Genomic DNA, 144,179 nt, shown 5'->3' with positions numbered 1-144,179 from the left:
AAAGCCAGAAGAGACGATGAAATGCAAATAATCTAAAATCTGAGGAGCAACCATTTTATCAGATGGCGGTTCAGTGAAACTCGCCTTAATGGACTTGTTGGATTTTCACTGCACGGCTTTGACATTACAGTGTTTAGAGAGCAATACACACAGAGTAAATGTAAATGTTCTGCCATTCATTCCCCATTGTTATGATACTGAATATCTAAGCATTTCTAGAGTAATAGAGTGATAGAGAAGTACGTGGCTGAAGAGCGGGCATCTAAAAATAATCCCGTACTCCAACCTATGGCCATATATAGGTAGCGCCTCTGTGAGTAATGAAGTGGTCCCTACTATGGGAAGAGAAATTGACTTGTTTAGAGATAAAATTGAAATTATAATCATCTCCGCAACCGAATCTAAATTCATGCAGAATAACAGATGGCGATAGCTAATCTTCAGAACTATCATTTTACCATTTATGAGCATGTGGAGAACTTACTGTATATGCAAAAGACGGCAATAAAGAAGCCATTACGTTTTATATTAATGTTTAAGAGTTTTTATACAAACATTTCTCTCTATATATATTTGTGCCGCTTTTGGCAGGGAATGTAAAAGCAAATCGTTTCCCATCACTCAGTCTATACTGTCAGACGGATTTATAGGCAGACGGTGTAGATAGATTTACAGTAATGATAAGCTCGTAATTGTATTAAATTGGATTGAATTTGAATGGTCCGGGCAGCTTTAAAGTGGGATTGACAGAAAACACAATAACCTTTGTTAAAGCAACACTCATCTCTCCAAATGGTGGATAAAAGATTCATACATTTAGTAGTCAATAAAGTCATGGTCTGGCGAAAGTGAGTTCTTTGCTCTTCTTAAAGGAGAACTGCTGGAATTAGGATCTAAAAATCTTTTTTTTAGTATTTGGTGCCCATACACCTTCAATATGTGATGACCATAACACAAAAAGGGAGATGTGCACTGAAAAATAGTTATGGCCAAAACTCTGCAATCCAAGACAAATGCAAAAAGAGAACAAAAAAGTGAGCAATAGCGGGCCAAAGTACAAAATATATGACAATATTTATAGGACTTTATTTTTTGGAAATAACATAATAGAAAACAAACACATGACACATAAAAACAATGAAAAACTACCCATGTACAGATATAAACACACATAGGGTGGGCACAGTTTCTACACCTCTAAGACTCAATAAAACAGTTGCGGTTAGGCCAAAAAATATACGCCTGCAAATCACAATGGTCAAACGTCCTATGATATAACTAGTACTGCAAAAATAAAATAAATAAATAAAGGCAAGTAACAAAATAGCTAAATGAAAATACATTCAACCCGAAAAATATACCAATAAACATTCCCTATCGAGGAGTGTGATGAAAATATATTAGTCTCATACCAAGAGGTCCACTGTATGGATTAAGCTACTACGTCACAATGCTGTTGAGGATGTCAGGCCTCTTCACACATGCCATGTGTTTGCTGCATTATGCAGCAAACACACACTGGTAAAACCAGTGATTGGTGATGGTACTGATTGCCAGTGTTAGGCTACATTTACACAAATATACGCCCCCCCATCATTGTTTATGACACACAAGCTCGGTACGGAGAGCACAACATGTGCTCACTATACCATGTCGTGGCTGCAAAAAAGATAGAACCTGCTCTATCTTTGGCCGTGCGCCACTATTTTCTACGGAGAGGGGAGGGGTGAGCATCATTCGCTTCTCCTCCTCTCCAGCGCACCCGACAAGTGCCCGCCCGGCTGTAGTTTGTGTGCATGGAGCCTTAACCTGTTGAATGACATTTAAAAAGTGTGGGTGCTGCTGCCTTGGCGCAGATAGTCAATCCCCACGATGTAAGCTACTACAGGGCCTGTCATTTTTAAAGATCCATTAGGGTGTGCCATTGGCACACTGTAATGCATTGTCAGTAACGCAATATGGCAGTAATGAAGTATATGGAAGCAGTTATTAGACCCCCCCCCCCTAGTGTTAAAGCACCCTAGGGTTCTACAAATGTAGTAAAATTAATTTAATAAAGGAAAAATATAGAAAGAATAAAAAAAAAAAATCTTGGTGGTGAATCCCATACTGGGAAGTACACCAAAATGTTTCTTTTGACATTTTGCATATCATAAAAATTGGAAAAAAAATTATCAAATGGTCGTACAGTCTATAATTATAAACAACCAGAGCTCTATGCTTATCACCAATTTTGCCAGCATATATCCTGCGCCAAACCTTCATCCAGGAGTAGGCTCACGTTCCAGACCTTCTGCTACCAGTGTTTTTCTTCCCTCTAGTGTACACACAAATAATAATAATAATACACACACATAGGGGCTCATTTACTAAGGGCTCCGCAGCCGCACTTTTGTCGGGTTTCCCGACATTTTCCGCTTTGCGCCAAATTCTGCCGGGATTTTCGCGCACGCAATCATATTTCGGCACAACCACCGCGGACGATGACACAAGCCAACACCTGGTCTTCACCAGAGCCCGCCGCAAAGCAGGATGATCTTGCTGCGGCGTGGTACCACCAGGTCATTCCACAGGCGTGGCTTGTCGGCGGTGGCAGCCAAGGTTGTGGTACAGGTATGGCAGGCAATCTCGTATTCGGGGACAAGCACAAGGTCAGGACGGGCAGCACAGGTATCAGAGTTGGGGGCGTAGCAATAGGTCAGGGAATGCAGCGGAGGAGCGTATTCAGGAACAGAACCGGGGTCGAACGGGAAATACCAATAATAGCGCAGGGCATCAGACAAAGCTTCCTCTAGGGCACAAGGTATGAAGATCCGGCAGGGGGTGCAATAAGAGGCAGGGTTATGTATTTTACACTTCTGAACTCTATAATGTGTTTATAAAAAATTTGTAATGTTACCAGTGCAATTTTTAAAAAAAGTTGAAGTGAAACTCTTCAACTTAATTGAAATGTAGATATTTAATTAATGTAATCATTTATTTAAAAACATGTCTGCGGCTGAATGTACTTATGCAAACGAAAAAGGTTTTTCAAATTTCTCTCAGGTGTGGTTATACATATTCACTCAATTCCCGGGGAGAAGTTGTCGATGGTGGAAGTTGAGATTTTTGGGATGTAATTACAGCTGGCTTAGGATGCAAACTGAGATATCTGAAATTTTGTCAAAGCAGTAATTATAATTTGTCTCTGTAAACTGCATATTTTTAACAAAGATGTCAAGGAGATAATTTTCTACAAGCATAATTTAGAGATGTATAAATAAAATTATCATGTCAAATCTGCTCCAAATCAAGACAGGGAAAGCCCCCTGCAAAGTGACTCCGGAAGAAGTTGGAAAGTTTTAATTGTTGAACAAGTGTAAAATATCTAAATTAATTAAAAAAAACTAAATAATAATAAGGGAGCTTAACTCTTTAGTTTCCTATTTATAATTATCTCATATAATTTCTAGGTGTGAAAATCAGTTAAGATGCTAGAGAAGAGGGGAACTGGTTTCCTTTAAGGTGAAGGGAGACTTAAAGGGGTTTTCCGGTCATAGCAAGTTAGGACCTATCCACAGGATAAAACCTAACCTGGTTATCGGTGGGGGTCTCAGTGATAGGACCCCATGGAAAACAAGAATTGGGGTCCATTGTAAAGAGAGAGGCTGGTTGTGCATGCGCTAGCTGCTCTGTTCATCTCTATGTTGCCAAAGAAGATTAGTGAGTATGGCACTTGGCTATCTCTGTCACCGCTGTAGAGATAAATTGTGCACCCGGCGCATGAGCAACCAGCTGCTCCTGTCATTTCTGGCGCCCAATTATTACTTTGCTATGACTGGAAAACCCGTTTACAAGGACTCTGTTTCCATATTTTTCCCAATTAAACTGCCAAGGTATTGTATGACATGCTTTTCTAAGATTCCCTCTTTTATGTGAAATGACATAAAGCAGACAAAAGAAATATTTTTCTGAATGAGTCACATTTAGAGGCTGCAAGGGGAGTGTCCTTTCAGATACCTTGATCATTGGTTCCATAGCACCTATAAACATTGCTTTGCTGCATGTTAAAGAAATCTCCGCTTTTAGATGCCATCAAGCTTGTGGGTCTAAAAACTACAGAACTAGTGATACAGGCAGTAAAATAAAAGGAGGGAAATTTATCTGCAGCTCCCATTTTCAACTACAGACGGTCCCCTACTTAAGAACACCTGACTTACATACGACCCCTAGTTACAAACGGACCTCTGGATTTTGGTAATTTATTGTACTTTAGCCCTAGGCTACAATAAACAGCTATAACAGTTATCACAGGTGTCTGTAATTAAGATTTATTGTTAATCCTGGTTCTTATGACAATCCAACATTTTGAAAATCCAATTGTCACAGAGACCAAAAAAATTTTGTCTGGGGTTACAATTATAAAGTATAGAGATCCGACTTACATACAAACTCAACTTAAGAACAAACCTACAGAACCTATCTTGTATGTAACCCAGGGACTGCCTGTATTTCCTAAACTGCCATTAGCTCCAGTTCTGTAAAATCACAAAGAAGGGATCTGGCATATAATCATTTGATTTACTTGCATACTACCCCAACTGGTGTTTTTTTTAATGGACAACCTGCTGGATTTGGAAAACAACCGTGTATATGAATTGAGCAAACAAAAATTAAAAATTAATAACAAAAAACCTCAAAATTGATACAAAGGCGGCACATTTACTAAGGGCCGTGCAACAGTTTTCTGTCTGACCTTGTACGGTCTTTTAGTTGCAAACTCCTTGCACAAGTATTTATGAAGTGTCTGAGACACACACGGCTGCACTAGGCATGATGTGACACAAATTTCTGCACTGAAATGTGCGTTTGTCAGGGCGTGCTCAGCCGTACCGTGCGCCAGATTAATCATGCAAAGTCCGACAGAAATGTGTTGTATGCCCAATAATAAAGATTCCCCCCCACCAAAAAAAAAATTGTGCACTCATTCATGAAGAATTCATGAAGAACGGGCGCCACAAATCCTGAATCTGGCGCCCCCTGCAAACTACACAGGCAAACTGCACATAATACACCCTGCACTGTTGTTAGTAAATGTGGGCCAAAGTATCTACAATGTTATTTAACCATCGATAAAGATTTGTAGACTGTACAATTTTACACTGGGTGAATACTAGGGAGAGACTTGCTGGAATGAAGATAAAGTGAAGAGGTAGATTTCGGAAATGTTGGATCTGTATATGGTACACATAGAAACCATGACCTGAAGAAGAGCATGGTGGGTGGCCATGAATGGAGCCCTTACGGGTTCACATCACGTTTTCTTTATACTCTCAGTGTATACGTCGGGAAAGCTCCCCATGTATATGCTGAGTGTATACATTGGAGGCATAGTTGTTGCCTCTGTCTAACCACTATATGTCGCATCCGTTGAAAACACGCTATACGCTCAGGGGAGGCATTAGAAGCCTATGGAGAGCGGGTGCAGCATATTGCATCCCTCCCCCCAGCCTCACTGAGCGGATACGTTGGTTGGCAGGAGCGGGAGACCCAGTGATGTCACACTCCATATAAGGAGAGTGACATCACTGGGGAAACACTATGTACATAGGCAGCATCCAATTGCAGGCTGCTTCCAATGTACACTCCTCACCCACGATCAGGCAGAGGGGGTCCCCGGGCAATGCATCCCACTGTAATACGCATATATTGGGATACGTCGGTGCCATACATTGTAAGGACATGCCAGAATCTCCCTGACATGTCCTTACAACATATGGCAAAAAAAAGGTACCCAGCATCTGTGGAGTATTCACTAAGGATTGAAAATGTGTTTGGCAAAAGAGGAAATGGCTGAAATCAGAGAGTACAACAAACTATATAGTGGTGTAGGATTGAGAGAAATAGATGATAAGAGAATAGATGTCATTGTTTGGGTGGGGGGAGACTGTGCAACTTTTGTGGTTATATGCAAAAATATATGATGGATTTACAAAATTTTTACTAGCAGAAAAAGTGTCACAATTTCACTTCCATTGGCTGGTAGCTTACAAAGTAACTGGACAGGAGTATGCACCAAGTTTATCAATTTCTGTCCCAAATTTTATTTACAATGTCCTGTCTCGGAAAAGGGGCCAGATTTCTGAAAACCCTTCTGGAAAGTGGGTGTCCCTGGTGTATGGGATCGGTCTCATGGGTGGGACTTAAAGGGGTTGTTTCGGTGTTGAGATTGATTGTCAATCTGCAGAATAGGCCACCAGGCAGAAGCAGTGGGCTCCGTGTAGCTGCGGCTCTGACAGAAGTGAATGCGGCCTGTAAGTACACCTTCCAGTCACTACACAGATCAGAGCCAACTGCATCCGGCATTGAGCGCTGTGTTACCACTGCACCAAATAACTTAAGCCTTGGTATGGAATTGGAGGCATATGGGGCAATAGTATCTTTCCTTAAAATTCTATGGGTCCTTCAGTACAGATCCAGACAGCTAAGAGGTTGCTGAAAGCCTTTTGTATGAGGATTTTAGCTGACACCTTCCACTTCTTCTCAGTTCTGGGTGAATGAATGTTTAATGTCACATCATGGAGGATGATTCTAAGACTTAGAGGTGAGAAAGTTTGCATGACAAAGGTTTACATCTGTCATTCTGCTTGATTTAGAGCCCCGTATCCTGCCAATACCAGGTGAGAACAGCACGCCGTACCGAGGAGTCACACTGCTTCAGCATGTTGTCAGCCACATTTACATATCTTAATTTGTACTTTAATTAGGTGTGGGAAGATAGATGGAGAATAGCAGAAAGAAGTCTCTTCGCTTGGATACATTGAATGTGCCCGTGCCCACGGAAGGACTGGCGCATGATGTCACACATCCTCTCCATTCATGTAGATGCACACCTTATTAATTATATATCAAAAAGTTTAGCAACTTTTGATGTGTTTCAGTCCTGTACCATTTTGAAAGTGTTATTTAAGATTTGTTGATACAGCAACTATTCTTAAAGGGGTTGGCCACAAAGATTGCTTGCCAGGGAAAGTACAATCTCCTAATAAAGGGGTGTAAATCACATTTCCACTGGAGGTCACATTCTCCTTTTGATTGCCTTAAAAGGACCAAATGTCATTTTATTACAGTGTAAATGTATCTATTACAGGCAGTCCCCGGGTTACATACAAGATAGGGACTGTAGGTTTGTTCTTAAGTTGAATTTGTATGTAAGTCGGAACTGTATACTTTATCATTGTAACCCCCAGTCAAATTTTTTTTGGTCTCTGTGACCATTGGATTTTAAAAATGTTGGATTGTCATTAGAACCAGGATTAACAATAAAGCTTTATTGCAGACACCTGTGATAACTGTTATAGCTGTTTATTGTAGCCTAAGGCTAAAGTACAGTAAATTACCAACATCCAGAGGTTCGTTTGTAACTAGGGGTCGTATGTAAGTCAGGTGTTCTTAAGTAGGGGACCGCCTGTACATCTATAGCCACATCACAGTACCTGCTCCCCAGTAACCACCTCAAAGTACCTACTCCCCAGTATCCGCATCAAAGTACCTGATCCCCAGTATCCACATCAAAGTACCTGCTCCCTAGTAGTCACATCAAGGTACCTGCTCCCCAGTATCTGCATCAAAGTACCTGCTTCCCAGTATCCGCATCAAAGTACCTACTCCCCAGTATCCGCATCAAAGTACCTGCTCCCCAGTATCCGCATCAAAGTACCTGCTCCCCAGTATCCGCATCAAAGTACCTGCTCCCCAGTATCTGCATCAAAGTACCTGCTCCCCAGTAGTCACATCAAAGTACCTGCTCCCCAGTATCTGCATCAAAGTACCTGCTCCACAGTATCCGCATAAAAGTACCTGCTCCCCAGTATCGGCATCAAGTACCTGCTCCCCAGTATCCGCATTAAAGAACCTGCTCCCCAGTTTCCGCATCAAAGTACCTGCTCCCCAGTATCCGCATCAAAGTACCTGCTCCCCAGTATCCGCATCAATGTACCTGTTCCCCAGTATCCTCATCAAAGTACTTGCTCCCCAGTATCTGCACCAAAATACCTGCTCCCCAGTAGTCACATCATGGTACCTGCTCCCCAGTATCTGCATCAAAGTACCTGCTCCCCAGTAGTCACATCATGGTACCTGCTCCCCAGTATCCGCATCAAAGTACCTGCTCCCCAGTATCCGCATCAAAGTACCTGCAACCCAGTATCCGCATCAAAGTACCTGCTCCCTAGTAGTCACATCATGGTACCTGCTCCCCAGTATCCGCATCAAATTACCTGCTCCCCAGTATCCGCATCAAAATACCTGCTCCCCAGTATCCGCATCAAAGTACCTGCTCCCCAGTAGTCACATCATGGTACCTGCTCCCCAGTAGTCACATCAAAGTACCTGCTCCCCAGTAGTCACATCAAAGTACCTGCTCCCCAGTAGTCACATCAAAGTACCTGCTCCCTAGTATCTGCATCAAAGTACCTGCTCCATAGTATCCGCATAAAAGTACCTGCTCCCCAGTATCGGCATCAAGTACCTGCTCCCCAGTATCCGCATTAAAGAACCTGCTCCCCAGTTTCCGCATCAAAGTACCTGCTGCCCAGTAACACGTCGGGAAAACACGAATCGGGCCCTTAGTAAATGACCCCCATTGTTCTTCAGATACTATTGTGAAGAACACCTTTCTGTACTCATGTCTTCTGATAAGTTAGCAGATGTACGGAAACATCTGCAATGTGTTCTTCACTGTGTTCTTCACTTAAATGATCCTTAATGATCCTGTGTTCACTGTGTTCTTCACTGTTCTTCACTGTGCTTCCTTAAGTGAAAGCTCGTTCTCGAGCAGGCGAAATACTTGTCCAAGCAACAAGCCGTTTCGAGTACGCTAATACTCGAACGAGCATCAAGCTCAGGCGAGTATACTCGCTCATCTCTAAATATTACACACAGCTATTGGTGATGAGGGTATGGACCTCCAATATCAATCCTTACATTATTTCTTCCATATATTATAATCCTCATCTCCCCCTGAAATCCTGTGTATTCCCCTTTGACCCATTCCTGGAAATAAGAAGCAAGTACAGTCCTGGTAATATCACACACAAGACTATTTATTATATGGAAATACTTCTATTCCCGTATCCATGATCAGCTGAGGAATAGGAAAACAGGAATGATTCCCATACGGCTCCTGTAATGTATAGGACTATTACTACACATCAGTCCATTGATATCTGTGTTGTCTCATTCTCATATACTGGCTGTATACTCCTCACTCCAACACAAAGTGCTGGTGATATAGACATGCATCTACTGTGTAGATTGTAAGCTCTTATGGGCGGAGATCTGATAACTGGAGAGAGAAGCAGAAGATTTTCTATCTTTACTTTAATGTCTTATTGAGTTACCGTATGTAAGGTTTGTTGAAATGTTATTTTTCATTTAGCGAATTCTGTACAAAGTAAAAGTAATATGTGATAGTTAGGAGATTGATAGATAGATAGTTAGATAGTTAGATAGATAGATAGATAGATAGATAGATAGATAGATAGATAGATAGACAGATAGACAGATAGACAGATAGACAGATAGACAGACAGACAGACAGACAGACAGACAGATAGATAGATAGAAGATAGATAGATATGAGATAGATATGAGATAGATTATAGATAGATAGATAGATAGATAGATAGATAGATAGATAGATAGATAGATATGAGATAGATATGAGATAGATTATAGATAGATAGATAGATAGATAGATAGATAGATAGATAGATGGATAATAGATAGATAGATAGATAGATAGATAGGAGATTGATAGATAGATAGATAGATATGAGATAGATAGATAGATAGATAGATAGATAGATAGATAGATAGATAGATAGATAGATAGATAGGAGATTGATAGATAGATAGATAGATATGAGATAGATATGAGATAGATGATAGATAGATAGATAGATAGATAGATAGATAGATAGATAGATAGATAGATAGATAGATAGATATGAGATAGATTATAGATAGATAGATAGATAGATAGATAGATAGATAGATAGATAGATATGAGATAGATATGAGATAGATTATAGATAGATAGATAGATAGATAGATAGATAGATAGATAGGTAGATAGATAGATAGATAGATAGATAGATAGATAGATAGATAGATAGATAGATAGATATGAGATAGTTATGAGATAGATTATAGATAGATAGATAGATAGGTAGATAGATAGATAGATAGATAGATGGATAATAGATAGATAGATAGATAGATAGATAGATAGGAGATTGATAGATAGATAGATAGATAGATAGATATGAGATAGATAGATAGATAGGAGATTGATAGATAGATAGATAGATAGATAGATATGAGATAGATATGAGATAGATGATAGATAGATAGATAGATAGATAGATAGATAGATAGATAGATAGATAGATAGATAGATAGATGGATAATAGATAGATGGATAATAGATAGATAGGAGATATGTAGATAGATATGAGATAGATGATGGATAGATAGATATGAAATAGATAGATAGATAGATAGATAGATAGATAGATAGATAGATAGATAGATAGATATGAGATAGATATGAGATAGATAGATAGATATGAGATAGATAGATAGATGATAGATAGATAGATAAATATGGGATAGATAGATAGGAGATAGATAATAGATAGATAGATAGATAGATAGATAGATGATAGATAGATAGATATGAGATTGATAGATAGATAGATAATAGATGATAGATAACCATTCCATACTTCTCTTATCCACAGCTGTAGCCGTCTCTTCTATACATATATTCCACACTTCTCCTATGTGAATATGGTCATTAGAGAAGTCCCTGAATGTAAAGAACAATTCATCATCTGTGATGTCACTGCAGGACTGTCCCATACTAATTCCATTTGTCCGCTCTGTGGGGAGAGGAGGTATAAAGGTGGACGTATGACAAATACATTATGATGGATGTCTCTCTGCTGTAATGTAATAATAATGGGGTTTTATTTGCTGTAAATAGATTATATGGCTAAGTAATTCACAGAGAGGATTATTGACAGGTGAGATGGATGGATGTGGCCGGAGCCGGCTGCTCCCTGCTGTATATCTCGGGTTGTATCCTCTGCGCTCTGGTGTAAAGTCACTTTGTCACCTTTGTTTAAGCTTTATGATTAACTGAAGTCTGATACAAGGCCATGAGATATACGGGCAGGGAGCGCTGCTCTGAGGGATTTACACTCACCCATCGACACCATCTATCTGTCTCCAGTGATTGAATGCAATGTACATAGAACAACAATAAATTCTCAATGCCCCTATAACATAGTAACATAGTAACCAATCAGAACTCTGAATGGGTTCTGGTTCCAGACTTCAGAGCTTGTGAACCACTGCTTGAGCTGTCTGCGAGTAACCCGCCTGATCTGGAACCCTGTAACCTGCCTGATCCATACCTCGAACCTTGTATCCTGCCTGATCCAGACCTCGAACCTTGTATCCTGCCTGATCTGGACCACAAACCTTGTATCCTGCCTGATCTGGACCACAAACCTTGTATCCTGCCTGATCTGGACCACAAACCTTGTATCCTGCCTGATCTGGACCACAAACCTTGTATCCTGCCTGATCTGGACCACAAACCTTGTATCCTGCCTGATCTGGACCACAAACCTTGTATCCTGCCTGATCTGGACCACAAACCTTGTATCCTGCCTGATCTGGACCACAAACCTTGTATCCTGCCTGATCTGGACCACAAACCTTGTATCCTGCCTGATCTGGACCACAAACCTTGTATCCTGCCTGATCTGGACCACAAACCTTGTATCCTGCCTGATCTGGACCACAAACCTTGTATCCTGCCTGATCTGGACCACAAACCTTGTATCCTGCCTGATCTGGACCCCAAACCTTGCATCCTGCCTGATCTGGATTTTGAACCTTGTATCCTGCCTGATCTAGACCCCGAACTTTGTATCCTGCCTGATCTGGACCCCGAACTTTGTATCCTGCCTGATCTGGACCCCATAGCCTGCCGGATCTGGACCCTGAACCTTGTATCCTGCCTGATCTGGACCCTGAACCTTGCATCCTGCCTGATCTGGATTTTGAACCTTGTATCCTGCCTGATCTAGACCCCGAACTTTGTATCCTGCCTGATCTGGACCCCGAACTTTGTATCCTGCCTGATCTGGACCCCATAGCCTGCCGGATCTGGACCCTGAACCTTGTATCCTGCCTGATCTGGACCCTGAACCTTGTATCCTGCCTGATCTGGACCCTGGACCGCATAGCCTGCCGTATCTGGACCCTGAACCTTGTATCCTGCCTGATCTGGACCCCGAACCTTGTATCCTGCCTGATCTGAAAATCTGTATCCTGCCTGATCTGGACCCCGAACTTTGTATCCTGCCTGATCTGAACCCAAAACCATGTATCTCGCCTGATCTGGACCCCGAACATTGTATCCTGCCTGATCTGGACCCCAAACCATGTATCTCGCCTGATCTGGAAGCCTGTAACCTGCCTAATCCAGCAACCGAACCTTGTATCCTGCCTGAACTGGACCCTGAATCTTGTATCCTGTCTGATCTGGATCCTGAACCTTGTATCCTGCCTGATCTGGAAACCTGTGCCCTACCTGATCTAGAGCCCGAACCCTGTACCCTGCCTGATCTAGACCCCGAACCCCATAGCCTGCTTGATCTCTGTATCCTGCCAGATCTGAAACTCTGTATACTTCCTGATCCAAAAGCCTGAACCACAACCTAATCCAGACCCCAAACCATGTATCCTGCCAGATCAAGAAACCCGAACTTTGTATCCTGTCACATCCAGAACCCTGAACCTCAATCTGCTCCAGAACCATGAACTTGTATCAGAGTTTGGACCCTTCACCCGAACCTAAGCCCATACTCTGACCCCCATCAGAATCCGTTTTCTGAAACTTTTGTCCCTGCATATTCGTTTCGCCCGACACATCGTCACATGAAATGTAACATTACATAATGAGGTGGATCCACTATCCAAAAGACTGGGGAATGATGAATACAATGGGGCTTATTTACTATGGGTCCACGCGGCCGCACTGCGCCGGCTTTCATGCGACATAAATTTAGGAGGTGTGCCGGATTTGGACAGAGCGCAGGATTTAAAATTGAAACGTAGTATTGCTTATGCTGATGATAGCATTCTATGACCGAACTTTTGATAGGGACAGACATTGACGGCCACTTCATTTAATGGATCGACTATTTTATCGGGGATCCCTCTTGTTGTACTGTTTTATGATGTGGAAAGATGGAATATAATGGCCGGCCGACAAAAAGGGTTTCAATATAGTGGTCTCTCCAAATATGCTTACAATAAAGGTACAAAATTATACATAGATAATAAAAAAAACCTGACATTTATCCTGTTTAGATAGGTTGGTAATCTTCTTAAATGTGTCATCCTTCTAAACTCAACTTTTAAAGTTATGCTAAAGAGCCAGATGGGTTCTGGGGGACATTACAAGAGCCCATCTGTGCTCTGGCTTCACATGCTTTTACACTGTCTCCCCTAGTTCTCTCTGCACCTGCACCTTCCTTGGCCTGATATAAACTCATACAGTGAAAGGGGGAAATGCTCCTGCACACTGTAACAGTCTGTGAAGCTACAACATGGATGAGTTCGGGGATATGCGCCAAGAGCCTTTCTGTCTCATTAGAATAATAATAAAAGTTGATTTTAGAAGGAAAGAGGCCATGGATAACAAATATAAGAAGATTACCACAGTCACGGTGCCTGGATCTATAAGTGCTCCTAATTTACCCTTCTTGGTTTTGATGGTAGATTTCCTTTAAAATTGAGCTCTTACTATACTTTACATGCTGACATGTATTTGGACACCATACTATGGGGACAGATCAGATCTCTCCTATAAACTCAATGATACAATATATTTGTATGGTTTATGGTTTCATCATCTTTGCAGACACCTATTGACATAAACTGTTAGAAATGAGAAGATAAATGGGTCCTAGACAGTGAAAGCATCTGTAGGGGGTGGAGCACAGGAACTACATCTATCATTTTATACTAATTGCATTAAAACTAAATAAAATCATTGCCCATTCATCTTATCTCATCCCTTATGTAAAACTGTGCAGACGGGTGATGACCTGCTCTTATTTATAAAAAAAGGGTCTATGCTAAGTCAAAGAGCAATTACATACTAAAGAGAGGAGAATTACTTGCAAGATAAATAAGATAACTACAAGACAGACAGCACGGTGGGGGGTTTATCAGTGCTTGTGCGCCAGGAGTACAAGCCCTGAAATAGCACAATTCCTGGTGCACTGTCAGGAATTGAACCTTTCCCCCCTTGCACCACTTTCAATGGGCAAAATGGTTGGTCAGAAAACGGTTAAAGAGTCAAGAAATGCAGAATACAGAATTCAAGAAAAACACCAGCAAGCTCCAAATAAGACCCTTTAGTGGTCACATTCTAGGTCCACTTGTGTATAAGCCAAGTTTTTCAGCACAAAAAAATGTGCTAAAAAACACAATAATATACTTACCCTCTGATGCTCCCTGAGGCTCCTCTTCTATTGTCTTCATGTTCATTAGAGCGGGCAGAGACGTATCCATGCACTATGCTCGCAGGGGTGACACAAGAGCTTACAGTCTATGAGGATGAGGGGGTGATACAAGAGCTTACAGTCTATGAGGATGAAGGGGGTGACACAAGAGCTTACAGTCTATGAGGATGAAGGGGGTGACACAAGAGCTTACAGTCTATGAGGATGAAGGGGGTGACACAAGAGCTTACAGTCTATGAGGATGAAGGGGGTGACACAAGAGCTTACAGTCTATGAGGATGAGGGGGTGACACAAGAGCTTACAGTCTATGAGGATGAGGGGGTGACACAAGAGCTTACAGTCTATGAGGATGAGGGGAGACACAAGAGCTTACAGTCTATGAGGATGAAGGGGGTGACACAAGAGCTTACAGTCTATGAGGATGAAGGGGGTGACACAAGAGCTTACAGTCTATGAGGATGAGGGGGTGACACAAGAGCTTACGGTCTATGAGGATGAGGGGGGGATACAAGAGCTTACAGTCTATGAGGATGAAGGGGGTGACACAAGAGCTTACAGTCTATGAGGATGAAGGGGGTGACACAAGAGCTTACAGTCTATGAGGATGAAGGGGGTGACACAAGAGCTTACAGTCTATGAGGATGAAGGGGGTGACACAAGAGCTTACAGTCTATGAGGATGAGGGGGTGACACAAGAGCTTACAGTCTATGAGGATGAAGGGGGTGACACAAGAGCTTACAGTCTATGAGGATGAGGGGGTGACACAAGAGCTTACGGTCTATGAGGATGAGGGGGTGATACAAGAGCTTACAGTCTATGAGGATGAAGGGGGTGACACAAGAGCTTACAGTCTATGAGGATGAAGGGGGTGACACAAGAGCTTACAGTCTATGAGGATGAAGGGGGTGACACAAGAGCTTACAGTCTATGAGGATGAAGGGGGTGACACAAGAGCTTACAGTCTATGAGGATGAGGGGGTGACACAAGAGCTTACAGTCTATGAGGATGAGGGGGTGACACAAGAGCTTACAGTCTATGAGGATGAGGGGAGACACAAGAGCTTACAGTCTATGAGGATGAAGGGGGTGACACAAGAGCTTACAGTCTATGAGGATGAAGGGGGTGACACAAGAGCTTACAGTCTATGAGGATGAGGGGGTGACACAAGAGCTTACGGTCTATGAGGATGAGGGGGTGATACAAGAGCTTACAGTCTATGAGGATGAAGGGGGTGACACAAGAGCTTACAGTCTATGAGGATGAAGGGGGTGACACAAGAGCTTACAGTCTATGAGGATGAAGGGGGTGACACAAGAGCTTACAGTCTATGAGGATGAAGGGGGTGACACAAGAGCTTACAGTCTATGAGGATGAGGGGGTGACACAAGAGCTTACAGTCTATGAGGATGAAGGGGGTGACACAAGAGCTTACAGTCTATGAGGATGAGGGGGTGACACAAGAGCTTACGGTCTATGAGGATGAGGGGGTGATACAAGAGCTTACAGTCTATGAGGATGAAGGGGGTGACACAAGAGCTTACAGTCTATGAGGATGAAGGGGGTGACACAAGAGCTTACAGTCTATGAGGATGAAGGGGGTGACACAAGAGCTTACAGTCTATGAGGATGAAGGGGGTGACACAAGAGCTTACAGTCTATGAGGATGAGGGGGTGACACAAGAGCTTACAGTCTATGAGGATGAGGGGGTGACACAAGAGCTTACAGTCTATGAGGATGAGGGGAGACACAAGAGCTTACAGTCTATGAGGATGAAGGGGGTGACACAAGAGCTTACAGTCTATGAGGATGAAGGGGGTGACACAAGAGCTTACAGTCTATGAGGATGAGGGGGTGACACAAGAGCTTACGGTCTATGAGGATGAGGGGGTGATACAAGAGCTTACAGTCTATGAGGATGAAGGGGGTGACACAAGAGCTTACAGTCTATGAGGATGAAGGGGTGACACAAGAGCTTACAGTTTATGAGGATGAGGGGGTGACACAAGAGCTCACAATACAAGAGGTATAAGAGCTTGTATAAAGGTCCAGCCACTTTTTATAAGAAAACAGAAAAAAATAATGTAATAAATGAAGATGTTGCTGCTTGAACCAGCCATCAGCCGCCATCTTATATACAAGGTCCAAGGTCAATGGGGCTGCAGAGAAGCCTGGGATTTGGTATCTGGTGTTTGCTGGATAACAGATGGTTATCCAGATGGTTAACAGAGGACACAGGATGGGTTGAGAGAGAGTTGAAATTTCATGCAGTTAACAAGTGTGATAGGCTGCCTAAAGAGATTGGTTTTAAGAGCATGTTTGAAATTTGGAGGTTGGCTATTAGTGTCATAGTCAAGGGAATGACATTCCAGAGAATTTGTGCAGCCGGTTTAGTATCGGGAGGTGCAGGATCATATAGAGCTTTGTGGATGAGGGTGATTATTTAAAACTGTATTCGGAAAGAGACTGGTAAAAGGCAGACTGGCTGCTGCATTACGAATAGATTGGAGAGGAGAGAGTTTAGTGAGTGGAAGACTAGAGCGAGCAACAGATTGTAAATAGGGTAAGAAGCCGAGGTCGGAGTCCAGCACAGCCTCAAGACTGATCAAGTGGATCTGCTGCCATGGATTTATGGTGACCTCACTGACCGAGATGGAGAGGTCAGGATTGGGTTAGTTAGCCGATGGTGAAACAACAAGAAGTTCAGTCTCAGGCTGCATTTACACTGACGTCTGCTAGCACATCTCCGGCCGGGAGGGCTTACATCCAGTGCCATGGAGAGGAGGAGGGGTGACCCCTCCCCTCTCCATAGCAATGCATTCAGAAGCAACATGGGCAGTAACACAGGGAAAGATAGCACCTATCTTTTTCCTGTGTATGGAGTGGTGCGGTATCACTCCGTGCGGCCATTTCCGCAAGTTTGCAGCCGTACATACGTCCTCCATATGGTAGTGTGAATGCAGCCTTAGAAAGAAGAGAGATGACATGATGTTAGAGACAGCAGAGAGACAATCTTTTATGTTCTGAAGTAGGGCAGGGCTGATGTCAGGGGCATAACTAAAGTGATAGCTGCCAAAGCAGCTGCTATGGGGCCTGCAGTATCAGGGGGCCGGACATCTGACCTGATAAACTAAAGAATGGAGGATATGCACTATCATATACATATTATACTGTACATTTTAAAGCATAATATGTATACAACATATCCAGTATGTGATGTGTATATACTGGGACACATTTACTTACCCGGTCCTGTCGCAATCCCCGATCCGGACTGTAAGACGAGGATGAAGTCCGGCGCGATTCACCAGCTGAGGTCCGCTGGAGTTCCCCAAATTCTTCCCGGTATATGTAAGTGCATGTCTTGCGACACAATTTGAGCTTTAAATCCCGCGCTTAGTCCGAACCAGTCGGGTTGTCCGATGGCCACATCCCCGATTTGCGTTGCATGAAAGTCAGCGCCAAATATGATTGTGTGCGCCAAAAATCCCTGTTAAATGCGGCACAAAACGGAAATAGTTGGGAAACCCAACAGAAACACGGTCCACGGACCCTTAGCAAATGTGCCCCACTGTATCTGTGATGTGTATATGATGTTTGTGTATATGATGTGAGTATATACTGTATGGGGAATATTTATCAGGGCTTCTGTGCCACATCAGTATACTGATTCTATATAACTTATAGCTAGCACTTGCGATTATTTTCCCATACCCGGTTGGGTGAGCCAGTGGGGAGTGGGCCTGTGCTGTGCGGTACCCCACCAGATACATCAAGAGGCCACAGCCTCTGATGTATTCGGCTGCGCTGGAGCAGCATTGGAGCTATCGAACAGCGTATGATAAATAACCCCCTATGTATTTATATATGCTGTATGCTTCTGTATGACACTGTGGGCCACATTTATCACTTGTTTTTTTGCGCCTTTTCATTCAGGCGCACTGTTTTTGCGCCATTTTTGTGATTAAACGCCAAACTAGCCGCGCAGCAAAAATAAGCAGCTTTCCCTCATCTATCTTACCAATCCAGATGTTTTGCTGCGCCTAATGATATTCATCACTTGCAACGTTTTCATTTAGGCGCAAAAAGGGGCGCAAAAACACTCCAGCCCGAAAGTGGCGTTATCTGAGAAGAAAGCACTGAGCCCCTTTGCAGAAGAGCTCATTTCTAGCAGCAGAGCTCAGCCAGACACTAGGACAGATAATAGATACATTAGATACACTGCAGACAGGAGCTGCAGACTCTATTTACAGGTCATCACCTTCTATTTACAAAATATTCTGCAAAACGCTGAGCTCACAGCAAGAGAGGAGAGAACTTTGCACAAGTTTGCAGAAGTTTGCAGATACTACAAACAAGTGCCCCCCATGTAATTCTGCACAGTGTCTGAGGGGGATATTGTGCAGAATTACAGGGGTGCAGCAGGAGACCAGCACTGGGGGATCCCCTCCAGGAGAAGCCACTGCTGAGGAGGTCACTGGGTGCTGGGTGTCACACACCTGGGTGCTGCTGTGAGTGTTATCTTCATTCTGGGCTGTGGGAGAAGCAGAGAGGAGCTTGTAGCAGGATGACATGTAACTGCCTGAATCTAACATTGCACCTAAACTGTGCCATAATTGCGCCTAAACTGTGTTAAACTAAAGTGATTAATAAGAGTCATAAAATATACTTATCACAGATGGTTGTAGCTTGTGATAATTCTGGCAAAACAGTGTGCCAGAATTTAGGCGCAACTACTACAATTAGGCGCACAAAAGTGATAAATGTGGCCCTGTGTTTTTATATGCTCTATATAAAAACTTCTGTATATGTAATTTTTTAAAGTGTGTGTGTGGGGGGGGGGGGGGGGAGTGGACATTCAGAACCCTGCTATGGGACCCTGCCCTCCAACTTACTCCCGTGGTGATGCTAAATGAAGAAGTATATTGTTGGGTGAGATGATACTAGAAACCAAATCTGCTGATGGTTTTTCCAATGGGGGCAGCATAGAGGAAAAAAGAGAAAAGGACCTAGGACTGAGCCCTGAGGACCCCAAAAGAGAGGAAGAGGAGGAGAGAACCAGAAAAGGAAACATAGAAAGTACAGTCAGAGAGATAGGAAGAAAACCAGGAGAGTACAGTGTCTTTCAGGACAATATAGAGCTAAGTGTACTGAGGAGGAGCTGGTGGACCACCAGCAATTACAAAAGGGTTTGATTGCAAATATTCGAGCTAAAAATATTGAGTATTTTTTTAAAAAATCCTTATCTTTTTATGTAAAGCATTGGAAGTGCTGCCTATTTTTTACTCCCCACCTTCCAAAATCCATAACTTTTCTATGTTTCCATTTATAGAGATTTGGAGGGCTTGTTTTCTGTGGTACAAATGGTACTTTCTAGTGGCAGCATTGAAATGTACTGGAAAGCTGGAAATAAAAGCTGCAAATGTGGTAAAAAATCATGAATTGCAATTTCAACATTTTATTGCGTGCTACATTTTTACAGTTTTTACTGTTGGTCAGAGTGACACATCCCCTTTATTCTGTGAGTCAGTATGATACATTTATATAACTATACTGATATGTTTTAATATCTGAAAAAATTCTGATCTTTTGGTGAAAAAAATTGTTTGTATGGCCATATTCAGATACCCATTTCTTTTAAAAAAAAAAAACTTTTAAGGGTGTCTAAACACCGAAAAAGCATAGAGTCCATTTTTTTTTCCTATTTCTGTTTTTAACCCCTTAATGACCAGGCCTTTTTTGTTTTTGTATTTTCATTTTTCATTCCCCTTCAAAAATCTATTTTTTTTATTTTTCCATGTAATGAGCTATGTGAGGGCTTTTTTTTCCTGCACTTCATAGTGACAGTATTTAATATTCCATGCCGTGCACTGGGAAGCAGGAAAAAAATTCCAAATGTAGTGAAATTGGTGAAAAACTGCTTTTGCGCCGTTTTCTTGTGGGCTTGGATTTTACTACTTTCACAGTGTGCCCCAAATGACAAAATGACTTTATTCTTTGGGTCGATATGAAAAATTTATATAGAATTTATAATGTTTTCATGCATTTCCAAAAATCAAATCCTCCTATACAGAAAATAAAATTTTACCATCTTTTGGCACTAATAACTTTTTCATACTTCGGTGTATGGAGCTATGTGAGGTGTAATGACGTTTTCATTGCTACCATTGTGAGGACTGTACAGCCTTTTGATCACTTTTTATAACATTTTTTATATACAGGCGGTCCCCTACTTAAGGACACCCGACTTACAGACAACCCATAGTTACAGACAGACCCCTCTGACCTCTGGTGAAGCTTTCTGAATGGTTTACTATAGTCCCAGGCTGCAATAATCAGCTGTAAGGAGTCTGTAATGAAGCTTTATGGATAATCCTTGGTCCCATTACAGCAAAAAATGCTTAAACTCCAATTGTCACTGGGGCCAAATTTTTTTTGTCTGGGTCTACAATTATAAAATATACAGTTTCGACTTACATACAAATTCAACTTAAAAACAAACCTCCGGACCCTATCTTGTACGTAACCCGGGGACTGCCTGTATTGCAAAATGGCAAAAAAGTAGCATTTTCGGCTTTGGATGCTATTTTCCGTTACAGGGTTAAACACCAGGAATAACCATCATTATAGTTTGATAGATCGGACATGCAGCAAACACCAACTTTGTATAGAGAGGCCTCTGGATACACCCGCAGCCATCACATTGCACGACAGTAAGGGGTTAAAGATTTTTTTAAATCATGTTTTAGGCTCTGTATGGTGCTTGAACCCTAGAGGATATTGCTTGTTATACATACTGCAATATTAAAAAGTCTCATAACTTTATTTAACTTTTTTTTTTTGATGCCTTAGTTTTCTGGAATAAAGAGCAAGATATTTTTTAACATTGGTAATATGGTTGCTGGAAAACTTTGTTATCTAAATAAACAGCGCGATCATTCTAAATCTGCTTCTGTCTAAAATTGATGAGGACTATTACATTTTTAGAGAAACGGACCTGCTACTAATACAATCCATCAGCGCCACCTACTGGAAGTTCTGATCAAATTACTGCGAAGTAAGATGTGCACGTGGCGTATTGTAGAGGCATTAGCATTAATAATTATACTGTTTATTATGTATTTTATATTTTGTAGCTAGGGATAGTGAGCTTGGACTATATTCACACCAGTGATTCAATTACCTGCTTAGTCTGGATTAGTTTTGTAGATACAATTTGCATATCTAAGATCTCTCAATTCCAACTATTAAAGTTCCAAAAAACATCATATATATACAGGTGGTCCCCTACTTAAGAACACCCAACTTACAAAAGGAGCTCTGGATGTTGGTAATTTACTGTACTTTAGCCCTAGGCTACAATGATCAGCTGTAACAGTTATCACAGGTGTCTGTAATGAAGCTTTATTATTAAACCTGGTTCTTATGACAAGCCAACATTTTTAAAGGGGTATTCCCATCTCAACAAATAAATATTATTGTTTGTATAATGAAAAGTTATGCAGTTTTCAAATATACTTTCTGTATCAATTCCTAACAGCTTTCTAGATCTCTGCTTGCTGTCATTCTATAGAAAGCTTCATTGATAACTTCCAGTGGGCAGAAATCTGACCGCGGTCACACAGGTGCACGGCTCGTTATATCACACAGGTGCACGGCTCGTTATATCACACAGCTCTGATTACTCTCTGTGATACTAACGAGCCGTGCACCCGTGTGACCAGGGTCAGATTTCTGCCCACTGGAAGTTATCAATGAAGCTTTCTATAGAATGACAGCAAGCAGAGATCTAGAAAACTGTTAGGAATTGATACAGAAAGTATATTTGAAAACTGTATAATGAAAAGTTATGCAAACAATAACATTAGTTTGCTGAAATGAGAATACCCCTTTAAAATCCAATTGTCATAGAGACCAAAAAAAATTGCCTAGAACTACAATTTTAAAATATACAGTTTCGACTTACATACAAATTCAACTTTAGGACAAACCTACAGAACCTACCCGGGAACTGCCAGTGTGTATATATATATATATAATTGTGTAAAATCATCATCCAGTACAGATTCCATGGGAGATGGTGATACCTAATGTACAGTACATATGACAATATGGAAATAATCATAGACTGTAAGATCTTGTGAGCAGGGACCTCACTCCTATTGTTCCTTATGACAGTCTGTACTCTTTAAAGGACACCTACCACCAGGATGAAGGTTTATAAACCATGCACACTGACATACTGGTGTGTGCCCCCACTGGCAGGATCTGCTCTTATTTTAGCTTTTTAGGACCTTTTTTTGAGGGCCTCAAGGCTCAGTAGATGTCAAAGGAGGCTCTTTTGCAAATATTTTAAATCCTTTATTTCTTACAAACCAGGGCATAAGAAGCTAAAAGATGAGCAGATCCTGTCAGAGGGGCACACACCAGTATGTCATTGTGCTTGGTTTACAAACCTCCATCATGGTGGTAGATGTACTTTAATGTAATATTATATTTGTATATGTCCTCTATGATTTGTAAAGCGCTCGGCGATCTACATCAGCTCCATAGAGATTAATGGAGCAGAACGGTCATGCACGGCCATCTGTTCCATTAGTCTGAAGAGCAGCGAGGGGTCAGTCAGACCCTTCGTTTTCGCGATCTGCAGGGGTCTCAGCACTGTGACCCCCCACTGATCAGAAAGTAAGGCCCTATCCCGTGGATAGGGCCTAAGTTGTCTTCATGGGAAAACCCATTTAAATAAAAGTGGGGTTGTAGCATTATTAAATAGATAGCCACCACAGAAGCCCAGGAGCCATTTGGTGCCTAGTCCTCCTTCAGAGTTCTGCATTAAAAGTAATTATTTGCATTTCTTAGTGTAAGTTCACATCTTCCCAGGGCTTCCATTGTTCTGTGCTGTCATAGGAAGCCCCATGTGGTATACCATAACAGATACCTAGGATGACCCAATTGGCAATAATGGGGTCCATTGGACTTTCAGTGTGGTATCCACATTATTTCTCTGGCTTTGTATTCTATGAATATTAAAAGGAGCTGAGCGAGAAACGAGGCTACTTAAAGAGAACCTGTCACCAGCAACCTCCTTCCCCCACAAAGCACCATTTAGATGTCTTAGTACATGTTCCACTGATGCATATATCCATGGGATTAGAGCCACCATCTTTTATTGAAGTCCTCTGTTCCAGTTGTGGAGGCTGCATCTGCAGTATATACCCTCCTCACTGAGGCTGACACTGCTAACCCGGCTGTAAAGAATTCCTGAGGGAGGTGTGAAGAGAAGGAGTGGTTTCTCTTCACATAGCCAGCATCACTCTCATCCCCACCTTCGAGAGGGAGTAGTGAACGATATAGCAGATCCAAGTCACACAGATCCACTGTCTTTCTCTCACATGCTACTCACTCCATCCTCAGGAATTCTCTGCAGCCTCACAGAGGTTAGCAGGGGAAAGTAAAGGAACCTGTGTATGTCTGTAGATGAATATTGACAGACAGTCCCTAAGTACTGGCTCCATACCGGCAGCATAGTGGTAGCAGTGAGCAGTGTCAATTTAGGAAAAGAGAGGCAGGGCAGTGCAGGGAACAGTGGCTGAGATGTATGAAAAGCGGTGCAAACTGCCTTTGTGCAGTTTGCCTCACTCCTGTACAGGTAGGACACAAAAATATGGACCAGATTTATCAAAAGTGAGGCAAATTGCCTTATTGCAGTTTGCCTCACGAATGTGCAGGAATATGGAAGAAAATAGAAAGCATAATTACCCTCCTCCAGCTCCTGAGTCACTCCAGGCTGGATCACGGTACCCGTTTCAGACAGTTAGTGACCCCCTAGAACCAGGGGACAACAAAAGAAGTGAAGTTGCCTGGAACACGAAGGTGAGGTTGCGTTTTCCGCATTTGCTGAAGTGGCTCCCAAGAGCCCCCTGAACTAACAGCTAGACAGAGCCATGAAAACTAGAAGTACTGGAGCAATACAGGAACTAGGAGCTACAGTGGGGTAAGTAGGTTTACCCTCGTCCCCTAGTGGATTCCAGATTCCTACTAAACTTTTTTATCAAGCACCAATGGCCATCCTCTTTAGATGGAATAATTGCCAGAATTATATATGGGATTATTAGTGCAATTGTTTGGGCCACATACAGTTACTATTACTCCGTATGAGCTGCATCTATTATGCTTTAATCAGATGATCAGTAATACATTTATATAGCACAATTACCAGTCCACTATTTACTATAACATGTGGATACAATATTGCAAACTTGTAGTGGTGATAGGGGCCTAGCAGCGGGGGCCCCATGACAACCTAGGCACGTCCATGCACTCTATAGTGGCCGTGTTGTGGTATTGCATTACAGATGATCTCATGTTCAGACCCACCAAAAGATACTATGATGGAAGTATTTTTTTTTTTTGAAATTCTTTATTTATATAACAATTTTTAACAGTAAATGGAGTAGAATATGCATATAGGCAAGACAGGACAACGAATAGAACAGAAGATTGCATATATGTGACATGACCGCGGAAGCACGGTCTGGCTTAGGTTTTTACCGTCAGCTGCGCTGGGCGGCCAAACGTTCGCTGGTGAGCCCAGGATGGCCAGATACAGAAAGAAGGGGGGGGGGACAAGGTGTTTTCCAAGGGGAAAGAGAAAAAGGACATGGGAGGAGGTTGGGGAATGGGGGGGGGGGGAGGAATGACGGAGGAGGGCAGAGAAGAGTGGGGGAGGGGGAAAGAAAGAAAGGAAAAAAAAAAAAAAAAAAAAAAAAAAGGGGGGGAGCCCGGCTACAGACAGTGACCGGTGGGGTGGGGTTGGGGGGTTATGGGATTTCCAGACAGCCAGGGCAGCCACTGGGTGGGCGTCCATGTAGGTGGGCTCACTAATCACCAGTGGCCAGGAGGGACCTGTACGTGGGTGATTGCCTGAACTGAGTCCAGGGAAGCCAGGTCTTGTGGAATTTCTCAAATGTGTCATGAATTGAGGCAGTGAGCTCTTCCATGAGCATTATTTCGTTAACCTTCGAAAGCCAGAGGGACACAGACGGGGCGACCGTTTGTCGCCACAAAAGGGGAATGCATGATCTTGCCGCCATAACGAGGAAGCGGAGAAGCGAGCGCTTGTATACCTGGAGTGAGATCTCGCTATGCTGAAGAAGGAATAGAGCCGCATCGAGGGGCAGAGAGTAGTCATCAATCTGCCTAATCGTAGATTGGACTGCGTCCCAAAAGGGAGTCAAAGTGGGACAAGACCAGAAAGTGTGAAGGAACGTGCCCTCCTCCGCCCCACACCTCCAGCATGTCGGGTCCGTGTCCGGAAACAGGCTATGGAGTCTGGTCGGAACCCGATACCATCTGGATAGCAATTTGTAGTTACCTTCTTGGAAGCGTGAGCTGATAGATGACTCGTGTGATAGAGAGAAAATTTGCTCCCTTTGCTCAGGTGTAAACGTCACTTGGAGATCTTGTTCCCACTGAGAGATGAAGCGAGGAGGGGGTTGGTTTTCTGGACATTGTAAGATGTTATAAGTAATGGAGAGGCCATGTCTCAACTGTCCGGTGCCCGAGCATATAGTTTCAAAGGAGGTAGGGGTATTGTTGTAAGAGTCTGGGGGGGGTAAGGTGTGCAAGAAGCACTGTAGTGCGAATGTACGCCAAGGACTCAGAACCGAAACCCCCGAGGACTCTGCTATGTTTAGAAGGGATCGCCAAGAGTTGTTTGCTCGGAAATGTGAAACATTACTTATGCCAGCTGTTCTCCAATTGCGGAAGACCGGGTCTTCCAATCCCGGGGCAAATTTGGGGTGTCCCAGTATAGGGTAATGATGGAAGTATTAAAGGACATCTTACACCAGGATGAAGGATTGTAAACCAAACACACCGACATACTGGTGTGTGCCCCCTCTGGCAGGAGACACTCTTTTTTTTTGCTTGTTATGCCCTGATGTTTACAAGGTTTTTAAAATTATACAAATAAGCCCGTGGGGCTCCAGGCTCCATAGGTGTTGACACCTGGAGCCTCTCAGGCTCATTTATATTATTTTAAAGCCTTTTTTCTTAAAAACAAGTTCATAGAAAGATTAAAGAAGAAAGGATCCTGCCAGAGGGGGGGGGGGGGGCACACCAGTATGTCAGTGTGTTTGGTTTACAATCTTTTATCCTGGTGGTAGATGTCCTTTTAAGGAAAACTTCTTTCTTTAGATTTTCTCTGATCATTTCTCATTTAATAGGATAAAGGAAAACAAGAAACCAAAAAAAATCTATAAAATGTTTAACTTTGTTTAAATGGAATGCTACAACTTTCTCGCTTGTCCTTGTGATATTGATAAAATTGGAAAATACAAAGGAATTAGCTTCGGCACACGATACAGTACAGAGTATTAAAAATAGCAAACAGGAATCCGGCACATCTGGTCAGTCACATACGTTTGGTAATTCAGTAGTAGATGCTACAAAAATATTAAAAATTATTAAGTCCCTCTATGAAATCAAAGGGCAGGAATGTGATCGAATGTCATTCTGCTTGAACAGTGCGTCGTCCAGGTCAACCAGGTTCCCGTTTATGGTGATGTCCATGCAGCCAACGTAGAAGGCGGTGATTGGGGTAGCCGTAAGTGGGATATCTGACGATAAGAAATAGATATTATACTTCATCAGTCATTAAAGGGGACATAACAAAAATTTTATTTGCATATTCTTTACCCTGAAGATTCTACAGACAACTAACTAAAGTGTTTGGTGAGCCTAGGAGAATCCATGGATGTCTAAAAGTCATTCACACTAATATATATATATATATATAAATATATATGAACACAACCAGAAAACTACAGTCATGGCCATAAGTTTTGAGAATGACACAAATCTTCTATTTTCACATGATCTGTTGCCCTCTGGTTTGTCAGATGTATTTTATCACATACAGAAATACAAGTGCAATCATATTATGAGTAACAAAAGCTTTTATTGCCAGTTAGAAGGAGTTAATGAAGCAAGTCAGTATTTGCAGTGTTGCCCCTTCTTCAGGAGCTCTGCAATTCTCCCTGGCAGCTCTCAATCAACTTCTGGACCAAATCCTGACTGATAGCCGTCCATTCTTGCACAATCAATGCTTGCATTTTGTCACAATTTGTTGGTTTTTGTTTGTCTACCCGTCTCTTGATGATTGACCACAAGTTCTCAATGGGATTAAGATCTGGGGAGTTTCCAGGCCGTGGATCTCTATGTTTTGTTCCCTGAGCCATTTAGTTATCACCTTTGCTTTATGGCAAGGTGCTCCATCATGCTGGAAAAGGCATTGTTGATCACCAAACTGCTCTTGGACGGTTGGGAGAAGTTGCTCTTGGAGGACATTCTGGTGCCATTCTTTATTCATGGATGTGTTTTTAGGCAAGACTGTGAGAGAGCCGATTCCCTTGGCTGAGAAGCCGCCCCACACATGAATGGTTGCAGGAGGCTTTACAGTTGGCATGAGACAAGACTGGTGGTATCGCTCACCTTGTCTTCTCCGAACAAGCTGTTTTCCAGATGTTCCAAACAATCGGAAAGGGGATTCATCAGAGAAAATTACTTTGCCCCAGTCCTCAGCAGTCCACTCCCTGCACCTCCTGCAGAATATCAGTCTGTCCCTGATGTTTTTTCTGGAGAGAAGTGACTTCTTTGCTGCCCTCCTTGATACCAGGCCTTGCTCCAAGAGTCTCTGCAGTGTCACAGTGCGTGCAGATGCACTCACACCTGCCTGCTGCCATTCCTGAGCAAGCTCTGCACTGCTAGTAGCCTGATCCTGAAGCTGAAACACTTTTAAGAGACGGTCCTGGCGCTTGCTGGTCCTTCTTGGGCGCCCTGGAGCCTTTTTGGCAACAATTGAACCTCTCTCCTTGAATTCCTTGATGATGCAATAGATTGGTGACTGAGATGCAATCTTTCTAGCTGCAATACTCTTCCCTGTTAGGCCAGTTTTGTGCAGTGCAATGATGACGTGTTTCTTTAGAGATAACCATGGTTAACAGAAGAGAAACAATGATGCCAAGCACCAGCCTCCTTTTAAAGTGTCTAGTGGTGTGATTCTTACTTAATCATGACAGATTGATCTCCAGCCCTGTCCTCATCAGCACCCACATCTGTGTTAATGGAGCAATCACTGAAACCATGTTAGCTGCTCCTTTCAAGTCAGGCCTGCAATGAAGTTAAAATGTGTTTTGGGGGAAAAAGTTCATTTTCTAGGCAAATATTGACTTTGCAATTCATTGCTGTTAACCTGATCACTCTTTATAACATTCTGGATTATATGCAAATTGCCATTATAAAACCTGATGCAGTAGACTTTGTAAAAATTAACATTTGTATCATTCTCAAAACTTATGGCCATGACTGTACAAAGGCTTAGGTTTTATTTACGTAAGATTGCTTTACAAATAACACTGTGATAATCTGCAGGGTTATGGACGTACCTGGAATGCCTCCTAAATATGTATCCACATTGCCTTTCATTGACTGGTCCAAAATGGCCAGCTGCTTCTTCATTTCATCATTGTCTATGTAATGTATTTCAGTGTAAGAATTGGATGTTACTTTCATATCTGACTTTGTGACTGTGAAACTTATGAAAAGATTCTTGTCAGTACATATTCTCTTAGTTGTGAGCCGCGCCACTGTAGTGCTGTGAATGCTGACAATAATATCCTATAGGAGAGAAATGCACAATTTATTATTATGTATTATACTAGATAACATCTCACGCACAAGACCTTCCATTTGTTCTTCCATTTGTTCTACCTGAGCTTTCAACCAACAATCCAACATACTACATAATCCTAAATCTAATAACGCTGTGTCCAAGACTTTACTAGTGATGCACCAGACTTCTCGATTGCGCTATCTCAAATAATCAGTTTGCTTTCCAATATCTATAATGTAAAGCTCCCACGAAAACACATGTTCTTGGGCAGGTCTACATCAAAGGGATTTTACACCCCCACACTGCAAGCTCACTCAGGCAGGGTATGAAATATCCTTTCTAGCATTCTGTCTTATGTTAAACTCAACCGTTTACCTCCAGAATTCACCTCTTTATATACTTGTAGATGAATGATTTTCACCGGTTACAGATGAAGGTATAAACTTACTTGCACAATATCCAATGACTGATCTTCAATAGCCAATGCTAGAGGGACAGTCTCCTCCTTAACCAGGGCAAACATCACCCCGGTGCTTGTAGATGACCGAATGTTCAATGTAACATTTACTATCCAGTCTCCATCAGCTGATGTGTCATCTGCTACAGAGAAAGATGAAGTTACAGAAGATACAAACTCCACACAATTTTATTTCTAGGGGTTTTCCAGGAAAAGACCTTTGGTCTTTGTTAGAATGAGCTATACTTTGGGGAGTCACTTTGTGGTGGAATATATTGCCCCCAGAGGGTGCAACAATTGTAGACAACGGAGTTTTTGGAAATTCAATCCACAGAAAAAGACATTTATTTAGGTGTTATATATAATGTAGAACAATTTCTTAATAACACAATCCTTTAGGTAGTTAAGTGGATCATTCTGCACAGGAAAAACCTTTTTAGTAGGTTCAGGGAGCATTTCAGATCAATGTCCTCAGGTCATAGCATACCGTGGCTAATCCGGCACCTAAGAGATTGCCATGCCGGTAATGTGGTGGCGTTGTGCTTTGTGAGTATAAAGAAAATATTAAATAATGGTAATTTTCAACCTCAACCCTTAATTATCTCAACCATTATGAAGCAGGATGGATCATGAGAACCGATACTATAAGACCCTTTGGTCCGAATGACAGGAATGGCCTAAGTGTCTTTATATGACTGTGCGTATTTTTGGTTATGACCACATGTTGTTCACAGTTTGTATACACTATTGCCATAAAAAATGATGTGGCAACACACATATGAGGTGCATTTTCAAGCATCATGAAGTTCTAGGTTTAAGGAAGCGAAACATCCAGTGCGTGCTTGTAACCGTATTCTTGATAACCTCTTGTGATCGTTTTTTTCTGTAACTTTCTGGAGATTACCGTCTTTCCTGATGTCGACATCTGATGCTATCTGCTACATGTGCACCAAAGAGGAACTTTTAGTACATTGTTTAACCCTGGTGTCCTGCTAATCAATAGGGCTTTAACTTATCTGGTGAATATCTGGTGAACCTGTCTCCAGGAATGTCATTTTTAGCTGGTGACAGGTTCCAATAGCCTAAGCTATGTTGATACTTTTGTCAGCATTCTGAATCATTTCAATAGTTTAGAATAGTTTACTTTATATTACTTGGCTCCTTGCCAGCAGTGGGTGGTGAGTCCCAGGGGGAGGGACAGCTGCAGCCTGTGTGTGCATGTGTCACTCTCCTCCACACTCATGCAGCTCCTTCTCCCTTCCTGTCATGTGCATTGAGCAGGCAGGGGAGGGAGGGGGATGGTGTGGAGTAGAGAAAGAATACATGAGGAGACACAAGCATACACAGGCTCCCCTCCCTGGGACTCACCACATGCTGCTGGAAGGGAGCCAGGTAATGTAAATGAAATTTATATAAACTACTGAAATTATTCTGAATGCTGACAACAGCATTATTAAAATGAGCATAACATAGGGCATTGGAACCTGTCACCAGCTAAAAATCACATTCCTGGTAACAGGTTATCCAACAAGACTATCCAAGACTATCCTCAGGATAGGTCAGTAATATTAGGTTGGTGTGTGTTGTACAATCGGCACCAACTTCAGGAGCCTCCAGTACTAGAAATACCTATTGAAAGTAATATGAAAATCTATTTAAATTAACTTCTAACTATATACTTACTGTAATTAACATAAATTTGGGCCACTCCTCCACCAGGGTAATAGGAACCTTCTTCCACAGAAACCAGACAGTGCTTGCTCTGCTTTTCTTGGATAACTTCTTTTACCCCCAGTGCTCCTTGATTCATTAAATTCCATCCTCGGATGCATCCATCTAGTCGTGGGTTAATCTACATTAAATATAATGACAACAATAAGTGTTTACTCACAGTTCATAATGTACAAAAAGAAGAGTCCCCACTGATTGGAGTCACAAGTTTAGAAAGCGCACAGCTGTTTGGTAGTAAAAGTAGACTGGTGGAAACCCTACGTGTGGAAGCAATGCAGTGATGTTAGGACAATCCCTTTAACTGTCCACATTCTGTCAGACACACATGAACTCTATGGAACCAAACGATGTTGTACTGTATAAGTACAGTCCGATAGAACCAATGGCTTCTGAACTAGACAACCAGATAGACAGCTTAAAGGACTTATCAGGGTTACCCGATTCTCTCCAGAACGGGATGAACAGTCTTTGGCACTCACGACTTGCCTGGAAGTGACGAGGGCCATGGGACCAGCTTCGGCCAATCAGTGGCCTCGTTGAACCGCAGGTTATCCCTTCCTATTATGTGTAGGCCTGACGCATCAGTGCTGTACAGCACAAGACCTCTGAACATACAAAGTACACTTTGTATTCTTTTGTCAGACAATAGACTGGAGATTTTTACGATGTCAGGACAGATTATGGCAGGGCATTTACCATTTTTCACATTTTTTTATTTCACATTTATTCTTATGTACATTGTTCCTATTTCACTGTAGAGGTCAAAATTTATTTACAGGATTGTCTGTTTTATATAGGGCATGCTGACATGGCTATAGCAGGACAGCAAGCAGAGATCTAGAAAATCGTGAAGAATTAATACATAAAGTATATTGGAAAATTGTATAACTTTTCATTGAATAAACAATAGCATTAAATTGCTAAAATGGGAACACTCCTTTAACCCTATAAAAGGGGTGGGATAAATAGTGGATAAGAAAGGATGAAGGTAGATGAAAAAAAAAAGAAAAAGATATGTAGTTTTACTTTCCATAGGAATGAGCACTTCTTAGAGGCTGGACTACATCACAATTAGGTTCAGATAGTGATGTGTCAATATTTTTATAGCTTCAATACATCTATACTAAAAAGAATTAAACATAAATAGGAAATGGTTATGATTAAAACCTATTCTATAAATCTCTCTGTCTCCATGGCTACAGACTACAAACAAGCCCTGTGTAGTCTGATCCTGGAGTCAGAGGTTATTCGACTACACGTGTTCTCCCTTCTGCGCGTTAGTGTAAAGAGTGGGCTAAGGGAATGGCATGACATCAGGAGCGGAGTAAGACTACCATGGGCCCTGGGCTGTATGAATATTATAGCTCCCACAAGTCTGGAATCACTTCCTAAATAAGGAACTAGAAACAAGCTTTCTTGGACATGGAGGATGTGTCTCTTCTGCTGCTTTTAATCTGGACCATTGGAGGATATTCAAAGATCCTACAATGGCTCTTGTGAACATCTGTATTCGAGACTAGGAACAGATCTACGAGGATATCACGAGTGTAGGCCCTTCTCAGTCTAAAATTCGGTGGAGGGTTTGGGTGGCTATGAGCCCCCTAGAAGTCTTGGGCCCCGGGCTACCACCCAAGCCGCCTATATTATAATCCACTACTGCATGACATATTATCACAGGACCACACATGGGCAAGAGTAACAAATGGCATGATACTAGCTTGGCGATTAGGCATGGCGGCACGGTGGCTTAGTGGTTAGCATTACAGCCTTGCAGCGCTGGGGACCTGGGTTCAAGTCTCAGGGTCAACACCTGCAAAGAGTTTGTATGTTCTCTCCTTGTTTGCGTGGGTTTCCTCCGGGTCCACCAGTTTTCTCTTACACTCCAAAACATACTGGTAGGTTGATTAGATTGTGATCTCCATTGGGGGAAGGGAACAATTTGGCAAAACTCAGTGCAGCGCTGCGTAATCTGTGTGCGCTATAAAAATAAAGGAATTATAGGTGGCTGTTTAACGATTATAATGGCTTCTGGGAGATGTCCAGGTCATCTATTTCTGGTATTCAGTTAATGAAGTTATTTATATTTAATAGGATTAGGGAGTAGACATTCCATAAAATTACCGGTTTAATGAGATTTTCTACTTTCCGTGGTAATCCTGCAATGTAGACTTTGGTTTCCAGAATACCATTGACGGGCTTGAACAGATATTTTGGGTTGTTGATATTCATGACAGCTTCCTTTGCTATCTTAACACTGATGCTGTTTTCCAATTCCTCCACGGACACCTAGAAGGAAAAAGTTAACTATTACTGTCATGTACACATTGGGAGGACAGTAGGTCAGGTGGTGTCAACATACTGTAAGTGTGAATAATGACAAATGTCTGGAGCCAAGATGCAGAGCTTATGGGGTCTCTATGGTGTTTTTATGTGTGATTCAGTGTCAGGGGGCCCAGCCACCAAAATTGCACCAGTTTTCTGTCTGACTTTGCACTAGAAAGAACGTGCACCAGTTGTGCACCAGTTGTGCCCGGCACTGTGCACCAATATTGGCGTTCCAGTGCACAGTTGGATCACGCACCACAATTCTACAGCATAAAGAAAATGCACCAGAAAAAAAATGGTGCATTCTGCCGGAGACGTGCAGGGGGCGCCAGATTCATATAGAATGTGAAACCCCTTTCATGAATCTGTCGCACACTGCACCCTCTACAGCAGTGGTTCTCAACCTTTCCAATGCTGTGACCCCGCAATACAGTTACTCATGCTGTGGTGACCCCAAACCATGCAACTAGCAGTAAAAACACACTAAAATTGCGGCTCCGATGGCTTTAGGCGACCCCCGGTTTTGGTCGTCCGACCCCCACTGGGGTCCCGACCCACAGGTTGAGAACCACTGCTCTACAGGCAAACTGCATATAAATGATACTGATAAATGAGGGCTAATATGTGTATAACAGAGCACATCTTCCACGGTACACAGCTGAGCTGGCAGCACAGGGACGGGAGAGAATAGCAGGGTGGCAGGTCAAGAGTGGCCTGCTCCAGAAAAATGGAGCAGGCACGATAATATATCTGGGGTGTTGGTTATTCAATCACCCAGCAGATTATTTTAACATGAAACTTCCCTTTCCTGGAAGTGAAGGAGACAAAAGATGATGTGGAATGAGGGTCAGAGGAGAACCGACCTTCACAGATGTCTATGCATCAATAATGTGTCCCAAAATGTTTAAGATCAGCCTTTATAAAAAAACAAACAAAAAAAAAACTGCTTTATTCCAAAAAGGTATACAGGTAGTGTTTGGTGAACCCCATTCACATCACAATCCAGCAGCTATCTGTTTTAATTAGCAGCATAAGAAGGCTTCCGGTTGAATACTACAGCAGTCACTCAGAGCAGGTGGAGGCAGTGTGGAGCATTTTAGTGCAAAGAGCTAAGAGCACAGCAGTGTAAGGATATGCACTTGGAGAAGTGCACATTTTTCACAGTCCATGCAGCTACTTACAACACACACAAAGTTATGGTTACACAGGTCTCCACGGACAATACCTAACACTGTCTGAAGCTTTTGAGCTCAAAACTGCTGGCAGATTCCCTTAAAGAAAGTGAACGTTTTGGAGGCTTTACTTTTCAGTAAATGAAAAAAATAAAAGAAATAAGTAAAATGTTGTGTTATTTTGTGATGTTACAATAAATATAAGTGAAGATCCATCTTACAATGTGCCACTGTCCGTTATTGATCGCCTTTCCACCAGTTGTCACTTTGGTCCATAAGTCATTCTTGAACTGAATTTCAATCTTCCCATCTCTCAGAGCCAGGAGAAACCACGAGGTGCTGTCGGCAGACTCTGCATACAGAATCACCCCCTCTCCATCGTACGTACGGAAGTCAAACTCTGCTGAAAACCTAGTTAGAAAATGAATTCCACAATGACAGGGATGTAGAGTGGAGAAAGTGCTAAGAGGTACAAGAAAATGTAGTTCAGTTCAATGAATTTCTCCACTGTACTCCATTTTGTATATTAGTGACTCTCCAGTTGTTACAGAACTACAGAAAAGTCTACACCAGAATTGACCAAATGACTACAGCATCTCTGCAGTCGAAACCCGATTAGCCCCCATTATAGGCAATTGGTCTTCTGTGACGGTGGAGTGGAGATAGATATAACTTTGATGGTGACTACATCTTTAACCAAAATAAACTTTGTAATACACTTTAAGAAATCTGTTCCTGTGTCCTTCTTTTTCCTCTGCCTTTCTTCATTCATTAAAGGGGTATTCCGGGAATATGAATGTCTGACACAAAAACCCATGATGATATAAATAAATGAATACAACAATACTCAATGTAATTAGTTGCAAAATGGAGCTTCAATAGTTTGATTTTCTGATTTACAAAATGTATGGCCTCTCTAAAGTAGGTGGAGTTATCACTAAGATGGCCGCCACTGGAAACTACAAGTTCCATGATCCTTTAGTTCTCAGTAACTCCTCCTCCCTCTTATGCTCTGCTCCCAGTGTTGATATAACAGACTTTCTTGCTCTGTTACCGTAGTAATGATGTGTAACTGCCATCACCACAACACCAGCCATACTGGATGCACTGCAACCAACCGACTACAGCCAAATAAGGTGATGATCACATGACCGGCCCAGGCAGGTGCAGGTCATGTGATGTGGACATGTGACCAGCAGCCATCTTCTGTCCTGTGTATGCTCTGCAACAGACCGCGCGGAGGAAATCAACGGACTGATTAAAGGGCCAGTAGCATTTTAATTCTTCATTACAGTCTATGTCACCAGAATTTTCTGCTAAGGGGAGCAAAATTTTTAATAACAACTAATTACACATTAGCTTATATTTTAAGGACCCATTTGTATATGAATTATGCTGATTCCTGGAATACCCCTTTAAACAATGTGTAGCAGCTTTCTGTCCTGTATCCACTGACAGCCGGGATATAAGGAGAACCTGATAAAGTGTATAATGACTTGATGCTGATTCGTCAAGGGAATTATTATCTAGGTTTGTAATGAGTTAGACTTAATCCTCCTTATCTGCAGCACACAGGCTTTCAGATACAATGCTCACTACAGGACAAGAAAGGAGCAGAAAAAGGGGACAAATAATCTTTTCCCTTAAAGCTGTTTACCCAAAAAACAAGTTAGACCCTAACCACATGATAAGACCTAACTTGCTGATCGGTGGGGGTCTCAGTGATGGGACTCCCACAGATCACAAGAACAAGTTGTCCAATGGGGTCGATGTACCCCAGTAAAACCCCTCATCGCTCCCTGAGATGAGCGGAGAAGCAGCACACGCTCATCACTGAGACCTCCACCGATAAGCAAGTTGGGCCCTATCCTGAGGATAGGACCTAACTTGTTTCATGGGAAAACCCCTTTTATAAAGCATATTACCAAGTTTACTATTATCACCTGCTCTATTCATTTGTGCATTAAAAAATGTTTCAAATCTTTAGAATAGTAAAAAACTTAAAGTAAAAACCTTAAATTCAGGATAGATGATATGCAACTGTAACAAAAATATATTTTCAAGACTCTTCCATCTGCCCTGTCCCCAGCAGCTGGCTCCATCACTAGTGTCTAGGACTAGGGAGTCTGGACCCCTATTATGGTGGCCACATGTGAGCTATCTACCGTCTCCTAAAGTCCCATAGAGAGCTAAATTCTACTGTATATTGCAGTAAAGAATATAGGTGCTCCTACTTACCTTGTAACATCTGGTAGCTTGAACCTCAGATATACTACAGGTATTCCTGTGAACTGTTCTGCCAGGTACAGAAGTTCATAGTTAGTCTCCAGATTGAGCGGAACACAAACAGGGATTCTCTAAGGCAGAGAAAACAGCAAATATTAAGTAGAATAAATGCAGAAACATGATTATTGTTTAGCGATTTTAAGTAATGTCCAAGCATTGCCATCACAGACTTCACGGTAGATAATAACTTTATATTATATCTATCTTGGGCTGTATCAAGTACAGCAGCCCTCCCGAAAAGGCAGAGTGGCACATGAGTAGTGTAAACCAGTAATGATTCGCCTTAAACTCTTGTTAACACGGCTGCTCAATTGCAGTCATAGCTCTGCCCTAATTAAAGGCAACCTGTCAGAAGAAATTTACCTAATAAACCCTTACTGTTTTTTTGTGAAAGGGAAAAACACCTTCCAGTTCATGTTTCATTCATGACCAAGTTTGGTGACACCACCCAAAATAACTTCAATTTTGATGTGATATGTAAATTGGTTGTATAAAGTAATGGAGACGGGGAGTTTATCGCTGTAGTCAAGTTCTTGTTGGCTAAGAATGGCCACTTCACTGTAACAGATGTCCCGGTGTCCACGGACATCTCTGGTCAGCTCTTCTGGGGCATGATGTCAATGGGGAAGAGGTTGACTTCGATGCTAAACTCTCCACCTCCTGGACTTTATACAATCAATTTAAATTTCACTTCAAAATTGATTTTCTGGATGATGCCTCCATGCAATGTTAAAGGATGTTAAGATGTCAAGATGTCAAGGAAATCTACCACCAGGATGAAGGATTGTAAACGAAGCACACTGACATACTGATGTGTGCCCCACTGTTTTAGTCACTTAAGCTCTTGTTTTTACCTTTAAAATGTATTCAAATGAGCCTGAGGGGCTCTGGGCTAAATTAACAGCTATGAAGCCCTGAGCCCCTCAGACTCATTTGCATAATTTTTAAAGCCTTATTTTGTAAAAACAAGAGCATAAGAGAAGAGCGGATCCTGCCAGAGGGGGCACTCACCAGTATGTCAGTGTGCTTGGTTTACAATCCTTCATCCTGGTGGTAGATTTCCTTTAATGTGCTTGATAACTAGTAGTGGTTTATTGAGTCAATTTATACTGACAGGTTCCCTTTAACGATTAGACCCACCAATGATCACCAATTTACATTTCCCTCCACATTTTATGTCACCCTTTTTTCCCAAAACTCTTAAAGTCTGCAATTACTTACTAATTTAGCTTACAGAAGACAAAATATTAATTCACTGAAGTAGCTAACTATCCCAAAGAGGTCTAAAAAGGGATATAAGAATGAGGAGGCCATTGAAAAATTAGAAAAATTAAAAAGAAGCTGCTGCAGCTTATAGGAAGTTTTCTATCTCACCCCACGTTTTTCATTCATAATACTGCCCAGTATCTTTCTATAATGTACTATTTGTTATTGTTTTAGAGTTTTTGACTTAGTAACTAGCTAGTACCCCCATTTTCAAGATGAGGGGTACCATTCCCCTATATAAATGGAGTGTGGGACAAAGAAGCACACTTTTGCTATATTCATGTATGAAGCCCGGCACGTCATAGATATTGACAGTGTTGGAGAGTCCCACCAGAGAACCAGGGGATTCTCCGCTGGGCCCAGGATCTCACCTAACACTGGACGGTCTACAAAAGTTATAGGCAACACATTTATCTATGTGTTATATTGAGAGATATTAATATATGAAACACTCCACAGTAAGGCTTGTATCACCTCTAGTTACACCTCTCTAGTTGTGAGACCTTAGATAAAAGTCCATATACACAAGACTGGAAAGTTGTGGTTGTAAATGCAAGCGGCAGGAGCGACGGCAGTGTCCGGGTGCAAGAAACACATCTATGTTATTACTCTCAGCACATGGGAGAAGAAGAAAAACTGGAGATGACATCAATAATTGAGAAGTGCGGACCGTGTGTTATCGTGTTCAGCCGCTAATTGACTCTGCACCGTGGGGCCGAGAAGATTCACCTCTATAAGTCGCGGCTTCACTTCTCCTCATTACAGATGTGCTGCGGCCAGAAAGATGAAACACGCAGCAGAAAGTACCCCAGGGTGCGGCTGTCAGCTTCACTAATAAACCGCACACAAAGCCAATGCTAAAGAAACCAGGGCTGCCAGGGTATTTTCCAATACAAAACGGTGATGTGCTTTATGGTTCGGTTTTTTTAATAACTAAATGATACAGACGTGATGGCATATGATGAATGTCTGACTGTGAGGGACACACTTCCCACCAAAGGAAAGATCTGTTCCATGTGAACACCCAATGCAAGTAGTCATTCTCCAAGACTTCATAGATCCAAAGCACATAAATGGACAAAATTTACCATCATTTTTTATAATTTTTCTATTGATCTTTATGAAAAATATAAAATAGTTACTAAGATGGTCTATCCAGCACGCAAAAAGAGTATTGTAAGATTGTGAAGTTATCATAAAATAGGCTCCAATGCTGTCTTGGGTGGTCCATTCACCATTCCCATCTGTATTCATCCCTATTACAATTGCTTTTATGTGTCCATCAAAAGGCACTTGGGGGTCACAATTTGGCTCACAGTATGTGATTTACCAACCTGGCAATAAAGGGGCTTATTTACTAAGGGTCAGCGGCCGCACTTTTGTAGTTTTTTCTCCGTTTTTAGGATTTGCGCTGCTGTGACTGGTAGTTAACTGGGGATTGTGGCGCAACTGCGCTGCTTTCATGCGACAGAAGTCGGGGGGGGAGTGCCGTCGGACAATGCGACTGATTCGGACTTAACGCGGGATTTAACTTTCAAATTGTGTCGCAAAATCAAGCACTTACATGCACCAGGAAGAAGAAGGTGAACTCTGTCGGACCTGAGCGGGGGAGCGGCACATGCAGGATATCGAGTGCAGGATCTTAGTGAATCGTAGTACAGTGCATTATCGTTGGACAATGCACTTCCAGGTAAGTAAATGTGCCCCACAGTGTTCTTCCTATAGATCATCAACATCATATCAGTGGGGGTCTATCAATTGACAGTGTCATGGTTTTTGAAGTGATTGTGGTGATTTCCATGTGGGAAGACACAATCATAGAAACAGCTGACTGTTGGTTGTGTCGAGATCGGATACTGATTGCCCCTGAAAAGAATAAGCTAATAGGAATGAGCGGACCCAATGTTCGCGTTCGGAGCATGGGTCTAGTCACCTGAACTGGACATGTTGCAAAATTTTTGTGCAAAGAGCCAATCTGACAAAGCCTCTAACAACTAGTCAACTGGATTGGCTGTTTGCCCTGCCAATCCAGGCAACATGTACAGGTCAGGTGGCCGAACCCAAACTTGAATATCGGGTCCGCTCATCTTTATAGGCTAATATTACTATACAACTTGAACTCCTCTATGAAAAATGATTATTTAACACAAGTAAAGAATAAATCCTGTGAGCCCTTCGAGGTTTTAGGGCAGAAGAAATGAATATATAGTATATATAGCAATATTCTGCACTATTCTCTGTTGTTTAAACCCCTGACTCAAGGCCATCTTTAAAGTTGCCCCTATGGAAGACAGAATTACAGCGTTTTAAGTATCAATTATTAAGCAATTCATTAGAATTATCATAAAATTTGCAACTTCAGTGCCAGCATGAATCCGCTATTTGATCGCCAGAAATCATCAAACGATATTCTCAAACCACAAACTATGTAATGGATATCCGTATCAGGAGGGGGGCGCCTACCGCTGCGCACAGTCTTAAGCTTCCAACTCCAGCAGAAATGCTCCCACACAATATGGCGGACTTACCACCTACTGAGATCACTACCGGGTGCATTCAGATAAGCTCATATTACTTTGTCATTCATGAGGTTTAAAAAATTCAGATGGATTGAGTAAAAACCGTGACTCCCGTCTAACGCATATAATCATGCGGTTAGATGAGGATTAGCACAGCTTGATGTGGGGAAGCGGCTCTGTGATGGATGGAGATGCAGGACGAGGGTGGTGGTCACAGAATACTGTATAGTTATTTGTTAGGTAAGAAAGACGTGATATTATTGCGGTGGTGAACTTGTTCTTTTGGAAATTATGAAGCTTAATGTTTCTCATTGAAGATTCATACATTATCAAGAAATGCTTCATCCCTAGAAAAGTATTTAAATTAGCTCAAACTAACCAAACCAGTGACCCATTCAGTGGACAGCACTATTTCTGGGTTCTTGCCCCTCATCAGTGCACCGAAGGGTTAACTGATGGTTAAATGAAATAGCTCATATGAGGGGGATTGTGTTTCACAGCAGTGTATGGAGACTTATTGTACAAGTAATGCACAACTGGAAAAATATTCCCAAGAATATTCCCACTGGCAAGTTAATGTTATTGTTTGCAAGATGAAAAACAATACAATTTTTCAACATACATTCTGTATCAATTCCTCACAGTATTCTAGATCTCTGCTTGCTGTCCTGCTATAGAAAGCTTCTATATTTCCCTCCAGTAGACACAAATCTGACCATGGTCACACAGGTGCACGGCTCATTAGTATCAGAGAGTAATCAGAGCCGTGTGATATAACGAGCCGTGCGCCTGTGTGACCATGGTCAGATTCCTGTCCACTGGAAGTAACCATAGAAGCTTTCTAAAGAATGACAGCAAGTAGATCTAGAAAACCATGAGGAATTGATACAGAAAGAATATTGTAAATTTGTATAACTTTTCATTATTCAAACAATATTGATTACTTGTTGAAATGAGAACACCCCTTTAAAGGAAACCTACCACTTGAAGTAGTAGGAGTAAGAAGGAAATACCGGGCACCAGCTCAGGGTGAGCTGGTGCCGGAGCTTATTTTTGTTACTGTTTTAAACCGCTGTATCGCGGTTTAAAACACTTTTTAAACTTTATAGCCGAAGCTGCTTCAGCACACGGAGGTACGCGCCCGGCGCCCCTTGCGCGCGGCTCTCCTTCACTTCCTATGTAGCCGCACGCACGGTTGGGCGCATGGTGCACCGAGCGCGTACCTCCGTGCACCGAAGCAGCTCCGGCTGTAAAGTTTAAAAAGTGTTTTAAACTGCGATACAGCGGTTTAAAACAGTAACAAAAATAAGCTCCGGCACCAGCTCACCCTGAGCTGGTGCTCGGTATTTCCTTCTTACACCTACCACTTCAAGTGGTAGGTTTCCTTTAACAAACTAGAGACACCCATCTAGAAGAAGCAATACACCATTCTCTACCTCCACGAAACACAGTCAATCATATTTGAAAGCCTATACTGTAGTACAGAGATGATATATAGGATCCTGTATCGGGCTACTTTCACACTAAATGCATGCTCCCCGGCTGCTCACCCATCACCCTTCCATAGCGATGCACGGCACCCAGCTGTAAACAAAAGGGATGTATATCCGGATGAAAATATACATCCCCATAAGCGTCTATTGCGCCCAGACTCGGCACAACGAGTGCTCACCATACCGTGGCCGCAAAAAAAGATGCTCTATCTTCGGTCGTAAGAACGGCCATGCGTCATTATATTCTATGGAGAGGGGAGGGGTGAGCAGTGCTACGGCTGGGCAGGCATACGTCCCATGTGAATGCAGCCTAAGATAGAGCATGTTCTGTCTTTTCCCTGTGTACAGCACAGTGCCACATGCTTGTGAGCACCATAACACTGCTGGGTGCCATAAGCGGGGGGGACATATATCGGGCCACATACATCCCCACAACACTTAAAGGGGTTGTCCGAGTTTTGAAAAAAAAACTATAGGTGGCTGGCTGCTTAAAACAATAAAGATGTACTTACCTTCCGGTGCCCTCCGGTATCCAGCGCTGCTGTCGCTCCGGTCCGGGCTCCATGTAAACAAACATGGCCGCCGGAGCAGCGCTGCACTCAGCTTCCGGCTGGACCCGGCAACCTTCCGGCCCGCATTCACAATGCTGTGAATAGGGACGGATAGGCATGCCCGGCCACGGCCGACCGGAAGCTGAATGTTTGTTTACTTGGCGCCCGGACCGGAGCGACAGCAGCGTTGGATACCGGAGGGCACCGGAAGGTAAGTACATCTTTATTGTTTTAAGCAGCCCGCTCCCGGCCACCTATAGTTTTTTTTCGGAACTCTCGGACAACCCCTTTAAACTGGAAGCACATACAAATACATGCTGCATAAATTGTTTTAATCAGATGTACGAGATCTTTCAAATATGAACATATGGACATGAAGGGCACATAAATCAGGTTCCCTTGTGCACTTAGCCATCGGAGCACATCCATGATGCAGTTAAAACTAATCAGATCACAAATAGAGGAAAGTCCTGTTTGTCTTCATGTTTTCTTACTGTCCGTAATGGAGACAATTCCCATTTGTGAGTTGCGTTTATTGAGACAGCTACTCCTCCAAAAGAGGAATAGGAAATCGTATTGGATTCTACTTCTAGAAACCTGTTTTCCAAAAGGTCTGAATAACAGGTCAGAAAAAATGGGGGGTAAATTACCATTAGGCGTCTCCTTACCACAGTTCTATCTCTGTTTTTGGAGTACGGCTGCATTCAGATTCATTAAAGTGGCTTTGACCCTTGATAAATCTGCTGGCGGTGTCTTTTGCCATGTGGGTTGTTTGCGACAGTTACATAAAAAATCCCAAAAAACATCAAACGTCCCGGAACATAGACCAGGGTGGGGACTGGCATCAATTTGCGCCACAACTTGATCCTAAACAGAAAGTCACAAATCATGAATTCAGTCCTATTGTGAAAACTGACCTGTGCAAATAATGGATTTGGCACAAGCAGGGTCTATGGCAAAGTGACCTTTCTAGTCCTATGCGGCTCTATGGGATGGCTGGAGATAGCTGAATGTTGTACTTGGTCCTCAGAAGGAGAAACAAGCGAATTTTGCAAGATTCACTTTACTGAAGTTCAGACTGGGCTCAAAGTGACGCAGAGAAGAACAGCGAGAGCTAGACTCTCTTATCCTGCGCCAGATTTATCAGTGTCTGATTCTGGGTCATAAATCTGGCACAGTAATAGACTGTTGCATCTCACTTTGCAGCATCTATTAGTTGGTCTAGTTTTCTCCAGAAAACTGTGATAAAATTTTGGCGCACTTGCACTGACTTTTTCCTCTAAAACCATGCCCCCTTTTACAAGCTCTTGTATCACCCCCTCATAGACTGTAAGCTCTTGTATCACCCCCTCATAGACTGTAAGCTCTTGTGTCACCCCCTCATCCTCATAGACTGTAAGCTCTTGTGTCACCCCCTTCATCCTCATAGACTGTAAGCTCTTGTGTCACCCCCTTCATCCTCATAGACTGTAAGCTCTTGTGTCACTCCCTCATCCTCATAGACTGTAAGCTCTTGTGTCACCCCCTTCATCCTCATAGAATGTAAGCTCTTGTGTCACTCCCTCATCCTCATAGACTGTAAGCTCTTGTGTCACCCCTCATCCTCATAGACTGTAAGCTCTTGTGTCACCCCCTCATCCTCATAGACTGTAAGCTCTTGTGTCTCCCCCTCATCCTCATAGACTGTAAGCTCTTGTGTCACCCCCTCATCCTCATAGACTGTAAGCTCTTGTGTCACCCCTCATCCTCATAGACTGTAAGCTCTTGTGTCACCCCTCATCCTCATAGACTGTAAGCTCTTGTGTCACCCCCTCATCCTCATAGACTGTAAGCTCTTGTGTCACCCTCTTCATCCTCATAGACTGTAAGCTCTTGTGTCACCCTCTTCATCCTCATAGACTGTAAGCTCTTGTGTCACCCCCTCATCCTCATAGACTGTAAGCTCTTGTGTCTCCCCCTCCCCCTCATAGACTGTAAGCTCTTGTGTCTCCCCCTCCCCCTCATAGACTGTAAGCTCTTGTGTCAACCCCCCCATCCTCATAGACTGTAAGCTTTTGTGTCACCCCCTCATCCTCATAGACTGTAAGCTCTTGTGTCTCCCCCTCCCCCTCATAGACTGTAAGCTCTTGTGTCACTCCCTCATCCTCATAGACTGTAAGCTCTTGTGTCACCCCCTTCATCCTCATAGACTGTAAGATCTTGTGTCACCCCCTCATCCTCATAGACTGTAAGCTCTTGTGTCACCCCCTCATCCTCATAGACTGTAAGCTCTTGTGTCACCCCCTCATCCTCATAGTCTGTAAGCTCTTGTGTCACCTCCTCATCCTCATAGACTGTAAGCTCTTGTGTCACCCTTCATCCTCATAGACTGTAAGCTCTTGTGTCATCCCCTCATCCTCATAGACTGTAAGCTCTTGTGTCACCCCCTCATCCTCATAGACTGTAAGCTCTTGTGTCACCCCCCCATCCTCATAGACTGTAAGCTCTTGTGTCACCCCCTCATCCTCATAGACTGAAAGCTCTTGTGTCACCCCCTCATCCTCATAGACTGTAAGCTCTTGTGTCACCCCCTCATCCTCATAGACTGTAAGCTCTTGTGTCACTCCCTCATCCTCATAGACTGTAAGCTCTTGTGTCACCCCCTCATCCTCATAGACTGTAAGCTCTTGTGTCATCCCCTCATCCTCATAGACTGTAAGCTCTTGTGTCACCTCCTCATCCTCATAGACTGTAAGCTCTTGTGTCACCCGCTCATCCTCATAGACTGTAAGCTCTTGTGTCACCCCTCATCCTCAAAGACTGTAAGCTCTTGTGTCACTCCCTCATCCTCATAGACTGTAAGCTCTTGTGTCACCCCCTCATCCTCATAGACTGTAAGCTCTTGTGTCACCCCCTCATCCTCATAGACTGTAAGCTCTTGTGTCACCTCCTCATCCTCATAGACTGTAAGCTCTTGTGTCACCCGCTCATCCTCATAGACTGTAAGCTCTTGTGTCACCCCCTCCAACCTCATAGACTGTAAGCTCTTGTGTCATCCCCCTCATCCTCATAGACTGTAAGCTCTTGTGTCACCCCCTCATCCTCATAGACTGTAAGCTCTTGTGTCCCCCCCTCATCCTCATAGACTGTAAGCCCTTGTGTCACCCCCTCATCCTCATAGACTGTAAGCCCTTGTGTTACCCCCTCATCCTCATAGACTGTAAGCTCTTGTGTCACCCCCTCATCCTCATAGACTGTAAGCTCTTGTGTCACCCCCTCATCCTCATAGACTGTAAGCTCTTGTGTCACCCCCTCATCCTCATAAACTGTAAGCTCTTGTGTCACTCCCTCATCCTCATAGACTGTAAGCTCTTGTGTCACCCCCTCATCCTCATAGACTGTAAGCTCTTGTGTCACCCCCTCATCCTCATAGACTGTAAGCTCTTGTGTCACCCCCTCATCCTCATAGACTGTAAGCTCTTGTGTCACCCCCTCATCCTCATAGACTGTAAGCTCTTGTGTCACCCTCTCATCCTCATAGACTGTAAGCTCTTGTGTCACCTCCTCATCCTCATAGACTGTAAGCTCTTGTGTCACCCCCTCATCCTCATAGACTGTAAGCTCTTGTGTCACCCCCTCATCCTCATAGACTGTAAGCTCTTGTGTCACCCCCTCATCCTCATAGACTGTAAGCTCTTGTGTCACCCCCTCATCCTCATAGACTGTAAGCTTTTGTGATCAGGGCGCTCACTCATATTGTTCCATATGACTGCTTGTACTCTGTAATGTAATATTATATTTCTATATGCCCCGTATGATTTGTAAAGTGCTACGAAATATGATGGAGGTATAACAGTTATCACAGGTGTCTGCAATTAAGTTTTACTGTAAATCCTGGTTCTTATGACAACCCAACAATTTTAAAATCCAATTGTTATAGAGACCAAAAATGTTTTTTCTGGGGCTACAATTACAAAATATATAGTTCTGCCTGTATATAAGAACAGTTTTTTCCCATTTCTGGTAAAGCCAGAAAGCTACATTAACCATCCAGTAGATGGCGCTGTTGTGCCTTTCCTGAATTTCCATTCGGAAAAGTAAATTTCCTTGCGGTTTAAATCAACAGGAAATTAAATCCCGGTCTGATGTCATATTTTGCAGGACTAATAAGAATATGGCTATCATTATGACTAAACAAGTACATATTACAGTGATGAGATGCAGCCGCAGATACTGTCATGAAATCAGGATGAAGAAGTCAGGTAATGTATTATTCTGGATGGTTATTTGCAGACAATTATAATATATCTATCAATATGGTTCCTGGAATGAGGCGGCGGGTCATTTCCATCTGAAGAAGATGCTGAAACGTCATTTAATTGGACTTTATCCCATTAATAATCTCCATTGTTGTTCATATGCACTGACATAGACTTGATGTGACACCTGCACCATAGAAAGCAATTACATCAGAATTTGATGACTGTAATGGGCACAGATATCTAGGAGGGGGCGGAGAATGTACCAGAACATCTGAAACACTGCCATATTATAGGAAGCAATGTCTTGCCTAAATAAGTTACATTCTTTATGTTATAGTGTAACATTCGCTCTGTAACACCACCTCAATGAGAAATATAACAGTTTAAACTTTGGAATGTTCTATAGTAAATATTTCTGTTCCTGCGTATTTTTCCTCTGCCTTTCTTCCTTATTTAAAGGAAATCTACCATCAAAATCCATCATGATAAACCAGGGACACTTACCCATAGATCCAGGCACCGTGACTGTGGTAATCTTCTTATATTTGTTATCCGTGGCCTCCTTCCTTCTAAAATCAACTTTTATAATTATGCTAATGAGCCTGACAGGCTCCTGTGGCAGTAGCCCCTCTGTGCTGCAGGTATACAGGGTGTTACACTTGTTGGGAGCATTTCCCTGTCCCACTGTGTGCTGGAACGTCCTGTCTGCCGTGAGATTACGTCAGGCAGAGGAGGGTGGGGGGAAGTGTTTAGGGAGCAGAGAGGAGGGTGAGACAGTGTAACAGCCTGTGAATCTACAACAAGGAGGAGCTATGGTAACCGCCCCAGTAGCCTTTCATGCTCATTAGTACAATTTTAAAAGTTGATTTTAGAAGGAAGAAGATTTTAGATTTTAGAATGTAAGAAGATTACGACAGTCACGGTGCCTGGATCTAAGTGTCCCGATTTTATCCATGCTTGATTTTGATGGTAGATTTCCTTTGATAGGTATAATGCAAAGTACAGGCAGTCCCCGGGTTACGTACAAGATAGGTTCCACTGGTTTGTTCTTAAAGGGAACCTACCACCACGATTCTATCTATAAAGGTAGATCGGGTGGTAGGTGGATGTAAGGGACGTGAGAATAGCTCTTTTTAGAGCTAATCCTCACGTCCCCGCTAACTTTTGGGAAACTTTATTCCACTAATATGTAAATTTTGTTATGCGGCTACTGGGGCGTGGAGTAGACGGGCACGAGGCTACACAGCACGGCTACTCCACGCCCCAGTAGCCTCTTAGCTCCTCCTACCTTGTTGTGTGCGGCGCACAGCATGCGCAGTAGCTCCGGCCTCGGATCTGTGGCTGCTCTGTGCATGCGCAGAACGCCAGCATGTCGGACGAGGGCGCGCAGCTCCTCGTCACAACAGGGTAGGAGGAGTAACGTGGCTACTGGGGCGTGGAGTAGCCGCGCTGTGTAGCCTCGTGCCCGGCTACTCCACGCCCCAGTAGCCGCATAACAGAATTTACATATTAGTGGAATAAAGTTTCCCAAAAGTAAGCGGGGACGTGAGGATTAGCTCTAAAAAGAGCTATTCTCATGTCCCTTACATCCACCTACCACCCAATCTACCTTTATAGGTAGAATCGTGGTGGTAGGTTCCCTTTAAGTGAAATTTGCATGTAAGACGGAACTGTATATTTTATAATTGTATATTATATAAATGCTGTATTTTTGTTGATAACAGTGAATTAGAGAATGTGTTATTTTGTTATCCTGAGTATATTTAAAAATCTTGTCTTCGTGAGAATACCCCTTTAAGGCGGAAAATTTGCATTCACCTCATCCTACTATCCTACATTTTAATAACCTTAAAAAAATGAAACAAAACCCAGATAAGGTCGTCATGTTAGGGTGAGAAATATTTAAACATGGCTAATCATTGATTAAAGTTGTTAAAATGTAATGGCACTACGTAAATAAAGTTTATTATTATTACTTTTTAACTTTGCTTGTACATATACTGTATATATATATATATATATATATATATATATATATATATATATATATACAGGCAGTCCCCGGGTTACATACAAGATAGGGTCTGGAGGTTTGTTCTTAAGTTGAATTTGTATGTAAGTCGAAACTGTATATTTTATAAAGGAAGTTCTAGACAATTTTTTTTCTTTTGCCCCAGTGACAATTGGAGTTTCAAAATTTTTGGTGTAATTGGACCAAGAATTATCAATAAAGCTTCATTACAGACACCTTACAGCTGATCATTGCAGTCTGAGACTATAGTAAAGCATCCAGAGAGCTTCACCAGAGGTCACAGTGGGCAGAGGGGTCCGTCTGTAACTATGGGTTGTCTGTAAGTCGGGTGTCCTTAAGTAGGGGACCGCCTGTACTGCAAAAGAACAAGGGAAGAGTGGCTGTTTAACAGTAGAAAAACCCTTTAAAAGTTTAAAGGGAATGAAATAGTTTTTCAGTTTAACAGTTATGACCATGTAAATCTGCAGACTGTTATAAGGTATTATCATACCTTTTGTGTGTTGTTATTAACAGCACTGTGCAAAAACGGATAAGTCCTTCTGCAAATGCAATAAGGCATGTCCTCTCACTGCTGTGCACTTAGCTCTCTGCACTAAGCTGCTCCACAGCCCTTCCCCTTTGCTCTGAGTAAATCTAGCAGGCATCTGGCTAATTACTGCAACAGCCATTTAGCACAGGAAGTGTAGAGCACAGCAGTGTGAGGATACATCCCAGTACTCCAATTCCAGCTACAATCTTGGAATATAAATGAGTACCATATTTTACGGACTATAAGGCGAACCGGATTATAAGGCGCACCATCAATAAATGCCTGCTAAAACATCTAGGTTCATATATAAGGCGCACCGGATTATAAGGCGCACCTGATTATAAGGATGAATGACCAGCAGGTGGCAGACCTGTGCACAGTTCAAGGCAGCTGTTGTCTGTAAGTACGGTTCATATATAAGGTGCATTTGACTATAAGGCGCACCTTTGATTTCCACCAATCAAAGGATTTTTTGTGCGCCTTATAGTCCGAAAAATACGGTATTACTGGCTTGCACTGTGTCTCTTATATTGGAATAGTCTGTTTTTAGCCTATTCATGGCAGGTGTAACACTATCACTGGTTAAGGGCCGATCCTGCATGGAAACAATGTTAAACACTGTTATTCATAGAAATGTAAGCTGCTGAAATACTTCTTTTTTTTTGCAAGCTATACCCCAGGAGCTTTCCGAGGCTTAATCAGGATCTGAGATCCTGGCACGTTCCAGCCTCAATGCCAGGGCTTAGAAGGAATTATACAATATTGTAGCCTGCTGGGTGTACATTGTCTGCCAAGTCACTCTTAAAATGTGCCAAGTTGTTGAAGCGTTCTTAACACAGAAGCAGCAGAGCTCAGGGGAAGTAGAAGTAGGGGAAAAATAAAGATAAAAATATTCCCTTAAAAATCATAATAGTAAAGCGTAGCGGCACGCCGACACCATTCATGCAGGCACATTAGGAGGTGCTGTAAATTACAGAAATAAGGAGGCGCAGAATAAAAGGCATAGATCATGGGCTGCTTGAGAGGACTATAATAAAAAAAGTCTAAAGCCCGAGGCAACGGGGAGTCAACGCTGATTTCACCAATTACTCAGTAAGAAATTTCGACACATTAGGTTTCCCCTCGGTGAACGGTCGTAGCGCCAAATAACACCTGTATGTGGGATCTCTACCTAGATGAATAGAGGCAATGCCTCGCTAAGTGACAATCGCCTACAGCTGTACGTTCCACTACAATGTGGTCAATGACCCCTGCAACTTGGTGTCATTACTCCAGACATTATGTGACTAATTTGCTTCTCCGTCCAAGAACTGAAGGGATGAATGGCCGGACTGAAATCTAGTTTCGCGGCGGGGAGATGATGTGATACGTAATGACAAATTAGAGAGATACTTATCAGCTTTAACTGAACGGCAGCGAGGAGGCTGAGGGTTTATTAGCGCCTTCCATCTGCCTGTCTAGAGTGCTGCCAGGAGTCCAGGGGAGTCCCAGCCTTCGTTTATCATGTGGCGCGGGTGGAAAGAGAAGAGTGGGGAGGTCTATTACACAGATCAATCATGATACACAGTGTAACATCTCTCCCTACATATAAATGGATATATGTTACTTCCCCAGAACAAAGGCAGAACATCGGACGATGCCATTTAACCCCTACGTGACCAGTGTCTATGATTCAAGTGGTCCTTTACATAGTTTAAATTCCCCAAATAGTTATTACAGTTGTAAAACACACATGTCCCTCAAGTTCAACCAAAAAAGTCAGGTCTGAAGAAATGTAAGGGAACACAATTCCGGACAATTACACAACAATCAATGTTATTTTCCTGGAAAAATAAAGAATTTAACACTTTTTCTTTAAGCTCTCTGCGCTTCCTGCTGTGACCAGCTCCTGAGCTCAGCTATTTTCACAAATTCACAGTGAAGATGCCTTCTCACCCCTGAAGACATAACCATTGTTTCTAAAGATGAAGAAGACAGTGTTCCCTTGTCTTTTGAGGTGGTTTAACATGGAACCACATTTGTCTATGTTTTTTTGTATGGGCCATTTCTATATTTATATAAGTTAATCGTGCCTTCCTGAAGACCCTCCACACCCCTGTAAGTTTTGTGGCTCTTGGTTTTGTGGCTCTATCCCGAGAGTCCATACCACTTTTGTATGCATGACAAGATCTTGCTGGCTTTAGAGGCAGCTGCTTGACATTACATGCTGTTATTTAATCTATGATCTACTTGTACACCCAGGTCCTTCTCTACAAGGGACTCTGCCATATTTACTCCGCCATGGACATGTGCTGCATGTGGACTATTGGTCCCCAGGCGCATAACCTTACAGGAAGCTTTAAACCCTCTCATGGTTTATCTGATATCTCCATTTCCAGGCGGTGGAGAATAACTCTGAATAACAACAGCTGCCCCAGCCATAAGAGTGAAGATGGTGGTGAACACATCATTTGCCCCCATGACCATTTCTCTTCACCATCCACTTTATCACATGCAAAGGTGTAAGAGAAGTTACTGCCTATATCTGTTAACATGTTCCACATTAGCACAACTAGGGGACAGCCGGCGAATCACTCATAGCTCACTCACTTACTCACTTACTGTAAAAGGGTATATATAAGACCCTAAAAGAGTTCAGGGTCCAAGGACTGGAGCTACGGGTCACGTGACCCCCAAGCAGCAGGACTTAGGACTTCCTGGGATATCCCGTGTCCTGCTGGCTTCCAGTGCGGAGGCTCCTAGTCCCACTGCCTGCAGGTAGCTTAACCCAACATCGCACACAAAATTTTAACATGGTAACCGCTATATGGGTAACTGTACTAGGGTCTTATATCAAAATTTGGGAATAGTAGCCAATGTCCTACATATTTAATTTTAACTAACAACTGCGGGTATATCTTCTTCACATTATATACTTATCTATCTATAACTCTCTGTAAATCTTTTCCAAAATGATTTTTTATTACATTTTTTACATTGAGGTAAGATTATTTGTGTTTGTGTTTTTGCAGCAGCAGAGAGCCAGACTTTCCAGCTTAGCCTGAAGGTCAGACAATTAGAGGATATACCCAATTTACCTCTCAGATCCCCAAACACGCCAGTACAGGAAGAAAACTAAACGTTGTTTTTTACAAGTCCGAGCCGTGTGTTTGCTTACCCTGGTTTGACATTTCGAGCAAAGCTTCTGATAGTAGGCAACATAAGCCGGAGCAGATAGATTGCCGCAAGCAAAGTCCCGGGATGATAATAAATTGCTGGTATGTACAGAGACGAGTATCAGCCAGTTATTTATCTAATGTGAAAGTCTGAATTTTAATAACATGTCAATATTACCGTATTGTTCTGGTTAATTTCTTAATATATTTTTAGAGCTCTACTTTGCTGAGACAAGCCGGTAAAGTTCCTGCATAGACAATGATTAATAACTAGAGATGAAGACTGACACAACCAGAGGAAATAATAGGAATGAGGCCAATGCTCGCAAGAGATTTCAATATATAAGAAGAAGTGGGTACACAGGGGGTCAAATGCCAAGATGTGACTGTGGACCATGTCTACATTTTATTTAATGGACTGTATGGTTGATACGAAGTTGTTGAGTTGGGGTCGCGGTGGTCTTATTGTTTTATTCCAGATACAGCTCCACTTCTGTCTATGGCCGTTAAAGGTAGTCCCCGGGTTACGTACAAGATAGGTTCTGTAGGTTTGTTCTGAAGTTGAGTTTGTATGTATGTCGGAACTGTATACTTTATTATTGTAACCCCAGTCACAATTTTTTTTGGTCTCTGTGACTATTGGATTTTAAAAACGTTGGGTTGTCATTAGAATCAGGATTAACACTAAAGCTTCATTACAGACACCAGTGATAACTGTTACAGCTGTTTATTGTAGCCTAGGACTAAAGTACAGTAATTTACCAAAATCCAGAGGTCCGTTTGTAACTAGGGGTCGTCTGTAAGTCAGGTGTTCTTAGGTAGGGGACCCCCTGTATTGCAGTTTGGACCCATTTCCCTCAATGCAACTCTCAGGTTCTTTGCCAGACACAAGAAATCATGGGGCTTCATAGAAATACATTAATCTGAATGTGGGTGTCATAAATGTATCAGTAATAAGGGTAAAACTGAAAATATTAAATCGGGAGGCTATATCCCCATATATGAAAATGGGATATAAGTAGCAGTTGCTTTGTCATCATAAGAACAGGGTCAGGATGTGTCATTTGATACATCTTGAAGAAGCAATTCCATGTAAGTAGGTCTGTGCAGCCCCCATGTTGTTTCTCCAGTCCTATGTGGTTTGTGTGACCCCATGTGCTATTTCTCTGTTACTTGTCCTCAGGGTGTGTGCCATGTATTGTTTGTGTGTTTTAAGTACTAAAGAGTTTGTGTGGCCCAATGTGCTGTTTGCTCTTGTCTTTGCCCTAAGGGGTTTGCACAACTCCCTCTGCAGCGTTTCCCATGTCCTCACTTATGGGATCAGCACTGTGCATACCGCGGCAAGAGCCGGGCCGAGGGCTGCTGGGGGGCCAACTTAAGTCTGTACATAAGTCTGAATCTATATGGGGTGAGGGGGGCTTTATATATATAAAATAAGCATGAGGGAGCTGGTTGGGATGATAAACTAGGCTAGGGAATATTTTAGGAAACAGGAGACTGTTCTAGTTTCTGAATTTTTAATGCTGCCACATGAGTTCACTGAAAAGGGGCCCACTGAGGCTATCCCCTAGGGACCTTCTGAAGCCTGGAGCCGTCCCTGGTGTCTTGTCATAAGTGGTTTGTGCAGCCTCATAGACCTGTTAGACTTCCATTATTATCGTATATACAAGATACGTCCAAAGCAGAAAATATTAGGATCCTGCGTCGAAAATTGCCACATTTGTACCAAATTGGGATAGAAATTCGTTCATCTTATTTTTTGTAGCCATTGCTACCACATAATATTTTCCTGAATTTTCTGATATTCATGGACATCTGCTATATGCATTAAGTGTTGTCTTAAAATATGGGATTCTTAGCAGGAGATCCCTTTATGGCACAAATGGAGAGGGGTCTAGAACAGACATGAGGTAACAAATGCAGGGTTTTTCTAATAAGGAGTAATGGATGAATACAACGACGTAGTCTACTCACTTCACACGACTTCTTGTCCTGAGCCAGCTTTAACTTCTTTCGTCCTTCACAGTAACATTTGTAGCTTCCAGGAGTATTGACACAAACTTGACCGCAAATATCATCTGCACATTCATCGACATCTATAAAACAAATGAGAGGCTCTGAGGTTGGGTCTGAACTGACTGAGAAATCTCCTTACGTGACTACATGATCGAGGCTGTATTGTGTCCTAATCCGGGCTGAATACTAGAACTGAGTGGACCCGATGTTCCCGTTTGGGTTTCGGCCACACGACCTGGATATATCGCCTATCCGGCAATTGCCATGGCTAGTTGCTAGCGGTATCAGTGTGCCGGATTCGTTGTTTGGTCGCCAATCCAGCAATACGTCCAGATCGTGCGGTTGAACCCCAACCCAAACAGGAACGTTAGGGCCGCTCAACTGTAGAGAATACATTTTATCACCTATGCAAGCTTCCCATATAGATTCTGCAAAGTTCTCCATCCACTTAAGCCAGATTGATCTCTACAAATTTTGTATTTTTTTACTTGTATTTGTTCTTGTCTTATTGTATGTAAACCGTTGCACAGCACTATGGGATTAATGGTGCTCTATAAATCAATAATAATAATGTGCAGGAACCCTATATGAAGCATTTCTCCTACTTCAACCAATAATTGACAGAAATTCATAATACATTTGCAGTTGCAAAGACTACAACAATGTTATTGTATATAACATATAATACAGGTGGTCCCCTACTTAAGGACACCCGACTAAGTACATGTTCCTTTATAGTAAGGTACCTGAGCAATGAGGGTCCTCGCACGCTAACTCCTTCATTGGTTTTCTATGTTTCTGGTTCCGGCAAACTAGATTCTTAACTTTTCTTAACTTCTTTTCTTAACTTGTTTCTTAACTTTTACTCAAGTTTGACCTTCTGATCTTCTCTGATAACCCTTGATTGCTTCTTTCTATCTGACATAAGGCCCTCCGATTGAATATGCAAAAACTCTGTCAGCCATGACCTTGGCTTGTACCTAATAAGTCTTGTGCCAGACTTCTTTTGCTTTGCATAAGTCTAGTGTAAACTTATACTTTGATGACTAAAAGAGGTAGCAACCTGGTGACCTCCATACAACAGAGTCCAAAGGCCTGTTTAGAGGTTGAAGAGTAAAAACTATTGATGAGAAGACCCAAACCAGAATGTTCATGCAGTGACTAACATTTCGGGTTTGGGTCTCCAAACTTAGACTTTAGCCAGAAGTTTTGGTTCGGCGTTCAGGCTCATCCCCCGCAGGTAACACCCACTATTTTTACTGGCACCAATCGTAGGTGTTAATTCTTTAAAAGTTGTGATGGGGACAAAGATCGGCGTTCAGGCTCATCCCCCGCAGGTAACACCCACTATTTTTTACTGGCACCAATCGTAGGTGTTAATTCTTTAAAAGTTGTGATGGGGACAAAGATCCTCATGAAACGTGGTCAAACCAAGTCCAAGTCACCGAAGTCCAAGTCCATGACACAGACAATGGCCTTAGAAGTAGCCCCAAGTCAACCCAGGTAGGTTGTAGAGTGGATCCACAACCCACTGACTGCAATAGGAAGAGAGCAGTACTTACCTTCACAAACTTTTGATGACGTGTTAAACCGATGTCCAGTATCACACTCACATTCATACTTTCCCGGAGTATTTCTACATTGCGCTCCTCCACAGATTACTGGGCTCAACTCACATTCATTTCTATCTGTTGGGAAAAAAAAGATATCTTACATGAAAAACGCAATGGGGGGATTTTATGATGTATCTCAGGTTCCGCCGGTTTCTAGCTGGAAAACACTAGTCTTTTGCTGCGCCAGATTTATCACTGTGATGATCAATTCTGGTGCAGTATAAGACCGTTGGTTCCTATTTTAGACCTACTTTTAGTTGATCTAAACTGTGCGGCAGAATTTTGGGTGCGCGGGCAATTTCCTGCATGCCACGCCCCATTCTTGTAGGGCCACGCCGATTTCCCCAAAGGCCACGCCCTTTATTTGGACAAGTTGATAACTGTGGTGCAGGGCATTTAAGACAGTGTTTTTGACGCAAATCCAGCAGAATTGTGGCGCAAGTGCATTAATAAATCCCCCCAAATATATATATATAAGTTCATGGGGTTCTCCATTTTGTTAGCAAAACCAATAACCTGATCCCAAAGAACCTCTATCTCTCAGCCCACTAGTGATTAGCTGTAATCTGTGGAGGAACTTGTTACAATTTTTACAGCGCCTCCGCAGGGGAAAAAAGGCATTACACCGTACCCCAATGAATTGACCTTGTAATGCCGGATAGGACAGGTCTTCCTGAATGAGGGATTTTCTTTTTAGACTCTCTCCATTCAAAAAAGGACGACAATGAACTAAGAACATCTCTAACTTGTTATAATTTTTTTTTTTTACGTACAGAATATTACGTAGATTGCATTTACCAATATCTATGAGGCCGCTGGCTCACATGGTACAAATATAAATCAGGGAAAGAGCTATGGGTAAAAACACAACCCAGTATTGTGGACTGTCAAGGGACGCTGTAAAATAGATGAACAAAACATATTTTGATAAAGTGGATGCTGGATGATGTCTACTTGCTGTCAGGGGATGGGACCGGCACATAGAAGATTTATGTAAGGCCGTTTGCTGTGTCTTCTCTGTGATTCTCAGCAATGAACATCAATTGATTACAGTGATGTAGTATGAATGTGCTTCTCTTCAATGCTTCTCCAACACTGTGGAGACTCCCAGATATGGATTGGGTTCTTAGTCACACAGGACCCGCTCTCTCAATCGCACAAAATTAGCTTTTTAGGGACTAGATGTTATTTTATGGAGCCGTTCCTAGCGGTGATAAATGCCTCCCGGGAAGCCAAGAGATAAATGTATCAATGTTCTGAAATGGAATAGAGAAGTTTGGAGAGACGAGGGGGCGAATAACATTCAGATAAGTGTTATATAAAGGAGGCTTTTTATGACACGAGGCTGCGCTGTAAAGGGGTTACCCAGGCTGAATCAAAAAATGTAATTTCAGCTAATCTTGTACATTACAACAAAATCAATACATTCTGGGGGCCATGTATTATTTGCTTTGCGCCAGTTTTTTTGGTTTCTATTTACTATATGTCGGTGCCACAATTCAGCTTCTTTTCCAACACTCATAATCTTTTTACGCTTCATTTGGGCTCAACTCTTTAATACCGACATCCTGAATCCTTTTTCTGCATTTCTAGTTTCCCTAACCTTTTTTGTCACAAAATAAGACCAGCAAAAAACAAGTCTACCAAATTCTAAACCCGTTCATGAATGTGGTTTGACATTTCTGATGCTGATTTGTTCTTGTTAGGACATCTACCACCTGGATAAAGGATTGTAAACCAAGCACGCTGACATACTGTTGTGTGCCCCCTCTGGCAGGATCTGCTCTTCTTTTAGCTTCTTATTCCCTAGTTTTAACAAAAAAAGGAATTACACATTGGGGCACATTTACTTACCCGGTCCATTCGTGTTCCAGCGGCGGCTTCTGGGACGAGCGTTCGGGTCTTCCGGCGATTCATGAAGGTCCTGCGCCCGATGTCTACCAGGTGGCGCTGCTGCACCGAGGTCCGCCGAGTTGCGTCGGAGTTCACTGATCTCTTCCTGGTGCATGTAAGTATGGCGCGTGCGACCATTTTTTTTTTTTAAATGCGGTGGTTTTTATGAATCCGTCAGGTTTTCGTTTGACCACGCCCCCCGATTTCCGTCGCGTGCATGCCAGCGCCAACCCGGGGCAATTCAGGGAAAATCGGCGCAAATCGGAAATATTTGGGTAACACGTCGGGAAAACGCGAATCGGGCCCTTAGTAAATGACCCCCACTATGCAAATGAGCCTGAGCGACTCCAGGTTCCATATATGTTAATAGGGCCTGGAGCCCCTCAGGCTCATTTACATAATTTTAAAAATCATTTTCTAGTATAAACCAGGGCATAAGAAGCTAAAAGAAAAACAGATCCTGACAGAGGGGCATACACCAGTATGTAAGTGCGCTCGGTTTACAATCCTTCTTCCTGGTGGTAGATGTCCGCCACAATATATAATCACAGTGCAAATCCCTGCTAAAATCAGGTGTCAGAACACTTAGCACCAAAAATAATAAATTACTGCTTTTTTGTCAATTTCAGCAAAGTAACTGACATTTTTTTTAGAAATAGGAAAATACTATCAGGTCTGATGTGAATGGTGACAGTCTTTATGCTGGTTGTTTTCTGGTGCCTGATTTTGGTGGTGAATTATATTAAATATTTGGAAATATTTTTAAAATCTGAAATTTGCAGATTAAGATGTAAGATCCATACTAAAAGAAGTAGGCAATTATTATTTCTCAGCAGCGTTTTTTTTTTTTTTTATCACTGCGCCATGTGCACCATATTTATTATATGTCGGTGCCACAGGTTAGCTCCTTTTCTGACACTCATGCCTTTTTTTTTGTCGCTCAATTTGGCACAGATCTTCAATCCTGCACTTCTAGTTTTCCTACACTTTTTGCCGCAAAATTAGACCCAAAAAAGGCAAGTCTATCAACTTTTAATCCCCTTCCTTAAAATAGTTTGTATTTCTGCCACTCAGCTGTTCATCTTACAGTGCGCCAAATACATTAGGCCGTGCGCCACAACATATAATCACAGTGCAAATCACTGATAAAATCGGACATCATAAAACAACACCTAGCGCCAATAATAATGAATGCCCCCAACATCAGGAAGCTCTAATATACAGATAAGAGAATATGTACTAATAAAACATGCGGAGAGCATTTACCGCTGCAGGTATGTTTATCGGGAAGAAGGTAGTAGCCATCGTCACAGGCGCAGCGATAACTGCCAGGGATGTTCACACATCGCTGACTGCAGCCGCCCTTCACTTTTTCTGGATCCTCACATTCATTGATATCTGGAATGACAAACAAACATTTTACGAAAACCATCAAACCTATGTCCGGGGAAACACCCTGAACAACGGAGGCATGCCTATCACTGGTTCTGGCCAATGTTTTCTCCTCTGACTTTCAGGAGGGAGGGGAAGGAACAGAACAATGGCCCAGATTTACTAAAGCCCCCGAGACCGTTTTCTGTCAGACTTTGCAGGTTCTTTCATGTATAACACCAAAATATTTGAACAAAGCACACAAACGGTATGTGGCTATCAAAAATTATCAACTTTATTTAAATATAACATGTAGAGTAATGGATAAAATACAATGATTTGACAGTACAGATTAAATATAGACAATACAATGTGTGAGCCACACAGAGGAAGACTACATTAAAAACGTGTGGGTACCCAGGTAACGCCACTGAAGGCTAAGGGTAGGTTGCAACAGTCACAAGTACAAACAGTAGCTATGCAGCAGGGTGCTGTTTAAACCAAGTGAGGGGTACAAAGACCAGGAGACAGATACCATACCAAAGGATTGGGACCACACACGTGAGACCCCGACACGTGTTTCGCCGTCGCGCTTCTTCTAGAAGAAGCGCGACGGCGAAACACGTGTCAGGGTCTCACGTGTGTGGTCCCAATCCTTTGGTATGGTATCTGTCTCCTGGTCTTTGTACCCCTCACTTGGTTTAAACAGCACCCTGCTGCATAGCTACTGTTTGTACTTGTGACTGTTGCAACCTACCCTTAGCCTTCAGTGGCGTTACCTGGGTACCCACACGTTTTTAATGTAGTCTTCCTCTGTGTGGCTCACACATTGTATTGTCTATATTTAATCTGTACTGTCAAATCATTGTATTTTATCCATTACTCTACATGTTATATTTAAATAAAGTTGATAATTTTTGATAGCCACATACCGTTTGTGTGCTTTGTTCAAATATTTTGGTGTTATGCACTTGACAGACAGCGAAGTGGCCCACGCTGATCTGTCTTATCTTTTGGTAACAGGTTCTTTCATGTGCAAACTGCTTGCACAGGTATTAGAGAAGTGTCGGAGACAAATTTCTGGTGCACTCAACACTTTGTGGCGCGGCTTTACTATACCCACCGCAAAACATAGATTTCTGCACTGAAATGGGCATACAGGTGCTCAGTTGTCAGACAAAGTCAGATAGAATTGTGTCGCACGCCCCATGTTATTATTTGTTTAATATTGTTTTCAGCCTTTGTGTCATAGATGTAAAAATATGTATTCCGAGACATATACCTCTGACAGAAGTCTGTATAGTCACACCGAGGTATACCTGTCACATGTGCTCCTGCGACCCATGTCTTGCGTCACAGGCGCACCCCTGTGCCTCTGTGAGTGGCACAATGCCGGTCGCGGCCTCACTCACCTGACCACGCTCTGGCAACACCTTCCGTGCTCTGGCGCGAGCATCCCTGCCACCGAGGGCGCGTGGGCTCATGCTCTGTGAAATTTAAAGGGCCAGTGAGCCACTAATTGGCACTGGCGAGCCGCTGCCCTAACATATAGTCTGCCTGTTCCCGTGACCACTGTTGGATCTTTGTGCCTCATAGCCTAAGCAAAAGCTTGATTTTGGGATTTCTATAATTATCCGTTGTTACGTTTATTTCCATTTCTGACTTCGTATCTCTGCCGCCAGTCTTGACCTTCCGCTACATCCCCGACTCTTATCCTGTGCCGCCTGTCCTGACCTTCTCCCTGACCACGACTCTGATTCTGCCTGCTGATTCTGTACCTCACCTTGGCCACTACCATGAGCAAAGTCGCGCCTGTACCAGGTGCCACTTAGACTCCGCTCCCAGATGTCAGCTTCTCTTGCAGTGGTTCTGCAAGATCCTGACAATACCGTACAACATCATGATATATTGAACATGCACTGAATTAGTTGTTCTACAAGGAAAAAAATGGTACAGAAAAATGATAATGGAAATTATGCATCATGTCAACTCTCAGGTCTCAAAGTTGATGTTCTGGACGCAGGAAGAATGAGCAAGTGTAAGGATCAGAATGGCCAAATTGTGATGGCTAAGAGAGCGGCCTACATAATATCTCTACATGACCCTGTACATAGTCCTGACTTCTGAACTGAAAACATCCATTGCTGACACTGCCGGCTGCAATCAGAGAATACAGAACATTGCACAATGTTAACAAAGCTTTATAAAACAAGCAAACCCAGACAGAAAGCTTCTCCTACCTTCATCACAATGCAATCCCCTCCAGCCAGGTTTACAGACGCAAGTGAACTCTCCCTTTCCGTCTATGCATTCCTTATAGCCGTCTTTATTGCAGGGTAAGGGGCTACACTGGTCTGGAATTGCTGCAGAATAAATGTGATGCATAAATGTAATTTTGCTTTTGCAGTGGATGATAAGTTCGGTTTTCTGACACATTTTTTTTATAACAACATAGATTTTAGTTGTCTGTTTTTCTATTAAAAACATGCACAGCAATTTTGGATGATTGTTCGAGAAGGGAGAATATGTGAATACTATGGATCAAACGCAGGAACTTTACAGAATAAATCTATAAAACAGTAACTTTTTTGTGGTTCCCATGGCCATTTTTGTACTTATCATTTACTCAATCCAAGTGCATAACCTTACATTTATCTACATTAAACCTCATAAGCCATTTGTCATACCATTCCTCTAGCTTCTACAAATCCCCCTGTAATATGATTCTATCCTCCTCTGTACTACTTTACAGAGCTGAGTATCATCTGCAAATATTGAAACTCTTTGTAAAACTTCATTAATAAGACTAATGTGGCATTCATCACAAAGCCAATTTCCAACTTAAATACACAGATTTTCTCCTAGTCCCAGTAGACTCATTTTATATACCAACCTGGAAGTGGAAGGCTCTGTTCACGATCTTGATGGCGTACTGCAGCTGTACTCATATTGAAGAGAATAAATTAACAGCTGCAGAACTCCGCACAACGGCTATGCAGGAGCCAGAGGCTTCTAATTCTAATTAACAACTGGAACAACTGTGTAAGGTTTGGGGTCCCACCATTCCGATACTGATGATTTACTATGATGATAGGTCTTTCATCGGAAACAGCAATGGGAAGTTCCACTCTATCTACAGTTTCCAGGAGAAGAAATAATATACCAACCTTTAATACAAGATCTAAGATCAGAAGGTCCATCAAAATTCAAGTAACTCGTCTGGTCATTTTTATCTCGATGATTTCCAATGCAGGCTATAAAAAATTTAAAAAAAGGTGTCATTTTGATGAGGTTCACCTATAATGATACAAAAAACTGTAATTGCAACATAAACAGCCTGAAAAAAGAGAGTTTTCGGTTGACATCCCTAACATGGACCATTATGTATGATCTGAGTTTGCCCAAATTTTGGGAATCTTAGCAGATCGATAAACAAAGAACAAAAAGTGGACAGTTTGGTCCATAATTATTGGTTTTAAGGGACTTGAAACCTTAAAAATTTTTGAACATTTTTTTGCGTGATGCATTGGGATAGTTAAAAATTAAAAACAAAACGTTCATTTTTAGTTTTTTGGGGGGGTTAAAGTTACAAAAAAACTGGAGAAAATGATTTTGTTTTGTAATGAATAGTATATAAATTAATTCACTATTGTGTGATGGTCGTTTTGATTTATTACATATGTAGTCTCTGGCAAACAGGACGACTATGGTGATCTTTTTTATAATATAAACAAGGATTCATTTTTTAGTTTACAGGCAGTCCCCTACTTAAGAACACCTGACTTACAGACGACCCCTAGTTACAAACGGACCTTTGGATGTTGGTAATTTACTGTATTTTATCCTTAGGCTACAATAAAGATCTGTAACAGTAAGGGGGATGCCTTACAAGGTAGCTAAAAGAGGCAGTGTTTTTCTGGTCCCATCCTGGAAAATGTAATTTGCATATTTCCCGCTATTCATTAGACAGGTTGCCCATCTCCTTTTAGAAGACACCTTTTCAATACACAATCAAGGAATGTAAAATATTAATACCCCTTCTTTTTGTTGACTTACCTAAATATCTTGGATAAAAAAATTCCTATAATGAAAAAGAAACATAAATAGTATGAAATTTCATCATTTCATTTCACAGAACAACATTTTTAATACTAGCCCTTATAGACATTGCATGTAGTAGATGTAGGCTATACGGTGGTATGAATGATATTTATTACATCCCTGGTTGTCGTGGATCTCCTCTCCAGAGGTCCCTGCTTGCAAAGTTGGTATTCCAGTTTTTGGTGCAACCAGATTGGAAGTACTGATATCATGGTCTTAGGCCCGTTCCACACTTGCGAGTGTGATGCAACGCATGCAAACCGGGAGCGAACTCAGCATGTCAGTTCACTCCCGCGGTGCAGCGTTCAGGCCGTGCGTTCCCGGCAGCATGCGCTGCGAGTGTGATGCGAGTTCATCGCATCACACTCGCAAGTGTGGAATGGGCCTTAGTAGTTATGACACCAACAGCTCATGACTTTTCAGGCCGACAATTGACTCAAAATGTTTACAATCAGTAAATAGTGTGGCGACCAGTATGGATAGTGAAGTTAAAAGTTACAAAATACCAGTCAAATAACTAAGGTTGGAAGGGACCCTGTCACAAGATTTTACCCCATTTGGGGATGAAAAGTGAAATCTCTCCTGTTTACCTATAAAACATACCGTATCCTCAAAAATTAAAATGGAGCAGAAAAGAGTCATATTTTGCCATAGATTAGAATCTGTGCAGCCAAACATACACAATGCCTCAGATTACAATGCAATCTCATGATTGAACTGTGTTTCCTAATCAGGTGCAGAATCTGTTAGTAGGTAGGTTTAGCCCCTGATCTGATGGCCAGAATTATATTGTATTGAATACATACAAGTTTATAGGTCACAGGGCTGAAAGATGAGATTCTTCTGTTTAAAAGCATGTTTCTATGTGCTATAAAACTAAAGATAGTGGTATCTAAAGTGACCCTCCCCCTGTAGCCTCTAAATTTGACTCATCCCAGAGAAAATATGACTCTTCTCTGCTCCTTTTTAATTTATGAGGACAATATTTTCAATAGTTAAATGGACAAAATTTAACTTAAAAGAGGGAATTCTAGAAAGGGCATTTCATTCCTTATGCTAATAGTTTAATGGAGTAAAATAATAAGAAGAAATATTTTATATAGCGCACACAGATTCTGCGGCACAGCACAGAGCTTGCCAAATTGGTCCCTGTCCCCATGGGGCCCACAATCTAAACAACCTACTAGTATGTTTTGGATTGTGGGAGGAAACTGGAGGACCTGAGGAAACCCACGCAAACTCGGGACAGTTTACACTTACCAGTTGCCATGATTTTTTATCATTATATCTGCTTCTTTTACCAACAGTTGTGTTGAATTGAGGTTAAAAAACTGATGGTAAAATGTGAACTGGCCCTCAAAAGCCATAGTCATGGTAGTCTGGGTCGTTAGGGAGGTAAAAGTCAAATCGGATCAGATCGGATCTTACCGTCTCAGGATTATTCTCAAATATCTCCCGGGCTTCTTCCTTATTACACAGTTCTTCAATACATTCCCGTTCAAGGTCCCCACGTTTACTCTCTTCAAAAAATGAATTTGCTCTCTTTTTCCGTGTCAGGAATTGTGATGCTGCCTGAGGAGGCAAAACTTTGTCCAAGAAAAATTAGTAAGACTCCCTATACAGATATTGTAATAATATACAGGCGGTCCCCTACTTAAGAACACCCGACTTACAGACGACCCCTAGTTACAAACGGACCTCTGGATGTTGGCAATTTACTGTACTTTAGCCTTAGGCTACAATAATCAGCTGTAACAGTTATCACAGGCGTCTGTAATGAAGCTTTAGTGTTAATCCCGGTTCTAATGACAATCCAACATTTTTAAAATCCAATTGTCACAGAGACCAAAAAAAACTTGGCTGGGGGTTACAATGATAAAGTACATACAAATTCAACTTAAGAACAAACTAACAGACCATATCTTGTATGTAACCCGGGGACTGCCTGTGCATCTATAGGGCTCTGTTCACATCTGCAATGCTGCTTTGGGAGACTCAGAGTCAATGGGGTCACAGAGGGTCATATCTATCATACACAACACTTACAATGCTAGTGGATAAGGCAATAGAACCACACACCATGCTGCAGAGTACAATACAAGTAAATAAGGCAATAGAACCACACACCATGCTGCAGAGCACAATGCAAGTAAATAAGGCAATAGAACCACACACCATGCTGCAGAGCACAATGCAATATTGGGATTGAATTGTGTTTCCAAATCAGGTGCAGAATCTGTTCGCAGGCAGGTTTAGCCCCTTATCTGATGGCCAGAATAATTTTACACAGACAGGGTCTAATAACTCCTAAGATCATAGGTCAGAGGAGGATGGGGGCTGATGATCTACAGAAAGGAATGCTGGGACCTCTGCCCTGAAGTGGCTGCTACATCCCACTCATCCTTGGTAATTAAGAAACTTTCAGAGCCTTGAATGTGCACACGTCGGAGGTTTACATGCCTCAGAGCCATCATCCTGCGAGTTAAAATCCCATTAAAGTTTGATGTCTGTGGAATATAGTGGTGTGATAAGGAGGAAACAGAACAGACAGGGCGCTGAGTAGTAATATTCACTGCTCTCTGGTGTCTGCCATGGAAATAGTAAATCTGAATCTGTTCTATCGGGGCTAATGTATCAATGTTTACTGTATTCTGAACACATTATGGTCCACATTATGGACTGAATTGGTGAGCGTGAACAGAGAAGAGTCATATTTGTCAGAGATGAGTCAAGATTAGAAGCTGTAGGAGGAATGTCATCTCAGATGCCCCTATCTTTGGTCCTATAGTACCCAGAAACATGTTTTGGTGTCCTATTAAAGATAAGCATTTTATCTTTTAGATTGCATTATGTTTATGGGTATGTACACCACAAATTCATTATTATGAGTAGTTAAAAAAAGGAATTTGGATTTCTGTAGCTCACATTTCCATCAATGTCTTTAACTCTCTGGGGGGCATTTATTATTGGCTTTGCACCAGTTTTTCGATGGCCATGTTTTTTGTTGCCATGTGCACCATATTTATTATATGTTGGACACAATTTAGGTTCTTTTCCAACACTCACAACTCTTTTTTGTCATCCAATTTGGCGCTGCTTTTGAATCCCCAAACTTTTCCTGCAGTTCTAGTTTCCCAAATTTTTTTGGTGTATAACACCAACAAAAATCAAGCATTAAGGCTGTGTGCCACAAGGTAACATCACAGTGCAAAACTCAGCTAAAATCGGGCACCAGAAGACAAACTTTATCTCCAAAAATAATAAATGCCCCCAAGTTTATCTCAATTTCTGTAGCTCACAGAACCAAAAGCCTGATGGAATCTGAAAGATGCAACTCTAATCTTCAGTACAATACCCCTGTTTTAAGTTATGGACCTCTGAAGTTACACCCTCCCTGAAGCCTCTAAATATGACTCATCTTGACAAAATATGACTCTTCTCAATTTCACATGACTTTGGAGGACATTTTGTAATTAAATGGGTGAGATTTCACATAAAAGAGGGAATTCATGAAAAGGACATTTCATCCCCTACCTGAGGGGGCTGATAGTTTAATGGCCCGACATAGATTATTGCTGAGTATTGGACCCTCTGATTACCTATACTACAGATATAACTGATGAATGATAAGGATAGTGGCTTCAGATCACTTTTTAAAGAAAAACTTCAGACAAGGAGCCCTGAAAGCTCAGCCTTTACATACAGTCTGGCAAGCAAAAGCTAATGAGAGGGTTAAGGAAATCATCTCCCCCCATAGTAAGACATGTGTAAAGTGCAGATAAACAACAGGATGCCAAGGAACAATAAAGGAACAGGCTGGGAACATGGCATGGACTTCTCATCAGTGTTTTCAGGCCACACTATAACCACACAGTTCTCCAGCCACTGCAGCATATACTAGAGTACTTGGGATTATATTTGTCGTAGAGACTAAGATGCAAATAATGCTCTTATATCCGAGTCCATCAGAATAATCCAGCCGGCTGCTCCCTACAGCATTCCCAAGCTTCCTGGATGTTTACAAAACCAAGACTCCTGCTGTTTATCCTTATAGTAACTGTGTTACACAACATATAGAAAGAGATACAAAGAGATGTCAAAGAGATACAAAGAGGAACCTACAAAACAGATGTACTTACAGGTCCGTCCTTCACACAGGGAAGTAATGATGAGAGAAGAGGCCAGCAGGACCAGGCATAGGGTGCTCATTGACATCATGATCCGATAGCATAGAGGAGCCTGCTATGGCCAGGCCTGCACACTGCTAAGTTTATGAGCACAGCCCAGCCTCTCCTCCACAACACTGGGACACTGGGGGGAGCTCAGCTGCAGGGGCTGGAGAAAGGCCCAATGACTCCTGGGCTTTTCCAGGAAACATCCCTCCCCTGCCATGACCAGTACACAAACACAGGGTAAGGTGTGGGTAGTAGGGGACAAACTGGACTTCATCACACATGTAGTTAACTCTACCTTTACTCAAAGGAAATGGCAGACAGAATTTAGAACTTTAACACACACATATATATATATCTTTAAAAAATTCTAAAGTGTAAGAATGCTTTACAAAAAATATACAAGAGTTATTCCAAGAATCTAGAAAACCTATAATATAATAATTCTTTACTTATATAGTGCACACAGATTATGCAGCGCTGCACAGAGTTTTGACAAATCAGTCCCTGTCCCCATGGGGCTCACAATCTAATCAACCTACCAGTATGTTTGAGAGTGTGGGAGGAAACCGGAGAACCCAGAGGAAACCCACGCAAACACGGAACATACAAACTCTTTGCAGATGTTGACCTGGATGGGACATGAACCCAGGACACCAGCGCTGCAAGGCTGTAGTGCTAACCACTGAGACGCCCTATGCAGTAGGAGGGAAAAAAAGAAAGTATACATACTCGCCACTCCAAATCCTGCATCAATTTGAAAACCTGAATATCCAGGGGGGTCACCGGATGTGTTTCAGCCAACGAAGTGGGACGTCACTTCCATTTACAAAGGGACTTTGGTAACTTGGTACCATGACCACCGCCCAAATCCGTCCAAATCCCTGGAAAACCACTTTAATAGCTTATTTTAATTAACAAAAGTGAATTATGAAGAAAAAACTACACTGATAAGTGATATTATTTACTCATTTGTTTCCCCCTTCCTAATTGTTATGGGCTTAAAATAAATTATCTGGTTGGAGGGTCCAGGAAGCAGTGACTTTACACCTTATAATGACACATTTGTCTTACAATGACGCTCACATGGTATTCCCCTCACAAGAGTCCTTGCATTGTGTGACTGGGGTAGGATTGATGTGGCTGTACTGAGAATGTGAAAACAAATTAATTTAGAATTGTGATAAACTTATATGAACACAGTTATGGTCATGTGTCCCTGCTAGGACATAGATCAGTGGTGGCGAACCTATGGCACGGGTGCCAGAGGTGGCACTCAGAGCCCTTTCTGTGGGCACTCAGGCAATCACCACAGGACAGAGATCACCAAACAGGACTAAATCCACCAAATCTTCCAGCAGTCGCAGGCAACTTATGAGATGCTGCTCTCAGCACTATTTTAAAGCAACACTTCATTGGCTGTTTGGAACTGCAGGAAAACTGAGGTGGTGTTGTCAGAACCGCATTATCTTTGGAGGTCCTCCTGCTGGACCCACCATTCTTCCTCTACAGAGTTACTGCTTAAAATGCCGCATTGGCACTTCACAGTTAATAAGTGGATTTTGGAGTATGGGCACTCGGTCTCTAAAAGGTTCGCCATCACTGACATAGATCTTTCTCTAAGAATAGACAATGTACAACTCTGTGAATGTCAGCTTTAGCTCGGACTCTCAGACCCTTTTAGTTGCTTATTCTAACTTTATGATCAGTAAAGCAAAGGTCTTATATAGCAACATGTGTGGTCTTATGTCATTGGCATGTCTTGTAGACTGTGAGAGCAAGTCCCATGATTTCACTATAAATAAACATGATTTAAATGCTCTCTGAGAGGATGAGATAGAGCACTAAGGCAACATGTGTCACATGTGTATCTGTCTCTACCCCCACTATCTCACCCAAGGGGGGGGGGATTCTATTTTTCCTGTCTATCTGTCTGTTTGTCTAATTCTCACACCCACAGATAACTGGTCATATCCATTGCAGCATCAAAGACATCCAGCCCACTCAGTCATAAGAGCTGCCAAAGGGCTCGTGTACATACAGAGATGGGCAAGCGCTATACTCCGTACACCCACCTATGCGGAGGGGGCGAGATTTCTTCAGTAAAGCTGCACAAATCCTGCCCATAGTCACATGATGCAATGAGATTTTGGGGGAAAATTCATTAAAGGACATCTGTCACCAGATGACTGGTGGTAGACTGTCCACACAATCATGTTTGTTCTGAATACCATGAAAAATTAACTCTATAAAAATATGTAAATGAGTCTGAGGTGCTCAGGCTGAGGTCACCTGAGCGCCTTATGGCTCCACCGGCCAATAATTATGCATGGCCTGCCATTTGGTATTCACTCCTTTGTGTGCCTCCCCGCTCTTCGCAGACAACCGGTGATGCCAGCCGGGTGCCTGCAAGTCTCGTGCATGTGTGAGAACTCCATTACTTGCACATCCGACGGTCCGGTGCCCGTATTTGCTAAGAGGCTCTGACCTCTTAGTGGAAAAGTGCACAAACTCTGCCAGTTCCGACTTGTAGACTAGATCAGAACTGGAAGAGTTTTTTTTGCCATAGACTCTTTTCTCACAATGGACTCAAAGCTCCAATAAACAATCTATGGTCCACAAATAGCATGCAGCATATCAGAACCATGGGAATTGCAACACATTCGAGTATTTGTATTTAGTCATTTCCTCATGGTCACTGGAGGCCGGTAACTTGTGTGGGTGAAAACATTTAGTGCTCACAGCACTGAACAATAAAGGTGAAAGAATGTGAAAATAAATGGAGTGTGATCATCAGGCAGGATGTTATAGAGGAGGAGGAACTGAGTAGATTGTGCATAGTGTCCTATCTTCAGGCAGCATGTTATACAGCAGGAGAAGCTGAGCAGATTGTACATAGTGTTCTATCTACATGCAGCTTGTTGTAGAGCAGGATGAGCTGAGCAGATTCTATATATTGTCCTATGTACAGACAGCATGTTATAGAGCAGGAGGAACTGAGCAGATTGTACAGTGTCCTATCTGCAGGCAGCATGTAATAGAGCAGGAGGAGATGAGCAGATTACACACAGTATCCTGCTGCAGTATGTTAGAAAGCAAGAGGAGCTGAGCAGATTTTACATAGTGTCATATCTGCAGGCAGAATGTTACAGAGCAGGGGGAGCTGAGCAAATTGTAACTATTGTCCAATCTGCAGGAAGCAGATTATAGAAAAGGAGATGTTGAGCAGATATTACACTATGTCCAGTCTGTGGGAAGCATGTTATAGAGCAGGAGGAGGTGAGAAGATTGCGTAGTGTCTGAGCTGCAGGCAGCATGTTATAGAATAGGAGATGCTGAGCAGATAGTACACTTAGTACTATTTGTAGGAAGCATGTTATAGAGCAGGTGGAGCTGCGCAATTTGCACTTTTGTGTCTACTGGACAGCTTATTTAAGAAGTCAGTTGTCATTTTAGAAAACACCAGACAGGGGAGGCGAATAAGGCACCAGTGCCTGGAGTAGAATGGATAGCACCAGGTATGTTAAATATTAATGTCTCATGTATGGTCAAATTTTACTTTCTGGGTTGCTTTAATGCATTCCTGTCCAATTAACCATATGGCACCTTTTAATCATTAATATCTTCTCCTATGTGTTAAAACCGGCTTGTGAAACTTCTCTTTGAGTATGTACCGGTAATTGAATTGTGATTCACCGATTAGCAACTAAGTGTCACTGATGTAAACAAATGACGGCATAGTAACTGTGTTGTTAACAACCTATATTGTTGTTTTCTTCCTTGTATTGGTTGAGGATTCAGCATCAGGACATAGCAGTGACTTACAGGTGCTCTCATACTCCCCTGACACACACGAAGGAGGAAAGCTACTGGTACCGGTATTAAAAAAAAAATTATGTCCCCTGCATATTTGGTATCGACACTTATGTAACGACCCGTACAATAAAAATAAATTGTTACCAAACGTGTATGTGATTGCTGTAAAAAACATACAAAATTACAATATTTTCACATCCAACCTCATAAAAACAGGATAAAAAGTGATCATATGTAACATTTACCTTGACACGATCCCAATAAAAAGTCAACCAGCAAAAAACAAGCCCTAAAACAGGTCTGCTGTGCCTTTTAAGTTTTTTAGAACATGGAGATTCATAAGCAAGTGAATTTCCCAATGAATGAGTTCTGTATTCCGTAAAACAAGTCAAACATAAAAATCTATATAAATGGGGTATGGCCGTAATTGAGGCGACCAATTAAGTAAAGATACAATGTTCTCTGTGCAATATGGTATACAAAACATAAAATGATAAAAATTTATTGTCAATTTTTAAAAATTCCATATCGTGTTTGCAATGGTTTCTTCCTTGTTCTCCGGTTTCCTCCCACACTCCAAAACATACTGGCAGGTTGATTAGAATGTGAGCCCCATTGGGGACAGGGACGGATTTGGCAAGTTCTGTGCAGCGCTGCGTAATCTGTGTGCGCTATAGAAATAAAGAAATTATTATTATCTTGTTTTAAATCATTTAAAACGCTTAAAGGGTTAAAAACATTACTAAAGACTGTTTTGAATACTTTGAGGGTTACAGTTTTAAGAATGGAGTGATTTGTGGGGAGTTTCTAATAAATAGAAATTTTAAAAACCCCTATAAAAACTAAATAATTCAATCTGAAATTCCAGGGAAAATTTTAAGTTTGATTTGTAAACCTCCGAACGTCGTCATAAAATAAATTCAAAAAAACGATGCCAATAAAAAGTAGACAAATGGTTAATTAGTAACTAATTTGGGCTGTTAGACTTACTACTGTATATGATGAGTGTAACTCTTAGAAATCAAAAACTTTCCCACTTTTCACCAAATTTACATTTTGGTTATTAAAAAAATGAAGAAGTACAACATGACATGATAAAAAGATCTCAAAATCACCAACGTGTTCTAAAGTTATAAATAAAGTTATTATAGATTTTTTAAAAATTGGGATGTGTTCCACAGCTCTACAATGGCTTAATCCCAAAAAGGTTAAATTTGTAGGGTATAAAGTGCTGCAGATTTTCATAATGGAAACAAACTTTGTTGTACAAATATAGAATGATGTGGAGTAAGAGGCTGGAGGATTGTCTACAGCACAAAATGTGCCTTTTTAGGGTGATGCCACAGGTGATGTTTTTGGACCTGCGTTTTCAGTCTAATTAACGCATCCGTCAAAACGCGTTTTTAAATGGACTGAAAATGCATGCTCAAAAACTGGACAAAAACGCCATATATGGTGCATCATCCTTAGAGGTAAAACTCAGTTGAAATTTACAGAATTGTCTCAGTGAAAAAAACTAATAAAAAAATATATAAGACCCTTGATGTTTTACAGATGTCTTAAAGTGTTTGTTCACATTGCACTGAAACGCTGCAGCTTTTTTGCAACAAAATTGTCTCTCTGTATCTGCTGCAAGTCTGAATTGTTGATTGTATTCTGTAAATACCGCATGAATACCGCAGGTTACACAAAATTCATTCCAATGCATAAAAATTGCAGCATCAAAACGCACCCAATCAGAGAGCGGTTATCACATTCGAAAGCGCCTTAAAAAAAATGAAAGGAGGAACTTGATTGGTCACTATAGAGAGGCGGTTTACTATTTATTTACAGCAGTACAGAAGCATCTCTCCCCGTGTAATATTGAGCATCTTAAAGGTAGGAGACTGCTGGGAGTTGTAGTCTCTGTATGTATATTCCCGAATCCCTCCATCTCTCTCGTCTTATCGCAAACACCACAACATCCCTGCATCCCTCGGGCCAGCCAATCACCAGCCATCTATTATCCTCACATAAACATTTTTAATAAGACGCCCCTAGCGATTGGTAGATTGTTATCAGATTATCTATTGGATGTGAGAGGAGGGGGCGTGGCTCAGAGCCGCAGGAAAGTGTTTGTCGGGTTACCATAGAGTCTGCAGTTTCCGGTGTACACTGCGGGGTCCGTCTGTCTGTCTGTAGTGATAAATCACAGGCTGTGGAGGACTGTCCGCTGTGTATGGAGGTGGCGGGTGCACGGCGGTGAGGTAGGTGCTGCCCCCCTGCACATAGTGTGATGGTGTGTGTGTACGTCATCCCCATACACATCACCTACATGTCACAGGGGGACGGATGGGTGATCTCCCCCAAGATAAGGGGCACAGAGCGAGGTACGACCCCTGACCAGACACTCCTGCCCCTGTTTCTCCACACTACATTACGATGGGCGACACACGGGAATTCCTGCAATGTGAATATACCCTTAAAGGGGTTCTCCATTATCAGCTGTTTTAGCAGATCTCGGTGTTGGGACAAGCTCTTATACTCTCCACTAGTCTTTATGGTGGCAGATGAGAATCTCTTATTACCAGATACATCTGTGTTGTTTTCAAAGACGAGATCTTTATCTTTACAATGACAGGGCTTGGGTTAAAGGGGTCGTCCAGTGACAATAAGTCAGGCCCAATCCACAGGATAAGGGTTAACCTGCTGATGGATTGGGGTCTGAGTGGTGGGACCACCACAGATCACGAGAACAGGGGTGCATTGTACCTGGAGATGAATAGAGCAGCCACTGCTATTACATCTCTATGGTGCTGACGGATATGGCAGAGTATGGTACACCGATATCTCCTTCAGCACCACAGAGAGATGTTAGCGACTAGCTGCTTTTTTAATCTGAAACCCTGTTCCCCTTGATCTGTGGGGGTCCCATCGTTGAGACCCCCCCCCTATTGCCAATAGATAGGGTCTAACTTGTTGTCACTGTACAACCTGTTTAAGGCTCCATTCACATGAATGTGTGAAGGACCAATATTTGGCCGCACAGCTTGAAGCCTATGGCGCCCGGCTGTGGTAGAAGGACCACATACTCTATATTTTCCTGTGTTTCCGACCCGGCGCCATGCATCATCTCTCCAGCGCGCAGCTGTATGCTTGCCACATAAATTAAGCAATTCTAGAAACATACTCCCCCTTCCCATTTTGGAAGATATGGGGCAGATTTACTTACCCGGTCCATTCGCGATCCAGCGGCGCATTCTCTGTGGAGGATTCGGGTCTTCTGGCGATACACTAAGGCCGTTCCTCCGACGTCCACCAGGTGTCGCTGCTGCGCTGAAGTCCGCCGAGGTCCAACGGCGTTCACGATCCATTGCTGGGTGAAGGTAAGCGCGTGTCCAGCGACACTTTTTTAAAATGCAGCGGTTTTTCCGAATCCATCGGGTTTTCATTCAGCCATGCCCCCCGATTTCCGTTGCGTGCATGCCGGCGCCGATGCGCCACAATCCGATCGTGTGCACCAAAATCCCGGGGCAATTCAGGAAAAATCGGCGCAAATCGGAAATATTTGGGTAACGTGTCGGGAAAACGAATCGGGCCCTTGGTAAATGACCCCCCATGGGTGCTCAGCCAAACCCAGCATCTTATATAAGTGGAATGGGGCAAGCAAAGTGTATGTCTACCCCACTCTTTATGCCCCTCACTCATATTAACAGATGACTTTTCCTTTTATTTTTCAGAATTCCTCCCTGCATGAATTGGATATAAGGGGGGATATCCTCCAGCATTCAGGATGTTGAAGCCTTCTTGGGTCTCCCACAGCAGCTCCTAGTTTTCCAGCTTTTGCATGTCTCATGTTTAGCCTGATGGCGAATTGCTGTAGGAATTGGTTTAAACGATGGCGTCAGCCGGTGAGGTGAGTTGTAGATGTTTCGCTGTCCTGATCATACAACATCTGTATGTATCATACTGCCATTCTCACACTGCTGTCCCCTCTACACCCACACTCACTGGAATCTTCTTATAGTGAGTTTCTATGGGGAAGGCATCTTTTATTTTCTTATGCAAGAATAATCATGGGATTTACTTTTCCGCTGTTCTATAGAGATGGTAGTGATGTATCGTGACAGCACAGCACACACTGGACATCCCATTGCTCAGACCACACTGATCAGCAGGTTATACCTTATTTCGTGAATAGGGAATAGTTTGCAACTTAGGACAACCCCTTTCAGGACTCCTTCTGCTGGGAAAGTTAACACTGGAGGGCATTGTCCGAATATTTGTTGCATTGTTATACCATTTTACTCATGTCACTGTCATTCTGGTACTTTTGACTGTTAGAAGATTTCCTAGTCATGGCAAGGGTGATCAGGAGACTCCCTAATGTTGCAGGAAATCAAAATCCATCATGATAAACTAGGGACACTCACTCATTGACCCAGGCACCGTCACTGTGGTAATCTTCTTATATTTCTTATCCATAGCCTCCTTCTTTCAAAAATTAAAATTATGCTAATGAACTTGAAGGGCTCTGCAGGGCATTACCAGAGTCCCTTCGTGCTGCAGCTTCACATGTCTACACTGTCTCATCTTTCCCCTCTGCACTTCTCCCTCCATTTATCACAACAGTAGAGTACGTTTCAGCTGACAGTGGTAGGTGAAAGAGCTCCTGCACACTGTAACAGCCTGTGAATCTTCAGCACGGAGGAGATCGGCTAACACCCCTAGAGCCCTTCTTGCACATTAGCATAATTTTGACAGTTCATTTAAGAAGAAAGGAGACCATGGATAACAAATATAAGAAGATTAGCACAGTCATAGGGCCTGGATCTATGAGCAAGTGTTTATCATGCCTGATAGTAGATTTTCTTTAAAGAGTCAAATCATTATATTATAGGAGCCCAAATAGCTTTTCTTTTATCATTGACAGTAGTGATGTATATATTATAGGAGTTCCTTTTAATATGCTGTTGAAGCCTCTATGTCCTGATAGTTGGTTCTCCAGTGAATTACTAGGAATATTGCTGGTATGACTGCTCCATAGGATGATAGTAGTAGTATGTGAGATGCAGTGGTACGTCCTGCCAGGCTTCGGTGCAGTGTCAGCTGCTCATCTAAATCTTGGGTAATCTGTATGATCCTGTGTAATACTTATTCCTCATGTCAGCACTTGTGTGTGTAGCTGGGATATATGAGGTTACTGTGTGAGCAGAACATATCAACCGAGAGGGGTCCTACCTGATAATAAGTGGGGATTTAAAAATATAGTTGTCATTGACTTTGTCTCCTACCTTGACATTTCACTTTTGGTAAAAATGTACTTTCCTTATATACTTGAAAACAATGAATATAGTCTCTTTCTAAAATTATATAAAGCTGTTCCTCTGTTACTCCTCCTGGACATATATGGATGAATTGTCAACTGGCTGATTATCTAAATCAGTCGACTGCTGTCAAAGTAGTGCAGCTTCCAGGAGAAATGGTAAAATCTACAGTAACAATAAGAAGTTATTCTCCATCAGAGACAGCCCTGATATCTTAAGGGGGTAGTCCCATTTCAGACATTTATGGCATCTGCAAAGGAAGTTTCATCTGATGTATCCAGGTCCCTACTCTGCTTCCTATCACTTGCTCGGTTGTTATCAGGACACTCATTGACGTGAATAGCGAGAGCCATTCACACATGACAAGCAGGACAGGGGTTAGGAAGCCCTGGACATAGATGGGACTCATCTACCTGACATTTATGGACAAATAGTAAAAGTTGATGACGTTAAATAATTAGTGTTGTTCATCCACGCTGTATTGATTCTTGACAGGAAAGTGACTCTGGTTATGGTGGGTTTGGATAACGCTGGCAAGACCGCAACTGTGAAGGGCATCCAAGGAGGTAAGTCACCGCTTATAACCAATCCATGATGTGTCCTCTGTTACATTTTTTAATCATGTTTCTGTTTCCCTTTCCTTTTCCTGATGTGTTATCCAATACTACGAGAGCCTAAAACCTCACAGACAGATTCTAACACAAGCCTCAGGCACACGGCCGTATAAAGAAGGCCATAAATATAGCCAGAATACGGCCCCATGCATTCCAATGGGCAAAACTGCCATCCATGTAATTTTTCCATCGTATTTCCGTTTCGTACGGCCCATAGTATACGGCTGTGCACCATATGCCCCATATAGACGTGCAGTATCCAAAACCAATGGAAGGAGCATTCTGTCATCCAGCCATCATCTGCCAGTCCACCGTATTTTATACAGATACAATACAGTGCAAGACGTTGCTATACTGTAGCTTTACGTCCCGTATATATAGCCAGAATACAGCTGTATATACTGAACAGAAAAGACCACACGGTCGTGTGCATGAGGCCATAGTGAGATCAAACGCCTGCGTGTGGTCCATTTTTTCCCAAGACTGTTCACTCAATATAATGTATTGGTTGGACTTGATGGACTGATGTCTTTTTTTTTAACCATTTTTGCTATGATACTACTATGATTCTTAAATCCGAAAAATCAAGTCCAGGCCTTGGACATATAATAAGGTAGAGCATGCTCTTGGATATCCCATGACTGATAATATGGTTGGTGTACCACCTACATACATGGCTAAAAGGAAAGCGAGAATGGGGGTCATATTACTTGGCCGTCCTAATAGTTGTGAGGTCAATGCAGAGCTGGCACAGCTTGTGTACACCACTACTGTATTCACATGATGCACCTGTGGACCCCCCATCCTTATTGTCACTAGGGTCAGTTTCCCATGCATAAATTGTTTATCCTCAATCCTATGGATTAGGGGGTAAGTTTAAGTAATGGAAAAAACGTGTTAAAATAGTTGGCGTGATCACTATGACAAAGGTTGAAGACCCTAATAACGTCAATTAGAAAGTAATTACCCTGGTAAATTTGTATAAAGCCTCCAAGACTGGTGGTTCGCATCACCTGCCAGCAGCAGGACACTAAACATCCCGTGTCCTGCTGCTTTCCTAGCGGATGGAGGGGGCCATCCAGACATTACTGGTAGTGGTTGTATGGGTGTGCCAAGGACATCTACACGTCGGTAAGGACAGTGCGGTCCCCTCCATCCATTGGTAGCCAGAAGGACATGAATTTTGCTACCAGGGGTCATGTGACTTCCAGCAGCAAACATTAGTAAGTATAATATGGGTGAACCTATTAGAGTCTTGTACTGACTTTTGCAGGAATTATTTAATGGTTACCAGGGTAGGGTAACCTGTAAAAAAAAAAGGGGTACTTGCTCTGCTCAGTCTTCCACTGCTGGGGGGTCACTGGACCTCCTTTGGCCAGTTGGTTTCCTCAGCGGCGCCCAGAGAATTCTCATCACAGCCATCATGCCAGGTTACCCCTGCACCCAGCCTTTAAATCTGGTTTAGCCACATACAGTATGTAGTGATCCAGGTAAAAATTCTTACTATTGTGACAACTAGTGTCGGTCATTGTAGTGTTAAATGTTCTAGTTGGTTCAGACAGGTCCAGCAGGAGACCATCCCCGCGGCTCCATGCAATGTTATTGTACTGAGGACAGTGATCCGGGGGGCTGCATTCTTCACCATTGCCCTTTCGTTACAGAGTCTCCGCAAGACGTGGCCCCCACTGTGGGCTTCTCCAAAGCAGACATTCGCCAGGGGAAATTTGACATCACAATGTTTGATCTCGGCGGTGGCAAACAGATCCGGGGCATTTGGAAGAACTATTATGCGGAGTCCTACGGAGTGGTGTTTGTTATTGATTCCAGCGACGTCGACAGGATGGAGGAAACTAAGGAGACGGTGGCCGAGGTTCTGAGGCACCCGAGGATCGCCGGGAAACCAGTATTAGTGTAAGTGATGGCCAGATCCTGTAATCATGTGATGCCGATAAGGGATCACTTCAATCAAATAATTAATATTATTTGTATAATGAAAAGTTATACAATTTTCCAATATACTTTATCAAATTCCTCACAGTTCTCTACATCTCTGCTTGCTGTCATTTAAACAGGAAGCTTCATTGTTTACTTCCTGAGGGTAGATCTCTGTCCCTGTTCATGTGATGTCACAAAGGTGATTGGCTTGTTAGTATCCCAGAGCTGTGTGTTATAACGAGCCGTGCAGCTGTGTGACATCACATGACCAGGGATATATAACGAGCCGTGCAGCTGTGTGACATCACATGACCAGGGATATATAACGAGCCGTGCAGCTGTGTGACATCACATGACCAGGGATATATAACGAGCCGTGCTCCTGTGTGTCATAACGTGATCAGGGATATAACAAACAGTGCACCTGTGTGACATCAAATGACAAGGGATACAACGAGCCGTGCAGCTGTGTGACATCACATGACCAGGGATATATAACGAGCCGTGCTCCTGTGTTTCATAACGTGATCAGGGATATAACAAACAGTGCACCTGTGTGACATCAAATGACAAGGGATACAACGAGCCGTGCACCTGTGTGACATCACATGACCAGGGACAAACTTCTATCCACTGGAATTAAACATAGAAGCTTTCTATAGAAGGACAGCAAGTAGATATCTTGAAAACCATGAGAAATTGATTTTCCAGTGTAGAAAAATACTACTCCTTTCTCTGTATTTTGGCAAAATGAATGGGACTGGACAAAAGTTCACTGTGAATGGAGGTATTTGACAAAAAAAAAAAGGTATCTTTTATTTCTTTACTTTAAAATGATTTCAGACAAGACTGTAATTACAGACGCCCTGTGTTACTTTTTATCGCTGTTTGTTTTTATGCTGAGTGATTGTATCCACAGGTTGCTGGTGATTTATATCACTTTGATTGTTGCATGGTTGTGTTGCAGCATAGTATTGAAGCTACAAAAGAGAAGCGACAAAAAATTAAATCCACTGTTGAGATGTGACTGTGATTCCTGTCCCATCCGCCGTGCACTCATACAGTACAGCTAGATAGTTGTTAGTTCACTGCAGATCCGGTGATGTTCAGACTGATTCCCTCCGTGTTACTGGAATGGCTGAACGTTACACGTACGATCTCTGCTGTCGCATCACCTCTAAATCCTAGGACCCTACGCGTTTCATTGCTGCCAGAAATTCATCAGGGCTCTATAAGGTTAGGAATAATTGTTATAGTCAGGAATAGCACTGCTTCCAGAGCTTTTATTGCAGATGACATGGCAGTATTTTTTGCGGGCGGCAATGGCCTTGCTGTCATAGTCTCAAAAAAGGGGTCAACTGAAAGCATATTAATAAGGGATAATTATTAAAATAAGGGATAAATGATCTATTATGGTGGCGTCAATACCCATTTATTACTATACGATCTTCACAATTATGGACCTGTATGATGGACAGTTGTGATGGTATCCAAACCATATATTGCTGTACAATCTTCAATCCAGCTATGTCCATATTCTACTCAGTAAAGCTTGCCTAGGATATAAAATCATTTATCCCCATGAATGGGACAGGACCTCTAGTAACCTGGCCCAGCCACTACAACAGAATGGAGCCCTTCTGTTTCAGTTTTCTGTGTCAAACCAGTGCTAGAGGCAGCCAGTGTCCGCTGATCAGTATGGATATCCTTGGCATGTGTGTCATATCTGTAGTCTAGGTGCGGACCAAGAGGTGTGTACACCTCTCTCCGGTCCAGTTTCATCACCTGGGACAAGACATGGTGCATTTAGGCTGTGGATTCTCCCGAGTAAGACAGGTTTATGATGCAGGACACTTCACCTACAAGTCTAAAAGGTTAATGTGTATGTAAATGATAAACTCACCAGTTCCCTTGTAATGCATGTGGGTCCTGGATGTTGCGATGGCATCGGTATCATGTGTGCTCATAGAGGGGACATGATGATTTGTTTTCGTTGTACATTGGTCACATCCAGAAGGGGAAGCCACGAGCTGAGCTGGGACACAGTGATATTAACTAATGAAGAAAATGAGACATTGCTGCAGTAAAGGGAAACCTCAATGACCAGAACCCATATCTGTAACCATTACCTTTAGTGGCGTTTACCTACATGATATCTACCTCTAGGTGGCGCTGCAGTAGAGCTAATCTGTATACTTGTCATGGTGACCTGTAGGCTCTGCGCCCGATGAGTCTCCACAAGGCCGGAGAACGATGTGAGGATGTTACCCTTGTATTCATTAATTGAACTGACACAAGTCTGGCGGCACATTATACCTTTGCATTTTTGTTTCTTTGTTACCTTTTTGGACAGTTTTTAGGAGATCTGTGACCGGGGTTAATAAAACATGGACTAAGGTTCGTTCTTGTGTTACATTATACCACAAAAATTAAAGACCTCCCGAATTTTATGTTGGTTCTTTTAATGTGTCTGAGGTAAAAAAAAAAGTTGTAGTTGCTTATAGAAACCAATCAGAGCTCAGCTTATATCTTCTAAACAGAGATGGGACAATGAAAGCTGAGCTCTGATTGGTTACCATGGGCAAATAGAACAGTTCTGCATTTAGACACCACCACTATATCTTTGATTATCCATCAATATCTTAATAGGGTAGGTCATCAGTTTCTGATTAGTGGGTGTGAGGTTTTGGGGTGGTCTCCCACAATATGTGTAACTGGAGGCAAACTAAGGGGGTAAATGCCATGTGATTTATTTGCGGTGGATAAGAAATAAACAGCAATAAGGTGTTTCTACCTGAGTGAAGTTACCCCCCCCCCCCTCCCCACCCTGTTCAAATCAAACAAAATTGGTGTCAAACGTTTGTGCTACGTTTGTGTTGGTTTGTGCAGCAGAAATTTTCTTTTGTGCCGCTATCGTTTTAAAGATATTAATGAAAGTTTCCAGAGGCCATGAGAGGTCAACCAGCCCCCCACATTGCCCAAATCAAACAAAACTGGTGCTGAACAATTTTGCTATGTTTGTGCTGCTCAAATTTTTGTTTGTGCTCCTTTTTGTTTTGAATATATGAACAAAAAATTAAAGGTCAAAAGGTCAACCAGCCCGCCTCCACATTAAGAAAACTGGTGTCAAACGTTAGTGCTACGTTTGTGCAGCAAAAATGTTCGTTTGTGCTGCTATCATAATTTAAAAGACCTCTACCACCAGTATGAAGGATTGTAAACTAAGCACACTGACATGCTTAAAAATTATGCAAATGAGCACATGGGCTAAAGCCTATATATTTTTTTTTTTTCATAAAAACAAGGGCACAAGAAGCTAAAAGAAGAGTGGATCCAACCATTGGGGGTACACACCAGCATGTCAGTGTGCTTGGTTTACAATCCCTGATCTTGGTGGTCATACCTTGTGTCAGGGGGAACCTTCTGTGAGATGGGGAATTACCACATATGTTTAAGTGATGGGATCCCCCTCCCTCCCATGGCCTGGGCTTGCATCGGTTCCTGCTCTGCTCAAGGGAATCCCGAACAGCAGCCCTATACACAGGGGATTCCCTTGAGCAGGTGCAGGTCGGCAGCAGCTATTACATCTACTCCAGAGGGGGATTCCTGGCACAACAGACACTTCCATATAGTCACTCCGTACCGAAATTTACATAACCGTCCTGAGTTTTCAAGTATTGAAACAGTATCAAAGTTTCAATACATGGTACAACCCTAGAGCGTAGGCTGCAGCTGTAGTATTGATGGGGGGCCGCTGCCCTATATACAGAAGAGAATGTGCAGGTTCTGTAAGTGGCTTCTGTAATGCGGAGATCCCCGTGCTCTATGTATGATGTATAATCACAGGTTGGACAGCAGGGAAATGAGTCAGGAGGTCATAAAAGATTGTGTAATATACAATATACAATATACAAGAATAGCAGATGATAACTCAGGAGAGGAGCGCATGTAGATGATAGAGGAGCTTGTGCATCGGCGTATGATGGAAGCCACTCCCCCTGCTGTGGCCGATACTGCAGAAGGCGTATATAATCTGAGGATAGACACCTTATCATTTCTTCGCTAGACATGGTTAATGTTAACCAGGCACACTTTTCTTGGTGAATGCCTCATCTCATGCAAAATATGACTCTTCTCTGCTTATTTGCATGTGACTCTGCATTTGTTTATAAGTGAAATGAAGTTTTCACAGAAAATGGGGAATTCTAGAAAGGACATGACCTAAGGGGGTCAGCAGTTTTAAGGGTTTGATCACTTTTTTGTAATGTGTGAAGGGCAGGATATTAGGTAAATCACCAATACACATCTAGTAATAGTTCTGCTCCGCTTTCTTGATATGTGAAGTGAAGCCTCCTGTCTTTTACCTCATCAGCCTGAGATTCCTGACCATAACATGGCCGCAGATGGAGGGTCATGTGATCATGAGGGCGATTATTCATGGACCGATAGAGATCGCTTCACTTCACATATCAAGAAAGTGGAGCATAACCAGTAATAGATGTATATTGGTAAATTACCTCATATCCTGCCCCTCCCCACACTCACATACAATACAAAGACATGAGGTAGAGTGGCCATTACCAATATTTACACACTTATACGCTATCCACACCATTTAGGTTTTTCCTTGTCCTTCAGACTCCCCAGAATCTAATCTGTGCCACCTCTGAGCGAGCGGGTCATCGGCTTGAACTGTGGCTGTTTCCTAGCAGTGGGCCTGAGTAGCCACACTTAATCTCCTGGACATTTATAACCTTGTATATTATAGAAGTCCTGGGAGTGGATATTGTTTAGACTCCGGCATGTAATCTGTGTGCTGTGTGACGGCAGAGAAGATTCCCTGTCTCCGTGCAGGATGTTTCCTTTAACACCCTTCCGTCTTTCCGTCTATGGGCTTCTGCACGGACAAGGATGCGGAGGATTCCATAGTGAATGGTCTGAACTCTCACATGAACAAAAATAAAGTGACTTGTTACTATACAGGAAGAGGGGACGTGCAGGACTCAAGAACAGCTGAAGGCCATCACATTGCATATAGCCATACAGTTCTTTTTATTCTGTAAAAAAATTAACTTGTAACATACAAAAGCCCAACATAAAACCATGGTTTCCCCTGTATGGGCTTTCTGCAGGGGGAAATAGACTTTTGTACGACCCAAAACAGCATCCGGATGTACAGTATATAAAGAAAGGGAATCTATAAGCAGTTTTGGCCCATACAAAGCTGCAGACAGTGTTTAGTATTGACCCTGAGAATACCTGTAACCATACCCTTGTATGTAGTAAGTAGCAGCAGGACTGTGAAAGGTGAAATCAGGATCCATCATGATAAACCACAGACACTCACTCATAGATCCAGGCACTGTGACTGTGGTATTCTTCTTATATTTCTTATCTATCCTTAGCCTCCTTACTTCTAAAACTTTTAAAGTTCTGCTAATGAGTCAGAAGTGCTATGAGGGGCACTACCAAAGCCCATCTGTGCTGTACCTCCACAAACTGTTGCACTGTGGGCTGAAACTTTCTCTGCTGCAGTGAGATTGCATATGGCAGTGTAACAGCCTATGAAGCTGTAGCACAAAAGGGCTCTGTATAATGCGCCCCAGAGCCATTCAGGATTACTTGCACAATGTTAAAGTACATTTTTGAAGGAAGGAGACGATGGATAACACTTATGTGAAGATTACCACAGGCACAGTACCCGGGTCTATGAGTAAGTGTCTCTGGTTTATCATGATGTATTTTCATGGTAGATTTCCTTTAGTCTAGATCCGCAGCTCCAGTAAGGGCTCTAAGGTGTCTTTCATCCTTAAAGGGCACCAACCATAAGATTTACTGATGGTAAATGTCCCAAACTTACTTTATCATTACGTCTGCCAGGGGATGACCTTGCTTTTTGAATATAGATATTGGGCCACAGCTAGTGAAGTACCTGCGCCAGTTTTCTGTCAGACTTTGCACTTTATTTTATATGCAAACTTCTTGGACATGTATTTAAGATCCATATATGTGTTGCACACGACTCATTTGTGTTGCAGCTGCACTATTCCCTAAACAACACAAATTTTATCACTGAAAGTGGCGTTCACGCACAGTGGGACCGTGCGCCACATTTATCATGCAGAATGTTGCATGCCCCATGTTAAAGGTGCAGCAAAAGAAAATTGGTGCACTCTGTCAGAGCAGTGCAGGGGGCAAATCCTGAATCTGGCGCCCCCTGCACGCTACACAGGCAAACTGCACATAGTACGGACAGCACTGTTATTGATAAATATGCCCCATTCTCTTCAAAAACGCTTTATAAAATTATTCAAATGAGCCTGAGGTGCACCAGCCTGCATCACCAGAGCAGCTCCGTCACCTGATAATATATGCACGCCCCCTCCATTTGCATTTCAGCCTGGTCCCGCCCACTGATAGTGATGTCTGCAGATTATAATGAGCAAGTACGTTTGGGGCATCTTCCATCCCTAAATCTGATAGTAGAGGTCCTTTAAGAGCTTTCTGCTGTCTTCAGTAGTCCCCTCTGCTGTATCCTGCTTCCGGTTGGATAATGGAGCTGCTCCGTATAGAGAGGAGAAAGCTCTTCAGGATGAAAGATTGACAAGAGCCATTATGGGAGATCCACATCTGAATTGTGTCTGAATAGTTTGTTATTCAGCTTTTAACTCGCACACAACGGTAAAGATCAAAGCGCTATCAAACACCGTCTACTTATTTTCATGGTCTAAACTGGTAACCAATTCCCTTTGAACAAGTAAGTCCAGGGGTAGCCCAAAAGCTGGCAAAATAACGTTTAAATACAGTGAGGGGTTAAAAAAAGCAAACAAAGAAATCTGTAACTTATAAAATATAAAAATAAATAAAGTAAACAAAAGCCAAGTGACCTATTAACAACACGGACAGCAGCAACAAAACAAGGACTTGCAGGGGTTCTTCTTCTTGTATTTCACGGCCAACTTAAACTTTTCATTGGTCTTCTGCACGTAGTCCTCTGTGTTCCTTGTGGCCATTTCTATGTTGTTCAGAGTCTCCCCTTGCTCCTCTACCAAAAAAGAAATCTGTAGAAAAATGTCCCTCAAATCTTTGATCTGATTCTCCAAGCTGACGAGCTCCTTGTGCCTCTGCTCAATCTCGTTGAGTTGTCCCTTGGTGATGTGGACCTCGGTGAGAAGGTTTTCGTTGAACACATCCCATTTGCCTTGTTCGACCATTTTGTTGACTTCCTCCTCGCTGACCTCTTTGCCGGCGACCTCTAGTTGTCTTATGATGAAGGTCTTACACTTGGCCTGCTTGCTGGTTATCGCCTCGTTATAGCGGAACATGACGGATTGGAAGCTGCGGAATAGGGCCGCATGGTGATGTTTTAGGATCCTGGTGAGACTGGATGACGACCCTGTCTCGGTTTCGGCCCTCTGAACCTCCTGCGATAAGGTGTCCAGTCGGTTCTTGATCCTTTCCGCTTGGACCTTGATGTCCTGTGTCACGTTGCTCTCCTTCTTCAGGACACTGAACCTTCTCATTGTGGAGATGAGAACTTTTTGTTGCTGTCCAAACTTGGTCACATTGTCTGACAGGTCTGTAATATCATTTTGGATCTTCCTGATTTCGTGTAGGTATCGCTCGATGACGGGTTCTCGCTCAAATACTACAGTGTGTTGCTGGATATCTCCAGCTTCATCTCCAGTGTCCTCCTTAATCCTCGATTCTTCCATGTCCTTTGCTTTCAGCATCAGCTCTTGAAGACGATCCCTCATCCTTTACAGATTTGTAATTTTATCCAGATGTCTACGGCCCTAGAAGCGAGATAAAAGACACATTACTAGATGGTTTGGGAAATTTTATTTTACATTAACTTAGGCTTCACTGATATCCTTGCTACCTCCTCCTTGTTTTACAGCCTTATCCTTGGCTACTCACTATTTGGTGTCATAGGTGACCACAGTATGTGTTTCCCAAGTGTACATTCACATGGCCGCTATGGGGCCCCGTGATCATGTGACCAAATCACGGCCCCCCCCATAGATCTCTATGGCTCCCGGTTATGATACTATTATGAGTCAGGAACTGTGACCGCTTGTCTTCCTATGGAGGAAGGAGAGGTGAAGAGTGCTCACCCCTCCCCCTCTCGGACCCTTGCTCGCACGGGATCCGGCCATGTGAATGAGCCCTTAGGCTGGGCAGGCACTGGTCAGCGTGCTACAGAGGAGGAGGGAGGAGAGCTCGGACCTCCTCCTCCCGGACCTGTGCTCGCCCGGGTATAGATAGACAACTAATCCTTTCCACCTCTTAACCCCCCTCCATATATGAATATATGAGAATAAGTATAGCTAAGGTCAACGTGTAACATGGTTCCTGCTATAATATTTGGAGCCTTTGAGTGGAAAGTCCTATGTGACGGTGCCTGTCCCCTGGTGTATAAGCCTCTGCAGATTTATTCCTCGGACATGTTCATTTATTTGCCAGCTCCTGCCAGGATATCGTAAAGTTCATGTGAAGGGCATGTGAAAGTAAACTTGTGCTGCTATAATAAAATGTCTGAGATCTCAAACTTCTCTGTACTAGATACAAGCACATGCTTCTGCCTAATATGTAAGTCCCAGCCCTGGATAGGTCCTCTTAAAGGGGTTGGCCCCATGTTTTTTGTAATGTACCGAGGGGAGGGGAGGGGGGGTGCAGGATATTAGGTAATTTACCAATATACATCTATCAAAATTCTGCACTGTCTTCTTGATATGTAAATTGATGGTCTGGGGAGGTTGGGGGCCATAGTCTGGTCTTTGAGGGTGGGCAGCCTCCGCTTTGGTCTGGCCAGGAAGGGGGTGGCGGCCTCGGCTATAGTTTGGTCTGGAGGGGGGTGGGGAGGGCAGGGTGGCGGCCTTGGCAATAGTTTGGTCTGGGGGGGGGGGGTTGGTTTCAGCCTTAGTCTGGGGTGGGGGCGGAGTTGGTGGCCTCGGACATAGTCTGGTCTGGGGAGAGGTGGCCTCAGCCTTAGTCTGGTCAGGAAGGGGGCTGCGGCCTTGCCTATAGTCTGGTCTGGGAGTAGGCAGCCTCGGCCATAGTGTGGTCTGGAGGGAAGTCAACCATAGTCCAAACTGGGGGGGGGGGGGCCATAGCCTGTAGAATGAGTTTTTTGAGGGGACAAAAAAAAAAACATTGTGCACCCTTGTTTAATCCACAATTACCATAATTGGAGTGATTTTCTTGTATAAATGGACGCCTATTAACATTATATATGGCAATGAATTATTAATCTTATGGAAAATTGTTGGTGCGGCCTCAGCCTTCATGTACTTAATCAGTTTGGTCCCTGTGCGTCCCTCTTACCTGATGGGCTTGGAGGGATCTTGCGGCTAGCGATGCCGCAACGACTGAGTTGTATTATTCAAAACTCTATACCTTTTTTACGGTACTTGTTGTATAGTTCCCTCTCCTGGGCTTATCAGTCCCTGCTGAAGGACATGGCAGGGACTCTCCTTAGCAGCAAATAATGTTAGAGTTCACCCTTAGCCACACACAGCGTGTAAATAATGTGGAGAATGCCTTTAACGTTGGCCGCACACATGAGATAGGGCTCTTACCTAGCACCACTGTGCATGTGTGTGTTCTGAACAGCTCTGATAGTGGATCTCCACAAGAACTGGACCGTGGCACAAGCGACTCCTCTGCAGAATCTGCAGCAGAATCCAGAGGGAAGTAAGAGAGAAATTCACCATGTATCACATGTGCAGACTTCCAGGATTTATATCTGCTGCAGACCTCACGCATCTATTGGCATCTTCAGACCCCATAATAAATAATTTTCTAGAACTATGCTATCTTGGCAGAGGAAATCTTCCATGAAAATCCATTTTGATAAGGCAGCGACACCTGCTCATAGATCCAGGCACTGTGACTATGATAATCTTCTTCTATGTGTTATTTATGGCCTCCTTCATTTAAAATCAACTTTTACAATTATGCTAATGAGTCTCAGTCCCCTCTCATTCTGTGAGATTACATTTGTCACGGAGAGAGGTAAGTGATGAGGGGGCAGTGTAGCAGCCTGTAATTTTTTTTTATTTAAAAGGAACCTGTCACCAGGGACCTCATTTTCACTAAAGAAAGGTTGCAGGAGGCCATTACACCAGCAGTGCACATTTGCCTTTCTGCCTTCTCTAAGCATTTGCATTACATTATAATTGTGTGTTATAACTTACCTTGCACCATGACAGAATCTGTGTAGTCCCAGGGGTTGGGCTTTGGTTTGGATGCATTTCAAAAACAACATGTGACTAATCTGTTCTGCTCACTCCTCAGCTCTCAGGAGCTGTACAGGAGCACAAAGGTGGCGGCTTAGAGCTGAGAAGTCTGCAGTACAGACGAGTAACATGTTGTATATTGAAATTCATCCAAACCAAAGCCCAACCCCTAGGACTACACAGAGGATTCTGTCAGGGTGCAAGGTAAGTTATAACACACAATTATATTGTAATGCAAATGATTAAAGAAGGCAGAAAGGCAAATGTGCAATGCAGCTGCCTTGGGCTTCTGTAACCGGTCTTTAGTGAAAATGAGGTCCCTGGTGACAGGTTCCCTGTAATGTTACCCTTGGGGGACTCTTCGGTTGGGGCTCTGTCCTTGCTCAACACAGACAACCGAGTTGCATCAAAGTTTGCATCACTCAGTTTTCGTGGCTCTGAACCCTGTGATCAGCTGGTATGTATTACTGGAGGGGGATGCGACTGATGTCTGCTGTCTAATAGGGGATAACGCTATGCTAGGGGTCTGGCGACTGGGACTGCTCGGGGTAATGAGTCTGTAGGACGCCGGCTGTAGCCGCCCTGCCCTGTCTTACTATACAATCTCCTTCTCCCCATTGAATATACAAGGTAAACACGCATTGTCTTCAAGCTTAAGTGGTGACCCATATCAATGCAGATTGGCTGCGCAAGTTTAGTGTTTTGTAAATAAAGTGTATTGTGACCACCCTCGCCCCACCCTAGCGTCTACATAATAGTCCGACATGTGTGCGGCCTACACAAGTCATAGATAACACACAGTCACATCACACTGTAATATCACGGCAGGATATTAGGTAAATTACCAATATAAATCTATAAATAGCACTGCTCCGCTTTAATATGTAAGGTGAAGCCTCATCAGCCAGAGATTCCAGATGGAGGGTCATGTGATCTCTGTGTCCATGAGCAATCACCTTGCCAGGCCCCTATGATAGTATTCATGAACATATGATCAAGGTCCTGGCAGGGTGATTGTTCATGGACAGTTAGAGATCACATGATCCTCCATCTGCGGTCATGTTATGGTCAGGAATGTCTGACTGATGAGGTAAACGGCAGGAGACTTCACTTTACATATCAAGAAAGTGGAGCAGAGCTATTAATAGATAGCTTTCACATGACACAAATTGGGGGGGGGGGGGGGAGAGCAGAACTATTAATAGATAGCTTTCATGTGACACAAATCTTGGGGGGGGGGCTGTGGGACGATCCGACGGATTCGGACTAAGGGTAGGATTTAACATTCAAATTTGTGTCGCAAGATCAAGCACTTACATGCACCGGGAAGAAGAAGGTGAACTCCGGCGGACCTGAGCGGGGAGCGACACATGCAGGATATCAGGCGCAGCATTGTCGGGGATGGAGACTTGGACAGGTAAGTAAATGTGCCCCAATGTGTGTTGCTAGCTCTCGAACGCAAGCATTTAGATCTAAACGCATCTACGTTCATGTGTGACTCCTCCGCGAGGCACTCGAATTCTGTTTTAAACGCAACGTGGTCCCCTACTTAAGAACACCCAACTTACAGACGACCCCTAGTTACACATGGACCTCTGGCTGTTGGTAATTTACTGTACTTTAGCCCTAGGCTACAATAATCAGCTATAACAGTTGTCACAGGCGTCTGTAATTAAGTTTTAGTGTTCATCCCGGTTCTTATGACAATCCAACATTTTTCAAAACGGATTGTCACAGAGACCAAAAAAAATTTTGTCTGGGGCTACAATGGTAAAGTATACAGTTCCAACTTACATACAAATTCAACTAAAGAACAAACCTACTGAACCAATCTTGTATGTAACCCGGGGACTGCCTGTACTCAATTTTATGCTATATTTTTTGCATCACGTGCCTCTTTTGGTAGACCTATCCTCGGGCCTCATTCCCACAATAATACACTTTGATTGCGTTGTGAAACGCGTTGCAGTTGCTTGCATTTGATCAGAAGCCGCATGTGCTTTGCCGCGCTTTGAGGAGTGAAAAATATCGACATTTACTTAAATGCAAGTTGGTAAAAATGCATCGGCATTTTAGGAGATGCTTCACCAGTTTCACCTTCTTAGTTCGTGCGCAATATGGGAATGCAGGACCCCTGAAAACACGTGTGGGAGGAGGGGGGCATGCAAAGCAAATCTATTAGTTGTGGATGTTCTGCTGCAGATACCAGAGGTGAAATCCTTTGCAGCAGAGTCTGGATGAAGTCCACAGTGGATATAACTCCGCACCACAATCCAGGCCAAATTCTGCCAAAAATTCAGGAAAAAACCCGCAGGTGACCTATGTAGAGCCACCATAGATTCGTCCACAAGTTGCAAATTCCATTTATAGAGGAGAAATGTTCCTTGAATCCACAGATGTGTCCACAAACTGCAGAGTCTCAGAGATCTTATATTTCACGTAATAATATCTATACGATTATCCCAATCTAAAGCTGGTACAAATCACATATGGGGCCTCTTGTTATATAGAGATACTAAACATATAATGTCATCATATCACATACACACAGTCTAGAAAGAACAGCTTTTCTGTGACTTCATTAAGTTTTTTATGAAGTTCTCAGAACTGATAGTTCTAATTATTAAGCCAGTATTCCTACTCCAAACAAAGCAGCCCGGAGTGGCTGATAACAGGGAACAACACCTCGCGTTCCATGTCAGAACAAGCAGAGAGAAGACGTATTTTTGGCAAAATGTTCCTGTTAGTCACTGTAATAAATTGCCACTTACCGTTCCAGCTCTCCGGATGTCGTCCCCTGTTATGATATTAGGAATCCATGTTGGATATAGGTTTGTCTCTGGTGGTCCAGTGACCGGGGTAGGCGCAGTACACACAGTGTGAGGTTTTGGTGGAGAATGACCTAGTGCTTCACATTCAGCTGTGACAGGGCTGAGTATACGGAGGAGTGGCAGCCTGTACTCCGGCCACTCACAGCAGCTCCATCCATTGTCTTATATAGAGGAAGAATGCTGCCGCTCTGCTTTGTGCAGCGCTCAGGGCGGGACGCTGCCAGTATCTGCTTATTTGCATATGCATAGATGTAGCAGAGCTCACTTGGCACAACTCATTGTGTAGTCACCTTGTGTTGTTTGTGGGTTTAACTTGAGACTGTGCAGAAAAGTTGATGATGTATCTAGAAAGACTTCCAGGGGGATAAAACTTTGTCATAAAAGTCACCTGAGAGAGGACAGACACGTTGGGATGTAGACTTAAAAGTGATCACTTATCCACTATCCTACTCGTCATAGAATCTGTTTGTAGATTTGCCATAATCTGGAATTTTTCAGGAAAATTTGAATCTTTTCTGCTTTTGCTTTGGACAAATGGCAGAATGTGGTGGGGGAAAATGGGGAACAAAAAAAAATGTGTAAAGGAAAATGAAAAATGCTGGGCACGTAAAGCTTAGATGGGGTTTTAACAATTTCCTGGACAATTAGAGCAACATCCGTTATGACCGAATAGATTTCATAATATTTGCCGAACCTTTATCGTATAGAATCTCTAGTCGCAAGTATGTGGGTCCTAGATTCCCAAATATATCACACCCGTGCACCACAAATATCTCCGAAGGGAGATATTGCAGCATTTTTGTAAGGGTGATGGCACACGTAGCGTTTTGAACGCGTGTTTGAGCAGTTTCAATTAAAATAATTTGTCAAACCTGTCAAAAACGCATGCATTTTTTGACAGACCTCTTAAAATCAGGCCAAAAACGCCACATGTGCCATCACCCTAATATGTCCTTGAGGAAAAATCTGAAAAAATATATGTACCGGTATATTAAAAACAAATCTGTACAAATAAACCCACAGAACGTTCTTATATCTTCTGCCGCCTAGATGTAGGTTTTTAATACAGCCCCTCCATACACACACATTGTTCTGTAAATCGATCCGATGGCATATGCGCGTTTTGAATTTTTAAAAATTCTGAGGTAAATTCTGAGGTAAATTCTGAGGTAAATTCTGAGGTAAATCTGCCTCAGGCGTTATAAAGTTACAGGTAGTCAGACCTTGTTATGTTGTATGTTTAGCAGCCCTGAACAAATGACTAGCTCAGCTCTGCTACATCCGCCGTCTATTGTTGCTTTACCTCATAGGAAAGCTGAATGTTTTCACTTTTTAATGTCCCTCTTTGAAATGGTTAAAGGGCATTTTCTGTCAGCAGACGGATATATCAGACCGGTTGGGCTGGTTCATACATAGATGGTTATACACGGGGAGGATAAGACAGGGGAAGTGTTTGTGCCCGCTGTTGGTTTAGATGCCAGTCCTCAACTTCATGGAAATTTACAGTCAGTGAAGTATAAGCAGAACATTATATAATATAGGTCACGGAGTATATCCTATACATTATGTTACACATACATCCGATCTGTACACCTTGTGCATATGACATGGATCTCTGTATTTTTACACACAATTTAACATTTAAGCATTCCCTTTTTTATATAAAATCTCCCCTGTGTACCTATAAAAAGTGAGCAGCATGTACAAATATGAGGTATATAACCGTATGGCAGTCGTGAAGGGGTTAGAGAGAATAATCTCCTCTTTCAGATCACATCAATCCTGTGTTTCTGTGATCTTCAGAAGCAGAGATACATACATTTGAAACAAAAACAGGCGATTATTGGATTTTTATCTGCTCTCAAAGTCTGAACACATTCTGATGTGTTTATCTATCTGTATCTCTGGTTCTGTAGATGACGGAACCACAATCCTGATGCTATCTGAAAGATGAGTTTCTTCTCTTTAATATGACACTTTCAAGGTAGTATAGAACTGAAATTAGAAGCACCTGAAATGACGCTCCCCTTGCAGCCTCTAAACTTGACTCATCTTGGACAAATATGACTCTGCACTGCTCATTTTCACGTTATTTTTTTTTTAATCTATCTACTATTTTGTAATTTAATCACTTCCCGGATGTGCTTTAGCTTTGTTTTAGCCTTGAAATATTTGTAGGTTATTGACGTAGACAGTGATGTGGATCATCTCTGTGGCCTTAACACAAGGCTGAACATGGCCGGGAGCAGGGTGACGAGCTCAGGACTCAAGGACCCACCGGGGTCTTATATACTGACCACACGGAATTAACTTCCATCACATTGACGCCATGCAATAATACATTTTAGGATTGCTCTTTGGTTCTGCAGCTACAGTATATGTATGCGCTATAAATACAGATCAGTCTGATATACTGATACTTAGATGCAGCCTCGTACCCGGAAGCCGCCATGTCCAGCCCAGCTTCCAGTATGAGCACATTTCTATTAAAAGCCATTTTCTTATCAGCCATTTGTTATCAGGCGCTCCTCAGCAAAGCCAACACCAGGCGGGCGGTGTCACCTTTACTGACGTGACGTAGATATCGTGCATCTGCTGTGGCCACTCACATCAAATGTAAGCTGCTCATACGTTATCCTCGTGACTTGACTATTGGGGGAATTTATTAAGTGACTTGATAGTAAATAATTCTGTATCCACAAGACAAGATCTGGGTTTCAGATGGTTGGGTTCCCACTGCCTGAGAGTCTCCCTCCTGAATAAAGTGCCAAGTGTCCTCTGCTATGTGAAATCTCTCCCGTATACCTATTAAAAAAAAAAAAAAAAAACTCCTCCTAAAGTCATGTGAAAATGAGCAGAGATGAGTCATGTTTTATCTGAGATGACTCTAGTTTAGAGGCTACAGGAGGAGAGTTAATTTAATCTTTAGTTCTATAGTACCTAGAAACATGGTTCTCATGTCATATTAAAGATAAGAATCTCCTCAGATTTCAGCTGCAAAACCAGAGATCCAAACAAATATATGTGTGAAATGGATCTTTCGACATATTATGCCGGGGGATTTATCACAATATCCTACTGTATGATGGTAATCCACCTCTCCCTTGATATATCTGGCGAACAGCAGAGTTGATGGATGATTCACTGCTAGCCCTTCCTGGCATAGTATTGCGGTATAGCCTGTGCCAGTTTCTGGTTATGGGTAGTGCACAGGTGTAGTCCACGAATGCCACATGCCGGGCACCCCACCCCCAGGCATGGGGCTCCCTTCAAGCCCCTCCACGCACACCCCACCGTGTGCAAAGAATTGCGACTAATTCAGGGTTTATACTCCAGAAAACCGGCATACAAGCTCTGAGAAATCCCTTGTGTTTATAACTGCCTGTATTTTCAGTTCCGTAGCTGACAGAACCACGAACATCATGTGATTCTGAACTTTAATATGATACCAGCAACATGTTTCTAGGTGCTACAGAACTAAAAAAAAGAGGCTTCTCAAATCACACTCCCCCTGTAGCCTCTTATCTTGAGTCATATATATAGTCATATAATAATATATATATAGAGTAATATAATATATATATTATAGGTAAACGTGATATTTCTCTAATAACTTCAGACACTCCCTGAGGGGTTTTGTAGTTTAATGGGGTGACAAAGCCGCTTTAGGTTTTCCATTATCCTAGCCATCGCACCCCTAGCGATCTGAAATCATTCTCTAATTTCATTTGATGGATAACCCCTTTAAGTGGCCTTGACCCCTTATCCTGAGAATGGAAATCTGTGGCACCCACCGGCTGGGTCACATTGCGGCTATAACTTGTGACACTTTTCTGGTGCACAATATATAGTAAATCTGAAGTAAAATAGTTGTGTTTTTTTTTTTTTTATCTCCGTTGTGTAAGTAGCCCCTCTCCCATCTATATGAGGAGACCCCCGCCTTATCCAGACCAGACTGTTTTGTATTGTGAATGAAGACCACCCCCTACAATATTGGGACTGTACATGAGGTCACTTGTTTGTGTTTCGGTTCCTCTATGTTTACACTGAGGTGTCAGTCCTTTCATGATGTCACATGATGATGATGATGACGGGCGGGTGATGTGGAATGTTTCCTTCTCTATCACAGTCAGATGCTGAGTAAGGAAACAACAGATGCGTCACATTGTCACACTGTGTATTCTCTACACATCACCTCCATGTCCCCACCATGTGCTCTGAATATAATCCCATCACACTGTTACTGGGGCCAACTTAAATGATAATGCCCTTTAACCCCTTCGGAACCAAGGCTTCAAGCCCCATTTTTCAAATCTGCCCTATGTCACTTATAACTTCAGAAAACGTTAACATCTCCAGGAGATTTTGAGATAGTTTTCTTGCGGCACATTCCACTTCATGTTAGTTTAAAAACTTGGATGATATCTTCTGCGTTTATTATGAAAAAAAATGGAAATTTGGAAAAAAAATAAAATTTAAATGTGCAATTTTGAAAGATTGTCAGCTTTCCAGGCAAATAGTTATAGCAGCCAAATAAGTTCAGAACTAACATTTCCTGAATGTCTGCTTGTTATATCAGCAAGTTTTTATGCATTTCTCTATGATGTTATGAGGCTTACAATGATAATTTTGGGTGTGTTTTTTTTTTTTTCCACATTTTTAGTTAGGTTTTTAGTTAGGTTTTTGAGTGACTGTGAGAGACCTTAATAAAAGTAAAACCCCATAATTTACCCCATCCTAGAAACCACACCCCTCAACGTATAAAGAGCCATTTTTAAGAAATTGGTTAACCGTTTAGGTGTTTTACAGGGGTTAAAACAAAATGGAGGTGCGATTTAGAAATTGTCATTTTTTATTTAGGCATTAAATTTTGACTCAAATTACTGTTTATAGTCGATTATAAACGGTCTCTTTATTTTTACACAAAAGCTGGGAAAACCTATTGACTCTAGTATAAGCCTAGGGTGGAAATGCATTGGTCACAGCCCCCTGCCCCCCCCCCCCCCGCCGTATATAGCTTGCCAGCTGATGCTCCCAGTATATAGCCAGCCAGCCCCCTGCTTCCCACTATATAGCCAGCCTGCCAGCCCCCCGCTTCCCACTATATAGCCAGCCTGCCAGCCCCCCGCTTCCCACTATATAGCCAGCCTGCCAGCCCCCCGCTTCCCACTATATAGCCAGCCTGCCAGCCCCCCGCTTCCCACTATATAGCCAGCCTGCCAGCCCCCCACTTCCCACTATATAGCCAGCCTGCCAGCCCCCGCTTCCCACTATATAGCCAGCCTGCCAGCCCCCCGCTTCCCACTATATAGCCAGCCTGCCAGCCCCCCGCTTCCCACTATATAGCCAGCCTGCCAGCCCCCCACTTCCCACTATATAGCCAGCCTGCCAGCCCCCGCTTCCCACTATATAGCCAGCCTGCCAGCCCCCCGCTTCCCACTATATAGCCAGCCCCCCGCTTCCCACTATATAGCCAGCCTGCCAGCCCCCCGCTTCCCACTATATAGCCAGCCTGCCAGCCCCCCGCTTCCCACTATATAGCCAGCCTGCCAGCCCCCCACTTCCCACTATATAGCCAGCCAGCCCATGCCCACAAGTATATAGGCAGCCAGCCCCATGCTCCCCAGTGTATAGCTCGCTTATGCCCACCGCATAAAACAAAAGTAAACTGAATACTCACCTTTACAAAGTCCACCGCAGGTCCTATTCTTCTAACATAATGTATACGCCACCATCATGAGGGACCTGTTGCCGGCCACGACAACAGTCAAGAACAGGACCTGCAGGGTTTTATTTTGTCCCAGTGTGGGACTTGAACAAGTGATCACTTGTTTGCTGTAATATACTGCAATACTGATGTGATGTGTCCGCCTATGCTTTCTGCTAAAGATTGAGTTTGAGATTGGGTACCAGAACCCACGATATTCGGCACAAATCTGAGCATTGCAGTTCGGGTCAGTTGGAGTAGGTAAGGAATCTTTCCCCTTATATTGGAATCATTGGTGTCCTTCCTCTAGTAATTTTTGCCTTCCTCTGGATCAACACTAGAAATAAAGGTTTTACTTGATTGACTTTTATCTATTTTGCACCGTGCTAAGTAAGAAGTGCAGTGTGTGGGCTGTGAATCACTAATCCCGTGTCATTTCTATGTTTCACCCTTCAGCTTGGCGAATAAACAGGATCAGGAGGGTGCGATGGCAGAAGCGGATATCATAGAGTTCCTCTCATTAGAGAAGCTGGTGAATGACAACAAGTGCTTATGTCAGATCGTGAGTATTGCTGCTATTTAGTGACTGTACTAAAGTTGTGCTTTGTACACAAGGTTTTTTTTTTTATTTTTTAATGCATAACATGCAGTAGTTTTTCTTTGCATTGATATATGATTGATTGGTAGGATAGACCATGTTAATCTGCTTAGTAGGGGTCTAATACTCCAGATTGAAGGGTCTGCAGCTCCTCTATATACTGGCACATAACATCTACTATTGCTGATGCCTTTTGCCATTCACTTTTTTTTTATGTTATTATCTAGGTTTTAAGTGTAACCAAACCCATGAGGCAATTTGTTTATTGCATAAATAATTAGAGCAGGTGATAATTGTAAACTTTGTAATATACTTTATCAAGTGGAAGCCGCTTCTGTGAGCCTTTTTTTCTGCCCTTCTTTCTCCTGTAGTGAGCAGCGTATCTGAAAGCCTTCTGAGATCACAACAGCCAGATAAGGTGGCTAATGATTAACTCTTTCCACACCTGGAGCATATTTCACTCCTCTCTGAGGAGATTGAACCATCCAGGGAGGGTCCATTAAGAGCGAAGTCTTTAGACACTTTATCGGGCTCCATTATCTCTCAGCTGTCAGTGGATACAGGACAGAAAGCTGATTTACACAAAACTGCTTGAATAAGGAAGAAAAGGGGAAAGGAAGGACACGGGATCATTTCTCTTCAATGAAGTATATTACAAAGTTTACTATTATCATCTGAAGTATTTATTTAGGCAATTTTGTCCTATGTTTAGTTATACTTTTAGAAAATCCTGAAATCTTGCATCCACTGAGCTAGTCTCCAGAAAAGACTTTATACCCCCTGTTATGCTTTTTATCACCAATATATGTATCTAGTTTTCATTTACACGCAGGTTCGGTGACAGGTGATATTATAGCCCCTGTGTATCATAGTCCCAGTCTTAAATGCAGTAAATTAATTTATTATTTCTTTTTTTTTTTCTCCCTTTCTTGATACTTAGGAGCCTTGTTCTGCTGTTCTGGGCTATGGGAAAAAAATTGACTCCCATATAAGAAAAGGTCTGAACTGGTTGCTTGAAGTTATAGCAAAAGATTTTGAAGCGTTAAACGAACGAGTTCAGAGGGAGACTGCGGAGCAGCGAGCCCAGGAGGAACAAGACAAGCAGAAAATAGCAGAGCGGGTCAAGAGGCTGCGCGAGGAACGGTAATAGAATCCATATTATATTCTATATAGCACAGGGATCAGCCGTGCACATGGTAAGACTCTGTTCACATTGTGCATACACACTAGGAGTCTCGATATGCAGACCTCTGTATGTAGTGGAATCTTTCAGGTTTTTAAAATTTGAACTAAATTTTGACATCCTAGTGATATATCAGAGGTTTTAGTAAGTGGATATTCAGGTGCTGTGATCTTAATATGTACAGTGAGCTAATCACTGGTAAAGGGGTACAGAAGCTGCATTGACAAAAAAGTCTCAAAATGTATGAAAAGTCTCAGCACATAGACTAGCAGTGGACTGGAGTAACTATGAGACTTTTTGTGAGCCTTTTTGCAAAAGTCTCAAGTCATATATCTGGCTTTGCACAGTGTTGCACTAGCAATAGTTCTATGTTTAGGCCAGATTAATGAAGAGGCGTATATAGTCCTGTGAGACTTTTTAGCAGTGAAAGGTCTCAAACCCTCAATGTGACTACTTTGAGATTTTTTTTTTTTTATACCAAAAAAGCCCAGGAAAACCAGTGATAAATAGCCTCCATTGACTTGTGGAAAATTGTGAAATAATGGAGGTCATTTACTAAGGGCCCGATTCGCGTTTTCCCGACGTGTTACCCGATTATTTCAGATTTGCGCCGATTTCCCCTGAATTGCCCCGGGATTTTGGCACACGTGATCGGATTGTGGCGCATCGGCGCGGCATGCACGCGACGGAAATCGGGGGGCGTGGCCGAACGAAAACCCGACGGATTCGGAAAAATTGCCGCATTTAAAAAAAAAAAAAAAATCTGTCGCGGAGCTTGCACTTACCTTCACTCAGCCCGAGCCGGTGAACTCCAGCGCGTTCCGATGCTTTTCAGCGCAGCAGCGCCACCTGGTGGACGGCGGAGGAACTACCTTAGTGAATCCCGGCCGGACCCGAATCCAGCGCAGAGAACGCGCCGCTGGATCGCAAATGGGCCGGGTAAGTAAATCTGCCCCAATGCGACTGTCCCTCAGAAAAAGCTGTACAAATAGGGAAGTTAGGACTGGCTATGTTTGGTTATTAAAGGGGTTTTCCATGTTTATGGAAAGAAAACCCTAGTGGCCAGTGTGAAAAATGAGCCCCATTCTTTCCAGTACTTCTTTCCGGATCTTCTGGTTTCAGGCCTGCGCCCCAACCGGAGGGTCCAGGGGGTGATCCAATGAGTGACTTTCTCAGACCAGGGGACAACACAGAAAGTCCCCTGGTAAATAGAAGTGACATCCCAGGAGGCCAATCTATGGGGGAGACGTATTCATGTGTTGGTCTTTAGACCAGTGCAGAATAGAACTAGACAGATCTCTGCTGCGCCAGGTTAATCCATGTGTCTGATGCTGGATGATGAATCTGGTGCAGTATAGCGAGCACAGGCTATATCTCTGAAGGACCATGCCCCATTTAACCGAGAACCCACCCATTCTTCAGAAAACTGCCTAAAAATGGTCTAAAATGCTCAATATTTACTCCATTGTTCTGGCATAGAAAGATTGATTCATCTCCCCCATTAGATGAGGTGGGTGTTATGACCCCCCTGGAAGTTCACTTCAGGGACAGGCACGCGTGCAGTGGGGGGGTGGAGCTGGGTAAGTATTTGTTTATTGTTTTCTCACTTCGGCACCATCAGGCGCTTTTTATATTCATAGAAAACCCCTTAAATGATTTTAATATTTTCGTGCTCCATTCCCATGAGGCGCTTAAAGAGGTCCTTTTACCACCTCACTTGTATGGAGAATAACGTTCTATAGGGGCTGCTACACAGATATAGGGGCACTTTGAATTTCCTTTCTACACCCCACAGTTGCTGAGATATCAGTTGCAGTATCTGACCATTATAATCCTCTCCCCTGTCAGAGAGGAGGAGCTGGAGCAGAGTAGGGGCAGAGTATCCTAACACACAGCTCCTCCTCTCTGACGGTGAAGAGGATTATAAGGGTCAGATAATGCAATTGATATCTCAGCAACCATTGGGAGCTAGAAAGAATATTTACCCTGATTCTGTTTTGCAGCTCCTACAGAATGCTAATCTCCTCATAAGTGAGGCTGTGAAGGGTCCTACTAGCACTCGGGTCTCGTATATATTTGGGTTTCATTAAAGATGAATCCAGCGTCAGTTGTGTCCGAACATTAATATTCCATCATCTTCTAGGGAAGAAAGGGAAAGAGAAGAAGCCGAGCGAGAGGGGAGACCGGTGGTTGATGAAGACACTTCTGTCCCGATGGTCAATCCCTTCCAGCCTATATCGGCCGTCATTGTGGAGGTATCTCGCAGTACAGTGCAGGCTTTACTGTGTGTGTCTTATTGCTATCTTGTGGTGTTGGACTTTGGTTTTATAATAGGAAATCATTTTGAGATTCACAAACCGTTGACTGATAAGAACTTGGCAGCAGATGGAGGCCGGTTTTATAGCTGGACTCATAATGGGGAACATCTGTCTAGCTGAGAAGAGACACTGTATCAATATTACATTATAGTATATATCATGGACAGCTGCACAAACCTAACGTGTCATCATCAGCCTATCACCGGCTTCTCACGGATTATAATACCTCTCCTGTTTGTTGTCAGAATGAAGAGAAAATCCGGAAAGAAAAGGAGAAAAAACGGCAGAAAATGGTGAATGGACAGAACGGGTTGGACATCGCTCTGGAGCCTAAGGTGGAAGAAGATGCAATGGATTCGGGCAGCGACGGGAGTGAGAGCGGCCGCACATCACAGGATGGACATTTATTGGACTCTTATAAAGATGCTTTGGCCCAGAAGTTGGAGCAGGATGGTGCAAGTGTAGATCCTACTGAAAGGAAGGAGTCAGGTAATTTATTTTCTCCTGCTTTGTTGTGTAGACTTGGACAGAAGGAGCAACACATCCAGAGATCTCCAGTGCCCTTACCTAACATGGTTTTCAGCTGTGTATGGTCAAAACTACAGGAAAGTTTCAGTAATGGTCCATTCTAGTGTTATTCAACTTGCACTGTGATCCCCACTAGTGGATTACATTGTAGGCGGTAGCCCAGGGTCCAAGTCTTCTAGGGTCCACCCGACTCTTTCACCCATAAAAATCTAGTACATCTGTTCTTGCTATCAATACACACGTGAGCCATTTTAGGACCCTTTGAAGGTCTCCAAAGCACAGAATGAAAGCAGGCCAAAGGGACACTTCCTCAATTCCCAAATAGCTTGATTCTAGTACCATATGTATCAAGTGATTTTAGACTCGTAGGGACTATAATATCCATACAGGCCCAAAGCCCATGGCAGGCTTATCTGATCCCTGACATGTAAGTTTTCTGAGGGTCTCTTTGCTCTATTGATCCTAAAAGTAATGAAATGAGTAAAATGCAGCTTCACTATTAGCGGATGCTCAACCCCCTTCACATGTGATCTGCACATTTTCCAATATTTAGTGAATGCCGGGGTCTGGCTTAGCTGGTGACATCACTTCCTGTCCTACTGCTCCAGAACAGGAAGTGATGTCACACAAGGGGGCGTCATTTTACATCTGACGCCTCCTGAATGTTACATAACTCTAGTAGCTCAGTTTTTACAAGTTATGCAAATTGGCCTTGACTTTAATTTTTAATTTAATAAATGAAACTAAACTTGCAGAAATGAAATGACTTTCACTATCCGTCATGTTTGTTTTTAGCGCAAAGCAAAAAGAAGACGAAAAAGATTAAAATGAAAAGGAATAAAATCGAGCCATTAAGTGCAGAGGAGTCCGATTTAAAGAGTCCAGCTACGCCGCCGCCTCAATTACCTGGTGAGTAAAGAAGTGCGCCCCCTGCTGGAGGATATCAAGCAGATCATGGTGACACTGCGGACAGTACTGAAGATTTTATGTATAACTCCTGGACAATCTACATCACAGCTTTATCCAAATATACTAGAACTATATATAGACTTGCCATAAAATCTTTGTCTTTTTTTAGCTCTTTATCAATTGATAAATTGTATTTATATGTTTTTTTAAATATATGTTGTCATGCGTGTATGAATATTGCTGGTTTTAATAATGTAATATCACTTGCGTTGTTACAATAATAGCACTTACTGTCTGTATAGGGGATACGTGTCTGATTGGTGGGGGTCTCAACACTTGGACCTTTACAGTCAAATAACATTCCTGCACCCCTGTCTAATTGGACTCCTGATCTGCTGATTCATGAAACTCTTTGGGACTGCAGAAGATAGCTGCACACTGGACCCGTTCCGCGATCCCATAGACTTGTATAGAACATCAGTTTACTTAAAGGGAACCTACCACCCCGATTCTACCTATAAAGGTAGAAGGGGTGGTAGGTGGATGAATGGGACATGAGGATAGCCTTCTTTGGGCTAATCCTCACGTCCCGGGTGTCTTTTAGAAAACTTTATTGCATGTATATGCTAATTTTTTTATGCGGCTACTGGGGCGTGGAGTAGCCGGACATGAGGCTACTAGTCGCGGCTACTCCACTCCCCAGTAGCCACGTTACTCCGCCTACCAGGTAATCTTACTGCGCATACTTACTGCGCATGTGCAGTAGTTCCGGCGCATGCGCAGAACGCAGGGGACCCGGACGAGGGCGTGCAGCTACCGGGAGTTGCGCGCCGAAGATTACCTGGTAGGCGGAGTAACGCCGCTACTGGGGCGTGGAGTAGCCGCGACTAGTAGCCTCATGTCCGGCTACTCCACGCCCCAGTAGCCGCATAAAAAATTAGCATATACATGCACTAAAGTTTTCTAAAAGACACCCGGGATGTGAGGATTAGCCCAAAAAAGGGCTATCCTCACTTCCCATCCATCCACCTACCACCCGATCTACCTTTAGAGGTAGAATCGGGGTGGTAGGTGCCCTTTAAAGGACAACTACCACCAGGATGAAAGATTGTAAACCAAGCACACTGATATACTGGTGTGTGCTCCTCTGGCAGGATCTGCTCTTTTTTAAGCTTCCTATGACCTTGTAAGGAAAAAAAAAAGCTTTAAATTATGCAAATGAGCCTGAGGGGCTCCAGGCTCCATTAACACCCCTCGGGCTCATTTGCAAAATTTTAAAATACAATTTTTTGTAAACACCAGAGCATAAGAAGCAAAACAAAGAGGTGTGTGTGTGTGTTAGTGTTATATTCCTTGAGCCAGGTGGTAGATGTCCTTTAAGGGGATCCTGTCACCAGGTTTTACCCCACAAAACTACCAGCTCCCTCAAGTTGGGGATGAAATGTCTTTTTCTAGAATCCCCTCCTTTATGTGAAATCTCATCCATTTACCTATAAAAAAAAAAAAAATCTCAAAGTTGGGCAAAGATGACTCCTCTCACCTAATCTTCACATTAGATGATTAAAATTTAGTAGTTGCTGGGGGTAGTGTCATGTAAGAAGCCCCAATGGCACCTAGAAACATACTACTGGTGCCATATTAACAATAAGGATCTCACCTTTCAGATCACATCTTATGGCTTTGTGACCTACAGAACCAGAAATACAAGTACCATAAGACTTAGTGGCAAGCTGAAGATCCAGTTCCCACCTATTTTTAACTGCTTGGATGTCAAGTTCTGTCGCTCACTGAACCGTGAGATGTTATCTGAAAGACAAGATTTTTATCTTTAATATAACACTAGTAGAATGACTCTAGATTCTATAGAACAGAAGATTGAGGCATCTGAAGTGACACTATGCCTGCAACCTCGAAACTTGACTCATCTCATGTGAAAATGGGATGAGAAGAGTCATATTTGCCTGACTTTGGAAGAGATTTTATAAAGCACATTTCATACCCTACCAGATGGGGCTAGTGGGGTAAAACCTAGTGACAGGTTCCCTTTAAACCAGTGGTTCTCAACCTTTCTAATGCTGTGACCCCGCAATACAGTTCCTCATGTTGCAGTGACCCCAATCCATGTACAAGAATATTGTATTCGTCCCAAAAAAAATGCAATAAAATCATGGCTCCGATGTCTTTAGGCGACCCCTGTGTTTTGGTCGTTAGACCCCCACCGGGGTCGCGACCCACAGGTTGAGAACCACTGCTTTAAACAGTGACATCAGCTCTTTTGAATGTGGGGGTCAAAGCAGTGAGACCCCGCAGCATGCAGATACCTGACTCTCCTTAGGGGATAGGTGGTGTTCATGGCACATGGGGTTGTCCTGACTTCTATGACATGTCCTGATGTAATGAACATAGCAGCAGGACCTGTCTGTCCCCAATATCAGGTGGGGTCCCAGCGGTCAGACCTGTCGTGTCATATATTTTTGCACTCAGTATTTAAGACTGTTCTATTTTTATCAAATCTGTAAAAAAGCATTATATAAATTAAGTAAATTATGGATTTCTACATTTTTATAAGAATTTTTGAATGTTTCATGAATTGACTCTGTTCTGTTTCCAGGATCTATTGAGTGTCATGTCTACCCTCATACAGTGAGCGCTGAGCCATCGGCTGGTGATTCCTTGGTTTTATTTTATTTAGTGAAATTATCTTTGTTTTCCCTGTAGTTGGCTGGGGAACCCCAAAAGTTACTAGACTTCCCAAACTTGAGCCTCTTGGAGAAACCCATCATAATGGTAATTGTAGAAAGCCTTTGTCTTCTGTGTCCTGGCATGTATCCTCCATTCTCCATGGTAATGGCGCTCTCATTAACACATCGCTTTCTCCACGTGCCGCTGCTCCCTAACAGATGGGGCATCAGTCTTTTTGCTTTGTGGTGTCTCTTGTTCCTTTCTTTTCACCAGTCTCTGTTGCCAGTGCTTTCCCTGTCATCAGAAGCTGAGACGCAGTACTGCTACAGAGCCCTCTGAACCTTGTAGGGTCCACTACACAGTGTACCGTTACATAGTGATTGGAGCTTTCTGTACCTTGTAGGATCCACTACACAGTGTACCGCTACATAGTGATTGGAGCTTTATGACCCTTGTAGGGTCCACTGTGCATGAGAACCCCTCCCCCCCCCCCCTTCCAACTGTCTAAAATTACAGCCAGTTGCTGAGGAAGGAGGGGTGCAGTGTATCGGCTTTTGAAGCCAGATCACATTATTAGCCTAATTTTAAAAGTTTGATTTTAGAAGTTAGGAGGCCATGGATAACAAATATAGGAAGATCACCACATTCATGGTGCCTGCATCTATGAGTAATGTCCCTGGTTTATCCTGATGGATTTTGATGTTAGATTTCCTTTTAACTGGAGTGACTGACGATTCATTTAAGGTGACCTCACAGGAGCAGGGAGACCGGCCATGTAAACTCTGGTGGCTGGGACAGGATACTATACACAGCATAAGGTTTATTTCTAAGGGAACTTACCAGTAGTTTTTTCAAATAATTTATGTAAAAATAGAGGTAAATCTATATTTTTCTATCTGGCGTGTCGCTCTCACAGGTAATAAATCAGTTTACAGCCTCTTTGTCTTCTGTGGCATTCATTTACCTTATACAGGCAGTCCCCGGGTTACATACAAGATAGGGTCCGGAGGTTTGTTCTTAAGTTGAATTTGTATGCAAGTCGAAACTGTATATTTTATAATTGTAGATCGAGACAAAAAAAAAAAAAAAAAACTTTGGGCCCAGTGACAATTGGAGTTTAAACATTTTTTGCTGTAATGGGACCAAGGATTATCAATAAAGCTCCATTACAGACACCTTTCAGCTGATTATTGCAATCTGGGACTATAGTAAAGCATCCAGAGACTTCACCAGAGGTCAGAGGGGTCTGTCTGTAACTATGGGTTGTCTGTAAGTCGGGTGTCCTTAAGTAGGGGACCGCCTGTACTCTTACATCCCATCCTGACTACGGAAGCATGCCCAATAACTGGATAAGAATTATACCATTATACCTGATACCATTGGCTCTGTACATTGCACACGACATCTAGGTGATCTGTGATTGGATGGATCTCCACGTTGTCTATGATAGGTACTTCTGATTTCTTACTTCAAAAAAAATACTGAAAACCCTGATGGTATGTAACGGTCAGATTACTTCTCCAAAGCTCTTTTAGAAGGAATGTCCCTGGTATAAGACCCTGTTAGAATCTATTGTGTAAGTTCAAGAATTTTGGACCATAACAAGTGCATTTTAGGGGTTTTTTTTTCCATTCCATCAAGACATATTTCTGATCCTGCTTTCCATTCCCATGACTAACCCTCTTCATTCCCGTCTCCATGTAGCCCTGGTTCTGATGTAACCCGCTCCATACTGCATGCGCTGCCTGTACCCATGCGCTGCCTATTGCCCCCCTGTAATACTAATTGGACCGTTTTTTTTTTTGTTGTTTTTTTTTTCCCGTTTGCTTTATAAATCAGATTTTTATGGAAAGCCTCTCCCGCCACTGACAATGCGACAGAGACCCAACAGTGACACGCACGAAGTCATCTCATGAGATGCACAACGGGGAACGGTCATCTTTTGTACGTGTCCTCGCGCCGGTGACCATCCGATGACATCAGTATTTTATACTTGCAGAACTAAATGGCAACCATTGATCGGATATGATGTCATCGCTGATGTCACCAGTAGGGCACGGTGGATCACCACTGAAGAAGATGGTACAATGGAATTTCTGATATTACAACGTGGGACACTTTATTCTAACAGAATGTCACAACTTTTTTGATCCAGTATTATATATGTTTTATATTGTTTTCTCTCTAACTTCAGTTTTACAGGTTTTAATCTCTTTTTTACTAGGTCATATAGAGAAGCGCAGTGCTGGATCAGAATTTTATCTTTTGTAGAGGTTTTCCCCACAATGGATCTATATTACCACTCCACAGGATAAGTGATAAATCTGTGCTTATTGGGAGCCTGAGCCTTCTCTGCTTCTGACCACAGTGAGGAAGACTTTGGGATGGAGTGGTGGTCCAGTATCTTGTCTGTTTAGTCTGGGGGGCAGCGCTTGGCTGTTTTCATCGGCCTCATAAACATTGAATTGAAAATAACTGTGCCTGCACAACCAACACCCCATTCGAAATCCTCCTCAATGCGTCAGATTATCACTACCACCAGAGATGAGCGGAACTGACGTCCGCATTCGGGTTCAGACGCAGGTTTGGCAAATTGATGCCCTTGGCAACGAGCCTTGGCTATGATTGGCCACAGCCATGGCTTGTAGCTAGGAGTGTCAATTTGTTGGATTGGCTGTTCTGCCGGCAATATGTCTACGGCACATGGCTGAACGCGAATCGGGTCACCGAATTTCTAACTACCACTTATCTGTGGAAAGGGTTAGGCCCCTTCCACACTAGTGTTGCATTTCACGTCAGGGTGCAATGCGTGAAAAACTGACGTTTTTGGCTGCGTTTTTGTTCCATTTTTCCTTGGAGTCATTAGCATTTTTTCCGTTTTTCACACGCGTGTTGTTCGCGTTTTTTTGCGTTTTCGGTGCGTTTTTCACGCGCGGTTTTTAAGTCATTGGGACTTTTTCAAAGGGACCATGGTTCGGGAATAAAATGTTTTATTTAATTGAAAAAGAATGTCTTCTGATAAGTTAGCAGATGTATACAAACAAATGCAATCTATTCTTCACTGTTCCGCAAGTATATTATCTCCCGACAAGTTAGCAGATGTGAAGAATAGAATAAAAACAGTGAACACAGGATCATTTAAGTGAAAAACACAGTGAAGAATAGATTACAGATGTTCGGCACATCTGCTTACTTGTCGGGAGATACGCGCGGAACGGTGCGAACAAAATAGCATGTGAAGAACAATATATATGTGTGAAGAAGACATTGCAGATGTATGGAAACATCTGCAATGTGTTCTTTACACACATATATATTGTTCTTCACATGCTATTTTGGGCGCACCGTTCCGCGCGTATCTCCCGACAAGTAAGCAGATGTGCCGAACATCTGTAATCTATTCTTCACTGTGTTCTTTACTGTGTTTTTCACTTAAATGATCCTGTGTTCACTGTTTTTATTCTATTCTTCACTGTTCTTTACTGTGTTTTTTTTAATTAAATGCTCGAATTATTCATGTCACCTAGCAACCCATCCATTTAAAACGCATTGCACTCGCATTGCACTTGCAATGCTTGCGAGTGCAATGCACTTTTGATGCGTCTTCATAGACTTGAATGGGGCGGGAAAAACGCGCGTGAAACGCAAAAGTAGAGCATGCTGCGATTTTGACGCACCTCAAAACAAACGCAAGCACGCGCGTGAAAAACAACGCAAATGAGAAAGACCCATTGGAAACAATGGGACAGAGTGCAATGCATGTTCTGCGCGTCAAAAGCACGCGCAGAACTCGCGCGTGAAAAACGCTAGTGTGGAAGGGGCCTTATACATGACCTGTGGGACAACCCTTATGTGGATCTGTTAAATGGGTATAATGAACCCTGTGACACAGGATCTTCAACTCTCATTTGTAAAACCAGGATAAAAGAAGTTCTAATTAGTTCTAATTAATCTGGCTTTAAAAGACATGAACATGCTTGGTCGGTTTATCCTGGACTACATAGTGGTTAAATTTAATGGCCGAGTGTGACAAGGAAGCATCAGAGTTATTTTTCATGCAAGGAGCTGCCGCAAAACATCCAGACAACAAAGCTGTGAACATGACCTCAGTACAGTACAGTGCAGTTGTTCTATGGAGAAGGAGGGATTCCTTGCATCACATAACAGTATTCCAACTCCAGCCACCACACAGTCCAGGATTCACAGACCAGACCGTACGTCTGCGGTCAGACGTTTAAAAAAAACTTCATACGTTAATATCATGTTAACGCATGCCTTTTGTAAACGCAATGTTGACAACAATGTAATCCTCTACAGCTGTTTAAAGGAAACCTACCATTTCAAATGGTAGGTTTAAGCTGTAAACACCGTGCACCAGCTCAGGGTGAGCTGGTGCCGGTGCTTAGTTTCGTTAGTGTTAAAACCGCGGTATCGCGGTTTTAACACTTTTTAAACTTTATAGCAGAAGCCGCTTCGGCGCTGCGCGTGACCGTGCGCGCGCAACGGCTGCGGCATTTCCTATGTAGGCGTGCACGATCGTGCGCACGCAGCGCCGAAGCGGCTTCTGCTATAAAGTTTAAAAAGTGTTAAAACCGCGATACCGCGGTTTTAACACTAACGAAACTAAGCACCGGCACCAGCTCACCCTGAGCTGGTGCACGGTGTTTACAGCTTAAACCTACCATTTGAAATGGTAGGTTTCCTTTAAAAACGCATGCTGTAAATGCAAACAAAACGCAACGTGTGACCGCAGCCTAAAACTGAAAAAAAAAAAAACGGCAGTGTGTAAGCAGCCTGAAGCGTACGACTACTTGTATACAGTGGGCATCAGCAATGTGTACCTGGTTTTATAACCTGGAGAAGCTGCTCCTGAGTCATGGGATGGTACCCCGGGGACAATGTCTCCACATCTTTTCAGTATTCCTGGCCTGCACTGTGTTTCTCTTAGCCACTATCTTTCTACTGCTATATATATATATTCTTGAATGGTACTGTATATAATAATTGTATATAATTTTATCCAGAATATTGGTACACTACAGAATCTGCATTAAAGCCATGTACATACTACAAAGAGCACTGCGTGGATTTTATTTTGTGAGTTGTATGATAGGAATTAAAGGGGTTCTCCAACTACTAAATATTTACACATTTACCTCCTGGACCCGCTGAGCACACAAGAAATGGCCGCTTAGCCAGTCACTATCTTGGGTGATACTTACCTTATCAATCCTTTGCTGCTCCCGTTTCGGCATCTTTGCTGAACTTCCTGTTCCTTCTGTACACACAGGAAATAGTCACTAGCATTGATAACACTGGCATCAATTTCTGCTGCCTCACGGACCCCATTAGCTTCTAATTACAGAAAGTGACTGACCCCCATTCGCTGGTAAGATGCCCCCGTTTTGATTCTGGGGCTACACTGGTATCCACATCCTTGTCTCTCTCAACACAGAGGAGAAGGCCAGTCAGCTAATCACTTGCTGTGGGGAGTAGTAGCCAGGGACTGAGTGGTTGTGACCCTGGGGGTGGCCGAGGATCAGTAATGGCTTCTTTTGGATTATTAATTCCATAAAAAAAAGAAGAGTCCTGTGGATGCTGAGACGGAGAACTTCCACAATCCAGAAGAGTGTTGAAACTTTCTATCACAGACATTCTAAGGGCGGATTCACACTTGTGGTTATCCCTAAACATGAAAAGTGCAGAGTCACGGACTGACCACACTCCAAGGGGCGGGACTCCATGCATCATATCTACATATAATTCACAGAGATCCGTCTATGGCAATGTGGTCAGTGCTTGATATGGCACTTGTCACGTTTCGGGATCACAAACTGATCATGGCAAGTGTGAATCCACCCTAAAAGAATTTGGTTATTGCCATTTTTGGATATATTCTGGTATACAACTGGGGTTATATAATGATCAAAGTTACCTCACCTGCACAAGTATGATTCACATGCTGTTACAATGAGCAGATCATGTCTCACCCAACCCCCTGCTCTCTCCCTCTGCCTGTGTAGTCTAGCAGAAGCAGGAAGTGCATGAGGAGGATGATCTGCTCAGCTCATTGTAACACCCTGTGAATCTGAAGCACTAAGTGGCTCTGGAAAAAAGATAGAGCATTTAAAGCTCATTACCATAATTCTAAAAGTTGATTTTAGAAGGAAGGAGGGCATTGATAACAAATATAATAAGATACCCATAGATCCAGGCACTGTGACTGTGGTTAAGTGTCCCTGCTTTACCAGGATGGATTTTGATGTTAGATTTCCTTTAAACAGAACCTGTCAGCACATTTTCACAAATACAGCTAGTGATATTTAATAGGGCCTTATAGGAACCTAATGGATTCCCTTTTTTTTAGCTAAAAATTGTTTCCCTCAGACCCCCCATAAATCAACTTTATCCCCATAAATCAACTTTATATTTTTTGGCATCAGAGAGGCCCTGTCCTGCTTGGCTGGCCCCTCCAATCTACTCCTACCCATGTCCAGTGCCTCATGTGACCAGGGTGATGTCATCTAAGATCCTGTTACATCTGCAACATCTACCTCATGTTTGCATCTGATCCCATGAAATCACAGCACACCTCTGTTGAGAATGAGTAGAAGCCCATGTGATGAGATACATGTGCAATGTCTATCCCATTTAACAAGACTATAGATAACATCACCCTGGCCACATGACTTTAAGTGGCCAATGATGTTACAGCTCTATATCAATGTTCCACATGGCACCATATCATAGCGGTGAGACCTGTCAATTAGGAACAAGAGGCAGGGCAGTGCAGTAACCTCTGAATATGCAGGACCACATTGGACTTACTTGGCATACCACCCAACTTTTGGGCTAGAGAAAGAGGGACAAAAAGTCCCTCTCCCTTTTTTCTGAATCCCGGCCCTTGCCCCACCCGCAAGCATAATATAACATTGTCCTTTGTGTGTCACAGGAAGTATAATACCCCTTTCCTGTGGCCAACATATAATACCCCCTCTTTAATTTTTTTCCTCCCTTTACATGTGTTCCCCTACTTGTATTTATCTCTCCAAACTAAAAATGTTTGAGGTGTCTGTCTTCTTCCCCTCTCCTCCTCACATTATGACCCCTCTTTTCCTCCTCTTCCCATTGCGTCCTCCTGTCCTCCACCCCCCTCATATTGTGGCCCCCTGTTTTCCATCCTCATATTGTGGCCTCCGTCCTCCATCCCCCTCATATTGTAGCCTCCTTCCATCCTCCCTCATATTGTGCCCCCCGGTCCTTCAACCTTCCCTTACTGTGGCCCCCTGTCGTCCATAATCCTCTTACTGTGGCCTCCTGTCCTCCGTCCTCCCTCATATTGTGGTCCCCTGTCCTCCCTCCTTCTCTTACTGTGGCCTCCTATCCTCCATCCTCCTCTTACTTACTGTGGCCCCTTGTCCTCCATCCTCCTCTTACTGTGGCCCCCTGTCCTCCCTCCCCCTCATATTGTAGACTCCTTCCATCCTCCCTCATATTGTGGCCCCCTGTCCTTCATCCTTCTCCCTTCTCTTACTGTGGCCTTTTGTCCTCCATCATCCTCTTACTGTGCCGGGCAGACATTTTCCCAAAAGACTGAAAACCGGGACTGCCCCAATGAATTCTGGATGGTTGGGAGCTGTGCACTTAGTAAACAGATTTTTGCCCCCTTGGAAAGGAACCATTTAGGGATAAGGGCAAAGCTTTTCCATCACAGTTTTTAATGACATATTTTGGGTTTGGGTTAATTAGCTTCTATCTAAGTAATTGTAATGGTAATGCAATGTGTGACTACAGCCTGAGGGAGGCGCATTTTGGATGTTTGCTTGCAGACAGTGTTAAACTACTAATAATGTGCAGTTTATGCTGTTATATTCCAGATACCAGAGCTAATAATGTAACGTACATCATAACGAGGAATTGTTTACATTTTGTTTTATTTAACAGAAGAAAACACTAATGTAATAAGATACTTGTATAATAATAGAACTTGTAGCCTCAGGTTTGGGAAGTGAAGCTGTAGCCAAAACAAATATGGCCGCCCGAGCTACAGCGCCCACACCTGCTGCTGCCATGGCAACTGTAACACGCGTCATAGACTCCCGAACTACCATTCCCAGAATGCACCACTCCCGGAAGTGACGCAGGATTCTCCAAGCGGTCACATGATCACCAGTTCACTCTCACTTTGCTTTGACCCTTTCGATTCCGGGTGCTTTTATACACGTGGTTAGAGGTTGGAGACGGCTTTATGAGGAGTTTATATCACGATATCACTGAATATCACAGAATGACAGGTGAGTGCACGATATGCACGGCGTTGCATGGTTCTCAACAGACAGCTGCATGACCTTTCCTACTTATTTCTGATGTTTCTGCTTATATTAGTACTATAATAATTATTATTATTATACATTATAACAGAGACTTGGGGTTCACTTACTAATCTCTACCTTAACCACGCCCCTGCACTGAATAAACCACACCCCTGCATTAAAGAGACCACGCCCCTGCATTGTATAAGCCACACCCTCAACTAATGTACACAGATAAAAAGTTCCTTTCATTCCAGAAAATTGTGATAGAATGTGAAGAGGGGCGCAGCATGGTCATCCCTCAGATTTTGTAGCAGATCCCATTCCCTAAACTGCCGGGAATGCTTCATACAGCTGGGATTGAGGGTCCTCAAATGTTTAAACTTCCTGTTACAGTGGTTGCCTTTCCGACAACAGAGATTCCAGATGTTCTGGTATCTGTTCAGGTCACGGGATTCCCACCCTCTTTATCACCTGGAATCTCTGGAATGCAGCCCCAGAAATAGATTTAAAGGTTTATTTCAGAACCTGCTGTTGTCTGGACCCACCCTTTGTTTCTGTGTCAGCACCTACATGACCCATTGATTCAGCTTTACCTGAACAGGTTTGTTGGTAGAGAGAAATTTGAGGCTCACACTGCAACATATATGCACCCCCTCCCTGTTTTCCATAGATATGTACTAGTATAATTCTATACCCATACAGCTACATTATCTCTACAGATAATTCACTGAAATACTGACCTACTGCCAAATTATTAATACCCTCCTGACAGGGCAGGGGTGGGGGGCATGTCTGGGATCCTGTGCATAAGGGCTTATACACACACACACACACACACACACATATGTTTGGTCTGTAAAACACAGCTCTGATGACAGGACTCAAAGGAATCCCTTCTTCCTAGTGGAACAATCGGGACTCCTTGCATCGTGTATAAATTCAGATGCTTGGATTCCTATAACCAGAGCAGTGTTTGGTACATATTTGATGGAACAGCACTTTTATAACACATCCGGGGTCTCAATGCCTAACCTCAGACCATTGTGATAGCACATCATGTGGTGGGTGCACTGCTAGTACTAGTGAATGTATAAGGGTTATAATCTAAACATATTGATTTCTGTTAAAGAACGGAGACCATTAACTTTAAATTCCCAGTCTCTGAAATGATTGAAATGCCAGTTTCACTTTTACACCTCTCAGAAACTAGCGGGTGCTATTTTTGCAGTATCTACAATCAGTAGTAAAGGCTGAGGAATCCTAAGTGCCATGTGCTATATTATTAACCCACATAGAATCAGACATGAAACTGTTCCCTGTGTGTCACACTGCGCCAAGATATAAATTAGTGGTTGGCTCAGACCATTAGCCCGTATGCAGAGCAGAGATTCCTGGGTGATGTCACTCTCAGGAATGAGGAAGAAACTTCCATTGCACAAGACTCTTATTTTAGGTATGGTGAGATCACACCATCCAAATCTTTTCAGGATTATTGAAGTTTTCTTATAGTAAAAAGTGTACAGAATAGTGGATATAGTATCCGCCGGAGTCAGCTGACATGTACAATTCCAAAAGACATATGTATAAGGATTAAAGGACATCTACCACCAGGATGAAGAATTATAAACCAAGCACACTGACATCCTGGTGTATGTCCCCACTGGCAGGATCTGCTCTTCTTTTAGCTACTTATGCCCCGGTTGTTACATAAAATTATGCAAATGAGCCCGAGGGGCTTGGGGCTCCATAGGTGTTGCTTGAGCTTGGTGCCTTCAGGCCCATTTGCAAAAACAAGGGCATAGGAAGCTTCAAGAGCGGATCCTGACAGAGGGGGCACACACCGGCATGTCAGTGTGCTTGGTTTACAATCTCTCATCCTGGTGGTAGATGTCCTTTAAAGTGCCCAACATACGAATAAGGATAAAAGTGCCCAAAATCTTGTATTTTATGGTTAGTATGACATCTATATACTACACAGGCTAATAAAATATTCATGGTGCTGTATAAATGTCACCCCACCCTAATCACATTACTATAGGGGTCCGCTCTCTAAATAAGCCATAAATCATCATTCAAGATGGCCCCATCATTCCTGGTCTATAGCATGCTAACTATCAGTATCTTGGTGCGAGACTTGATACCCCTTTTATTTTCAGACCCTTTGGTTGATAAATTGGTCTTTTTGACGCTTTGCAAGGGTCGGTCTTCTGGGAGGTTTTCACTACTTTTTAAAAAGGTTGGATATTGACTCCCCAAATCCTATGGGTGCATTAGAGTTGTTGTAGTAAGTGGAAAAGTTATCACCTATCTACTGGATACGGGATTATTATCAGATCGGTGGGAAATTTAGGTACCTAAACCAATTACAATAACTGGTCCCTATGTGAACAGCGTGGTAGGTGGTGCAGACACACTGCTCCTTCACTTCTTCTGTATGTAACAGTTGTAGATTGTCAAACATTGTAGAGAGAATAATCGCAGTTAGACTCCCACCGATTATATAGCTACCCCCTATTAAATAGCTAACCCCATTTTTTACATGTGTTCTACTGTTGCTGTGGTGTGATGGCGTGGACCAGAGCCATGGGGGCTTAGTCTAGCAGTATGGGTACTAGTGGACTAGTGGCAGTACCCATACTGACCAAGACTGCAGGGTCTTGGTTCCTACTGGTGCCATGTTGTAGTGACGGTGGACGCCATGCGATGCTGCACCTATTAGCAAGGTCACTGGACTGTTACACTGGGCATATGCAATTTGATCAAAATGTAAATAACAACCTTGGCTTTGTATTCATCAATTTGGCCCAGGAACAATAGAACATTGTATAAAATATGGATGTGCGGTCTGGATCTTTTTTTCTTTAAAGCGTCATTTTTAGCTGGTGACAGGGTCCAATAGCCTATGCTATCCTGGTACATTCTGAATCATTTTACTATTTTATATACAGTAAGTTTAATTCACATTACCTGTCTCCCTGCCAGCAGTGTATGGTGAGTCCCGGGGAAAGGGGCAGCTACAGCCTTTGTCTCCTCTTATATTCTTCCTCTATACCACACCATCCCCTCTCCCTCCTGCTTGAGCTGCTGTGGAGGAGAGGAGACTGAGACACACTCCTCTAGGTAATCACCACATGCTGCTGGCAGGGAGCCAGGTAATGTGAATTAAACTTATATAAAGTACTGAAATGATGCAGAATGCTGACAAAGGCAGGTTCACTTTAAGGCTACATTCACACGATGTATGCCCGCCGTACCGTAGTACGGCAGGCATAAATCGGCTTTGGGGAGAGGAGGACATAATCCATAGTAATATATGGCGCATGGTGGATGTCCTATCTTTCTCTCGGCTACGGAACGGTATGGTGCCGCATGTGTACGCCCATTGCTGTGTATGGAGGTCATATATATGCTCACAGGTGTAAGGATTTCCTTTAAAACACACTTGCCGCATCGACTTTTCTTTTGTATGCCGTATATACGTTGGCCATATATACGCCCTCAGTTTAGAACTATAGTTTAAGGTCCCAAATCAGCCTGTATGAGAAAAAGCTAAGATTTATACTTACCTAGATGTGAGTCTGATGTGGCACATCCGACTCCTGGACCAGCGGCGCATCATTGCGCATGTGCCCTAACTGTGGCGCTTTTGCAGTGAATCCGGGTTACTACGCCAAGTCACTTGCCGCATCTCTCAAGGAATGAGGTAAGTATATATATATTTTTTAATGCACCCATGGAAAAAACTCATACAGGGCGATATGGGACACTAAACCACTGGTCTATAAGGATCTGTTGAGGATTTAGTGTCCCAATTCGCCCCGACAGGTCCCCTTTAAATAATAGAACAGTATTTTAGACGACGTCCTCCCACACTTACTAATATACAACATAGATTTAGACTTTTTGCTTTTTTTTCACAATATAATTGTTTTTCTATTATTTTACTATTCATCAATTTATTCTTTGTCCTGTGCTGTAAATAGATGGCAAGATTGAAGCGACAGATCTGCCGCCTCGTTCTGGATTATTTTGATAAAACTTATACTAATGAACTGGGGGATCAGTGGCAAATAGTCAGGTAAGTTTAAGAATTGAGTTGCAGTACCTTTGAAAACGGAAAACTTTTTCTCCCCTTTAGGCACAGTAATCCCTCAATCACATGAACATTGGGGGAAATTTGTCTGAGAGCAACCAATGGCAACCAATTACAGATCAGCTTTCATTTTCCCACAGAAGTTTCTAAAATGAAAGCTGAGCGCTGATTGGTTTCCATTGTCAGCTAGAACAGTCTTGCTCTCAAAATCTCCCCAAGTTTTTGTTTGTTTGGACAGCACACGGACAATTAATTTCAATTTGCTAATTCACACCGAAATGGTTTCCATGACCCCGTATATGAGCCCACTGTCTGAGCTGCAAAACTCAGTCTTATTCCTGAATCCTGGCCATGTTTGCAGGTCTGGCAATCTTTTCTACTGTCACTGGTGTATAAGTAGTTCCCACACAGGCCACAAAAATCAGACCACAGATCCCTTGTTCCCCGAGAGCCTCAAAGATGCCACCATACAGTACCACAATAATCCAAGCCTGTCACTAATTAGCTTCCCCCTATTACACGGCACCAAAACATTGAGTGAGATCCTGCAGCTGCATCTCCCTCTTCCCTCTCTACTCTACTGTTGTGCTGCATTAGGCTTAGATGGTTTATGTATTATCATAGCTACACTTTACTTTTCAACATTGAATTGCTGTATTAGTAGTAATGGGTATATAATACAGATAGGATCCTATGTATTTTTTTTTTTAATTTGTTATACCGTATTTTTTGGCACACAAAAATCCTTTGATTTTCTCCAAAATCAAAGGTGCGCCTTATAGTCCAGTGCGCCTTATATATAAACCGTACTTACAGACAACAGCTGCCTTGAACTGTGCACAGGTCTGCCACCTGCTGGTCATTCATCCTTATAATCAGGTGTGCCTTATAATCCGGTGCGCCTTATATGTGAACCTAGACGTTTTAGCAGGCATTTATTGATGGTGCGCCTTATACTCCGGTGCGCCTTATAGTACGAAAAATATTGTAATATATATATATTGTTATCTGTCCTATAGGGAGGTGCTGACAGTGCCCGGCCTCTGGCAGTATGCAGTATTACTGAATAATTTCCAGAGCCACACAGAGACCAGGAAACATCTCCGGATGCACGGGTACGACCAGCTCACTCATCCAACCTTTCCCAAATCATTACATTGTTATATCAATAGGAATCCTGGAAAATTTCCTGGACAGCGCCACCAAAGGGGCATGATTAAAGAATATTACATACTGAATGCATCTTCCCTTCTGCCGGTACTAGCATTAGATGTGAAGCATGGAGAGACAGTCCTGGATATGTGCGCTGCCCCCGGTGGCAAATCTATAGCACTGCTGCAATGTGCATCACCAGGTGAGTGGATGTGATCTTCTCTACTTGACGCTTAAAGACTTGTTTATTATTATCATTCATCTACAATCAAAAAGTTTGAAAATCATCTAAATTAAAACATTTTGTGCATATTTACATAGTCATCACACTAAGCTTTTGATCTCTGATCGTGCAGTCATACTATCCTTTACTTCTGCTTGCTAATATGCATTTTGTATGGAAGAAACTGTCACTGCAGAATCAGACTACGCTGTGTCTGTTTGTTGTCTGTTACCATGGAGATGCTTAGGTCTACATAGTAACTGTGGATACAGTGCAGTAGGAATTTTTCAAATCCACACCATGTACTTCTGTATGGTATTCATCATGAAAATCTGAGGCCAAAGGCAGATGCCCACGGCACCGAGTGTCAAATCGTAAGATTTTAATCCAAATCTGATCTGATTTCAGTCCTAGTTTAATCCCACCTTGCGTTTTTTTTGGTAGTCCTGTTCTCATTGGAATTGTGTCAGATCTTCACATTCCAGTTGTATAACACTGAGCTACCTCTTTGAAACAGTTGCATGGAAACTGACCGCACTAGGAGGATATCCAAGTACCGTCCTCATTTTCTTCATGCGCCCATTGACTTCAATGGGCGAGTTTCATAGATCAGAGTAGCGCATGCTGTGATTTTCTCTGAAGGGATCAGATCAAATCAATGGACCTTGATAGCCATCGGATGATCAGACTGTCAATGAGCCCAGCGAAGGCTCAGAAAGCACTCGCACAAGAAAATAATTTATGCGCAAAGGACCTTAAAGTGCAGGTTTAAAGGAACCATCTACCATCAAAATCCATCATGATAAACCAGGGACACTTACTGACACTTTATCCATGGCCTCCTTACTTTTACAATCAATTTTTCAAATTATAAAGATGGACTTAAATCCTCTGGGGGTGTTACTAGAGCCCCTCCTGGCTGCAGCTTCACAGGCTGTTGCATTGTGCCGGAGCACATCTCCACCTGCTCCCTCAGCACTCCTCCCCCCCCCATCTGCCTGATGTCATCTTACTGCAGCAGGGAAAGGTCTGGCACACAATGGGAAGGGGTTGTGCTCTTACACTGTGTAACAGCATGAGAAGCAGCAGCACGGAGTGACTCTGGTAACACCCTCCTAAACCGTTCAGGTTCATTAGCATAATTATAAAGGTTGATTGTAGAAGAAAGAAGGTCATGGATAACAAATATAAGAAGATTACCACAGCCACGCTGCCTGGATCTATGAGTAGGTGTCCCTGGTTTGCACCGCTTCTTCATTTGTTTTCAGATTTTACATTTCGTTATAGCCATAGTGTTCTTAAAATATTTGGTAACAATGTCATCTGTTTTTCTGTACATTACTGGTGGTTATGGTGTCCCGTGTAGTGTATAAGATGCAGAATCCTTCAGGGACTCCCCGGCCGCTCGCTGAGTTTTCAGCACAATGTGTCGGCCGCTCTGTAGGTCTCACACTGCACCTTTATTACTTTGAAAGCCTTCTAAAGGAGTGCGGATAAGATATGACGGAGTGTTGTCTGGGAAGATAGAGCGGCGCTTTCACTAAATGTTTTGTTGCTTTTTTCCCTCAGATCAGTGGAGATTATTCAGCCGCGTTTTGTCACGTCTCGCTCAGTCTTTATTTTCCGGCGAGTCTTTTGTGCTCTCATCCATATCCGGATTTATGAGCTGAATCACATTCTCATTACTTGTCTGATCTCTTCCTTAGCATCAGTTATTTGTGTCATTCAGGGGAGATATCGGATGGGGCTTGTCATAGACTATCGAGTCCTCTGCAAAATTAAAGGGGGTCTGCCTTTTACTATTGACACATCATTAGGTCTCGGAATTCTGATAAATATCTAAATTAAGAAAAAACAGAGCTCCAAATCACCTACATTTATATCTACAGAGGTCCTGTCCTCCCTCCTGACTTGTCTCATTTATTAAACACATGTATTCCCCATGAGCTATTCCTCTTTTTATTACTTCAGGCTCTGCTGTTCCTCTGTTATTACTCCTAGAAATAAACAATTTGACAGATGCCATTGTGTCCAGATCATCATCCAGGTACCCCTCAAGACACCCCTCAAACTAGGCTAGAGAGATTGAATCACTGGGACCCCAGGAACCATAAGTTATCTCTTCCCATTATTAAAGTTTGACTGTTATCCCTTATTCACAGGATTGGGGATAAGGATATGATCAGTGTGGGCAGCAGGGGTGCCTGATTCTGTTTCCTAGGCTACCTGCAGTCACCACTAGAGGGAGCTCTTACAGCCAGCTTGTATTTTTTCAGTGCTTCCATAGAATTTAATGGAGAAGGTGGAAGGTGTTTGCCAGAGGGGAGATCTGCAGCTCCATATTTTATGGAGATATCATTAATACTATACAAGAGTATACTATACTATACTTACAGACGACCCCTAGTTACAAACGGACCTCTGGATGTTGGTAATTTCCTGTACTTTAGCCTTAGGCTACAATTATCAACTGTAAGAGTTATCACTGGTGTCTGTAATTAAGCTGCATTATTAATCCTGGTTCTTATGACAACTCAACATTTTTAAAATCCAATTGTCACAGAGTCCAAAAAAAATTTGTCTGGGGTTACAATTATAAAAAATACAGCTCCGACTTACATACAAATTCAACTTAAGAACAAACCTCCAGAACCTATCTTGTACGTAATCTGGGGACTGCCTGTATATACAATGTATACTATATACAATATATACTGTACTGTACTATACAAAATGCTCACTACACTCCTTAATAAATTCTTTTGGGTGCAGTTTTCCAAAATGGGTGTCACTTTACTTGCATCTCAGATTTTCTAAAAAAAAAAAAAAAAAAAAAAAACCTGCATTGTATGCAAGCACCAAACAATCCAAATCTGTGACGCAGAAGGCATGTAGCGCCCTTTCCTACTGGTTCCTAATGTGTGTATTCACATATCTGACAATATGTGGGTTATCACCAATCCATCGCGTGCATGAAATCTGAAGCAAAAATGTTGCAGAATTTTTGTATAGAAAATAATCCATATCACGTCATGTGTCCTGGGTTCCTCTGTAGTCACAATGATCTCTTTATTATACACATTTACTGTCCATTTTTCACTCATTTTCCTCATTTATATTTCCCGGTTGGGCTGATGACCCTTCTCTCTCTGCACGTGCGCTGATACAGACATATTGCAATCTCAGAAATGACATTTTGGAGATACCGTTAGTGGGGTCAGTCCTGCGCAGGGGAGACAATAGTCCTTATCTGGCCGCCAAGATCGCGTCACTTGTCAGGACTAGTGCGGTGCACCCGCGCTGCCGGACGATAACTGCATGTGAAGTGCATCTCCCCGCCAGTGATTAATGTTACACAGCGTCAGGCAGGAACTGCTTACTAGGACGTTATGGGGAAATGAGCTGAAAGAGACATGGCCACTTTATGCTGCCGCATCAGCACTTTCTAGATTTTCCCTCTTTAATTAAGTACCGGTAAGTTCTGAAGCGTTTTACCTCCGACTAAGTGTTTTAGGTTGTCTTTTTCTGGTTTCAAGGTGCATCGATAGGTCTCCTGCTGGCTCCAAGCTTCTTTGTAGTTCCTAAAAAAAAAATCTTCCTCATCATGATAATTGTATTAGAAGCATTGCTTCAGCTCATTATTAATATTAATTACTGACCACTGAGGGATTCTTAAAGTGCTTCTCCGAAAAAAAATAAAATAATCAGATCGGTGAATTTGGCTTGGCATTGCGTGAGGTAAAGTAGCATGAGGTGATTTCTATAAAACTATATGACATCAATGGGGTTCATTTACTAAGGGTCCGAATCGTGCTTTTTCGCTGGATTTGCCCTGAATTTCCCCCGTGATGTTGGCGCACGTGATCGGATTTTGGCGCATCGGCGATTGGCTTTCACTCGACAGAAATCGGGGGGGCGTGGCCGTCAGACTACCCGACGAATTCGGAAAAAACGCGGAATTTAAAAAATCATTTGTGTCGCAAAAGGAGAAGAGAAGAAGAAGGTGAACTCCGGTGGACCTCAGCGCAGCAGCGATACCTGGTGGACATCGGGCGCACGGACCTTAGTGAATCCTGGCAGAACCCGATCGCGACTGGACCGGGTAAGTAAATGAGCCCCAATGTGTCACCAGTGTTGGACTGGCCCACCCGAGGAGTAGAGGATTCTACGGTGGACCCAGGGTATAATCTAAAACTGCACCCTCATAGATACAGCAGAAGACCTGATTGTAGGGATAATTTGAGATTAAGACTAAGGATGTTGCCAAAATGTATGGATCATTTATGTGGCTTTAATCCAAGTTGTATACTCTGAATAAAGATTACCCAATTTATGGGAAGCTGGCTGGATTCCTTTTTCTAATTGTGAGGCGAGTCACTTCAGACGCCTATCTATAGCAGCTAGAAATACGTTTCTGGTATCAAAATTTTATCTTTCAAACCGCGCCAGGCTTCGGGTTCTGTGTTTTAGAGGAGCAGAGATAAAGGCAGATGCACACATAGCTGGGAATGCAAGCTGCAAATAAAAATCTAATTCCCAACTTTTTCTTTGGCATCTGGTTCTGTAACTCAATGCACTGCAGTCCCGATGCAATTTGAAAGTTGTAATTCTCTTCTTTAATATGATAACAGAACTATGGTTTTATGTGAAGGAGATTTTTTTTTTTACAGGTAAATGGATGAGGAAATTCTGAAAAGGACATCTCATTTCCTATGTGTGGGGGGCTAGAAGTTTAGTGCAGTAAAAGTAGGTGACAAGTTCCCTTAAGTGAGGTGTATTCAGACATTGATGTCTTATCTTTGTCACTGCCCAATTTGCAGTAGTCTTTCAGGTTTCCAGCCAAATCCCTAGAACTCAGTAGCAGCTGAGGTTATTATTGGCCGTGGTCCAAATAGTTATGTTTGTTGTCTCAACTACATTAAATCCATCACGCGTTTCCTGAATCCATAAGAATAATGCCACACATGTCAGTAACTTGCATAACAGCGATGTGACTGCCAGACATTTATACTCTGTTCTTCTCGTATTTGCCCAGGGCATCTTCATTGCAACGAACCCGATTTCCATAGATCCCGGTGGCTGCAGGAGACATTGGAGTCCTTTGTGCCGTTGCCCCATAGGAATGTCATCTCTACTACTGAGCTGGACGGGAGGCTTATAGGACGGACACGTGCCAACACGTACCACAAGGTCTGGTTTGTTTCTGGAAGACATGCTTTGTTTTCTCTATGGCTCACAGTTTTATCTTAATTATGGGAAGACAGCGGAGACATTTCTTCACCCTTCACCTGCCATATAATCCGCGGACCCGGTGTCTCCGTGCAGCATCTATGGACAGGGTTCAACAACCGATCCCATCCGAGGACTTTCCTTCATTATTACCCTACATGCCCATGAGTGTGTGGGCCACAAACAAGAGATTATTGGTCCATTTTCTGCTGTCCGTTTGTCATCCGTGTTTAATACATTGTGTGAAGTGCACAAAAATGGTCCATGTGTCAATCGTATGTCATCCATTTTGATCCAGTTGACAAAGATTGGCAATTGTTGTCAGTAGCTTGTTCCAACCTGTTGAAGGGTCAAAGGATTATGCTGTTTAGCACCAGTTCTAGACTACGCTATAAGTGGTTGGAGAGGTGTGCAGATACATCAGTGTACCACTCCAACCACTGATATGGTAGTGGTTATGATGGTTGAAGGTGCAGACGTGTACTGTGTGGCAAGCTTCAAAATGTAACAGGGCAAGTATAATTTGGATGACCCTATTAGGGCCTTATACTTACCCTGGTAAGCTTAGGGAATACTAGACAACTGGAGGGAGCCACCACATATGCTCTGCCCTCTCCTTTTGTATGAGAAGAACTGACCACTTTGTAGATATGTTTTGAACTTAAAGGAAATCTACCACCAGGATGAAGGATTGTAAACCAAGCACACTTACATACGGGTGTGAGCCCCCTCTGGCAGGATCCGCTCTTCTTTTAGATTCTTATGCCCTCGTTTTTACAAAAAAGAGGCCCTAAAAATTATGCAAATAATCCTGAGGGACTCTGGGCGCAATTATGAGCTATGGAGCCCATCAGGCTCATTTGCATAGTTTTTAATGATTTTTTTTTTCTAAAAACAAGGGCATAAGAAGTGAAAAGAAGAGCGGAGGGGACACACCTGCATGTAAGTGTGCTTGGCTTACAATCCTTGATTCTGGTGGTAGATTTCCTTTAAGTGATGTTCATAGATGGAGCTTCACTTTAATATACCTTTTTCATTCATGATTTGATTATGTTTTGTTTGTTATGTCTTAGGTCTTAGTAGATGCCCCTTGTTCCAATGACAGGAGTTGGTTGTTCTCATCTGATGTGCAGCAGGCGGCAGAACGAATATCCCAAAGGAGAACCCTCCCTGCAATACAAACAGAGTTACTCAGGTACCGGAGACTTGTCATTTCTTCTCTTGTGTTTCACTACTCCGTCTGATGAAGTCATAATTCGCAGATGAGTGCCAGAAGGGGCTTCTGTGATATAGACAGGAGCCCATGAGGCTCATTTGCATAACTTGAAAAGGTGATTATTTTTATTTTTTTTTCAAAATCAAAGCCGGTGGAAGATTAAGGAGAGCATATCCTGTTTCAGAGACACAAGTGAACTTGGTGTACAATACTGCATCCCTGTGGTAGATTAGAGCACAATACTATTCATCTGTATGGTAGATTAGTGTACAATCCATGTGGTAGATTAGTGTACAATCCATGTGGTAAATTGGTGTACAGTAGATTAGAGTACAATACTGCATCTGTGTGGTAGATTAGAGTACAATACTGCATCTGTGTGGTAGATTAGAGTACAATACTGCATCTGTGTGGTAGATTATAGTACAATACTGCATCTGTGTGGTAGATTAGAGTACAATACTGCATCTGTGTGGTAGATTAGTGTACAATCCATGTGGTAGATTAGAGTACAATACTATTCATCCCTGTGGTAGATTTCCTTTAAGTGTGAATAGCCTAGGGCTAAAGCAGAAAAATAAAAAAAAGTTATGGCTTTTTAAAGAACGGGGGCAGTAAAATTAAATGGAAAAAGGGCACCAGCGGTGAGGGGGTTAGTATTTTCGTTCCTTGACAGAAAGCAGTGATACACAGGGCATTGTATATTACAATATGCGCTGATTACACATAAAACATATACAGACTGATCTATATTTTATCTCCAATCTGATAAACATTAAACTTTCAGGGCTACACACAAGTTTTGTAACTCTGTGACTTTTGTGCTGTTCTCCTTTCTGCATGACTCGCCTGCTCCGTGTCTCTTCTATAAGTCTGTGATATTCCTTTCTCTAAGCCGGGTAGTTTTATATTTTGTTGCTGCTCACCCCCTGCCCCTGCCGGCAGCCTCCAGCTGGAGAGCCTGACCTCTTGTTCCTGCATTTGTCTATCTCTGATATATGCTTCCCTACTGGACTGTGCTAAATCCATTAGCGGTCCTGAGAGCTTGTCTCCTGTCCGCTTCTCCGTGCTGGCAGCCATTGCAGCTACAAGGAGATGGGGAGAATATTTTCACCAAGATATAACACATCTTGAGCTAATAACAAGTCGCCTTCTCCCGATGACTTTATGTAGATAACTATGTGCTTGCTTTTATTGGTTATTAGGAGTTTTTTTATTTAAAGGAAACCTACCACCTTGGATCTACCTATAAAGCTAGATCCGTGATAGGTGCCTCTAACATATGTAAGGACAACCCTTTTTAGGGCTAATCCTTTACTCCCCTCTATCTTTTCTAATCTTTAATCAGGGTAATATGTAAATTTTCTAAAGAGGCTACTGGGGTGTGGAGTAGCCAGAGCTGAGGCTACATGGTGCAGCTACTCCACGCCCCAGTAGCCTCATTGATCCTCAGACATCTTCAGCGCGCAGCTACGAGGAGCTGCATGCCCTCGTCCGCGAAGCTGGCTTACTGTGCATGTGCAGGCCGCTGGCTGTGTGGTATCGGGTCTGAAGCCGGAGCTACTGCGAATGCGCAGAACGCCGGCTTCGCGTAGCTGATCGCTGAAGGTATCTGGGTAGGAGGATCAAAGAGGCTACTGGGGTCTGGTGTAGCCTCAGCTCCAGCTACTCCACCCCCCCTTTCCCCAGTGGCCTCTTTAGTAAATTAGCATATTATCACAATTAAAGATAAAAAAAGATAAGAGGACTAAAGGATTAGCCCTAAAAAGGGCTATTCATCATACATTAGAGGTACCTACCACCGGATCTACCTTAATAGTTAGATCCGTGGTGGTAGGTTTTTCTTTAAAGAAATTTCCCAGCTTACCTTGAACATTAAAAAAAGCTACTTACCCTGTCCAGTTTACTCCATTCAAGTTGTGGCGCAACATCTGGTCAGTGAGTGATGTCACCGATCGTCAGATGTACAAAAACTAGTAAGAATAGCTGCCATTGATGCGTTTCAGACGTGTTAACAGTCCATTATGACTAAAGACAATTAAAGGGGTTGTCTGAGACCTTTAAAAAATGATATGTACTCGGGAGGGGCTGCATAAAACAATTAACCTGTACTTGCCTCTGCATTCCCATCTGGCATCCCGTGCTGCTGTCTCTCCCGTCCGTGTCCCTGTTTGTTTACCCTCCCACCCATCCCTGTTCCCAGCGCTGTATCATGCACTGAGAGAATGGGTTATTTTGTTATCCTGAGTATATTTAAGAATTTTGTCCTCGTGGGAACACCCCTTTAAACCTAATGACAAGTTCCCACAGAAGTATGCTTTTTGTATAAAAGCACTATAATATAATATAATTTATAAAAAAGTTGCTGGCAGACACACCGAGTCACAAGGTAGTGTCTTCTCTTCAGCTAAATCACTGTGTGAGGGAAGGGGGAGTGAGGGAGTTTAGAGACGCTGGCTGTGTGTGACTCACTGAAGAGAATTCCTGAGGGAGCTGATTTATATTCATCGAGTCTCACACAGCCTATGTCTCTCTCAACTCCCTCATATCCCCCACCCTCATTCCTGCGTGAGGAGGTTGAAGAGAAAACATACATTTGTGAGTCGATTAGTCTCCTGGCAAAGTACCAGCAGATTTTTTAAAAAAAAACTAATATGAGCTAGTTCTGAGGTATGTATTTTTATAGAAAAAAGCATAACAAAGTATATTTACTTCCATGGGAATTGGTCATAAGATTGAATGGTGCCACCTGGCCCCCATTTTTGTCGAGACACATAAAAAATTGGGGGGAGATTTATCAGAAGTGTCTGAGGTAAAACTGTTCTATGAGCCCATGGAAACCAATAAGAGTTTAGCTTTAGTTTTATAAACAGCTGTGTGAGGATCAAAGCTGAGCCCTGATTGGCTGCCATGGGCGAGTAGAACAGTTCCGATCTGAGACACTTATGATAAATCCGACATTGATTATAGCAGATTCCCTTCTCTTCCTGCATCTATTCTCCAGTCCATGGAGCGGCGTGATTTAGGCACTGAAAATATTTCATAAAATGGGACATAAAAGCCACCGCAGAATTGTGAACAATGGTGATTTTTTTTCCTTAGTAAAATGAAAAATGCTGAGTTCAAAGAACATTCTGATTGATCTCTGAAATACTTGAGTGTCTTATTGGGGTAATGCATCATGCCATTTATTTCTTCGGGAGGAATCAATCACAGAGCTTAGCCCTCCTTTATAATTTTCTTATTCTGGATTTGACATGAAAAATCAAATCTGTGAAGCTGCAGGGAAAGCTGGAGCATACATCATCGTTACTAGCGCTACCCACTCCGCGTTGTGCAGACGCGTCACTGCCAATATCTCTTCAGCCAGATGATAGGACGCATGGTTATCCCAAGATATTAAGCTTCTGCAGAGACGCTATGTGAAGGTCCAAGGGCGGAGAAATAAACCTACAGCTCCAATCCATCATTGCGGCCATAAGATGTTTTGTAATTTGGCATCTGCATGGCGTCCATCCAGTGCCCAGGTGGCAAAACTGAATGATTTTGTAGTACGGATTCCAACTTCTCGCTTTAAGTTCTTCTCTCAAAGAAGTTCTGCAGCAGCTGTAATCTGCATTTCACACACTTTTCTTTCAAAAAAACAAAATAATGTACCAAGAATAGAACTTATACGTGTGAATAAAATGATGATATATGTAAGTGAATAGTTTCTTCCGATAATCTGTACAATAGAGTCTTGGATACAAGATGAGATATGGTTGGGCATGAAGGATTCAGGTTCTGATGTTGGAACTGGATCCTGCATATGTGTAGCTTCCCAAAGCTTGGGTCATGATGCCACAAACCTGTAGTATTGGTGGCTAAATGTCAATGGCAGGACATCTACTTGACATTGTGACACCAGATTTCTATAAATGAATGTAAATGGTCCCAGTTAAAGGGAAAGAGAAAACTTATTTTAGTTACATCTCCCCTTTTTCCCACAGACGGAAGACACTTCTCTGGATTTGTCAGGCAGGGAGGATAGTCAGGCAATGCTCCCAACTCTAGCAGACGTGGATCCTCAGTATATTACATGGATGGCCATTCATTTCCATGGTCCACAAATTCTACGGAGTAAACTGCTCCTAGATTTATTTATTGTCTAAATCAGGTCAAAATGATCAGACATGTTCAAATTCAACAGCCTGATCTCTATTTCTAATGACAGGGAGCATTGGGATATCCATAATCAGTGATCCGTTACATACATGGGGTAGATGTTGCAAATGTACAGGTAGTCCCTGGGTTATGTACAAGATAGGTTTGTTCTTAAAGGAAACCTACCACTTGAAGTGGCAGGTTTCCGATGGCAATACCGGGCACCAGCTCAGGGTGAGCTGGTGCCGGAGGTTATTTTAGTTAGTGTTTTAAACCGCGGTATCGCGGTTTAAAACACTTTTTAAACGTTATAGCCGGCGCAGGCAGGTACGCGCTCGGCGCTTACCATGCGCGCGCCTCTCATTCACTTCCTATGTAGCCGCGTGCACGGTAAGCGCCGAGCGCGTACCTGCCTTCGCCGGCTGTAACGTTTAAAAAGTGTTTTAAACCGCGATACCGCGGTTTAAAACACTAACTAAAATAACCTCCGGCACCAGCTCACCCTGAGCTGGTGCCCGGTATTTCCATCGGAAACCTGCCACTACAAGTGGTAGGTTTCCTTTAAGTTGAATTTGTATGTAAGTAAAAACTGTATATTTGATAATTGTAGCTTCAGACAATTTTTTTTTTTTTGTCCCAGTGACAATTGGAGTTTCAAAATTTTTTGCTGTAATTAGACCAAGGATTATCCATAAAGCTTCATTACAGACACATTACAGCTGATCATTGCAGCCTGGGGCTACTGTCCATAAGTAGGGGACCACATGTAATAGAACCTTAGATGATGTCACCCTGGTCACATGACATGCTGAGAAATGGCATGGGACATGGGGAGGTGTAGATGGGAAGGGCCGGCCGGGCAGGACAAGCCTCCTCTGATGCCAAGGAATACAACATAAAGTTGATTTATGTGGATGCAAGGGAAACAATTTTTAGCTAAAAGAAAGGGGTCAGTTAGTTAATAGGGCTCTATGGGAACCTGTCACTAGCTGTATTTGTTAAAATGTGGTGACAGGTTCCCTTTAAGTAATATAAAGGATCACAGCTTTTGTCTTGTTATACTCCTGGTGCACACATGAAAAACAGGTTGACTTGCAGGTACTTCACCCTCCTGGCGCCCTAGGCACATTGACTTGGTGCACGTGCATTGAAATGATGATAGATTGACTTGAGTCTATTTTATCCTCCTGACGCAAGTGCATTAAAGCTGAGGTACGTTCATTTGGCGCATGTGCATTGTAACTTGTCCATTGATTTGAGTCTTCCTCTTCTTGGTGCACGTGCATTGAAGGTAAGGCACCTTCACTTGAGTCTACTTCATCTCCCCTTCTGGGCATCAGGTACATACACATTGAAGAGAGGTATACTGATATCAGCATCATCAGATGCAATGCGCATGCGCCAGAGAACAGATCATTTAATTGACTTTTAGCTTTCCTTCTTTCGTCTCCAGAACCCAATGTCTGTAGATTGTTAGGTAAAGTAATAGATTTTGTTGCCTACAACTCAACTGCATAAAGGCATGCTGGTGCTCCATAGGTCAACTATGGTACACATGCAAGGTAGTGAGTGTGTTTTTTTTGCAGGGGCAAGAAAACGTGTCACCAGGTTTTACCCAACTAAACCCAAAACCCCCTCAGGTCGGGTATGAAATGTTGTTTCCCTCTTTTATATGAAATATCACCCGTTTACCTATAAAAAAAAATCTTGCCAAAGTCAGGCAAATATGACTCTTCTCGCCTCATTTTCACATGAGATGAGTCAAGTTTAGTGGTTGCAGTTGTAGTGTCACTTTAGAACCTAGAAATATGCCTTTTGTGTCAATCTAAAGATAAGGGTCTTGTCTTTCAGATCGCATCAGTTTGATAACTTTGTTAGCTACAGAACCTAGATAGACAGCTAAAGACAAAGTTGGAAATGTAAGCATCAGATAAAGATTGAATTCCCACCTATAATTTAACCGCCGGTTTCTGCAGCTCACAAAACCATAAGCTTTATGGGATCTGAAAGATGAGATTCTTATCTTTAGTATGACACAAGAAGCATGTTTCTAGGTGCTATAGAACAGAAGATATGTGCTGCCACCACTAAACTTGACTCATCTCAGGTGAAAATAAAAACAGAAAAAGAGTCATATTTGCCTTCCTTTGACAGAGATCCTTTATAGGTAATTGTGAGATTTAACATAAAAGACGACATTTAGAAAGGACATTCTGACTAGTAGTTTAGTGGGGTAGTACCTGGTGACAGGTTCCCTTTAAGGATCATCATATATAAGAAAGCAGTGTAGTTAATATGGGTGAGTGGTGCACTCTTCTTCTTGACGTACATTGGCAGTTCATTCCCAGCATTGAACGTTTTTTACAAAGCGATGACCGAAAGCGACATGTTCACAGGAAAATGGAACATCAGTCTTCATTACACCAGACATGGCAAAGGCATAGATAGGATTTCTATAGGTGCCGCGTGGAAAATGTCAGTGAACATATGAAGGCCATGCTGGGGTCACAGCAGATCTTTTCAAGAAAATATTGCCTTTTAGTTAAAGGGGAATAAGTTTTAATCCCTACGGTTCCCTCTTACTTTCCTCTGTTACTTTTCTTGTTTTTATGGTTTGGCTTCTTGTAGACATTAGTAAGTCAGTGCTAGGTCTTCATAAGCAGATGCTGTAGTCTCAGAACTGCCCATGGTCAGCACTTGTTAAAGGGAATGTATCACGTATTTATTTGTGATTTAATAGCTTAAGGGAAACTGTCAGCAGTTTTTATCATAACAAACTGAAGAAAGTGTTAGGTGGCAGCCCTGGAGAGCTGTTTAATAATAGTTATTTATTTATATAGCGCACACAGATTACGCAGCGCTGCACAGAGTTTGCCAAATCGGTCCCTGTCCCCAATGGGGCTCACAATCTAATCAACCTACCAGTATGTTTTGGAGTGTGGGAGGAAACTGGAGGACTCGGAGGAAACCCACAAAAACACAAAGAGAACATACAAACTCTTTGCAGATGTTGACCCTGGGACTGCAAGGCTGTAATGCTAACTACTGAGCCACCGTGTAATCTCGTCTTTATACTGGAGATGATATTTGTGGAAAAAGAACTGTGAAAAATGTATTTATATTCTGGGATTGTAGCTTCTCCTTTGTGTAAAGCTGAAAAAAAGTACATCCATCTATCTATATATCTATCTATATAAATTAAAAGTGTAAATAAATCTTTGAAGCAAATTTTTATTTCAGAAATTAATATTGCAGAGGATAATAGGAAAGTTTGTATTTTACTTCATTAAGTAAAGCAGTTTCTCTGTTCTCTATTTTTCTTCCCCTTCTTTTTCCTCTAGTGAGCAGTGTATCTGATGTCCTGTACACAGCATAGAGATATGGAAAGACCTAGAGAATATTTCACTTGATAATTAAGCTCTGTGAGAATCAGACTATTCAGGGACTGTCTGTAAAAAATTGAGTCCTTAGACACTTTATCAGGTTCCTTTATCTCTCAGCTCTCATTGGATACAGGACAGAAAGAAGATTTACTCAAACTGCTTAAAGGGAAATCTACCATCAAAACCCATCATGATAAACCAGAGATACTTACTCATAGATCCAGGAACCATGACTGGGGTAATCTTTTTATATTTGTTATTTATGCCCTCCTTCCTTCTAAAAATCAACTTTTAAAATTCTGCTAATGGACCTGAAGAGCTTCTGGGTGTTACCAGAGCCCCTCCGTGCTGTTACACTGTCCAAACCCTCTCCCTGGCTCCCTCAACCCTTAAACCCATTTTTCTGCCTAATGTAATCTCACAGCAGTAGGGAGGGAGTTTTAGCACACAGTAGGAGGGGAAGTGCTCTAGCACAGTGTATCAGCATATGATGCGGCAGAATGGAGGGGCTTTAGCCCTTATGGCTTATTAAGATAATAAGTTGATTTTAGATGAAAGGAGACCATGGATAACAAATATATGAAGATTACCACAGTCACATTACCTGGATCTAGGAGTAATGTCCCTGGATTATCATGATGGGTTTTGAAGGTAAATTTCCTTTGAATAAGGAAGAGCTGCAGCCAGAGGTCGCACTAACATTTTTCCAGAAGGGTAAAAATACTCCTCTCACCATTTTTGATGAGTATTTTTACCTGAGGAGGAGTATGAAAATTTTGGTAATACACCGCACACATAGCACACTCACACAGCACACGCTCGCCGCTCACAGCACAGCACACGCTCACTAATCACCGCACACAGCACATGATCACTAATCACCGCACACAGCACACGCTCACTAATCACCGCACACAGCACACGCTCACTAATCACCGCACACAGCACACACTCACTAATCACCGCACACAGCACACGCTCACTAATCACCGCACACAGCACACGCTCACTAATCACCGCACACATCACATGCTCACTAATCACCGCACACAGCACACACTCACTACTCACCGCACACAGCACATGATCACTAATCACCGCACACAGCACACGCTCACTAATCACCGCACACAGCACACGCTCACTAATCACCGCACACAGCACACGCTCACTAATCACCGCACACAGCACACGCTCACTAATCACCGCACACAGCACATGATCACTAATCACCGCACACATCACATGCTCACTAATCACCGCACACAGCACACGCTCACTAATCACCGCACACAGCACACGCTCACTAATCACCGCACACAGCACACGCTCACTAATCACCGCACACATCACATGCTCACTAATCACCGCACACAGCACACGCTCACTAATCACCGCACACAGCACACACTCACTAATCACCGCACACAGCACACGCTCACTAATCACCGCACACAGCACACGCTCACTAATCACCGCACACAGCACACGCTCACTAATCACCGCACACAGCACACGCTCACTAATCACCGCACACAGCACACGCTCACTAATCACCGCACACAGCACACGCTCACTAATCACCGCACACAGCACACGCTCACTAATCACCGCACACAGCACACGCTCACTAATCACCGCACACAGCACACGCTCACTAATCACCGCACACAGCACATGATCACTAATCACCGCACACATCACATGCTCACTAATCACCGCACACATCACATGCTCACTAATCACCGCACACAGCACACGCTCACTAATCACCGCACACAGCACACGCTCACTAATCACCGCACACAGCACACGCTCACTAATCACCGCACACAGCACACGCTCACTAATCACCGCACACAGCACACGCTCACTAATCACCGCACACAGCACACGCTCACTAATCACCGCACACAGCACACGCTCACTAATCACCGCACACAGCACACGCTCACTAATCACCGCACACAGCACACGCTCACTAATCACCGCACACAGCACATGATCACTAATCACCGCACACATCACATGCTCACTAATCACCGCACACAGCACATGATCACTAATCACCGCACACAGCACATGATCACTAATCACCGCACACAGCACACGCTCACTAATCACCGCACACAGCACACGCTCACTAATCACCGCACACAGCACACGCTCACTAATCACCGCACACAGCACACGCTCACTAATCACCGCACACAGCACACGCTCACTAATCACCGCACACAGCACACGCTCACTAATCACCGCACACAGCACACGCTCACTAATCACCGCACACAGCACACGCTCACTAATCACCGCACACAGCACACGCTCACTAATCACCGCACACAGCACACGCTCACTAATCACCGCACACAGCACACGCTCACTAATCACCGCACACAGCACACGCTCACTAATCACCGCACACAGCACACGCTCACTAATCACCGCACACGCTCGCTAATCACCGCACACAGCACACGCTCGCTAATCACCGCACACAGCACACGCTCACTAATCACCGCACACAGCACACACTCACTAATCACCGCACACAGCACACGCTCACTAATCACCGCACACAGCACACACTCACTAATCACCGCACACAGCACACGCTCGCTAATCACCGCACACAGCACATGCTCACTAATCACCGCACACAGCACACGCTCGCTAATCACCGCACACAGCACACGCTCGCTAATCACCGCACACAGCACACGCTCGCTAATCACCGCACACAGCACACGCTCACTAATCACCGCACACAGCACACGCTCACTAATCACCGCACACAGCACACGCTCACTAATCACCGCACACAGCACACGCTAACTAATCACCGCACACAGCACACGCTCACTAATCACCGCACACAGCACACGCTCACTAATCACCGCACACAGCACACGCTCACTAATCACCGCACACAGCACACGCTCACTAATCACCGCACACAGCACACGCTCGCTAATCACCGCACACAGCACACACTCGCTAATCACCGCACACAGCACACGCTCACTAATCACCGCACACAGCACACGCTCACTAATCACCGCACACAGCACACGCTCACAGCACACACTCACTAATCACAGCACAGCACACACTCACTAATCACAGCACAGCACACGCTCACTAATCACCGCACACGCTCACTAATCACCGCACACGCTCACTAATCACCGCACACGCTCGCTAATCACCGCACACAGCACACGCTCACTAATCACCGCACACGCTCACTAATCACCGCACACAGCACACGCTCACTAATCACTGCACACAGCACACGCTCACTAATCACCGCACACGCTCGCTAATCACCGCACACAGCACACGCTCGCTAATCACCGCACACAGCACACGCTCGCTAATCACCGCACACAGCACACGCTCACTAATCACCGCACACAGCACACGCTCGCTAATCACCGCACACAGCACACGCTCGCTAATCACCGCACACAGCACACGCTCGCTAATCACCGCACACAGCACACGCTCACTAATCACCGCACACAGCACACGCTCACTAATCACCGCACACAGCACACGCTCACTAATCACCGCACACAGCACACGCTCACTAATCACCGCACACAGCACACGCTCACTAATCACCGCACACAGCACACGCTCACTAATCACCGCACACAGCACACGCTCACTAATCACCGCACACAGCACACGCTCACAGCACACACTCACTAATCACAGCACAGCACACACTCACTAATCACAGCACAGCATACGCTCACTAATCACCGCACACGCTCACTAATCACCGCACACGCTCACTAATCACCGCACACGCTCGCTAATCACCGCACACAGCACACGCTCACTAATCACCGCACACGCTCACTAATCACCGCACACAGCACACGCTCACTAATCACTGCACACAGCACACGCTCACTAATCACCGCACACGCTCGCTAATCACCGCACACAGCACACGCTCGCTAATCACCGCACACAGCACACGCTCGCTAATCACCGCACACAGCACACGCTCACTAATCACCGCACACAGCACACGCTCGCTAATCACCGCACACAGCACACGCTCACTAATCACCGCACACAGCACACGCTCACTAATCACCGCACACAGCACACGCTCACTAATCACTCACACAGAACACTGCACACTCACCACTCACACAGAACACTGCACACTCACCACTCACACAGAACACTGCACACTCACCACTCACAGCACACACTACACTCACACAGAACACACTGCACACACAACACTGAACACACTACACTCACACAGAACACTGCACACACTCACCCGGCACTGCGTCGATCACAAACGTCGGCAGCTGTGGGCAGGGAGAGTTGGAGCAGGACGGGGAGCAGCAACTTCGCGGCCCTCATGTCTCCCCCGGGGCTGGTGCTCTCACTCCAGGTCTCTCTGTAGCGCGCAGGCTGAGCGGTTCAGCGCCCGCTGCAAATGATGGAAATGAGGGATCACAGCGCGCGCCGGGCCGCTTAGCGGGACACGTGACACAGTGATCAGTTTCCGGGGCGCGCGCTGTGATCCCGCATTTCCCTCATTTGCAGCGCATGCTGAACCGCTCAGCCTGCGCGCTACAGGGAATAATTGGCAAGCGTATCTTTACGCATGGCAATTATTTTGGGGGGTAATGGCGCCTCATCACGCGTCTATGACGCGTGGTGAGGCGTTAATGCGACCTCTGGCTGCAGCTATCATCTATGTCATATCTATCTATCTATCTCATATCTATCTATCTATCTATCACATATCTATCATCTATCTATCTTTATCTATCTATCTATCACATATCTATCTATCTATCTATATCAGGGGTGAATTTAGACTGCTTTGTGCCCTGGACTGTATGAATATTATAGCCCCTACAAGTCTGGAATCACTTGCTACATATGGAATTAGAATCAGCTTCTTTTTGGGGAATGGAGGATGTGTCCCTTCTGCTGCTTTCAATCTGCAGTTTTAGGACCGTTGGAGAATATTCAAAGGTCCTGAAATGGCTCTTGTGTACATGTGTTTTGTATCTATCTATTTATCTGTCTGTCTGTCTGTCTATATACCTGCCTCCTACTTGTCTAAACCTATTTCTATCATCACTATACTACATTATATTTCCCCCTATCTTTCTGACCATATAAAATAAAAGATCTGTATTGGGGCCATTATCCTCCTTCTGCATTACAGGTGAGACCCATTTTATTTGCTGTGGTCTTACACTTTATGAATATCTCCGGCTGCTGCTCTTGGGAATAAATTGAAATGTTTTTGTGTTGGAATAAAATGAAAACGATAATTGAAAAAAAAAAGAAAAAAATAATCCTTTGTCCTCGCCGCACTGGAAAGCAAACAAAATAAACCTGTTAAAATGAGTATTAAGCAAATAATTGAAGGAAAGCTGTGAGTCTCGTCCTTGGTGTGTGGTGCAGTATTTCTTGCAGGTTTATGATGTGCTGCACAGTGCAGGTAGGGTGCAGCGCCCCCGCACAACACTAGATGGCAGTGTTGTCACGTCTCGCCGTGTAATTAATACAAGTCTGGATTGGAGCGACTTGTTTCAACTTTCTTTTAACATTGAAAACGGTTAAATTACGGTATCATTAAATCTGACCCTTTTTTTCAGGATCCGGCCTATCTGTTCTTACAGGATACTGTATATTTAAGGAGACAAAATACAGGTTTTACACGTGAAAGGAAAGGTCTTTTTTCCACTTTTTTTTATCGGACTTGTTTAAAGGGATCAGGTCTTCTTGTGTCAGTGGCTTTGTGGGGGTGTACTTACCTTATGATAATGGGGGAATAGAAAGGGCTTTAATTAGCAGGTTGTAAGATTGTCTGACATTGAAGTGATAATATCTCATTGTGGGTGACAGGCGAGCGATTAGTATTTTAAGAGATGGGATTTTTGACGGACAAATTAATAGGATCTGTCTTGTCAAAAGGAGATTTGTGCGAACCCCCCCCCCCCCCCCTCTTTTAAATCTGTCCTGGTCCAAGGGGGAGCCTGAGGCGAACTACAGAACAACACCCCATCCAATAGTAATATATCCGGTTATTTTTTATTACGTGGGCTCTCCATGCTGACATCTGGTGTGAAGAAATGCTATTTTTATATGTTAATGAAAAAATTGATGGCAACAGGTGACTGATGCTGCCCCACCCCCCACATTTTGCTGCAGGTGATGCATCCTGAGGCAAGAGGCTCAACTCGCTTCATTGCTGGTGCACCCCACTAGTGCCTTAGCTTCTCACATACATCACATGACTACCGGCCTCAGCCGTTCCAAAGACGTGGGGACAGTAGTCAAATAAATGATATAGGAGGTAAGCAAAGGCCAGCAGGTTTTTTTTTAATATTTACAAACTTTTTAACAAAGTTTGTATGAAACTATAGTAATCAAAGAAGGGACTACAAGAAATCATTTGAGGCAGTTCGTGCACCATGGGCAGCACAGTGACCCAGCGGTTAGCACTACAGCCTTGCAGCGCTGGTGTATCTGCAAAGAGTTTGTCAATTCTCTCTGTGGGTTTCCTCCGGGTCCTCTGGTTTCCTCCCACACCCCAAAACATACTGGTAGGTTGATTAGACTGTGATCCCCATTGGGGACAGGGACTGATCTGGCAAACTCTGTGCAGCGCTGTGTACTCTGTGGAGTATTATTATTATTGGTCGTTTCCTTAGAACTGATATTCCTGCCTGGACCATTATCCTCAATGCCTGATAAGCAGGAGGTTTGTCTTTTGAGAAGCACTGAAAGAAGAGGAGAATGATTTCAGTGACATACATACCATATACACAGACATACAGCAGATACACACATACATACAGTGCCATATAGACCGATACATCATATACACATATGCACACATTTAGAGCATTTACACATCACAAATACACATAAACAACATACTCACACCCAATACCCCAGATTCCAGGGCCCAGGGTATTTTGAGAAGCCTATAAGAACTGCCGCTGAAATATCCTGCGCTCCTTTATAAAGTCTTTTGCTGTGATCTTGAACACTAAAGTTCAGCTCAATCCCAGCGATGTCCTGCAGCTTATTGTTCTTAAGTCTCATTGCAATTATTCTGTATCCCGTATAATAAGAGCAGAGCCCCTGCTGCTCAGTGCATAACATACACAGTCCTGGGCTTATAGATCACAGCGGATCCCAGCAGCAAGGAAAGGAGAGATTAATGAGTGTGGCTACCCGACCCCGGCTGTAAGGCACATCCAGTATTGATACCAGTCATTTCTACCCTCCTGTGGCTTTCCAGCATCGCCATTCTGTGGGATTGGCACAAGTCATCATCTTAAAGTTTGTGAATTATTCAGCAATTTATATACTGATCAGCTAGTATTGTGAAGACATGGCTAATATCCTGTGCAAATATACATAGAAATGTTTACAAAGAAATTTAGAGGAAATGTACCATCAAAATCCATTATGATAAACCAGGGACACTTACTCGTAGATCCAGGCACCGTGACTGTGGTAATCTTCTTATATTTGTTATCCATGGCCTCCTTCCTTCTAAAATCAACTTTTAAAATTATGCTAATAAGCCCAACGGCACCTGTGAGTGATACCCGAGCCCTTCTGTGTTGCAGCTTCACAGGAGCACTTCCGTCATCAGGCAGAGGGAGGGGGGTAATGCTGAGAGAGCGGGGGGAGGGAGAGACACTGTACCTGTTTACACTTCAAGATTCTGGTTAAATTGTATCACAATTGCTGTTCCCTTGCAGTCATGTGACCCCAATGTAAGACTTTGCTGGTTCACTCCTCACTATATGACTGCAAGGGATTGGCAGTTGACTTTCTGTTCCATCCTTAAAGGGGTTTTCCACACGAATAAAAGCGTGCTGATCAGTGGTGGTCTCAGTGATGAGACCCTTGCAGATCACAAAATGGAGTGGTCCATTTGACCTCTCGTCGCTCCGTCAGACTAATGGAGCATATGGCCGTGCATGACCGTTCTGTTCCCTTAATCTTTATGGAGTTGACGGAGATCAGTGAGCGCTCCATAGAGATTAAAGGAGCAGAACAGTCATGTGCGACAGTCTGCTCCATGGACCTGACAGAGGAATGTGGACCCCTTGTTTTCGTTAACTGTGAGGGTCTCAGCACTGAGACCCCCACTGATCAGCAAGTTAGGCCCTATCCCATGGAAAACTCCATCCCCTTACGATTGTCTGCCTAGATATGGATATGGATGGGTTGGAGGCAGCGATGTAGACAGGACTGGAGGCAGAGAGACAGCTATGTGGTAAGCAGTTCCTCCTACTTCCCACACATTTGGTTGTAGAAAATGCAGTCGAAGTGGGTTCCCTAAATGAGCTGATATATTGTGAAAAATTGGTTTGCAGAAACAGGGGATCTTTTTCTAAAGAGAAATCCTTCTATAACCTCTTTAAAGGGACCTAAAGAGATGACCTTTCTCAAAGTCAACCCCCCCCCCATTCTCATGGGATACTTAGACAATCGTACTAGTGGTTGATGTTCGTCTCATGCAGGGTGTGCAAGGGAAAGCTGATTTTCCACTACAACAAGTACTCAAATCATATAAATTTGGAATAACTAGACTCTTAACAGAGAGACTTATACAGTGGGGTGTGATGTCAGACATGTAGAGGAGTCCTGATGCCCGCTCTTTCCAGTTATTTGTGTAGACTGTAGTGGTGATTATTCCCCTACATGACCCTCTTTGCTTTCTTAGTCCTTCACTTTACATTGGAGGACATTTAAAACGGGGTCAGCCGTAAACGAGGGTCAAACTTCTAACATTACAGTTTAGAACATAAATGTTTAGGAATTTGTCAAATAAAGGGATTCTTCTCTGACCTTATGTACAGGATGATTTCCTTTTTATAACATCAGTTTGTCTTTGCTCTCGTTTCTAATTACACACAGGTCGGCGATCGCTGCCCTGCGTCCCGGAGGATCGCTGGTCTATTCTACGTGCACATTATCCCAGGCAGAAAACAGCGCTGTGGTTTCCAATATCTTGAACTCTTGTCCAGATGTCCTCCCCGTGGACCTGAGTGACATGGCCAATACATTATCTCACGAGTTCACATTTGCTGCTAATGTAACTCATGGACTTTTAGTTCTCCCACATAAAGGGAAAGCCTGGGGACCGATGTTTGTATCAAAATTAATAAAACTTTAGTGTAAGTTCTGGTAGTCAGTGCTTTACTGCAATTACCTTACTTTAAAGGGGTTGGACACTTTACCTCATGTTTTTGTAATGTGTGTGTAAGTGTAAGGGGGCAAGATATTAGGTAGTTTACCAATATACATCCATTACTAGTTCTGCTCCGCTTTCTTGATATTTGAAGTTAAGTTTCCTGTCTTTTACCTCATCATCCAGAGATTCCTGTCCAAAATATGGCCGCAGATGGAGGGTCATGTGATCTCTAACTGTCCATGAACAATTGCCCTGCCAAGACCTTAATTATGAATGCTATCATAAGGTCCTGGCAGGGTGATTGTTCATGGATATATAAGATCACATGACCCTCCATCTGCGGCCATA

At 42.9% G+C, this 144,179-nt stretch overlaps 4 protein-coding genes across 9 annotated transcripts; 2 read left to right on the top strand and 2 right to left on the bottom strand.

Moving 5' to 3' along the window:
* Positions 1-26,845: 26,845 nt before the first annotated feature.
* On the bottom strand, positions 26,846-68,351 carry PROS1 (protein S). Of its 2 annotated transcripts, none has more exons than XM_072138522.1 (15): positions 68,157-68,351; positions 65,446-65,603; positions 63,973-63,997; positions 63,084-63,170; positions 62,157-62,279; positions 59,812-59,943; positions 56,602-56,727; positions 54,998-55,119; positions 37,190-37,308; positions 35,173-35,362; positions 33,576-33,740; positions 31,407-31,575; positions 29,715-29,866; positions 29,040-29,271; positions 26,846-27,212 (listed from the first exon to the last, which is right to left on the bottom strand). In XM_072138522.1, exons 1-15 carry the CDS (start codon positions 68,233-68,235, stop codon positions 27,070-27,072), a joined length of 2,022 nt encoding a protein of 673 aa, XP_071994623.1. In that variant the 5' UTR covers positions 68,236-68,351; the 3' UTR covers positions 26,846-27,069. The 2 variants fall into 2 exon arrangements, with proteins under 2 accessions (XP_071994623.1, XP_071994624.1); XM_072138523.1 differs by having other exon boundaries at positions 29,715-29,863.
* Positions 68,352-74,092: 5,741 nt separating this feature from the next.
* On the top strand, positions 74,093-109,992 carry ARL13B (ARF like GTPase 13B). Of its 3 annotated transcripts, none has more exons than XM_072138521.1 (11): positions 74,093-74,251; positions 75,725-75,900; positions 77,807-77,877; positions 79,587-79,836; positions 99,096-99,201; positions 100,178-100,380; positions 102,564-102,675; positions 102,984-103,227; positions 104,062-104,175; positions 106,894-106,962; positions 108,857-109,992. In XM_072138521.1, the coding sequence occupies exons 2-11, from the start codon at positions 75,839-75,841 to the stop codon at positions 108,874-108,876; spliced, it is 1,251 nt and encodes a 416-aa protein (XP_071994622.1). In that variant the 5' UTR covers positions 74,093-74,251; positions 75,725-75,838; the 3' UTR covers positions 108,877-109,992. The 3 variants fall into 3 exon arrangements, with proteins under 3 accessions (XP_071994622.1, XP_071994621.1, XP_071994620.1); XM_072138520.1 differs by having other exon boundaries at positions 108,697-109,992; XM_072138519.1 differs by lacking the exon at positions 108,857-109,992 and having other exon boundaries at positions 106,894-107,221.
* On the bottom strand, positions 86,112-93,247 carry STX19 (syntaxin 19). Its single transcript, XM_072138518.1, has 2 exons — positions 92,873-93,247; positions 86,112-87,656 (listed from the first exon to the last, which is right to left on the bottom strand). The coding sequence occupies exon 2, from the start codon at positions 87,615-87,617 to the stop codon at positions 86,751-86,753; it is 867 nt and encodes a 288-aa protein (XP_071994619.1). The 5' UTR covers positions 87,618-87,656; positions 92,873-93,247; the 3' UTR covers positions 86,112-86,750.
* A 4,930-nt stretch (positions 109,993-114,922) lies between the features above and the next one.
* Positions 114,923-143,818, top strand: NSUN3 (NOP2/Sun RNA methyltransferase 3). Of its 3 annotated transcripts, none has more exons than XM_072133206.1 (6): positions 114,923-115,151; positions 119,156-119,250; positions 120,285-120,619; positions 125,676-125,830; positions 126,943-127,064; positions 143,555-143,818. In XM_072133206.1, the coding sequence occupies exons 2-6, from the start codon at positions 119,156-119,158 to the stop codon at positions 143,811-143,813; spliced, it is 966 nt and encodes a 321-aa protein (XP_071989307.1). In that variant the 5' UTR covers positions 114,923-115,151; the 3' UTR covers positions 143,814-143,818. The 3 variants fall into 3 exon arrangements, with proteins under 3 accessions (XP_071989307.1, XP_071989308.1, XP_071989309.1); XM_072133207.1 differs by lacking the exon at positions 114,923-115,151 and adding an exon at positions 115,586-115,773; XM_072133208.1 differs by lacking the exon at positions 114,923-115,151 and adding an exon at positions 118,853-118,875.
* The last annotated feature ends 361 nt before the right edge of the window (positions 143,819-144,179 follow it).

The sequence above is a fragment of the Engystomops pustulosus genome, chromosome 2 (genome assembly GCF_040894005.1).
Source record: "Engystomops pustulosus chromosome 2, aEngPut4.maternal, whole genome shotgun sequence".
NCBI classification, from domain to species: domain Eukaryota; kingdom Metazoa; phylum Chordata; class Amphibia; order Anura; family Leptodactylidae; genus Engystomops; species Engystomops pustulosus.
This window is presented reverse-complemented; position numbering and strand designations above follow the sequence as displayed.

Coding starts and splice junctions, on each gene's coding strand:
- PROS1 (XM_072138522.1), bottom strand. CDS start 68,235: ATGATGTCAATGAGCACCCTATGCCTGGTCCTGCTGGCCTCTTCTCTC. Junction 59,944..62,156: donor GGGATTGCATTGTGATGAAG/GTAGGAGAAGCT, acceptor TTGTCATTCCAG/ATATCAATGAATGTGAGGAT. Junction 31,576..33,575: donor TAGAAAATCTCATTAAACCG/GTAATTTTATGG, acceptor TATTTAATGTAG/ATTAACCCACGACTAGATGG.
- ARL13B (XM_072138519.1), top strand. CDS start 75,839: ATGTTTAGCCTGATGGCGAATTGCTGTAGGAATTGGTTTAAACGATGG. Junction 77,878..79,586: donor TGTGAAGGGCATCCAAGGAG/GTAAGTCACCGC, acceptor CTTTCGTTACAG/AGTCTCCGCAAGACGTGGCC. Junction 100,381..102,563: donor AAGAGGCTGCGCGAGGAACG/GTAATAGAATCC, acceptor ATCATCTTCTAG/GGAAGAAAGGGAAAGAGAAG.
- STX19 (XM_072138518.1), bottom strand. CDS start 87,617: ATGAGGGATCGTCTTCAAGAGCTGATGCTGAAAGCAAAGGACATGGAA.
- NSUN3 (XM_072133206.1), top strand. CDS start 119,156: ATGGCAAGATTGAAGCGACAGATCTGCCGCCTCGTTCTGGATTATTTT. Junction 120,620..125,675: donor GCTGCAATGTGCATCACCAG/GTGAGTGGATGT, acceptor GTATTTGCCCAG/GGCATCTTCATTGCAACGAA. Junction 127,065..143,554: donor ATACAAACAGAGTTACTCAG/GTACCGGAGACT, acceptor AATTACACACAG/GTCGGCGATCGCTGCCCTGC.